Source organism: Argopecten irradians, chromosome 6 (genome assembly GCF_041381155.1).
Source record: "Argopecten irradians isolate NY chromosome 6, Ai_NY, whole genome shotgun sequence".
NCBI lineage: Eukaryota > Metazoa > Mollusca > Bivalvia > Pectinida > Pectinidae > Argopecten > Argopecten irradians.
In genome coordinates this window covers 5318683-5441956 of record NC_091139.1, presented here as the reverse complement: position 1 = coordinate 5441956, position 123274 = coordinate 5318683, and the positions used below count along the sequence as shown (strand labels likewise).

At 34.9% G+C, this 123274-nt stretch overlaps 3 protein-coding genes across 6 annotated transcripts; 2 read left to right on the top strand and 1 right to left on the bottom strand.

Moving 5' to 3' along the window:
- The first annotated feature begins 8345 nt into the window (after window positions 1-8345).
- On the top strand, window positions 8346-57739 carry LOC138324779 (serine/threonine-protein kinase PLK1-like). Of its 4 annotated transcripts, none has more exons than XM_069269921.1 (14): window positions 8346-8367; window positions 17452-18056; window positions 36561-36668; window positions 42763-42879; window positions 46531-46748; window positions 46978-47073; window positions 47479-47754; window positions 51531-51642; window positions 51821-51935; window positions 52112-52186; window positions 52512-52674; window positions 54612-54741; window positions 55012-55134; window positions 55402-57739. In XM_069269921.1, the coding sequence occupies exons 2-14, from the start codon at window positions 17826-17828 to the stop codon at window positions 55609-55611; spliced, it is 1974 nt and encodes a 657-aa protein (XP_069126022.1). In that variant the 5' UTR covers window positions 8346-8367; window positions 17452-17825; the 3' UTR covers window positions 55612-57739. The 4 variants fall into 4 exon arrangements, with proteins under 4 accessions (XP_069126022.1, XP_069126023.1, XP_069126019.1 ...); XM_069269922.1 differs by lacking the exon at window positions 8346-8367 and adding an exon at window positions 10939-10957; XM_069269918.1 differs by lacking the exon at window positions 8346-8367 and adding an exon at window positions 14969-15179.
- Window positions 57740-70437: 12698 nt separating this feature from the next.
- Window positions 70438-122290, top strand: LOC138326162 (ATPase family AAA domain-containing protein 2-like). Its single transcript, XM_069272290.1, has 45 exons — window positions 70438-70603; window positions 71099-71211; window positions 71671-71714; window positions 72119-72354; window positions 76308-76470; window positions 77560-77703; window positions 77992-78106; window positions 78337-78577; window positions 81513-81654; window positions 82238-82386; window positions 82852-83100; window positions 83597-83687; window positions 84211-84525; window positions 85158-85314; window positions 85700-85886; window positions 86559-86744; window positions 87041-87176; window positions 88982-89178; window positions 89837-89996; window positions 90427-90549; window positions 90724-91742; window positions 92268-92361; window positions 92793-93040; window positions 100595-100645; window positions 108412-108526; window positions 110530-110571; window positions 110823-110893; window positions 111762-111895; window positions 112251-112389; window positions 112683-112802; window positions 113047-113149; window positions 113379-113501; window positions 113767-113873; window positions 114323-114379; window positions 114558-114667; window positions 115141-115311; window positions 115835-115970; window positions 116222-116308; window positions 116695-116782; window positions 117163-117284; window positions 117996-118191; window positions 118565-118676; window positions 118895-118985; window positions 121075-121129; window positions 121439-122290. The coding sequence occupies exons 1-45, from the start codon at window positions 70499-70501 to the stop codon at window positions 121579-121581; spliced, it is 6987 nt and encodes a 2328-aa protein (XP_069128391.1). The 5' UTR covers window positions 70438-70498; the 3' UTR covers window positions 121582-122290.
- LOC138324778 (trifunctional enzyme subunit beta, mitochondrial-like) lies at window positions 98892-108299 on the bottom strand. The gene is made up of 14 exons (XM_069269917.1): window positions 108173-108299; window positions 106661-106714; window positions 106145-106274; window positions 105591-105622; window positions 103815-103882; window positions 103308-103395; window positions 102746-102927; window positions 102297-102389; window positions 101678-101890; window positions 101175-101302; window positions 100603-100690; window positions 100141-100215; window positions 99677-99841; window positions 98892-99306 (listed from the first exon to the last, which is right to left on the bottom strand). Exons 1-14 carry the CDS (start codon window positions 108225-108227, stop codon window positions 99268-99270), a joined length of 1410 nt encoding a protein of 469 aa, XP_069126018.1. The 5' UTR covers window positions 108228-108299; the 3' UTR covers window positions 98892-99267.
- Window positions 122291-123274: the final 984 nt, after the last annotated feature.

Sequence of the window (123274 nt, the reverse complement as noted above, 5' to 3'; positions counted from 1 at the left end):
TCTTTAGTGTCCAGCCCTGGACACACAGATGGACAGATAATGTTCGGGTGACAGCAGACAAGCGTTGACCTTTATCATTACGGTGCCAGTGAGGTGAAAAAAGCTTTTTGAGGCTGACAAATATACCAACTCCGCCCTCCCTATGGCTTTGTCCACTTAATTCCCTCATGATGGACGACGGTCAGTCCTTATCCATTGTGGGAACTGACGGACCAGAAGAATCCCAGGTACGTCTCAATAGCCAGCCCAAGGACTGGAATATCAACCATTCTTCTCATGTGCAGTTCAGCATTAAATGAGTATATTCGACTTGTACTGTTGTATGAATGAGCACGATCGCCAAATGAAATGAGGAGAGGATAAATACGAACGTGTGAAATACATCCCCTATAATGATGCCTTGTTAACTTAACACGATATATCAGATAAAATCTTGAAGGTGTTTCACTGCGTAAATGGAAATAATTTCATATATAAATATTGTCAATGAATTTATAAAGGTCTTCTTCATTATAAAGCATCTTGATAGCAAATTAGACATAGTTGATGAACAGTTAATGGAGAAAAAATGGCGAACATCAAAGTTTAAAGCTATCATTACACCCTGAAGATGAGGATAGAGAAGTGAAGACGCTTTTTCATTATTTATTTCGTTTTCATTTGTAATCATAACGGGACTGTTGGACATGGTGATGGGAAAATCTAGAGAAGAATGCAACTTGTCAACAGGTCAAATGGAAAAAAAGTAAATAGAGGTATTGACGTGTATGCTGCTCTACATCTCAAACATTTACATACAGAGACATATACTTTACGGTCTGACAGGGTGATATCACAAAATAAAAATATCAATTTGGACTAAGAATACGTTATAAGATCATGAAAATATACTTAAATGTTGATTTACGAAAATAAATACGTATTGTAAACATAACAGGTATATAAGGCACAGACGAAGGCGATAGACGAGCCAAGCAATAAACTCAGCATAAAAAATGGTTTTATGGGGAAAACAAACATTTAAATCTTTACTGCAGACTAGGTTTATTTGGTTTTGATGTCAATTTCGTTTTCATTGTTATCACAATCACAAACATACAATACCTTGTGCAAAATCGAAATGAACAATTTATTTGGCTAATGAGGTGCACCATATCATCATAACAATACAAGATTTCAGAATAGCATCGTTCAAAAGTTTACATGTGAGTTAAACTATTTTGAAAATCAAGCAAGTTTACACGTAAGTTAGACCATTTTGAAAATCAAGAACAGATCAATTAAGTTTTAATTTGGATTTCATGATATGAATGTGTATCTTTAAAATATCTTTATTAAAATAACTCGTAAAAAATCTTCTAGAATTTCAGCTAGAACACAATTTACGTTTCTCAAAGAAGAAAGATTAAACCATCTTATTTTTTCATACTACATGTCGCGATTTCCATATCAAAAAAAAATGCGGAGATCACATTTAATGGAGATTCCTTTAAATGCAATTGTGTAAGAATTGACTAAGATATTAATTCGTGGTAATGTGAAGGGCTTGTCTAATAACTCCTGTCTTCAATTCCGTCTTTGGTAAGTTGTAGGACGAAAAAACCAATGACTACTGAATGTCAAAATTAATTTACAATATATTCATGACAAGTATAATAACCAACCAACAAATGAATGTATATGTAAACATTTTTTGTCTTGGAACATTAATCGATAAAACAAATCTTCCTTATGGCGTAACATCAGGATAATAAATCATTTTGAGTTACAAAACAATTCTGACTTATTTAACACCTAAGCATCACTGGCACCATCAACATAAACGCCCTGTCGGTCTAACGTACGGTCATTGATCACGAGAGCACGAGAGCACGAGAGCAGGCCCCTTTCCAGATCATGGCCATGGCAATAGATTATGAAATGTGTAACAGAATGATTTGGCAATCCCACGGTTTACCGAAGTCTGCTGTTAAGTTTTACCAAGCATTGTTATCTTAAAAAATGATAATCTCATAATTATTTAATAACGATTGTCATCGAATTTTATTGATTCTTAAAAAAATAAGATAAAATTTAAAACATTGTGTTCTGCCCCTAATGGATCGGAAAGCAAAGAGTTGTGGTGATACATTTTAACAAAATGTTTGAGAAAATTGAAATGATTTTTTTTCCGTCAAGTTGGCAAGTATGCAAATACGGACCTGGTCAATACACACACAGTTTCCAGACGCAGTGCAAGACATTAAACATTCATGCTGTCTCCGACTTCATATAGCGATAGATAGGCTTGATCCGGAATATTTTTGCCGCAAACTATTCCGCGATTAGAAACCTCTCTCCGTGGATTTTGGTCTAAGCCTCGCTAGTGTTGAAATGTTTATGTGGCGACTAGTGTTGAAATGTTTATGTAGCGACGTGGGGAAGAAGATGTGAGAGAAACGACAAGGATTACTCAAGTATTTGAGTTTAAAATCAATTAAAATTTAAAGTTTCATCCACAAAGTGATAGTGATGAGATGATCAATTATTGATTCATTGTCAAGGCCAAATAGTCTCTAGATATATCATCAAAGCAGTCTAAGTTTTATGGTGATGGAGTTTGTTTGAATTTTCGTTTCATTCCCGTACAAAAGGACTAAATTAATTGATCCGCATTGTCTTCCAATATCAAGCCAATGTCTTAAATCAAAAGGATTATCTGTATCAAAGCAAATCTGTATTACCATTTATGAAATTACTACCATCATAAAACATGCAGCGTATCAACACACTCTCCAATACAAAAAACGAAACATCTATTAGTATCTCCATGGTTCAAATAGAGAATGTGTAAGTATCCCCCTAATGACACCAAGCCTTATATATATATATGGGTGTTGAAAATAATGATTTTATCTCATAGAAAGTAAACTTGTTTATGAATGTTTGTGGAGTATCATAGTATGCATATAATTTGTAAACACTTCTTATTTTAGTGTTTATCTTAAGAGCGCTGATTTGACAACGATCTGTACTCAAATCATTAAAATACAATAACATGAATCTGGTATTGTAAAACTGAAATTGCAGTATCGTGTAAAATCATCATGCGTAGTATCGGAATTTATAATAAAGCAAACGTTCTTACTAAGTGAGTGGAATTCCATTGTTGAATTTCATTGTTACGTCATTTGATATTATTGTGGAATTAACAATTAATTTGCATGCAACAGACAATATTAATTGTTTGAAGATACAATGCAATTTATTTGAAATTAGTTGATATTCAATGAACTCAATTCCATTACCAAGATGTGAAGTTGTTAGATAGCAGGACATTAACTGTTTACAAACTAGATGCACCGTAAGGTGAAAAAATGGTATTTTTTCTTAAATGGGGATTCATTATCGTCTATCTTTCTGCGAGATTTGAGGTGACAGAATAATTTGTAAAACCGCAAAAAATGATAAAAGAGCAAAAGAAGTTGTGTTGTCAATTTTATTGTCCACATGCTATCTTTCAACTTCTATCTTATCTATCCAACTTCTTTCCGGGGATAATATAATCCCACTCCTCCTATTAAATTGGACTTACGTTGAAAGTTCGACATATTGCGATACAGGTTCTTCATACCATAAATCAAATCAGAAGCTTGACTTGGAGATCATTGAACCTTCCATCTTATCAAGATTGATGTCTTGTAAAAGCATCGCCTTTCAGTAAAAACTGAAATCCATTTCCAATAGATTCGATACACCCGATAAAGATACTCCATCACTAATACAAATGTCTTTTTATAAATAGATATGACATATATTTTGTAAGAGAAAAAGTACATGTATACTAAGAATGATAGGGCTTACGTTGATGATGTATGCTTTGGAGGACATATTTGATTCATTTTCTGGCGGAATATATCAACAAGTTTTCCTTACTATCTCGTATCCAAGCCGTGCTCCAGTTAAAACGTGCCGTTCTGTGTCACGTAGACTTATCATTACATTCTCAAAATGATATATAAATACGATACATTCACTTATGAAAACTGGTGATGTTTTTGTCATTGTAAGTATCCAGAACTTAAAGTGAATAGTCGGGCAAAGAAAACCAGTCTAAATGCGTTCATTGGCCTTCCATTCTCACATATTAATACGATCAAGTTCTGCTTAGTTTCCCAGTTCTGACCATTTAAGTAAAGAAAATGTGAAAGCATTGAAAGCGAGGCTGCGTGGAAATGTAACCACGGACAAAGTGAGCCGGTTTTAGAATTTCCATACTTTAAATTAATTTCTTCGTACGCAGACAGATTTTGTATTTTTCCATTTCATAAGAAATATATGGATACATTCACAGAATTTTTACCGACTTTAGCTATCCTTGCCCGACTGTTCACTTTAAGCCGATCAATCAGTGACAGTTTTAAGATAGCTCCATCGTAAACTTTTTACTCGAATTTAAGCATGGAATTGTACTTTCGATTTGGCCTTTTAGAATAGGTTGTATCACAGGCGTTTGGCTCTTTAGATATTTTTCTCTCTATATATGTAATACTATAACATGAAGTTGTACTTTCAGATATAGCACTGTATATAAAGAAAAATGTGTATAGAACCAAATGCCTGTAGTTGTATGGAATTTGTCAAAGTAAAATATGAAGTGACTAATTAAGATATCGTCATTTTCTCCTTATCATATCGCATCTCTCGTAGTATAGTGTCTATAGTGTAAACTCATAGATCTTATTTCAGAGAACCAATATTTTCAAACATTTGCTTAGAAGTTCTACGTGGCTTTAGATTAGTTTACAACAAATAATGAACATGAAATAAAAATCATACAAATAAAAGGTCATCATCGAACAAATTCCGTTTTAATACGGTTAGGTAAAACCAACCAGATATGTGAGTGACCAAAACAAAAGAGATATTTATGAAACTCGTCTCGAAGTTTGAATTTAAATGAAAACGTCTTAGACTCGTTTCATAAATTATCGTATGAAATGAACACTCGTTTAAAGTTTTATAAGTATGTATAACAGTATTTATTTTTCAAATATATATCTGTCTTCTAGCACGTATTCTTGATTTGTAAGGCGAATGTTATCTATTAAGTGAAAGACGCTGATCCTTCAGGAACATCGGTCACTTTTCCTTATATTTTCTTTAGAATTCATGTTGTAGTTTTGCTTTTCCCAAGTATTTTTGCATTTATTTTTATTTACTTATTTTCCTTTGTTACATTTACTCATTTATTTTATTTGCATTTTATCTTTTTTTTCTTTCTTTTTTTTCTTTTTTTTTTTTTTTTTTTGCATTTTGATTTCGATATCAGGACCTGTCGTTCTTGGTTGATTCATGTATATAAGTATATAAATATTTAGCATTTCTAATGCAGTATTGTATGTGGTGATTTAATAAAACGAACAATTCATTTCTGTTAAGTGCCTTTTAAATAAATGTCAATTCAATCCATATGATATACTACATAGTACATTTCGTACACTTAACATGAAAAACTTTCATTAATTACTATAATTGTTAATTAGCGGGCTAATTACAACGATATAAAAAACGTGACTAATATCACACATCTGTTTTACATATCTATATCAATTTAATATCATTCCCTTGGAGTAAATGTGGTATGTTACAAATCACCTGTATACAGTATTCTGATTAGCACTAGCTGTCACATTAAGAGGTTGAAAGCTAACACAGGTCATAAAATAAACACTATGTAACGTTACTAATGTCACATTTCTGGTATTTCTGAGCTTTGAGCATTTCCTTGAATGGAGACTAGTTTCCTGTTTTGTCATGAAGCGTATCTAGTACTGGTCCTTATCATTCAAGTAGGCAGCTTACACGGGCAATAAGTAAATGTCACTGATGTTGCGTCACTGAAATACTACCAGGCTCCGGTTTCTCCAAACAGCATTGCAACGCGAAGACTAAGCCAATTCAATATGTAATTTAAGTGAAAATAGTCTCAAGAAAAGACTTTTTGTTTGCACAATTTAACTAACTAAATTTCCTAATGCATACTTTTATAGTACCTCTATTAGTGGTTGTATTATCTTTTGAATGACTTAGCGGATTTCGATACTAGTGTGATAAGTAAACATTGTGAGCTTTAGAAGCAAATGTGTTACTCTTTTAACACAAAAAAATGGCATACTACATTAGACTTATCATTTAAAAAGAAATAGCTATAAATTTGTGTGTGTTCAAACTTTTATTAAGACTGATTTAATCATTTTACATTTTGAATGACTTAGCAGAATAAGTCACAGTACGGTCTCCATCTTGATCAATGTATTGAATACACAACACTCACTTCCGTAATGCACTAGATTCTGAATAACATTTCAATATTTTCTGTTTAATTAAGCACAAAACATTAATTAAACAGACTTAAAGTATCGGTGATAAGCCTTAATTAAACATTAAAGCTATCTGTTATAAGATTTATTTATTTATATTTTTATTGTCAAATGTACGAGGACCAACGTATTTCAATCAGATTAACAGTGAATTCATGGTGGGTGTTAAATCAAAGACCATGACGTTAATTATTTTTAAAATCAATTAGCATTATCACAAGTCAAACGATCTGGTATCACCTGGTATGAAACCATTTAAAACGAATGTACACCAGGATATTTTTATATTTAAATTCATTCAATGCACAAGTCAAATATTTAATTTTCAGAAAAGGAGATGCATACCAACAGGAATGAAAATGATGTTGGATGTTACAGAAAACTTAAAGGTTGTCTATTGATGTCCCATATAACAATACTATAATTGTATTCTTCTGCTGTGGGGCATGTTTTTATTTCATAATTTTATTTTTGTATACACAAGTCAAATATTTAGTTTATAGATAAAAGAGACGCATACCATTAGGACTGAAATTATTTATCATCTCCAATTTAATTCATTTATTTATTTATTAAGACACAATGTATACCTACTCCTGAAACAGGGATATAAGTATGACGGCCGTACATCAATCATCATCACGACCTTTATATCACTAAAGCTTTAACCCTGTCCCTTTTGATTAAGGCTTTTACTTTGATGAAATAGTAGATTCGTACTAGAAAACTGATGAATGGTAATAAATGTCTGGTTATCATAAATGGGATACAGCTGTGCTTAGTTAATTTCCCTTGTCTGCTAATTACTCTACTTTTAATCCCAATATAAAGATTACACTAATATGTAGAGCAACGATATTTTAGTACTAAATAACATACATAAAACAAAATAACTTATAAAAGCGGCGACGACGCTGATATGAAACAATTACAAATAAAAAGTGTTACAGTTATTTCAGATTTCATCTTTGTTGTATAATCAGGTTTACTACTTCTTGTATAGCCAACATTTTATATATGTGTATATTTGCACGTGCATGCTTCGATAAAGGTCAATGAATCAACAAATCCTTGGGATCAGGCTTGTTACCTTGATTCTTACTTCCGATATGACAGTTTGCAATGCTTTTAAAATTTTAATTTTCTATTCCTGGATAGCAACATCCCTACATCCACGATCTATTTTGTTAACATTTCCAGGTTGACTCCACATGTGAAAAAAGATCGGGTTAAATAAAAATTTTATTTTACAATTATGTATGAGCTAAAGCAGTCACACCAAGCGAAAAATGGTTATTGGGGAATGTTTCTGCTAGCTACTGTTAGTTAACATGTTATTGTGAAATCAAATAGACCAAAATTTATTATTCTGACCATGTGATTGATTCCGATATTTCAGGTTATTTTGTATTGTGATGCTGACCATTGACGTCGAAGTTAACACGTGGGTTCGAATGGTTCAGACCGACGAAGACTGTATGGTAGTTTTATGGTCGATATATCCTGATTACGCTTAGAAATATATTCTTTATCAATTTGTGATATAAGGTCAGTGATTCTAAATATTTTTTTAAGTTGGACATTGTATCAGTATGTAATTCGGTGTTGATGGAAGCCATCGTTATCCAGATTTTGTGTGATGAAACTATTTCTGAGAAATAATTACTTTATCAACAATATTAATGTGAATTTCTCTTATTCACTGTATCACAGAAATGATTTTGTATTTGCCATATTGTAATTTATGTCCATTGCTTTGAAAATGATGTCTATGAGATCTAAGAGAAAAGTTTATTGTATGAATTATTTCTTATTTGTTTAGTACATTAATGTTAATGTTTTAAATTTAATATAGAATAATTTCTCCCTATATCATCTGTCTATCAAGTCCCTTTGACGTAATCCTTCCTTCCTGAATTATCGTTCAGTCGTTTGATACTTTACATGTCCTCAGAGTCTATAGGAGTGTCTGTGGTGTGACTTTCAAGTATACTAGGAAAATAAGGTACTGTATACACGCCGAGATATTACTTTAAACGTCTGTGTGTGATTTCTTATTGTGAACAAACTTATAATTTCGGTACATCATACTATCACATATTATACTTGAAAGTTCTGTCTCTGCCGAAGTCTGTATATTACTTTTTCTATAATTTACGTTTTTCTGTGGGTTTTTTTCTCCTGATATTCACTATTTTAACGGAAGGTATATGGAGAAAATGTTTTTTAACGATTTTATGCATTAACAAACATTATATTAAAGATGCTCCACCGCCGACAGAGCATAAATGATATTCATTATTTGAACAATAATTGGTATTTAATCGTGTATATATATGTCTAATTAACACAAAAATTAATATAAAATCAGTCGTTTTGCCTTTGGTGCATGCGCAATCAGTATTTCATTCCATATATGATATAGTGCCACGGAATTTTTTCGGGATGCAATTAATTATTTTTCATATTTTTAACTTGAAGTAAAATTGGAAGCTCAAACTTTCCAGTGGTGGTAATGGTGTAAAATAAGTAACTTTTGTGACTAAAGAAAAATACTTAATCATCTACTCCTATTTTTGATAGTGAAAAAAATACCATTTGTCGGCGGTGGAGCATCTTTAAGCAAATACAACGGATAACTGTATATGTTTTTTTTTCTTATATTCGTTATTCTAATGGAAGACGTATGGAGAAAATGTTTTTTATAAAGCAAATTTAAGCAACATTCTACCACAATAGTCAGTGTTATTCAACTCTCAGGGTATCAAATAAACGATGCAGCTGTTGATTAACAATTTGTTTATACCACACGTGGTATAAACTCTGTACGCATTCTGATTGGCTGATAATTTGTAGCAACATTACATTAAGCAAATACAACGGATAACTCTATATGTTAAGCATTTGTATACAGTCGGTAATGAAAATGGTGATGGATAATACAGAAAACTTAAACGTTGACTATTGATGTCTCATTTATCAATACCGTAATCTGATTCTGTTGCTGTAAGGTACAATCTGTTTCTTGTCTCACAATTTTGTTTTTGTATATAATTAATATTTCAATATACAAAATGTATTTCTTGAGAAATAATAAGTGGATTATTTCATTGTTTGTTTCCACGAGAGTTTATTTCGTAGAAATGTGTTGTTTTTATCCATATATATTTTATAGAAAGCATGAAATTGTGAAAAATAACAGTTTTCTCTGTATAATATATATCTTAAGTGGATACTTAAAAGACACGTTTTGTACACAGGTCTATCCATGAGGAAACGTTCACTTAAATTATGCCCTTGGTATTTATCATTAGTTGGTGTGTATATATGACTAACGACCATAACGTCTACATAAATAATATGTTTGTGGTATGTTTTCTTTGTGACGTTTTGACATTACAACTGGATTAATAATAGACAATATACGTGTTCTACTCATTGTCACTTAACTGGCTCTAGTCCCCATTGTAAGCCTTGTGTTCTGATAGTTATAAGTATTTTATTGAAAGGACAAGTACTGTAGGCCTAGCCTGTTGTCTAATCCAATATTGTTAGTATATAATCTACATTCTTTTATTAACGAATATAATATTTAAGGATTAACTTGAATTTATTTTTTATGTTATGGAGATATAACACAAAAATCTTAGTGTACTCTAAATAAACCGCGAAGCGGTTTATGATGAGAGTACACTCAGATTTTTGTGTTATATCTCAATAACATAAAAAAAATATATTCAAATTAATCCTTATAATTCAATTTACTAAAAATATAATCTCTTCAATATTCAAAATTCATTTTGGGACTCTTTTGTCTATGAAATCATTACGCCGTCATCTTAGCCAATCAGAAGCAACGTTATAAACGGCGACGCCATTTTTTCCTTTATGGGCTGATAAAGTAAATTTTTAAGCCAATGAAAATGCTCGTAACAAGCAAAATTGAATTATTTATGTTTATTAACAATAAAATAAATTGATATGTATGATACTAAATCCACAGCACTGCTTTTCTGTGTATGTTTCTGTGTAATAAGCAACTGCACACGTGGAACATATATGTATTTTGTGTTTTATGTGAAAATGTTTGATTGCTGACGGGCTGAAAGCTCACAGCTTATCATTAAAACTATAAACTAGGTACGTTGTAACACAATAATATCAATTATTCATATTTTTCATTAATCTTTTCCCGAAATAAAAGTTTTTATACTCAAATTTTATTTTCAAAAGAACAAGTGAGAGTAACCTTGGAGAAACAATACTTCATTATTGTGTTTGTCACAACAGTTATAGAGATGTACTTAGCTTAATCACGATGCTAATTATATGACTCTACTCTAATAGACAGTGGTGTGTATCTATGCAGTAAATACGAACGTGTATTGGGGGACGGTCAGTGACGTAGAACGGAAGGATTTGAATACATTACACGGTTCAGTGGTTTGATATTGCAAAAGGGCTTATTTTTAGTGACAGCTGATCTCATCCACAGAATATGTTTCATTATTTTTTGTGTCAGAGTTATCTTCCTTGAGTAATAAAATAGTTTTAGGAGCAATACGTGTCTGTCATTTTGGAGATAATCTATCAGGGTAAGTGTCGATTGAATTAGTTTTTATTATTTCTAATAATTATGTGATTCGAAGGAAATCGTCATCTTTATTTCATAAGCGAAAAACTTAAATGTTCTCAATTATTTGAAAGACAAAGGACTCGGAATTAAGTGATATTGTGACTGAAAGTTTTGATTTTCATCCGAGAGATGTCAATTTATAAGTATAACCTGTATAACCTATTAATGACATTTTTCATGTTTATTTATTTAGTGTCACAGATCCTAAATGTTCTAATTATTTTTTGATACAATTCTTTCACAAATATGTGATGTTAATTAAATAGGTTGTTGTATTTATTTATCACAGTAACTCGTTCAAGTATGAAAAAAAATGAAGAAATATATGTCATTATGACACAAATGGTCAATCCCATTTTACGTATTCAAACTAAATACAAACATCTCTTTTATGTGAAGATAGGTATGTCCGTCTGTGGAATTCTTCCTTTCTTTCGTCAGATAATCTCCAATACTAACGAACTACTAATTATGTATAACATGTACACTTTAGATAATTAACGCACATTTCTGTTGTAAATCATTTGTGTATAGTTGTGAAATATAACCAACATCCCCGGGTCCCAGTAATTATACCGTGTTACAATCAAAGCAAATTACCAACTAACAGATAACACATGTTTTATGTATACAACAAATTAAAGCACTTGTACAAATCTTTCAACCAATCTGACACCGAATCTGTATAGAGAAGATTTCAATCATTGAAATTTCAGGTGTAGTTAATTATTCGTGTCAAACAGGTCGGGTGGCATCTCCTGAGTCTAATGCCTCGTAGCCTGACCATTGTCGCCTATACCCGGTAAAGTTTTCATACTGAGGTAATACCAATGTTGGGTGGGTCCGATTTGGCACCTTGGACAATAGAGACACCAAGTATTACTAAGTATTGCCTATATCTGACAGACAGGTGAGAAAATGCCTACTGGCATTTGTGACTTTCCCCAAACATGTGTACGTAATCCGTCAATATTCCCCAAGGCTTTGTTATCATAGATAATTAAACATCTAATTAACTGAATATCGACGAGTAAATTTTCTCTTACAGTCGAGTAAGAACATGTATATCAATTAGTTTTCCAACACAGGTGTGAAATTGATAATTTCAAACGATAATCATTCATCTTTTTGTTGAAAATGGGATATAATTAGATATATTTTGAGGAAATTCAATGAATTATAAAATCTTTTTATATATAGTTTAGATGTTAAACCCATTCATCATAGTTTAAACAACTTACATTTTTTAAATTACGATACGTGAAATTTATTCCGTTGAAAATGATCATTCTTTTGTAAGATAAATGCATAACATTTACTTTATATATCGTCGTTCTCCAACCATGTGCTTTTTTTAAATGCTTAAATTTTCAAAATAAAACACAAATTTGAATAAATACCTTGTACAGGTATACATGTGTAAAAAAAAATAATCATTATTTATTTTTATTATTATTTACAAATCTTTAGACCGATAATGAAAACACGGACGCAGTTTTACGTCAATGAACGAAAAACATATTAAAATTTTATCTTTTTAGCATTTTAGACCATTGATTATAGTAAAGTTTGTTCTCCTTTTTTTTTCTTTCTCGGGATTTTGTAGACGCGGTCGCATAAATGTGCAGGTGTTATTTTTTCTTATTCTTTTTTTTTCTTTCTCTCATTTCCGCGCCTGGTTTATTTCTAATTAAACCTGTATTTTATCTGTTACATTCACTTATCACCTGCATTGTAAGTAAAACACCTGCGAGCTTCGATTTACCTGTTCTAACACCTGGTTATTTACGCGCGATTTACCAGAGAGAATTCAATTATATCGTATTGTGTTTTTCCGAAACTCGATAAAAAAACATTACAATCTTTTAGCTACATGTTTTGGCCGAAAATAAGAAGTATTTCGCTCAGCATGTTTGACCCACGATAACCCCGGGAATAGAACGTGCCAGGCTGACCTCAAGGTCAAAGTTTCTCTCGCTGTGTCCTACTTATCATGTTATCTTTGCCAACAAGAACTGATAAGGGAAGATTCTAAAAATATCTTCTTTTTTCACATTGGTATTTCCTGGTGAGATAGAAGGAAACTGCAGAAAAATGCATTTTTTTATATTATCTGATAAAATATAATCCATTTGATAGTGTCAAGCCGATATTGCCGTTTTTTCAGTATTTTTATAAGTAATTACAAATGTTGCGATATATTTTCACTTCCTCGATTACAAATTGTCAGATAAAGCGGATTTTTTTTATGTACCCTATCACCGTGAGTTGTTCTTATCCTAAAAGGTCTCAGTAAATTACTTTCCCTCCGAAATTAATATTAAAAGAGTATAAACATCATTTAACGCTTCGATAGATGGGAGTTCTTATAACAAGGATGTACATTATAGATGACTATCACTTATAAATCCTTGCTTATTATAAACAAAATCCGTTCAACCTACCACCCGCGTCAAGGACACGGAATCCTCGATACTCCAGTGGTTACTATCACTGACGTTATTATCAGTGTCGAAAATGATGCCTCCAGTTTTACTATGAGATAATTTAGGGTGGATATAACGTGAGCGAAAGTAACCCCTGGAGTATCGAGGATGAGGGCTCGGTAGTAGAGGAGTTTCGACTTTATGTTGGCCTATTATTGAACACGAATCAAGAAACGTAATGAGACCGTAACAATTGAAAGAATATTATGAGTTGAATTCTAGATTCAAACATATTTTATTCTCGCACATATGGATCAGGCACAATATATCTCAACTTAATGCCCTCTCTAAAGTAGGATTTTATGATATACATTTTGCAAAATACAACACGGATGATAAATCAGGGATCATTTTATCACAATTGATTTCTGTCATTTTTTCATGAAAATTAATATCAGGTATATGTAGCCTAGGGATACGGTACGTGCGAGATAAAGTGTCTATATATGCAGCTCATGGCAAAATTATGTCAAACATATACTTTTTTAGTACGGGTCAATATTGGCAGGGCGATAAACTTTTATCGGCGTAAAAATCTCCCCCTAAACGAATTGATATAGACTTATATATATCATGTTTTAATGTATAATTAATCGTTTACGACCTTTCAAACCTAATCTTGCCAACCCAGATGCACGAGGCACGTTAATAAGTGTTTTAAAGATAAATACCTAACTTTCAAATAATAAGTAAACATACAGAAACGCGATAAAAAACGACTTTCAAATCGTTTTCTTCCTTTAAGCAAAACTCCCGTTGAAATAAGAAAAAAAACACCGTCAATGAATTTGGCTTAATGATGATTTTGGAAAATGTCAAGTAATAATTACAAACTGTTTATAATATGACAGAGTTTCTGTTAATGATATTCCTTTACCGTGATGTGTTTGTAAAATATATTTTACTTCCTAGCGCACCATGCATAAAACAGAATTCCCAATTTATGACGAAAATAGAATATTACGAGTTACAACAATGTGGGTATTTACATTTTTAAAATACATATTTTCACTTTTTTTTGTGCGTGTATAGAAACAAACAATCATTAGATAACATTGACACTCATTTACAAGTACGTGTATGAATTACAAAAGAAGAGAGAAAAAAGTGTAACGCTCCGATTATACATATTCAAAAACTAATAATGGCACGGCTTTCCGATTATTTCCTTATATGGAATAAGTTTTTGCAATGTGATTAAAATTCGTCGAACTCCGTATCGTCTGCACAATATGTACTTTTCGTGCAGAATATGTTATAGTGGGAAGTTTTAACGTAAACAATTATGTGTTTTCTGTTGGTACAACCATTTTCCATTAAAAATACAAGTAGATTATACATATTTACCTGGCTACGATATCTCTTTTTATTGATAAAGCTAATTTTTGTTGCGGGAGTGGGCGGAGCTTTCAACACCTAGATCCCGATCTATTTTTAACTAAGCTCCGCCCCTCAAGTAGCATGACATCACACACACTTGGGCTGGCTAAGCGATCAGCTGACACGGTTTGACAAAAGTTCTTTAACAAATCGCTCGGTCTGGAACTGCCATACAAAGAAATGAAAACCCTGCACTTGGAGTGTTAGCACGGTGTCAGAGAGGGCTAGGCCGAGCCGTGGGAAGGACGTGTGTGTTGTGAAGGAATATATCTAGTAGCGATATGACATATATCTAAGGTGTTCAACACTATCCAGGTGAGTTTTACCTGCAGATATTATTGGTTGTCATTGGTTGAGTTTGACAGGTAAACCCAGGTGTGTCTGTCTCGTATCAGTATAGGTAAGGCAGTGCAGTATAGCGGACGGTTTGTTTTGGGACTTTTTATAATGTTTTTGTCCCACTGTGTTATGTGTTGGGACCATTACTGACGACTATAAACAGGATATAAGTGTGCCTTCGATATAAAGGTTAGTGAAGTTATTATATCTTTATTACAAAGGCCTGTTGTTTCATTTACCTATATATACCCAATCAATACACACCTGTATACGTACCTGTACGGTACGTGACGAGCATTCACATGTTACATTACAGGTATATCATTGAACCAGGTATATATTATTATAACATTAGCATAAGTCTTATTTCATACATGTACCTATCGGTTTGAACTTGTATACAAATTTACCTAAAATAAATCAATAGCTTGTCACAATAGAGTACTTTCCAGGCAATACAACCCTTCATGTTTATCTCAAATTCCAAAGTTTGTTTATTTAGTTTCCATTTTCGAATCCCCCATTTTCAGACGACTCAAGCATTTTTATATTTTCAGTTTTTACCACAGTATTTACATTTCATGAAAAAACTACCGTTTTCGGTTTTTTCTTAAGGTTTCTTATCTTTTGAATTAGAGAATTAGAATTACACTCTCTAGGTTTTTATTGGAGTGTTACAAATTTGGTTTGGTACTGTATCTACATAAAAATACTCTTGACCTAACTCTCCATAAGGTCGTATCTAGACTATGGACAATACCTAATATCGATGGACAATGGCATGCTAAAGACAATATTAATGAATGGTCAATACTAGGATCATATACCTGGGGCTAAATATCGCTGCTAGAACCATAATAATCCACCAGCGCATATCAAATAGTCCTGTGTGTGTTATTCATATTCCTGTTTTATTGTTTATCACGTGTACATACCATATTGAATGGAAGTATATTAATATAATGTAAATGAAATGTCAATTAGATAAGACTTATAAGTTACAAGGCCCCACTTAGTTTGACCATTGTGACGTAACATTTAGATAGTCTATAATTTTACCAGTCTCCGATTCTAGATGCATGGGAACCGTCCGAGGGTTTGGATTCTTCTGCCATTTAGGCTTATACAGTTATATATTACTTTCCCATACCACAGGCGTTTGGCTCGGATCTATAGACATTTTTCTCTCTATATGTATGTAATACTGTGTCAAACGCCTATGCCAATACCGCTTCATATGCCCACCTGTCTAACAATTCATTGACTTTGTGAAATTCACAGGCATACCATTTGAAATTTCTTTAATAGTGTTTAAATGAATCAAATAGGATATGTACAATAAATGATTTATGTGTACCCGTGTGTGTGAATATATATACGGTGTAATAGAGAGATATTGAATGGGTTATAGAGTTCTCTAGGTCCGAACCAAATGAGATAAATGGCTGATATAGATACTGGGACAGGTGATACAATCCATGACCAGAAGGCCGTAATGGCGAGTGTTGATAGACGTTTGGTTTGATCTGACTTATCGGTCGTAGCCCACATATTCTCGATGCATCAGCCCCTCCGCCGCGCCCTTTCGACCACTGATCCCCTCCACAGGGGGCTATCACAGCCATCGCCCGGGGGATCGTGTACCCCTTTATTCATGAGACCCCCTCCCGTGACGATGGATGTGTATTTCTTGTGCTATGACGGAATGATAGGTGTAGATAGAGTTTATTCTCCTCACTCTCTGGGTTTGTTCACATGAAATATTGACGTACATTAATCTTATCAGCCAGTTTGAATTTATAAAGGTACTTCATGGTTACTCCTTAGTCCTCTCCAAAACTGCTCGCTAGATCGATGTTCAGTTGATAGTCGTGACTTATATACGTTTACTTTTAAAGTTTTCTTAGAGATAGCAGATATAGCTCCTTCAGAACTAAGGTAGAGTAGTGCTATGCATATCGACACTCCATTATTCCGAAGACTTGAAGTCCTGATAGCCCGAATTTTGGACATCACAATTTCAAGTTAATCACATTCTAACATTACCAGAATTCCCCCATCATCTTACTTGCACATAATCTTTCTATCAATTCTCGCCCATCTTTCTTCACCGTCCCACCATCTACCCATATACATTTCTAATTTTCTATCCATTCAATCATCCTTGCTCATCTTTCTCTCTTCACTCATTCACTAGTCATTGCGGCATGGACTAAACCTATAAATGATACATTTCTTGATGTTGCAGGTTGCGTACAGATGCTGGAAAGGTCTTGTGTGCATAATTGATAGAGACGAGCTCGGGACCTGGTGCTACTAATCGCCCCCTGGAGTAGAGTACATATCATACTCGGGATCGGGCGAGTGTATTGGCCACCATCGAATATAAGCTAATAACAGATGTATAGTCGAGAGAGATAAAATTCTCAACTACGTCCCCACATTCATCCACAGGCTTGTCGATCGTTCGGATATCAAACCCTCTTTAGTGCATGATAAAAAAAGAGATTTTTGTCAGATTTTATTTTTAATGTGTGCGTGTGTATTTATGATAGAGTTGAACATCCCTTGAACTGGTTCTTTTGAAAAAGTGAAGTGTTCTAATGTTCATGGTAGAACACGATGTCGGTGGATGTTTTACAACCTAAATTTTCATCAGGACCCAACTTCAACTATGCTCATTTTCCACGTCCGCATATGAAGGAGACTAGGGCAACGCAAGTCGAGATGAGAGCCCAGAGAAATACAGACGATGCTAATGGCAAATCAAACGCCAACCACTTTGACCCTAACTGTATTATTTACGATTCTACATCGGATACTACCTACCTACGGGGACGACTACTAGGAAAGGTGAGATTTCAATTTTTATTTCGCATTTTCAACTTCTTCAAACTTCACCGTGAGGCATTTTCGACTCCTGCTTAACAATTCTCCGGATTTTTATGAGTCAAACCTCTCAGAGGATTGACCCATTAAACGGAACAGTCTTTAATCCTGTACTAACAGTCTCGAGCCCCGTATTAACAAGACAACAGTTTAAATCCTAGTCATCTTCAACACAAAATTACAACTATCGACATTTTCTGTATTTCCACTGAATATACCCTATAAAACACCTTCAAGTATTACCCAAAACATAATTGATTGAATTTTGTAAATATAAAATATTATTATCAAGTTTTTAATTCGAGAAACAATGAAAAATCATCTTCATATCTAAAATAAAAATATTGTTAAGCTAACAATACTTCGCAGATTTGTAACACTTCATTTAAAACCGAATTCCTCTCCCAGTTTGGTTGTATTTGTTAACTGTCAAATCGCCTCTCTGCATTGTTGGTGCACCACAGTTTCACAATTGCTCGGTGCGGAGACAATACGCGGACATGAATAACTCGCCGAAACTTGGTTACTTAACGGTTTAGGTTGCTGTCGTCCATAACTCGCCGAAACTTGGTTACTTAACGGTTTAGGTTGCTGTCGTCATGTGGGCCACCCGTGCTTGTTGTCTTCAGGTGGTCTATAACAATGCTAAGCCATTTCACTATATATGACATTGGATCATACAAAATTTCCGTTCTTATGTAGCTACCAGTTATCATTACAAATATATACTGTATTTGATATTTCTAGTTGCAAAAGAAGATGTTATGTGTTCAATTTCCGCTAGATAGGGCATACCTATATTAAATACTAATGATAATTCAAAACGATTAAATATTTAATGCTAATACCAATGTAGGAAGAAAAGTAATACTTGCTCGCGTAAAACTCAACTATTGGTAATAAGTAAACATTTCTTTGAAATCATATCGTATATTGCAAAACACATGAGAGATCTATTTCCAGTCTTGTGATCAGTTGACGCCTTTATTTACACAAAGAGAACATTAAATAATCCCTTTTCTGTCATAATGATGTTTGCTGTTCACACAAAGTTGTATCTTGGTTCGCGATTCTCTTTTAAAGTTTCTTTAAATTAATGAGTCAGCGTGAGGACTTTATTTCAACGCATGGTTTCATTTACTTAATGAGTTAGTCAGGAAATCTCCTAGCACTCCTACTAATTTACTTAGGGATAGAATAGATAAGTTGGTAAATACACTCTCTAATGCTATATAGACAAGGCCCCGAATCTCCTAAGTAGGGATAGGATTCAAGCATCCGGAATCCAACATGTGCAGTCACCAAAGCGTGAAATTGTTGCCATGACCCCCAAAGATTCGCGAGTCAGGACTTATAACCCCACGAAGACAGATGAAGTTTGTGGTTATTTTTGGCATTAGAATGAAGTCATTTGTGGTTATTTATGGTATTAAAGAGTTTCGAAGCATGAAATGGCATACATAGTAATTTATATCAAAATATACAGACTACCTTTTTTTCTACTCTTTTTATCTTGTCGAACGGTAGCGTCATGGGATATGGGTTTGTAAAATCGCCAACCGGAAGTGGGCGTCGAAATAGCGTCTCCGATGGGAGTTCGTATTACTCTATGGGGTTTCATCACAGAGTGTAGACAAGTGTTATTCCTGTACTACTGTTGGTTATTAGATATAGATTAAGAAATGTCGTTTTGTCCCTTGCTTTGCTTCTTCAAGTTGGATTCCAGTATTGCCCAATATTTGGTAACATTAACGGCATTGTCAGAAGCAATAAGATTAAAATACGTTGACGTTTGATACAAATATTGAGCACTTGGAAGCAAATCATTTAATCTAATCATTTGTTTCTATCCATGTATTATCTTGACGAATGACAAAGTAAGTACGATAAAAGCCGTATACATCTCCAAAGCATCGCAATATGTACTCGGAACAATAATCGCAAAGCAAACATTCGGCACAAGGTATCGTTCTGGCACAGTTTTCGGCGTAGAGAAAGCTCAACTCAACCACACCACGCCTATTTATTTTCTCATTGCGTTATACGAGTGAAATATTTTTTTTTGATAAAATTAATGCTATATCCCATGACATACATATATATATGGCACCGTAAGTTCCATTAGCTTATAAATCTCTCGACTGCATTATTAAGGATTACTCGTACATTTCTGACTCAGCGCCGTAAACGGTAGGGGGTGATGACTTTGGCAACCACCGCATGGTTGTATTTGAATGAATACTTCTTTCTTTATTAATAAATATGGGGCGTCTCTGCTTCCCAACCATGAAGTAAGTTTACCAACAAACCGTAATGGATGTAGGTCAAACACGGAGACGCGATGTGGGCGAGTTGTGGGATAATATCTCTTCTATCTCGGGGTATGTCATAATCACATTTCCTAAAACTCTGTAGACTTCTAAATGATAGTTCTGGTGCCGAATCTAAAATCCCCTATTTTACACTTACACAGAAAGACTTAGAACAGGAATACATTTATTCAGCAATATCTCGTTTTTGACAAGAGGTTTTTTAAGCATCTCTCGATAAATTCAGACATTTCAAGATTCCAGTTTTGAGATTGCTGGTATATGTGGCTCAAGTTTCGCTCAGTGTTTACTCTTAGTGGAGCAAATACGTGGATAGTTCTGAATGAGGGCAAGTAGACCTAACTTGTTTAACACTGGTAGATAGGGAGTTGTATGTGGGACAAGAATGGTCGATATCACATTTCTTACAATTCAAAAATGGTTTAATCGGAAGCCTGGCTGGCACTACCACACGGTGTCTTTATCTGTGTGGAAGGTCGACTTCCAGAGTCAACGTTATCGGGGCTAGAGGAAGTGAGCCGCTGTGCCCGGCTAAAGTACTTAGATGCGGTGATAGCCATACAGATAAACACTCAGAGGGGAAGATAGCTTAACAGATAAAAACAGGGGAAAAACGGATCACGAGACTTCTAAAAAAATCCACATTACAACGATATAAGTCAACGATGGAAACACTAGTTTATGTATTTTATATCATGACATTGCCAGCGATGTTTTATAACCCGACAGTGGTTATTTTTTCGTATTTCGTGTGGTTTTCCAAGAGATCTATTTTAAAAGGTTAAAATGGTGTTCGTCTCTGGTGCAAATAAAAACAGGGAGACTATTGTTGTTGTTTACCATTGTCTTGGTGTTGTGCTCGGGTCGTATGTCACCCCTATCCGAATTGATTGTCATTATTTGAGCGCGCTATATTTAGAGCTTAGTAATATCTCGACAGATTTCTTTGTGGTGTATAAATAGAGCTGAGAAACATCGGCGGGGATTTGGTGACAAGTTTTGTCCTGACTTTCCTGGTTGGTTCCCAGTCCCCGCGGAAAACACGGGTCTATATTTACTTCTGAGTAAGACTACCTGTACGTGATATGCCTCCGGCTCCATGACGAAATGGCCGGTGTCATTTTCAGAGGCGAGAAATTTATGGACGAGGCCCATCACACTCGATCATCGCTAGCTGCTTCCTATGTCTTACTTCAGTCGCTGTTAATGGCCGCAGACATCGTCCATTACTGTCATGTTTACCACCGGAAGTGACGTCAGTGTTGAGAATTGGGACCCTCAGCACAATGTTTACGTTCACCTTGGCTCATTTCATCAAATATACTTTTATTTACATTGGGCTGTGTGATATTGTTTTTAATAGTTGAGAGAGTGCAATGACTCTCTGAATTTGTTTTGATGACATGTCTCATGGTATTTAAAAACATGATAAAATATGGATACTGCAATTAATGAAACTATTACTTAAGTGAATTTTGTTCTCGATTGAACATTAACATTTCTTGATTTTGCATACTCTAAAGTATCAATTCGAACTAAATGAAATCATGTTTTAAAAATACTTCAAACGGTACAACCACATTATTCAGAAAACCTTAATTCCATTCTGATCGATGTGTGCCATATCATGCCATCAATTGCATAGCTGTGTCAATTTTTCTCCTTGTAAATCGGTAACAAGCAAACCAAGGACCAAATAACGAGACTTCATTTTTTGTGAATAAATCAGTAATGTATTCGATGTTCCAATTGCATACATAATTTCTGACTTCACAAACGTTGCAGCTGATTTTAAGCAGCACTATATGAATCCTGATCATGGTTGCAGATCAGCAAAGGCATGAGCAAACAGCCAAACAAAGAACATGCTTGTTTATGCCCTTGTTCAGAGTTAAAATATAATCACCCCTTAGATCTAGACATCAAAAACATTGAATTAGATTTCATGAATCTTTCAACACGAGTTTAATTTGTTTTGTATATATTAGGGAAAACTTCGTTCGCGTTGATAACCATCTCGTTGCCAAACTCTGGTCTAAAATTAAGAATGATGTTTAAATAATACCCATGGTCGAGTTAATAACTACAAGCTTAATGTAGGACTTGCTTTATTTGTCGGTGTGGTTTAGAAGCACAGTAATCAATCTACACAAAAGCTAAAACTAAAATGGACCTTTCGATGACGTTTTAACACGCATACATCGTATGAAAGCATATATTCAACTAAACATTTTTGTGGTAGAATTTTAATGAGCATGATATTTAAATTTACTAAACGAGCTTTTCTAAACGGGCGTATCTGAGGACTTTTTTCCATTTTCACTTTTCGTTGAAGGTCTTGTGTATATATACATTGTTATACAGATAATAGCGATTCTTCGGTCTACTTTACTTTCCACAAAATCGATTCCAATTTGTATAACACCTCAGAACTCGGTCAAAAGCATTAAGCATACAAATAAAACGCCAATGAGTCCGCCGTTTTCTTTCGTCTGGAGCGTTCAATGACGTAATACCGGTCAGTGATCGGATAGCTGGCACCTACTTGAGTGGTCAGTGGCCGGATGGTTGATTACTGGACAGTGTCCAGCTGCCTAGTGGCTGTAATACCTGACTTAGTCCATTGTGTCGGCATGTTTTTATTTTAACACTTAATTGACTTGTCTGCTTTCCGGGGATAATATCGGCCTCTAATGGATCCGTCCATGTAACGGTCATTTTGGCCGGATTCGTGTGAAGTTTGACCGCAGGGCTGACCTTTTGTTTGTGTACATGCTTATAGGGCTCTCGCCGACCTGCTCGGTAGACATGGATAATCAATTTATATTATAGTATTCGAGATTAATTTGATGTTCTGGTGATTTTTCGGATATTTATAATCGTGGTCCAACCGTCTGGCCGTCCGTCCAGACAGTAAATGCAAGAACAATGGGAAAGTTACGCTGTCATAATATTACGTAAATAATTGCTTATTTTTCTTTATTGGAAGTTCTATTGAATTTCCAAACGTAAACGGATAAGCCATCATAACCAGTTGTATTATGTAATGTGTATGCTTTTATCTAAAACATAATCTCGTGTACACATTATCAACGTGTGAAATTTAAGGTGCCAAGTTTTGGTTGAGACAATATTTCGGAATAGCCAGACACATGACAAAGCTGTTTTTGAGCTATAAAGTTGTTTAAATGTTCTCAATATTGTGGCACTGTCAAATCACAGTTTGACTATACATCATTTTTAAGGAATACGACATTTGAAATAAGTTGGAAAAATTATTTCCAAGCATGTGAATGAATCTAGAAATGTTTGGTACAAGGCATCTGAGACAGCACTTTCAGGTCTGTTGGTTAGGTTGTCAAGCTGTTACAGTAATTTAACTCAAAACATCTTTTTATCTCGATGTAACAGCCGACGAATTTTGACATAAAGTAAAAATCCCACAGCTCAATGTACTGTCATGCGTTTTCTTTTATGTAATATTGATTTCCATGATCTGTTTATAATATCTCCGTCTGATAAGTATTTATGTCTATCAAATATAGGAGATCGGTGTTCAGCACGCACACCAGATGTGGTGGGCCTTTCACGCCGTCACCAGAACTAAGTCCAAAAAGACTATAATTATTTCTTCATAATGTGTCCAACATGCCATATCAACCAGATGGAATAAATGTCTTACAACGTAAAAATATGACGAACGAAATAACCTTTCAGCTTAATTTCTAATATTCATAAAGGATTCAAGTACACATCTATATCCAGCCGTTTATAACTTAAAGGAGATTAAAATAAGTTAATGTAGACCGAAATATCTACTGATTTTCTCTGATAACGTTGATGCACTTATTGATGGGTACATCTCTACCTTATATACAGACGCTATACACTTCAAAAGGACCGAGTCTGATAACCTTATCACCACAACACATTGTAGACTCACTCTGAAAACTCCACAATCTTAATTCTATACAATTAGCCTTCGCGCTCTATAGGCTCCTGGTGATCAGAAAGTTAGTGTTTACTGGATTTTCCGCCTCTGTGTCCAAATCAAATCAAATTAATCCCATTTGCCGGTTTTGTCCTGTATTGTTGGCGCTTTTGATAACTAGTTGACCACTTAAACGCTTATCGGTAGCCGATTCGTTTTCCTATATGAAGTCCATTAAAGTCAGTGTTCCTGTCAAATTTCCTGAGTGAAGTTATCAAAGACATTTTGACAACACTCTATTAATTGGTGAAAGTTCGTCACACGGAAGCCCCGCTTACCATATGTTTACTTTCTCTGAAGCCCACCGCTTAAAGTAATGCATAGGAAACCCTCTAGGAAAGCCAAGACCGGATGCTATTTATTTCGTTAATTTCGAATAAATGTCATTTTGTTTTCCCACCCAACATGCTATAAATTGTTTCTAGTTGCCAAGTGCTGATTATCTTGCATTTGATAACATATATAACTGATATTATATAATATTTCGGAAAGACTTTGGCTTGTCTACTTTAGTATACGGCGCGAATTTGATAAATGTCATTGAAAAAAATGACCGATATTATATAACATGACCTGTGGGTCTACGGAAAGACTTATCTACTTTTAATGTACGGCGCAAATTTGATATATTTCATCGAAAAAATGCAATACATCAGTCTGTTCTTTTGAAGTGACGTTTTGTAGGTTGTTGGTTCAGAACGTTAACACGTTCTTTGTCCGTCTCCAAGGTCAGAGGAAGTTTGTTTACCCTTAATATGTCATTGAACAATGTATTGATCGGTTAAGGTGTCTGAAACTTAATGTATTGAATCCTATGGGTGTCTAAAACCAGTCAGATTATAATATTCTGGATAGGAAATGGAACAACAAAGTCATATTTGAAACGATGATTTTCATTATAATACTTAAGAAATACAACAAAGGAAATGTCTTTTAAAAAGAGTTTTTTTCGGGAGACAATATAATGCTCAAATCTAATGTGGGAATACAAATAGAAAATCGATCGAGTGTTAAAGGGAAGTGACTCATTAAAGGTGTAAGACTGCTCGCCAAACTTTAACACCCAGTTTATAATCAGTAAGTGTACATGATACTGGTATTGTGTGACTACCTTCTGTAGGTCATGGTGAATATGGGGCCGTGACGCCGTCATGATGACACATACTTTGTCGTCAAAGTTTCTCACTCGATCGAGCAGGGTGGCTGCCCTAAATCAACCCCAATGTAAAGGTAAACAATGAAATGTTAAGGACCTCTGTTTATTTATGCTTCACAGTGGTTTGTATTTATAAACAAATCAAACGATACTTGTTCAGTGTTTCCGAATTTGACGTACTTGAATCTAACCATCATCACGCATAGTATTTCCGGTGTCACATAAGCTACTTCCGGCTAATGTCCAATTGTGGCGGTATTACACAATGGAACCATTTTTGAACAGTTGAACCCCATGTCTGTTGTATTGTATCTACATGTAAATATATCCATGTGTTATAATCGGATTTCAGTATGTATGGAAACAGTATCCGATTGTTTACAGGCTATTGACTGACATGACTAAACGCCTAGCTGTGGTCAAATTGACTTGTATAGTTCTACGTCACTGCAGATGGCCATTTGGCTAACCCAAGGACAATACTGTGTCAATATTTGATATTTGAATTACAAATTGTTCAGAAAGAATTATTTAATAGGATATAAATATATATATACCTGAGAAGATGTGTCAATAAGGTAAATTATAAATACAGATACATGTGTATTATCTAAACGCCCAAATCCCTGACCAATTTCATGGTCAACCGTCCGATAGCAATATGGCGTCAGTTGGTGCTATATGGTGTGTTGAACTATATAACAAAATCCCGGAGATGACTTTGGTTGTCTGGTCCAGATATAGCATAATTTGTTCGATAAACAATGATGACTTGACAGACACAGATATCAGATAGAACTGAGAGAAGGACATGTGATTGTCCTGCTTAATGATCCGTTCGGGACACCATTGGGTGATATGAACCTTTCGGAGCGCATCTGTACACGCCCTGGAGAGGAGCTTTGTGTCTTAACTGAAACTATTTGAACCATGAGTAATTGTTTGGATATCCCAATACACATTGCGTGACGTTATTTGTGGATTTGTCTCGTCATTTTACGGCTTCGTTGGTGTTCTGTTCCCAAATATACCAATGATTTAGACCAAGGAATAATACATGATATATGTTCAAATAAAACGCTTTTTTCGGACCAAAAATTTATAATCAGTATAAGACCTCAGTGATATTTTCATCCGTTTCTATAACTGATTGTACATATAACTTACCTTGCAATCCAGAAATTCTGCATTTTTTTTAAATATCAAAATTCACAATTAATGGGGACTACGGATACTTTAACTAAATCGTATTAGAAGTCATACTTGATACACATTTACTTTCTAAATCAGATAAAAAGTCAAATTGATTTGAAAATAATATTCCCGAACCTGTCGACACTCAATTTTACATTTTATCTTTTTTTCCTGTGATATCAGGAAGATCTAAATTCGTTTTAAAGTGTATAAGAAATCCTGCGACATATCATTATAACGATACCACTAAAAGACCCCATCCCATCATTGAACGACATCAGCCATAAACTTAATTGCCAAATGTCTATATACGTTTTGACTGGTGCTTTACACATTACGCCCGCTGTTTGGTTTTATGTATGACTGTTTAGTAGTTATCTTTGCTGACCTGGATATGTAAATATCTTTCCATATCGCATGAATGGGAGACTTATTTACATACGAGGAGAGGTCGTGGGAACATTCTAAGTATGTATGACGTTTAGGAAAGGAGATGTGCCCAACCATCTCCTTCTGATCTGCTTGAGTGACCGTGTTGGGGAGTGTTACAACTTTTCTATTTGCTTGTCAAATAACCTGTAAGTAGATATACAAACAGGCCTGTTATTTGACACATTCGGAAAGCAGTACGACAACGCTCGCACTCAGTACGACGGTCATTTATCTTTTAATTTACACTTTCATATGGGGGATGAATTTCAAATGTAATATATATGAAGGATGAATTTCACATGCAATCCATATTGTGGATGATTTTCACAAATATTTACTTATATAAGAACTCCCCGACCTTGAAATTGATTTGCAGCCGTCGCAAGAAGGTTTGCTTTTAATTCTTATCTGTTGGAGAAAGCACATTCCTCATTAAAAAAAAAAAAAAAAAACCAAACAAACAAAAACATTTCGCTGTAATTCAACTCGTGCAGGATTTGTATTACTTGATAGTTTTAGTTTTTGTCGTATAGATTAACGTGAATGGCATTCTATTGTTCAATGAACTCGTTCATGAAAACATCCTACTGTTAAAGCAATTGAGTAAAGTATGTCTGTAGATAATACACATGCAAAAAGGGAACCGAGTGAGTTCAACAAGCTAGATACAATCAGTGACACTGAGTGACTTCAACAACCACTGTTTAAACAGCGACAACAACCTTAACATAAATAAAGCCTTGCGCAACCTCCGGCGTTTTATCACTGAGCACAATGCATGTTATCGAACAACATTTCACGTAAATCTACCTGATCTTGACCGGAGATACCTGAAATGTCAATGTTTTTGTCAATTTCACACCTATTTCAGACTTGACTATGTTTTTGACAAGGGGGAAATAACATATTCTTTGTGGATATATTTCAAATATTCTGTTTCAAAATCACGGTTATTGTTAAATGTCAATGCCATTGTTGTTTACAATAGTGGTAAAGAATGTGATAGTGTATTCGTAATATGCATAAATGACAGCAAAGGTAGAAAAAAAAACGAGAGAAGAGTACAATCTTATTGTAAACATTGATTGAAAGATAAAATAAGAAAGGAAAACAATGGTATTTTTCACTTTGATCAATTTCAACATCAGAACTTGTTAAGTATCGTAGGCTTACAAATATATTTTAAAAGAGCTCTGAGATCTCTTTTCGTTGTTCTTAGTCCACATACAAACTATATTGTATGTGAAGCGTCTGTAATTACCGGAAATGCAAGTTTAAAATCAGATGGCACCTTTTTTAAATTCACGAAAAAGACAGCGTAATCAGGGGTAATTGTCGTGTGATCACCTCTGATTAGTTTCGTATTTCACTTTTAATTAGTTTCGTATTTTATTCTCACGCGAAATCCTAATGGGTAATCTCAGGACTACTAACACGAAAGCATCTTGTCGACATGTAAAGTAGTTCGGGATCATCACAAATAAAGATTTCTCAATCAAAGTCCCTTCAGATGTTTGATATGTCCATTTCCACACATTACAGGAGATAAGTCAATAATCTGTCGAACAGATAAGATGGCCCAACTGTAACAGATCCGGCTAGGAAATGGTCGGAACTTTTATGAGTTTGATTTAACAAAGTCTGAAAGAGTGCTTTGTAGCGGTTAGTTTACAGTCACTATTGAAGTGAATGGATAAAGACTTCGAACTGGAAAAACTGCCAAAATTAGTCAATGTATGATTTGTGTATTGTTAAAAAAAATCCGCAAATACCGAATCGATGACTCTGAATCGTAGCTAAACCGATTAGGTCGGCGTACTAAGTACTGTTATTTAGTTTCGTACTATTCTCTACCTAATGGAATGCTACTTTAGATTCAATTTTCACACAGTACATTTTCTAAAGCAATTTCTCTTATGTGTCAGAAGAGTACTAGTTAATCTACTCTCGCTAAGCGGATGAATTTAGAACGGGGTTCGCCTTGTATATAAACATCAAGGAACAGAACATGTGCTCGCCCTGATAATCCGATTGGGCAGGACCTGTTTGTCCTCCACAGAGAGAGATAGGGATTAAATTATTATTAAAGAGACTGTTATGTTCAATTCAGTTGAACAAATATGTGAACTGTTATGTCAACATTTAGGTGTCATTTCCACCCATTTCTAAAATTCGTACTATGCGATATTGTGTTTGGCGTAACCGGAAGTACTACTCCAGTATGACTTGAGGGGACACTTGTCTTGGAAAAAGGTTCTCATGCAGCGACCTTAGCTAGTTCTTACGGTTAATTGAAAGAGAATAATTCGTAATAACTACAGCATTCATACGTTTTAAAAACCTTTTATCCTCTTGAATATGATTCTTTTCCCAAAAGTAATATAAACAAATCTTTCAATAACTTGTAAAAAGAAAAGTCTGTGTGTATTTTCGTGTATTTCCGAATGACATGATTAAAAAAAAAAACAATGAATTCCAGTACGTCTGTTATGTTTTGTGGGAACAGAATCACCTACATTCAAGTTTAAAGTTAATTTTATACTCTCTCTCCTCAGGTGTTCAATTGTGTTATGTATGACGTAACAGCCTTTCCACTGAGGCATCGTCAGTTGATTAATCATCCCAACCTTTATTCAGAAAACCTTTATTTTTCCAGGTGATTACCCATGCAAGCAAATTCATTATATGTCAATACAGAAGTATAGTCATGGTTTTGTTAGTTTCACCAAGCAAATTCCACAGTAGTGAGGCAATGTTACGTTCGATGACACGGTATTTTTTTATGGGGTTAAGTGCAAAATGTGTGTTTACTGATCAGTTCCCTGCTGAACATGATCTAAATGTCAGTCGAATCTTATTAAATGGCAGAGAGATGAAACAGAAGCCAGATACTTCCGACTTAATATGTCTCGTCACTTTCGGTAACACGTCATAATCTTGACTATATACCTGGCCCAAACATGCTTCCCTCCAAACACCGGGATGATCTTGATCCTTTGCCGTCACATAAGCGGCCCTAATCAAAGTGGAACCTGTAAGCGGCCTTATCTAAGACTTGGTAATCAAGCTGGTTAGTATTGTGACGTGATAGCATACCTCTGATATCTAGACCACTAATCATGTTAATTCTCCACGTACCACCTCATGCACGGCCAGCTTAAGAATGGAAGACCGAAGGAGCGTACACCTGCGATATCATGATATATCATTGATTCTCATGTCTTGAATTCTCAATCAAGAATTAAATATCGTAGATCTGAAAATCATTGGCTTGAACCGAAACCATTGTGACGAGGGGTTCCTCGAAGTTCATTCACTTCGATTGACTGGAATCTTCTTCGGTGGTCGGAGATATATGTCCAGACAAGTTTTTGATGATTAAATATCAAGAAATGTGCAAACATTGCAAAATTGATTGTCTTATACTTATCTAGTCATGTTCTATCAGTTGCTTGGTATGACGTTTCAATTAAAAATAAGGTTTTGGTGAAGCGTTAGGTTGAAACAATTAAATTCTTCAAATGAATTTCATAAATTCTTGAATGATGGATCTTTTGTACCTGTTCATTGTTTGTTTTTTGGTCTTTTCTAATTTTGTCTAGCTCGCTTCAAAATTTTTCGCTCTTTTTAGCACTGGTGATCCTCTCTTTTGTAGTCGCTCTTGTGCAATAATTCAGAATCTTTTTTTAATAGTTTGTGATAGTGAAGTGTAGCAAATTCCAGGCGTATTGATATATAGGTTAACACTTGGAGTACTTATATATACTGAACTTTGTACTAGTTTACTAGTCTACTTTTCAGCTCGTTTAAGCTGAATATATAAGGGCGTTTCACGAGACATAAATTGGAAATGAAAAAAAAAATCTTCCATTTTCCCTTTTATCACGCAATCAAGACACAATATGTACTGTGAAACTCGTTGTGAAATCAGCTTCCGTGTCACGACATCAATTGATTCTTTTGATCAAATGGTGCTAGTTCATAGTGTTTGTCACGTATACACGTGCGTTCGAAAACGAAAAACGTGGCGCCATAAATCGAACGATGTGCGAGAGGAAATGTGTCTAATAACATTATTAATGAAGAACATAAACTGCTAGTGTGATGGTACTTGTAAGTTGGTTTTACCCAAGGGTTGTATCACCTGCCAACATAACGGCGGCCGTGTTGTCATTATTCAATTTGCCTATCGAGTTGTACCGGGCAACATCGTGCAAAGTCGCATTGTCATCGGACTCCATTTGCATTGAATTACTTCACCGCTGTACAATGCAATCTTAACTGTTCAACTCTTTTAAGACTTCAAATCGTCTGCTTTTGTGCAGAGATTTAATGTTGTGTCGTGTCTTTAATGTGCGACTGTTTGCCACGGGCAAACATTTGTCGTATTTTACAAGGGAAATATATGGTAACTGCTGGGATATGGACTAAAATTTGGTGTTCTAGCACCGAGGGCAGCTGCTACTGAACCCTCAAAAATCTCATGATTATGTCTAGACAGCCGTCTAATTGGGCCGACTCTCTATACAATCACGTCATGGTCGCGAGCCTGACAGGCACGAGATGGATTGTCCGCCATCTTGTTACAGCTCCGGGCAGAATTTCGTCAGAACTATTTTTAAAAACATATAATTTAGATTCCACAAATGTTAGCCTACTACTTGACAATATGAATATTTGAAATATCTCTTTTACCTGTACGGTATTTTTATGACACCTTTGATGTCCTATGGCACACCATACAAGGCCGCATAAACACTGATATATATACAAGCGTTACATGTAAGTAAATTTGCATGGCCAAGTGTCCGCCCGAAGCATGTGTCGTCTGCTAGTTATCACGACACATGACTACAGTATTAATGTCTCTATCGTTAGAACAGGAAGACCCGGTGGTCAAAAGGTGGTCACTTAGAATATGCTTGACCAAAATAGCTATGACTTCTTAGCTACCAAGCATACAGAGTCAAACCAGTGAGGAATGTGTATTGGATTGTGGGGACAAACGGAGAAAAACACATAGATTCCTGTCACTGATACATGCATTGATAGTTTACCTGCATATAATTACTTCTCACCTGAGTCGCGAAGAAATGACTTACCTGGAGATGAATTTGTATCAACAGGTGTTCACATTGACAAGACTACACTAGCAATGAATTCGATTAATTTCGCTGTAAACATATTTACATTTTCTCCAATTCATGTGCTATTTCTACTTTTTCGATTTGGTCGTTGATCATTTGTTTCGTATTTGGCAAGCGAAACATGTGTAATAAAACATCTTAAAGGAAATAGAATTGCACACATTCATTTAAAAGGACGTCTACTTTTCACTGGGTTTTCCTGTGATGTTTCATTGCTTAAGGAAATCAGGACATCACCTTTGGGGCCTTCCATCTATCAAATGTCCCAAAAGTCCATGGCAACTTTGAGTTTAAGATGAATAGATGTGCATGTCTGACACTAGGGAATAGAAACAGGACCTTTGCATGCACGAGGCTGATCACGTGATTCAGCAGACAAGAAAAAATGAGTTTAATGCAAGTCTTGTTCTTTATCTTTATCAATGTCATCTTGAAAAAGAGCAGTACCGTGCAACATTATTCTTCTCAATGATATCCATCTGAGATATACGACTGTATGATGTTAAAACAGACTAGATTCTTCATACTTAACATAAACATTGGCCATTCCAGTGGCACAACAGCTTTATAAAAAACAATCTTATGTGGAAACAAATCTGGAATTACAGTTGTGATGTCCTTTTGTAAATTTACATCTTTTTGAAAATAAATTTAGATCAAAGGGAAGGACGAAATATTATGTACCAGTAGTCTTTATGATGTTTGGTATCACAGACATTGCAGTCGGATGATATAAAAAATCTAAGTTTAAAGAATGATGATAGAATCACTGAAGTGCTACACATAAGTTTTATACAAACTATATTTCGTGCGAAAAAACGTCTGTAGAACCCATCTGTTTTCGCAGCAGGTTGTCTTGGAGCTAGGGTATTTTCATAGCAGCGATCCTTCGACCTCAGATTACAACATAGTCTTTGGAACGGTTTACTGTATCAAATATACACATAATACAAGTACTTTGAAAAACTTATTCACCCACGAATGATATATACACGTACAGTATTATTTATGACCGAAGTTGATTAACGAACCAAAACGCAAAATTGAAGTTAAGATATTTGCCATTTCAACTGCTCCATATGTTTCATGTTTTGGTGGGCTGAACCCGTTCGCTAGAATGTTTCGATGAAAGTGGTAGCAATATCTAATTTCATCAGAGCACACTTTATTTGAAGACATGACGAAATGTGTTTGTCATTGCTGTTAATGTGACACTTTTTATCAGTTTACATCAAGTAGAGCTACCAAAGTCCCGCTGGGGTGGTGTTCGGAGGCTAAATTGTTTCCATATGGGCGTGTGAACAGTTTTAGAGCGATTCATTTTTTGTGTAAGTTCTGAATGCATGTTGTAAAAGTATGGTTTTGTAATATTATACGTTCAGTTATTTCGCTGTCTTTTACTACGGGCCTATTCAGCCACAAAACCCTCCCAAAGTTATGCCTTCCGAAATCACTTCGACAAACCCTTGTGTATGACCTTGATTCGAGAGCGTGAGAAACTTGTGCTAGTATGAATTATCATAAAGACACACTCGTCATTTTGAAAAACGCATTTAATATTTCATTTACTGTGTAAACATAACTGAGTAGGGGTTATGTATCATACAAAGCCCATAGACCAATTTGAGTAAATTATGTTATGGTTTTGACGGAATAATATATATATATGGACAGTAATAATAGATCACAATAAATATACTTTTAAAAGATCGACAAAGAAGAGACCATTATCAAAGCGGGTGAATTCATCTTAATATTAACTGAACTTTCGTTCACCGCATTAGTTCTACAAAAGACCTGTTTAGGGCGAAATGCAGGTGGAATTGTCGTAATTACTCGCACCTGTTACGTCCCCTTAATTTGTAAAAGATTTATTTATTTATTTGCTGTAAAATGTTTGCTCAAATTTGCCAAATAATGACACCGATATCAAGCAGACAGTCAAGCTATACTAGACAGCAACTCCCTGTCAAACGTAATAGCCAATTGAGCGTACTGTAATAAAAACAAAAAATCAATGAACTGCATTTTTTCAGGACGACAACATGTGTTGTGTTTGCATGCTTAAAGTGCTATCTCCTTTCAGTATGGCCGTATCAATAGATGGCCATTGTTCGCTGACATCTTGTCATTTGAACATAAAAAATGACACTTATTGTAGATTTGCACAGGAATTTTTGCAAATTGTGGTTTGTGTAAATGATAAAGTTCAGTACTAAAATTCCATCTGCACGTCAGCGCTTGCCTTTTATTAGCAAAACAGCTGCTTAGTAAAGGGTTTGGGGCTCCATTGCACCTTTTATTGTTATCAAGATTTTCTTGATGAAAACAATGGCATCATGATACCATGGCAGCGAATTTATTTGTATGATCGAATCCAACATTACTGTATCACATATTATGCCGAATATGGTGTATATACTGTTCATTCTGGAAACTTAACATGATTGGCTTTGCTGATTTCAGCATTTAAGTTTATTCCGGTCTAGACCAGTCTGTTTGTTTCTATTTGTGTGGCCTTCGACCGAACTGACCCCAAAGTAAACCTATAATGGAATCCTTGCACGCGACACAAAGATGGCTGACCGTTTATCTAGTGCTACTGGTCATGAGTATTATTATACGGAGTCTATTAATCCTCCAGATTGGCATGCACAACATTCCTGTAGTCATCGAAGCTCGTTCAGGTGTTCCTCTGACTGGTATATATACTTACGTATGCATATTTATATCCCTTGTCTGAAACCAGTCAGGGCTGCAATTAATTTGAAATCGGTTCATTGATTGATGAACGATAGATCGGTTAAAGTTTCATGGCTCTTTGAACGGTACCTTACACGATACTGTTGACGCGAGTACAACGGAATGTGGATTCGTTTAGGCTCGATACCCAAACATCAAATTTCTCACAGTTTCTCAGATTCTGAAATTTAAAAGTCAAGACAAATCGAATTAAATCCCCAAAAGACTTGTGAAGTAATTTCCATGTTGTTATCGCTAGAGAAATCTATGAAGGACGATAACGCCTTTGTTTTCAATAGTGATTGCTCTTTGAAATCGTTTTACATGGAGGGGCGTAATCTCTGTTTAGATGTAGCTTGTGCTATCGGGTTTGCGTCCGGCTTGGAGGGACTATTCAATTAGTACAAGGTTACTACACACTCTCACGCAGAATACTCCTCAATCGATCGATTACTCACCCTTAGATATACGTTTTTGTATATGACTATAAATCTCTTACAATAATATATCTTCGTATGTAGAAACCTCCCTAGAAAATCTATGAAATATCAATATATATATATAAGTACTTAAGTTGACAATATTATCATTTTGATCAAATAAAATGACTTTCTATATATGTGCAGCAAAACACTGATAATTCAAAGTAAACCAGATTACCATAATATTCGACTAGTCTGGTATTTCGACTATCTCTTGAGCTAAATGAAGAAGAGATGTTCAAGATTTGGGATGTATTCTCAATGTTTTATTATTTAATCCGACTTCATGTATCATCAGTGGCTAGGCAACATCGTATAACAAGCGTTTTAGACAAACTTCAAGAGTAAAAATCTAAAATTAGCCTCGTTTAGCTTCACATTCACAGCAAAACCTTTTGGGGTCTTTATGTTCTGTCCTATAGTCGTTACAGGTACAGCAGGATTGCATCATGATTTAATCCTTATCGATTGACAGTGTCAGCGTTAACCGTTCAATCGTCTGATACAAATCGCGTGGAAATAAACGAGAAGATGCGATAACTTAGCACGTTACACATCCGCATGCGCATTGCAATATTTACATAGAATCAGGGGCTCAAATTCTGGTTTTTATCTTATCTGTTTGTATTTGTTTAAACATGAAATGTATTTATATGTTTGTTTATCCTCTATGATAACTTAAAATAGAAACAAAATGAATCTAATTTTGATCGTTTAATACGCTAGTTTATAGCCAGTCCCGACAATATCTTTTTGTACATGTATCTACTATGTGGGCTCATGCCAAAAAGAAATAAAATGTATGCTTTAAAGATAAATTACCAGAGGCTGGTTAAACGAACCAAATGATTTTCTAATTTCACTACAACTTCAACCATTAAAATAAATCTTGTTTCAATTGCAAATCATTAAGGAATTGCTTATATGTTCCGGCATGTTTTTTTAATAATATAGATGTTTTACTGATTTTGCATGTTTTTTTTATGTTTTCTAGGGTGGATTCGCACGGTGCTATGAACTACTGAATTTGAACACAAATAAAGTTTATGCAGGCAAAATTGTTTCCAAAACAAGAATAGCAAAGCCACATCAAAAACAGAAGGTAATTATATCTATTCTTTTAATTATTTATCTATTTATTTGCATATGAAGTTCACAAAGAAAGAGCTGGTTTGTGCTGTACTTATCCAGTTGTAAGCCTAAACAGTCGGTGTCAGAGGAATACATTATAATGAACCAGCGCGTTCTAGTGTTTATATTTTCTCATAAGTTAACTCTATACTGATTAGGAAAATGTGATCTTGTGTCAATAAGACCGAAACATCTGCAGAATTAAGGTCGTGTTAATGTTTGGTTTGATATGCTGTGGACCTACATTGACAAGTGCACTTTGTTGTTGACCTAGTCTCAGAGCGACTTAATTCTGCCGACATGTTTCCCCTGATAAGCTAAACATATGTAATGTTACCGTAAGTTAGTCGTATCTGGGGGCCCCAATGCTGAGACGTAGGGTAACGCTGTGTAAGTTATTGGTTACATATCGAGACCGGTAGTTATGTCACAGTTTATCGAATAGGTGGAACACAGAAATCTTGTCAATGTCGGAGGGTGTTGTTTTGTTTCAGGTTGACGAACACAAATTCTATTTCCGGTCATATGTATATTGTATATCATCATTATTTTTTACGGGAGAAGACGGATTATAAGTGTACAACTTGTGTCTAATCCCATTTGTATATAACGTGCAAATAAAATATGTTTAAATCAACGCGGAAATCAACTTTGAAAACTCGATATTTCATTTTTGTTTGGGTTTTGTAGATGATATTGTGGTAATTTAAAACATTGCATGAATTAAAGACTTTGTGGTCATCGTATAGTAAAAATATCGTGTATAATTGATGACACTGTGTATCCATTTTAACACATTGCGTCAAATAAGCATCTTTCTGTCATTGAATCGTAAAATGTCGTGTTAAGTATCTTTTCAAAGATAATTACATCACAATTTTATAGTTATTATCAATTGTGTTTAAATTAAATGCGAAAATAAGAAAACATTGACAAGCACGTGCAATGCTGTTTGCAATATCATCTAATCTGCAAATCTGAAATATTACTGCAAATCGACACAGATATCAGAAGAGTGTTCATTAAGATACTCCGTGAAGCTAACCACACACTCGATACCCTTTAAGCTTATTTCCGGTCTTTTTAGTCTGACAGATAATAAGGCTACCCTTACAAATATTGAAATACTTTAAAAAGAGGAAATGTTTGCTATGTAGGCCGTGTAAATCGGGGTAGACTCTATAAAGAGCATGACTCATGGTCGGAAATGTCGAGTTAGTTGTAGTGGGTGACCCCGTACAATACCCATCACAGATTAAAATCACTGGCATGTAAAATAGTTTCTGTATCGAAAGAAAAAATGCACCAGTTTCACCGTTATCTTAAAAGAAGGTTACTTTTTATATAATATCTGTACGACATACATTTCTGGATAAAATGGCCGATAGGATCTAGACTTAACAATGTGTCAGAGTGTTGGGGAGGAGAACAAAAGAGGCACGTAGCTAAAGATCTCAAAACTGCTGATAAACCGATTCATCCGAATGCCCCCCTCTGAACCCGTATAAATATTGGCAGGTATACAATTCGAAATCCGAATTGTACCTATACATTTCCGTACACTCCCTTCCTCCAAGACTATTATACAACACAGGTTAGTTGATACTTAGGATGGTGCTTTTGTTAAACATTGTCGTTTGGAAGCCTCATCTGTATACTTTTACACAGATCAAATAAAATACCGCTGGTCTGGTGCCCATAAGTCAATTTCACGTATAACACCATATGTAATTTCGTCCGATTTGTGTTGAATCAACCATGACCGTCCAGACAGCCAAACAAATCATAGGGGTATCTTAGAATCACTCGTCCGTGCTAGACCGGAAATGATAAAATCTTCTCCGGTGATCGCCAATATGCTCTATGAAAAGAAAAGTATCGGGCATTCATAAAATAGCCATTACAATTCACACGTATCATCCGTTGAACCGAGGAAATGAATTCGTGGCATTTTACTCAAATATCACAAGGAAGGGATATCTAAGGATTCACGTTATACAATAGCTTCTGATCACGTGGCCTGGCCACGGGCTGTGGTCATTAACGGTCCAGACTTAGTAATGAATTTTGTGAAATATCACCTTGAGGATGTTTTAGTCTGTCAACTGAGTCATCAAATCTGCTCTTGCCTCCACGGGAGGTTTCCATCTCTACACCGGGATGTTTCCAATGTCTTCGGCCCTCTAATTCGATTGTTTTCTTGTCATGCGAGCGTCTCGGCAAATTGAACACGTGAATAACGGTGGGAAAACGGGATCATTTTCTCAAAAAACGAATACATAAACGATTAAAATGATTATCTTGGGAGATTCAAAGATAGCTTTGTGAGTTTTAAAGTTTCAGTTATAAGGTTTTTTTTGTGTCTGTTGTCAAGAAATCGGGTTAGTATTGATGACGAATCTACTAGTTAACGACCGCTCACACTTGGATAGATCTTTAATCACAGGTGAAAATTTTGCATTAGTGTAAGTTTTACCTGACATTACGATAGAGATCAGAGAGTGATCATGTTCGGTTGTATCGTCAGAATCTTTCACACCCACCCTTCAGTTGTTATGTAGAGGCACTCTCTCAATACCCCCATGCAACAAAAACGGAACATTTTTGTGTCTGATAACTTTCTATTGGAACAAGCAACTGATACATTTATTTCAACACAAAACGCACTGAACCGTCTGTCACTAGTCATCTAGAAGAATGATAGGACAGTTTGAAGCATTGTTCAAAGGTGTAGATCGCAATGCCAGCGTCCATTGTCGTACGAGTTTTATGAGGTTTGGACGATCAATGCAATTCATCGCTTTCTTCTGTTATATTTCAATTTGTCCCTCCGAGCAAGGGATCTATTGTTGTAGAAACGTCCAGTACTGGGTGTCCGAGGTCTTTATGGCCAAGCCCCCGTACCAAGGACGAGCTCCCTAATAAAACACTTCCAGCTACAAAGGTATAATAATTGGCTGGAACGTTTAAAACCGCCGAGACAGCGATTTATAGCTAGCCAAAGGGAGTTAAATGTAATGTTATTCATTTATTTGACTCCAGACTTACAAAAGAAGATAAATTAGTATTTATCAAATGTAATTTATGGTAAGTGGACCCTGCCAATTGTAGACAGACATAAATAGAAGAGATGGTGTTTTTTCACTAATGAAATATTCTATATCGAAATACATGTAAATTGAAGGTGAAACGGTGTGCTATAACGATGTCATAACCGATTGTATTACGTATAAATGAAGGCAGTTAAACTGATTAGGTTCCTGTGTTAAATACGTCAACCACCTCCTGAACGCTCCCAATGGCATAATGAGACATGGGAAAAGGTACAAAACGGAGTCAATCATTGTGTGCTGTTTTAGACTGCGTAATGGCTTAATGTTTATAGATCAGAATGTTCTCAAATGTGATTAGCAGATTATCGTATTTCCGACTAAATCCGATTATATTTTATAGGCTAAAGTTGGCAAGTACCTGCTGTATTCAAACAGGTTGGGCAGTATTTTGGATCGTAGTTTTCCAAATTAAAGTGGTATTTCAAAGATACGTGTCATAGAACTACCGAGTTCACTTACATCATTAACTTTAAAGGGAAAATAAAGTATATTTCATACGTTATAAACATACAGAAATTCGTATACACATATTCCGATTTTAAATGCAAAAAAAAGTTTAAAAGATTTACGTGTTCATCGCACGTCGGATAAGATTTTTTAAGTTACAAAAATAGACAAATGTATATCGCATAACTGATACCATATATTTAATGTACAGTCTATCTGATGCATCAACGTTGGTAAACTATAAGGTTTTTGTAGATTTAATGTTATACAATATTCCAAGTCCTTGACCAAAGAAAATACGACGTAATTAAGGCTGTTTCACGTTGTCTTTGACAAATCGGTCAAAGTAAATATTCAGGGTGGTTAACTGTAATTACAGAAAAAAACGTATTTTTGTATTATCACCAAGTTGTCTAAGCGTTTTATCCCGTATGGGAGAAAAGTGCCAATTTGAACGTAACTGTTTCAAGTCGAGTAAAACTAACAAGCCTCGCAGAAGATTAAAGCTTGCGATATGTAATCATTTTTAACAGGATCAGAGATGAAAAACATACGAACGAAAAATCTTTTTGAAATGTCTTTGTGCACACACTAGCCTACTCAGTTCGCGAAATTGTCACTTACACGAGACGGATACTGCCTAGTTAGAGCCACTTTGCCCTCCCAAAAGACTAAGTGTTTTGTCTTCTTTGCATTTGTCAAATTAACTCTGACGGTATTAAGGGATCCCTTTAAAGGAGAATTTGTATAGAAATATAGAAACGCGAAGTTATTACACGTTCGTTGTCATTTCAAAGGCTACATGTTTTATGTTATATTGGTCAAAGGCTTCCTTTGTTGGTAAAATACACACAGACGTTTCTTACAGCTTCAGTCTTTACCAGAAACAACATCCTTGTTTTAATGTTTGCTACATCTAGAGACAATGAACACTGAGCATTATATGTAATGTGAACCTACACCCGGAGTCTCCAGTAGAACATTTAAATGGAGACATGTAATATAAGAAAATTAGATGTGGTATTAAAATGATGTCATCGTACTTCAATGTTGTAAATAAAGCGATTCAAATAAAGGTCCTTATATTCTTCAATACGCTACGTGAAAAACTCACGAAATAAATGGTTTTATAAAGCGCAGCAATCCGCGAGTTGTTGATAAATTATAGATAAAATGGTAGCCATATCGGCCGGTTTCCGTTTCTGTAACCATTAGACATTCTGACAAAAAATATCATTGATGACTGTACCAGAGGAAATAGCTTTATCGACCCTTTTTCTACCTCGAATGAAATAACCCTGTGGAATGTAAAACGTGGTCTATTGTAATAATTTGTGTATCATCACTTAGTGGTTATGTTTATACGGCTTCGTGATCAAAGACCGGCAGCCATGTTATATTTTATTTTCACGTGACCGAAAGGTGGAGTGATATCGAAGTGTATTGTGCCTAGATCAATATCGACAGCATAGGGCGTATGCGTCTTGTCCCATTCCTGTATTTATATTGTCCTGTCTTGTGCAATATTATGACCAGCCAGCTCCATATGCAATATAAATAGCCTACCTGTGTCGCGGCGTATTGTCATTGGCCATTGACGGCACAATCTGTAACTTACTCCAGTGGCAATTTAGATAATTGCAGGTATGGTGCTCATCCAGTTTATGGATTTATAAATTTCGACTTTAAAATAAAGAGTTCTTTGCGAGCGTATAACATGTCGCCTAAGGAGACACCGATCGAGGGGTCCTGTGTGGCTGTATATAAAGGTCTATAGGTGCAGAAGGCTGCATGTTTTATGAGACAGTAAAAGGTTGTACGTTTAAAAAAGCTCCGATTACTTGTCAGTCTAGCGAAAGTACAAAGAGAGAGTGATATATTGATGTTATGTATAGATAATTATACACGACAACCGGGCCATGTTCTTTCATACCTGCTTGTCCGATCAGATTACTAGAGATTGAGATTGAAAAACGTTTTGTTTGTTTTTGGTTCGCAAAAATATTTCTGTATAAGGTTAAATGTAATGTCATTATTTAATGACTCAAAGTTATAATACATTAAAAAACTGAATGCAGGTTTCCATTATGGAATATCGAGAAGCAAACAAAGTCTGGAGAAAGGACTCGTAAAATGATGAGATCTTTTCACAACGAGTTTGTAGTTTGTAAAGCTATGCATTGTTACCCTTTGTACCTTGCATCTATGCAAAAGGTTGTACATTGTATTAAATAAAAACATCCCGAATTATATTCCCCAATAAAACCATAATGTATATGCCCATAAATCGAACGAAACGGCCATTCGGTCGACGTAAACGATCTTCGTCTAGGTCAGGCCATCGATCACGGGAGGAAATTGCTGGTATGACAGTTCGTACACAAAGGCACCTGGGCTTACTCTATCTATTGATAATGGCGACAATGAAGATTTATGGTTGGATCCAACACACGTCCCTTATCGCTTATGAAGTACTTACTTATGTTTATTTTTGTTTTATTTCAGATTATTCGAGAGGTGGATCTACAAAGAAACCTTAAACACCGAAATGTTGTAGAATTCCATAGTTTCTTTGAAGACGATGAGTTTGTGTACTTGGTGCTTGAGAACTGCAGTAGGAAGGTCAGCATTATTTAATAAAACCTCCTGATCACGTCATTCAACAACACATTCTGACACTTTTTGGTGTTGTATATCACCATATATTAAAAATAAAAAATGGACACTTTAATGCGGTCACATTTTTTCAAAATCTCTTAACGCCTTTTACTCGGTGAAAATTACTAGTTGTAAATTAGATTTGGAAAAGCTTATATTTAATGTTTTACGTAGTTTTTCATTTACGGTTTGACTTTCAAAGAATACTTCATCAGATAGTGTTAAAATGTGAAATCTTATATATTAGGAATTAAAAACATTTCGAAATAATTTCAAACATCCGATGTGTACACAATAATTCTGACCTTTGCGACAAAATGTCCATATTTGAAATTGTATGATCGTTTGTGTATGCAAATGTAAATGCATTTGACAGCTGGTGATTTAATAATCCGATTTAAAATCAGAAATGTTCATGCTTTTTATGGAAATGTAGGATTATGTCACATTTTGAAAACGTGGCATCGCAATCTGATTCAATCATAATTGCTCAAGATAGCATAAAACAGGCAACTGTGTCAGCAGTTCTTGGTAGTTGGAGAAGTAGAGAAACATATCTTAAATAGTTAAAATAGTGAGAGTAATTGAAGCAGATATACGTTTATATGCAAAGGTAACATTTAGGTCACAGAAGAGGATTGGGATGCATAGTTCAAGTCGACATTTGATACCGGAAGTTTTTATCCAAACATTCCAAAGAATCGGTAACGTGATGCATGATAAATATTACAGGGTAAAAAAAGGGATTCAAAACTATATTTTACGAACAACGATTTATGTAATATGATACAAAAGGGGGAGGATAGATGGTAAATACTTCTTGGATTGAGAAAACTATTTAGGTAAAATGATACTGAAATCGGGAAGTGATAGAATATACTTAGATGAGGGAACTACACTTGAATTTAAATCCAACCTTCTTGCACATGATCGCATACACCAGCTGGCAAAATACACGTACCACACCTTGTGTAACTATAAAAACTTCAGTCAAACATCACGTAAGATCAAATCATTAAGTACCAACTGATGCGAGAATCAGAACTGCTTTTGTAGCTCCATCTTAAGTAACATCTGTAACCATTGTAAAAGTGTTTGTGGATTGTAATTATGATATCTTCCTAAATGTCTTTCACACGTCAGAAAGTTTCCCACGGGGGTGGTGTCCCGATCGCGTGTCTGTCAGCAATATCCTTCTCTACTATTGACTGTGAATGTTTTGTCTATTGCTATTTTGTGAAAGAAACCGATCTTACCACACATTAGGACATGACCTTGCTTGTACTTTTTGGCCGGACTCGTTAACACACCATTTTAGTGTAGTTAGCAGTAATGGCAGGTTGTGAGGTGGCTTATCAAGATGTAAAAATTGAACTGTAGTCCGGGGCACCTTCTTGTAAGGAATATTAAATGTCAGGTGTTCACTTTAATGAATGTATAGGCCAAAGCAGGTATATTTGCACCTGTTCGGGTCGCTCTTTGTCTACGTGTTCATTTTTAATATTATCGATTTTCCTGTACTTAAGCAAAGCAATTTGTGTTCTTTGTGACCTTTTCATTATTTATGTCTTCTGTTACAGCCCTCTCATCTGAAACAAAATATATTAAAAATTAATTGTATTTGTCCGCTTTAGAAAATTGATAAATCAGTAAAATGAGAATAAGTTTATATACATTAAAAATAGTGATAAAGCTATACCTTATTTGAATCTGTAAATGTATCAATATTAAAAAAATATCAGGTTAGAAATTAAGCTTGTGTACCGCAGTTATTGAAATCGTGTAGCGGTATTTCATTTTAAAATTGCATATTTTCTTGATATTTAGGTATTTTGATAAATCCTGGTATGATATACAATTATATGTTCCAGAATTATCATTCATAGATTGAAGTTTTATTGACCGTGAATACTTGATATGCTATAATCTCCGTGATAAAATGAAATTTTAATCTTAATTTCCTATTAGTGACGTATCCCAGTTTCCGTTATAGAATTTGACATAAACGATTGGCTGCTGTTCAATATCACCCAGCCGATTACCATAATTAAAGTGTTTCCCATGCTGAAAGCCAAGTTATATATTAACTCAGCTTAGAGTGTTGAAGTGAAGCGATTTTTCTTGAGAATGCGTCACACCTTATTTTGTTCTTATTGAAATCATGCAAAGATTAAGGAAATATAATAGAGTTTAAATGACTCAATGAATTTGTTTGATAGAAAATACAAAGAATATGCTATATAAATAAGAGAAAATATAAAAGTATTTCGAGGATTTGTGTATAGAAAATAATGTTACAACAAAATTTTACAATAAGTCTTTGTTAATTATGTTATTGAGATCCGTCATATTACTACATTACTTTAGAACAATAATTATTCAGAGATATTAAAATCCTATATACCTAGTAATCTATCACGCGCATCCTTTCAGACAAACAACAGGCAAATGTATGCACGGATGTCACATTCTATCGCTCATTTTTTGCAAGGTTTAAGAAGGTCGATAGCGACTCGATACGTGGCGATACTTGTTTTGATAAACATGAATACTCATGCCAAGGAATGCATATTTCATATAAAATCCATGTATCGTTCTTATAAAACTAGGATCGACTCTGATTAACTTTTGGATGGAGGAAATTAAAATTGAAGACGATGGGGTTATGAACTTAAACGTGTATGTGTAGGCCTTTTTATATGATAACTGCTATCTATTAGAGGTCGGTCTTCCCGAGCTCGTCCGGTCGGCGTTTAGTACGCCGAGATATGGACTCTCATGACTATACATCACGTACAGACTATATAGATCTACCTGAAGAGTCAGCAAATATCTCCTGGCTTCTAAAGAGGGCTTGTAAATGTATCTTATCATAATTTTCTTACAAGGACATGGCAGTGTTTGTCCATTGGACAAAGACAATAAAGAAAATATACTCTTGACATGCTCTTAAACATGATAACATGTGATATATTATATTTAGTCCCCGAGGAGATCATAGTCCGCCATTAAAAGTTCAAAATGTAGCGTTTCTATCAAGGCATATTTTGAAACTTTAGAGTGAAAGACCTATCTATTTGTTCAAAGCTATCTTCCATTATGGCATCAAATTAGGAACCCAATACACGTCAATTTGAGGATAGTATTTTGCAGTACACTCCACATTTTATATAATGTGTTACATTTAATGAAGTTTTATGTGGCGTCTGAAGACCCAAGTCGTTGGTTGCTCGGCCTTCGATAAGAGTAGAACCCAATCGCTGGGTTTGCCACTTAGCAGTAATATGATGCCGTCCTTATCTGAAGACAGATTCGCTACCGTTGCCGATCTTCATTTAGGTTGCTTATGACAGTCTTATGGGAAAAAATTCAATACAACTTCCAGTAACGTCAGATTGTCCTGAAATAAACTCGAGCTGAAAATTTATTAACTGTATGATATCAACCATGTTACCAACAAACCGTGCGTAATTCCGCCTAACAACACTTCATATTTATCGAATCTTTTACGGTAGTTTCAAATATATATGTCATTTCGTTCCTATTTCGAAAACAATTGTAAACTTTTGTTATGCAATACAAGCATTTTATATGGGATTTACTTTTGTCTTGCAGTCGCTTGTGCACATGCTCAAACACAGAAAGATGCTCACAGAAATTGAAGTCCGGTACTACATGCGTCAGTTAGTGGAGGGTGTAAAATATATCCATAGTCATAATATCATACATAGAGACCTCAAACTGGGGAACATGCTTCTGAACGAAAACATGGAACTCAAGATAGCAGATTTTGGACTAGCCACCAAAATCGGATACGAAGGAGAAAAGAAAATGTAGGTTTATTATAATAATTATCATAAATAAAAAATGTGAATTGCTTAACGTTCTGCATGGGGTATTGCACTTATAGCTGTACCTACTGTACATTGTGTCAAATTTTAACTGCACTAATGAACAAGTGACTTTCATATTTTTTTTCATAAAAGCTGCATTGATATAATTTTTGCATATATCATATAATTTTGATTAATACGATATTAAATTGCAACATCAATGTTGTAGGACGGTATGCGGAACACCAAATTACATTGCACCTGAAGTACTTCAGAAACGTGGCCACAGCTACGAAGCGGACGTTTGGGCTCTCGGATGTGTAATGTAAGTTTTACAAGAGAGTTTCACAAAATATTGATCAGGACACTACCATAGACCAACTCAGACCAAACTTGTACCTGATGTTGCCATCTCAATGGACACTTCTTTTGGCATTATTTGAATGATAACAAGCCAGTCTAGCATGATACCATGGCGATCCTTTACCAGAATGAAGTTTTTTTTGTTTTTATTTGTCTTTCTAAACCATTGGGCGAAATTAAGCAATGTTTTATCTGTTTTACTTATCAATGCTTACTGTTCCGAAGCTTATTTCCCATTAAATTATCAGATATGTCATAGAATTGCTGTTTTCTCCCATCATGCCCTAGCTTTGGTAATCAGAGGATTTGTTTTTGTCATATGGTATTCTCGGTTATTTTGTTCACATTGATTTTCTATCTCCACCAGGTACGCCTTATTGGTAGGACGTCCTCCATTCGAGACCTCAACGTTAAAGGAAACCTATGTGAGAATCACCGGAAATTCTTACACATTGCCCAGCACAATATCCGGACCTGCCAAAAACCTTATCCAAAAGTGTCTCACTCCCGAACCGGAACTTCGTCCCAGTCTAGACCAGTTTCTGGCAGACGATTTCTTTACTTCCGGTTACATGCCACAGACGTTGCCATCATCATGTTGCAATGCCGTCCCAAAATTCCCAGTGTACACAAAATTTAACAGGTAATTATTCTCTAATATTTTCAATGCATTTCAGATTTTAAGAGAATTTTTGCTTTGATGTCATATTTACAAGGAAGAAGTCATTTAGGAATATTTGAAAAACAAACCCGAATAAACCTTTAAATATTTATTTGATCCAAACATATTTGTTGACACTAGTTCATGAGAAAGATTAAAGGTTGTGTCTTGTGCACATTCTTTGAATGTTTCGGGAAGTTAGTCCAGCATTTATGTGATAGCATCCATTAATTTACCTCGATATCACGTGCATTTTTCTTTTTCTTCACAAACACATTTTCTTTCATTAAAGTGTCATGAACAGGAAACAATTTTTTCCATTATTACTTTATTAGAAATGCAAAGATTTATATGGTTTACAGTGCAATGTTATTGAGATATGTGTTCAGAAAGATTAATGCAGATTAAAAATTACCTTTATAAAGCATGTTCTCTGGCGGTCGTGACTGATTGATGTACTCAAGTTTAAACATTCACTAAATATAGTAGTTTGCATACATTTAAACATTACAACGTGATGTTTCAATATACCATTAAATTGCATAGGAAAAAACAAGCATAATCAGATGGCCCGCGCATTAATCAAATGTCAGCATATTTCAAATATTTGGGCACAGCGGTAAACATACAACCGGATAATCGTTTGTAAACTGGTAAGCAAAGAAATTAATCGGATCATATTTTGCCACTTTAACCATCTAAGGAATTACCTGCTTGAATATACGAATTTACTTTGCTGAAATAAAATTCGAGGTCGTTTTTTGCCTTAGGCAACGCTGATAATATTTGTCAGCAAAATAATAAAAGTCTAGTTTTGAATACGGATTATATCTATATGCATATGTCAATTTTAACTTTAAATAGCGTTGGAATGTGCCTATAATCGGTCTTGCTAAATATGCCCCGAGACCTTATGTCCTTATGTCAAGGTGCTTTAAAAATACTGGGTCAAATTTCATAAGTTCAAAAGAAAATAAAGCTTTATATACAAGTTTATAGACGTGTGAAAATCTTGTAGAGGGTGGTCTTACATTCATTAAGTAATTACTTAATTTAATTCATATAAACTATTTGACATACAGGTATATATATCAACCGGTAAATTAAGATATCAAATATTACCTATATCTAACTGTACCTTAATTATCAACAGGTATGTGAGATAGATTCCCATTATCACAAATTCAATTGTTTGATCGCAATAGCATACACGTATACTCATATAAAAATAGCATATTTTGTGATTATTCTAGCACAATAGATATACTTAGATAAATAAGGGTGACCAAAACTATGTGTGGTATTCATAGTGGGATTTCCACCTTATATCGTTAGTATACCTCGGTAACTGTACAGGTATATGTTTAACGCGTGGGCTAATACTAAATACACACTTATCATTTGCTGTAGAACCTAGTGTATTCGTCATCCAGGTAAATCTTTATTCTATAAACTAGATATAGTCCTGAGTACTTTGGTCCATTACTCAATTTGTTTAATAAACAGGGGAAAAACGTAACTACATATTATTACTCAGTCATCACCATAGGTTTAGACGTTGAGATTGTGTAATGGAGTTAGGTTATTAATACACTTTTTAACCTGTTAGCTAATGGGCTTAAGGTATTTGATCATAAAATATCCTTTTATGAAAATTTGAAACTTATGCTACCTTTGAAAAAAGGTCTTAATTAAGTCTAGTCTTGTCAGCAAGTCTTATCGTTTGGATCCGTCAGTGATCTGAATATATTAAAAATGTTTTATGTTTGTTTGAAATATAGTTTTATAAAACGGGTTGTGAACCGTATAGTGATACATTCCATGCACAACTGTATAAGGAACATTACAGTGATGTGTGCGTTAATAATTTGATGTTATGTTTCTTATGAAAATTAAACATTTTCAAAACATGATGATAATATATAAAAACAAAACGATGTGATATATAGATAAAAAAAACTAGTAGAGAAGGGGTGCTGAAGCTAATTTAAAGATGCTCCACCGCCGACAATCGGTATTTTTTCACTATCAAAATCAGGAGAAAACGATATAGTCTTTTTCTTCAGTTACAAAAGTTACTTACTTTACACCATTACCACCATTGAAAAGTAATTAATTGCATCCCGAAAAAATCCATGGCACTTTATCCTATATGGAATGAAGTACTGATTGCGCATGCATCAAAGGCAAAATAAATTATCTTATATTATTTTTTGTGTTAATTAGACAAATATATACAAGATTAAACACCAATTATTGTTCTAATGATCAATGTCATTTATGCTCTGTCGGCGGTGGAGCATCTTTAAAGTCTAGTTCACCTGATTTTTGGGAGGGATCACCTCGTGTCAGTGCGATAGTTATGTTTCACATTAAGGGATTTACCCTTGTATTTTCAAAACGCCACCGGTATCGACTTGTTTCAATTCTGGATGATATTGGCAATCCAAGATGGACACGATATGGTTAAAAGTTTATACATAGGTTTTTAAAATCTCTTAACATCACATGTGATTTCAAAAAATTGGCAAGGGAGATAAAAATGAATTTGGAAATGAATTTAGAATTTTTTTATCATTTAAGTAATGTAGATTTAATGAGGCTATGTTCCCTAAAATAAAACACACACCTGTAATTTGTAATTCCATCTTTAAATTGATAAAATGAGAGGGAAATTGACAAGTAAGCATAAGTAAACTTAAACAAAAACACAAGAAGGTTAGATATATCGATTTAATGCTTCCTGTAGTTACCGTTAACATCTTTTTATTAGTTGATTTATCTGGCTCCCGTGATTAACACCTGTGAGAGAACAAAAGGCACGTGGCCGTTTTATTGACCTTTAGCTCCAACATCTGCATGTTTCTTAATGTCTCGTGACCAGCTATATAGTTTCGCGAGTCATTACGGTAATTTTATATCAATTTGTGTATACATGCGACCAGAGCCATTATCTAAATATCAACCAGAATGAAGTTTAGCTTACTTCACCGAGAAAGAATTTATTCATCAATATCAAACCACTTGAGTTAATGAAATATTCAGAACTCGCCTACCACCGACTTGTCATTATCGACAGGTGACCAGACTGGGGATATATGCTATGTTTCCATCGTAAACACACAACATTCCACTGTCTATAGGTTCCATTGTTATCTTTGTTCCAAACAATGTACCTACCTTGACGATTTTTACCTGCTCGGTATACACCCACGTGACCCGATTGATAGAGATTCCAATTGACGGTGAACAATATATTATATGTCGGGGTATACATTAAGAACAATAAAGTCTGAAACGTGAACGATATATATATTACACATTTCGACCTTCTTCCTATTGAATTTTAAAAAAATCAATTCTCGTCTAAATGAATACTGCATATATACAGACACCCATCCCTAGACACTAGACACACAAAGGAAGGTGGGGGGGGGTAACACAAGTGACGGGAATATCAATTGGCATACCATCAATGAAACAGATAACAAAAGTTAAAAAAAAAGTATATATTTATGCAAATAGTAAGCTGTACAAATTATTCTTGTCATGCTTTTTAATTTTCCAATATGTTTGATGTCGTTGAATATTAAAATTGCTATAAACCACCTTTTTGAATATGTATATATAGCTATCATTAGCTTGAAATTTTATTTATAGCACGGGTCCTTAATCATTTTAATGAAGTTGCTTAGCTGTATAGATACATACATTTGAAGAATTATTAACTGAAAGACATTTTCTTAATATTTTTTCAGACCAAAATCCTATGCAGTTCCAGATAAACACGACCCAATAGAAAGAGTCACATCCCCGTTTAGGAAAGTGGAAATCACATCAAGATCCGACAAAAGTGATAAAACATCGGAGGTAATTAGCATATAGCGTCACAGTTCCTTTGTTCAAAGTCTCAACTTCAAATTTAAGACGCTCTGTATTTTTCCTTTAAAATGCAAATTATGCTAAAACTCTCTACAATGGATATTTAAGTTTTGCATATTTACGCTTTAAGAATTATTAATATCAGATTTGCGTGTTTTGTTTACAGGGTAGTAGTGATAGAGGCTCCCCAGCTGCCTTCCCGCCCATCAAATCACCAATCAGGGAACTTGTCTCAGAGAGGTCTAACAGATCTGATAGATCCGATTCTCCTCCACAACGAGGTAAGTTATTGGACAATATTTCAAATTTAAATCTGAAAGAAATTAAAGAGTAATTTGAATAAAATAAAAGCGTAACATTTGCGATAAAACATATTTTTTTTATTTTATATATTGTTGCATTTGGCAACGTATTCCAACTGTTTATTTCATCTTTGTTTTCGTGTTTGTATTTTCAGATCTTTCTCCAAAACCTCGTACGGCCGCTAACTTACTGGACGTTCTCCACACATGCCTAGAACACATGCCAAAAGGTAGGTTTTATTGATTGCATGTCTTTCTGAATCCTGAAATCTCTAGGTTCTAAAACTTTTTTAACAAAAATGTGTTTGATGTCAAAACTACAGTCAAACGTATCATAAATACCATTCAAGTGACATTGAAAAATATCTTTACATTCAATCGACATTCCATTAGACAGGTTAAATGTGTTAAAGCTGATCTTTTAGAAGCCAAAGAAACTGGTCTTCTTAAGCAGGTTGTCTTTGATTATTGCTTATATTAACTCTGCACATTGCTAAGATGCCCCAATAAAATTATACAAACGATCAGGAACCGCAATTTTTTTTCTATCCTCAGATGTGACGAGTAACCCCGTTGCCGTTGGAGATTTCACTGCCACCTGGGTGACTAAATGGGTGGACTATTCCAATAAGTACGGCTTTGGCTTCCAACTGTCCAACGATGCCATTGGTGTGCTCTTCAACGATACCTCACGTATTGTGATGTCACCGGACGGAAGGTAATGCACAAAATAAAAAAACCCTTAATGCCTGAAATATTTCTGCTGTTCATTACCAACGTTGATTTATATTTTAAACTATTTTCTTTCATTATTTTATCCTTAATACCTATTGCAATGCAAAATCTGAAAAATTCTTTCGAAACGATGCGAAAATCTCCAAAATGTCTGCCAGAAAGTCCTGTCACCATGTTTATGTTCGGGTCGGATGCCTCGGCAAGAAATTCGCACCTTATTTTAATTGCGGGTTTTAAGGCCACGTAAACGCTTATCTCAGCGTTCTCACAACACTATCAGTATCAAACAATAGGTTTGCACCCTTGTTGAGTTGAACCATAATACCTGGAATTAAAGACCACTTCATAGTAGAGCTTTTAAGAAAGTGCTCTTTACTCGTCTCCTCTGCTACACGTGTGCTGTGCCGTTTTATGAGATTTTAATACGTGTTCAGCTACAACGATCCTAATTTTGTCTGGGACTTGCATTTCGTTCGACATTGCAACCGAATTCCATGTTTGACCATTGTTCTCCAACTGATAAAACGGATGATTACACTGATCAGATGTTGTCTGAGAGTAGGAGATATAAAATAGGAAAGACGACTTCGCATAAAATCTTCTCAAAAATGCTTCGTAGGTGTTCAAACTGATTTCGTCTCATGGAATTGAAGTGCACGGAAGAGATTTTATTATCTTTACGTGCATATACGCTGCATAAAGCATTCTTTGAATCGTTCCTATTATGCAATGCATGAAACTCGGTCTAATCTCGTGAACCGATTTGACCTCACGTCAATCCTTCAGTGTGGCGTCCACGGTATTGCATGCAATGTAATAACTCGTCACTGAAGACACGAGAAGACTGTGTACTCTTAGTTATCTCTACCCCAAACAATGGCGGACCAATAACAATGTCGACATTCCCAGACCTACCCGTCGTAGTATATACACACCGGAGATATTATACTCTCACAGGACAAGACAAGGCTTGAAACTTAGCACCCTGACTCACACACAGATACCCTATCAATAGGTCTCAATCCGGTACTTCCTCCTGGATCAGATCTTACGGGATGTTATATAACTGTAGCCTGGTCCTCTACTTTGCTCATTCTCTCAATCGATAACGTAGTAAGTCGTACAGGTATATAAAGATAGCTTGTCACCAAAACTAAATAAGTGTGTTCCGCCCACAGTCCCCATTGCATATCTTGGTCCATCGTCTTGACAGTTCAAGTGCGGGTTATCAAGTCAAGATGGCCGGTGTAATTACATATAAGACCCTTGTCGCAAAATACCAAACAACTTAAGCCTCTGGGACAACAGTCAGTCCAAGCAAACATGACTGGACAATCACTATTCTGACCGGTCACTCTGGTAAATGCAGTAGTCAGATTATCAGAGACAACGGTTAAAGAGAACATCAAAGTTCGTGTTCGCCTACCCAACATATATTTGTAGGTCCTGGATCGAGCGATGATCCAGCACAAATATTTATTAAACATTCACCGCAAATATGTGTAATATCTATCCAATAATGGACAAAAGATACCACCCTGTATAGTTCTAATCAATAAGATACTACACGTGTAGGATAAAGAATATACAACATGTTTGGTAATATCAGAACGACACTTTCGATCAAATAATGCGTTTATCATCAATTGAAAAGAAGTGGTCATTAATTAAAAAGCAATAATTCAAAATTCTTTGTTCTTAGCATGATTTGTACAAATTACATTTCGATTTTGTTAAGGGTCTGTTCATTTTTTTTTGGAAAATTATACATCGAAAATATGGGTTGTTATACTGCAGGTTGTTCTATATAGACATCTACTTCGACAGTTTTTGTCTCGTATGTTCAAAGGTGCTTATTTATTAATTATGTTATATTATTTAGATACCTTACTGACTTGCAGTATTATCTGTGTGTTACAGAGCTATCCAGTACTTTGACATGACAGGGAAATTATCCACCTTCACTGTCGACTGTGTGCCAGAGGAACTGGAGAAGAAGACCACTCTCCTCTTGTACTTCGCTAGGTACATGGACGAGCACCTTATACAGGTAGGCTGACAAATATGATCAAGATGAGAAAAAGTGATTGAATAGTCAACTAGTTCTATCTTAACACTATATTTCCTTGGCTTCATTTATAAATTTGATAATACAATAACCATTCCATTAGAACAAGGATCACATCGATAATTACCATATGTACACAATGCCGTTTTTGTTATCTTTTTCAAAGTAATTGATAGAAAGGTGTAATATTTCAATGCCCTTCTTCTGTAAGACAAATGAAGACTTTATTTTTACTTCTTCTTTGACTAACAGGGCGGTAACGTAGAGACGTCCAGAGACTCTGATGACTATGTGTGGGGTGGCACTGCCTACCTGAAGAAATGGTTCCGGACAGGGAAAGCTATCGTGTTGTACCTCAGTGACGGCACCCTACAGGTAGGTTTCTATCATAGCTGATACGATTACGGGATAAAAGTATTCCATTGTAACTATTGATAATTGTTTGTTATAATATTTCCATCATGACGTAACGTTTATGTTTGTCTCTTGTCTATCTTGAATTAAGTCTGAAACAAAATCTCATTTTTGTGTGTTTCTTATTTTACAACGTTATCGCAATTCCGATCTCATCGTTAAGTTTTACCAAATTTATTTTCTATATCAAATTTGATATGTTTTAATATTTATTTTGTTCCCTTGCAGGTGAATTTCTTCGACGACCACACCAAGATCATCATGAGTTACATGAAGAACGACTACTTCGTGACGTACATTGACGAAGACAGAACTGCCAATACCTATCCCATGGTCCACATAATCCAAGATGGCTGCCGTAGAGACATTGTGGAGCGTATGGCGTTCGCCAAGTCCATGTTGAAAAATCTGGTCGACATAGAAGGCGCCGACATCTAAATGTGATACAACACTCAGTATTTATTCAGTGCAAGCGTCCGACATCACCCACGTGTCTTTCTGTTTTGAACCGTGACGTCATATCCGGCCAGGAAATGTCTACAAGGCCACTAGACGTCCATGTGACATTAAATTGTGATATAAAACATATTTCCATATTATTAAGCATTGATTGACTTTGCTTGTGCTTACGGAAAATTACCTCTCTTTCGAATTCCTCATGAATGCTGGGATTTTTGTGGAGATATGTCAGCCGATGGAGCAATTGGTGGCTTTCCAAGTCTTTCAATATCTGTGTGGACACTTTAACTGGGACAGCTGATTAATCTGCAGTTTTGTTTAGAAAACTGTCGCGGATCTCTTCGAGTTTCAAATCTGATTGAAATAATTACGACTGTCGACAGAAAGTGAACGTAAAATAATGTGTACCTAAGTTTGTGTTCCTTATTGGAATATTAGTATCACACATTCATTTTCCCGCACGTTGCCATTTTGTATAAAACTTTAAGAGATTATGAAAATGATTTATTTTTGGTGAAGAGATATGTTATTGTCTACTACTTTTTCCTGCCAGAACTCCTGTGTTTTTTTGTTGAAATAATTTTGATGTATGCTCATGAAGGCATAACAGTGCTCTTATTCCCATGCAATTTCGTTTAAAGGGAAGTTTAGTGGTAATATTTAACTGTTTAATTTGTTCTGATCTCATTTGCCAAATCAAAAATAAATGAGTTTTAGCAATGAAAACAATAAATAACACGTTGCAATATTTTAATGAACTAAAATAATGTTTGACCATACTGTCCTCTCGTTTTAAACGTATGTCAAACATGTCAAGAGGAAGAAGGTGAATGGTCGTGTGATATCACTTCCGGTTCCGGCCAAGGTGTCACTCAGTCTCAGACCCTGGTTGGAGTAAAGGAATCGGGACAATGACATGTTATATTAGTGAATGGTGTATACGAGATAGGTTTGTTTTCGTACAAGGACCAAACTGTCCAGTGGTATTCTGACAGATTATGTTGAAATCTTTTCCATTTGTGATAATTTTGTTGGGAAAATTTGCTAGTCAAAATTTTACTTTGAAGAATAATCATTCCAACAGTTAATCGTGGTTAAGGGACTTTTATGTCTGTTCAGCTTTATTCTGGCATTCAGTTGGCTTTCTGCTTTCGAGCTTGTATACAATGTAAGTTTCATAAGTGCTTGTTATGTGTACATGATTTTTCCACGCGGATTGTATTAACCTGTGTTAGGTTAAACGTCACGTGATATCCACTGCTCCTGTGCGCGTGACGATGTTTTGTCTCCCTAAAAAAGGACCATAATTATAAATGATCTCATTGATATGAAAAATTATATATTTGTGTACATAAATGCGTTAGAAAGGTAACCATTCACTAGAAGTAGAGTGTTGGATGTGTACGTATGAAGGTATCATAATGATAATACGTTAATAAATCCCCATAACCTCCAAACAGGTGGGTTATAACGATGAAAATGAAGAATTTGTTGAGGATATTGTTGATAACTCTGTTGGTTGAATTATATTTGTTGACGAGTGTTTGATATTAATTGAGAATTGTGAATGATGGATCTACATGGTCGCATCTCGGTAAGGTCAAGGCATACTTCCCTTACGTTTCGAGTTCCTGACCTTCCTTTATCGTTTGTACCATAGCGTGGAAGGTTATACAAGACTGTACGAGGAACTGAATGACGCAGAAATGAATACCATAATATAAATATCCCTCCATGTGTATTAGTTATCTGGTAATCTACTGAGCCATGAATTCGCGTTTGATTTTGATATGTATCTGCAGATGTGATATGTTGGTATGCTATCCTGTAAGATCGTTGGGTGAGTGGATGTAAAGTAGCGAATGTGTTTATGTGTGGAAAAATTGTTTAGTACGGATATCGGGGGTGTGTGCGTGGAAAACTGAATGAATGTGTTTTTCTTTCATAAGTGTGGTTAGTTCGGTTTGTTACCAGAACAGACAGAGAAATTCCAATATTTTGTAAACTATGATTGATGAAAATGAAGTCATTGTTTGTACAGAGTGACTCAACTACTGTTTGCCTCTTTTTGCAATAAATTCAAAACGTCTAAGAAAAATGAAAAAGTCGCAATTGTTTTCTTTGTGGAATATTATAACACCTTCTTATAGTGAAGGGTTTGAGCAAAGACGTCAGTTCGTCCAGTAGACCCTTGAGAGTAAGTCTTTGACTCTCAAAAATCATACATTTGACTCTTGGGTTTGAAACATATGTCTATTTGTCATACTTTTTGACTCTTTAGGTTTCTGAGAAATGGTTATTTGACTTCTGAAACTGCTAAATTCAGAGGTCAACTGGATGCCCTGGGCGTATTGATCATCTGTTTCCATAAACTATGGAATTGTGCCGCCATTATCAACTTAAGTGATTTATACGCTACATACAATAACATATACATATATGCTCGTTTCTTCTTCGTCAGTTACGATACAGTTAAGTATATGTCTACTGCATTGCTGCTGATGACCTTTAGACCTTTGATTATCTTGGTATAATGCGCATACCATGCATTATAAATGAACATGCATGTCAGAATCGAAGTTTTGCTTTATATAGTATATCGGATTGGTGCTGCATCGATTTGTAGAGACCACTGGTGTTTGTCCCGATCTCACTACAGGAAATTCCCTCGTTCTGATGGGAAGAAAATTTATATGTGTTGCAATGCTACACAAATGTCATCTTGTGCAGCGAGAGGCAACATTTTTTTAATGCAATACAACATTGTGAATATGTATCATTTAGAGTGCTGTGTTAAAACAGTAATGATAATGACATGCAAATTACTACACACAATGGAGGCCGTCCTTAAATGACCCTGGCTGTTGATAAGGACGTTAAACCCGATACAATGTAAATCAAATCAACCCAAACCAAAGTTATCAAACACCAGCCAAAGAAAAGTAAATTACAGTATCTATATCTTTTGATATTTTCTAATGAACTTTGTATGAATGTGGTATTGTAACACAAGGACTTGGTCAAGGACATCCAAATACAAATTCATGAAACGCATCATTGAAGGATACAAGGAAGACATGTTACACCACGACCCAATGTCACGACATTCCTCAACTTACAGAAATTAAAACTTTATTTTTAAGTTCACCAAGATGTTAAGGAAAATTTCTTATCTTCTGTGATGCTTACATTAAAAGAACAAAAGCAATTAACACACAAAAATAGGGAATTATTTATCACACTGATTGCAATTCTACTGGGGCATAATCAATTAAATACATTACGAAGCTTTATCACATGCTTTACTAATGATTGCTATAATTCAATTGGTACAGACAATATTTGAATCAAACCATAAACTAAATATGTTCTGTTGAATATTCATGGCTATACAATTCTTAAAGATACCGCGCCGCTGATGGTCTACTACTTACTTATTACTTAAGTCGTTCTCGGTATTTATAGCTTGCAATGTTGACCAACATTTTGCAGTTAGTTGGCAGCACGGTAACTTTAAAAGATTACAAAAAGAGGTTCTTAATTCAGGTATAAAGTGTCCTTATGGTTATGTAAATTCAAACATTAAAACCAAATCTGGCACTATTACCGATATATACCCTCGGTTGAGGTGACCGTAAATCTAGACAGTCTCGGGACACGATCAATATAAATGGACGTCATTTTATAATTTGTGGTATTGATCAATGCGCCATATTGGACTTCATTAGAAAACAGATGTGCTGTAGCTTTGTTTTGAAGGGTTTGTTCGTGGTAAAGTATGCTAAATATTTTCTGTTATTCAATATTCCATTGATTAGCAATTTACCATTATACCCCTGAGTGAAATACCTTGATCAGGTAACAATAGTTCGGTTGTCAGGAATGTACAAATCAATGTCAATTATATACAGCACATCAGCCATTGTTTTGATATATATACCTGTGTTGTACATCAGAGACTAAAACTACTTCACAGTTTGCTCTATAAATCAAGCTATACAACACAGAGTGAACTATTGAATATTCTAATGTAAATAGATGTACTCGTATAGCTTGGGTAACATCTGTTATATATGAATATATCGTTTGTGATCTTATCTCGGCCTAAGTACTGGTAGTATGTCAGTATAAGGGATATGTTTCAACACAATGATAATTTCATGTTGTTCCACATTGGAACTCTCACTCCAACCCAACTGTACCCGAACTAAAGTATGTAAATCACTTATTTTCAAAGAAGTGTTATATTGAAGTTTCGCCTGAAAATTTTCAAAGAAGTCATGGTCCAAAAATACACCTTACTCTCATTATCGACGGTTTCGTTTATTTGTATATTAACTCCGAAAATTTGTTTGTGTGTATCACAATGGAGAGAAATTGGTGCATTAGAGTTCGATAGACTCCTATTGTACCGAGGAATGTTGATGATCTGCTGCCATTGTTCGTGTATTCACCTCCCGGATATCAATTTGTTTTCGGAGCAGACGACACACAAATTGAATCCAAATTGAATGTGAACCAAAGTCGATGACTTTGCATATATTATATAAGGAAGGGAGCACCCGCCGGTTTTTTCATACTTAATGAATTTTTTTCAATGAATTTGTCGTGAAATTAATGAAAATATTTTACAGAAGGTCAAAGAAGGTCATCGATAGAAAAATAGAAACCATGGTTCATGGTCGAACAATATGAAATTATAAAGAGATTGTTGATTGACTACCATTGCCCAATTTAAATTGTTTTATAGCAAATATGCCATGCATTACTCAGCAATTCGAAGAAGAAAAAAAAACAAATTCATTAATATAAATGGTTTGAAAACAACCCTAAGGCTTACATTAATTCATCTCCGCTTCCAATATGGATTGATTAATGTCGTTACATAAACATATGGACTTACAGCCAGAAAGTTCAACTCGTGGCCAACTTATAATTCAAACGTACTTTCCATACAAATTTATACTGAGATTGTTGTCCTTACATAAGAAGAGGTTTCCTCTCGGACAATATAAACTCTTCAGTTCATAAGCGCACAAAGACTGCATGTAACGTTAAATGGGTAGCGTAACTGGGTGTAGGATTCAATAGAATAGAAAATGGATGACCGGCAGACAAATCAATATACAGTTAATGTTCTGTCAATCATAACTTATGAAACTGACCAAACCATGAAGTGACCGCCATGGTAAGGCAATATGTCCCCACCACAAAAACTTACTTACAATGTACTGTTAACATGGGTTTTTTCGTGAGTGAAAGTTTTAGTCGTTATAGTCAAACTATTCACGGTATGTTAGTTTCCACGCTTTGCATCACAATAAAATGTCTATCAAAATGAAAATATTAGCATATAAATAATTCGCGCAGCAATATGTTCGCGGAGATTTAAAACGAAATGAGCGAAAATTGTCACAACGCGAATAATTCTACTTTTGTAGTAACTCTTAGTGGGGGTATTTAATATTATAGACAAATCATTATATGATAATAAATGCACACGAAAAAAATAGGAAAAAAACACAATAAATTAATGTCGTTACGTTAGTCCGACATTGAAAACAGAAGAGGAACTTAAAACAACATGAATATACCGCAGTCTCCCAAAACACGCACCTCGCACACATACACGCAACACACCGCATACATGGGAGGCCGTCCTTACATGACCATAGCTGTTAATAGGATGTTAATTAATCAAACAAACAAGAACGAATAATTATACCTTGCCTTCCCTTCGTTTCCTCTGTCTGAAATCTTCCGTCCGTCGTTCAGAGTAACGTCATAACAGTTAAAGCTAACTCAGTAAAGGAGAGAATAAATATGACACAATATTGAGTCTTAGTAAAACGTATTTAAATGAATGTCAAAAGTTAGAGATGTGTTTATTTTTTCATTGTGTTGAATTGTTCATTCATCATCATCCATTTCAGTATCTTTCCACTGACTTACCTAGATTTATAAGACAGTTCCGTCAATGAATGGCTCTCACTCTTTTTGATCACCTGATTCTGTCTTATGTACATATATGTATTTCGAGGACCTCCATTAAAATTTATATATTGTTTATAGTGGCATTGTTTGTAAGGTTTTAAGTTTAGATAATTGGTTTTGGTATCATGTTTGAATTCGTGTTTTATGAAGAATCGTAGGAATATTAGCTTCTTAACAATGTTTGGTCTGAAATTGTCAATAATTCTGATGAAAATAACGTGCTGAACATCTTTGTTGGCAGTGTAAATGTCTGAAAACTACTTACAATGGTGTCCTCATATTTTACTTCTAATTACCCCAACAAGCTAATGAAGTAAGAACAATACAAGTGTTAGCTGTGGTGGGGGATAATGGTGGGCGCCATATGAGGGGAGTACTTCTACACAAGTAATGGTACTTGGGTACAGAATACAAGATCAGGTCAGTTTACTGTTGAAAGCACTTGTATAACTAGACATAAATCAGGCTGTAGCACTTTCATTGTGTGTCCGTATGATCAGCTGAGACAGGTCATGACCTTGTGTATGCACAGGCTATTATAGACTATTAGTGTAATGTACTGAAAACGGTTTATAGACTATGACGATCATTCCAACAACGTGTGTGCGAATCAAGAAACTGCAATATATATACACATGCATCCACATGAGAAGAGAACCTAATCAGGGAGAAACATCGATGGTTACTTAAACAATGGTTGTGTCTCTGGACGAGAGGAAACCAGTGGACGCAGGCGTGGCTAGATGTTTATCAATGATCTGGGCAATTGGTTACGACGTTACCATGGGAACCTGCATGTCCATTTTGGAAATATCACAGGCACTGTAAACTTCTCTGTGAAAATGTTATAGAGTTTATAATGTATTAAACAAAAATGGTGTAAGCTACAAACGTCTACTCCTAAAGTAACTCCAATAATCATTCAAAGTTAAGATTTGTGTGGAGACTATACAGTGACGGGAGAACAGGACCAAGTGCTTGTAAAGAGTAAGCGCTTTCTGGTTCACGATTATACTTTTCATTTCCGTAGTCTCCCAAATACACATGCATCCAATTGCATACATGGGAGGCGGCTTACGCAAGCAGAAGCAGAATATATGCCTATTAAATCATGCGGGCAACCATAGCGCGTTTTGGTAGTGTTCGTATGAGTTATAAAATGATGAGGGGATAAATTCTTCGACAACTACATTATTCCCTCATAATCAAAAACAAAATAAGAAAAGTTATTCTTATGAAGAGTTCTTAGCGAAGGACACAAGAGGGTGATCTGGAGATTGGAGTAATGAAAATAAAAACAAGAGGAAGAAGAAGAGAAAACACCCATAGTATTTCAATTATGTATCTTTTGTATACGATAGACACAAACAAGAAACTCTAAAAGCTTCTTTTGTACATGTGCAACCGTTCGCGAAAACCGCAATGGGATGTCATGTAGAGCGTGCGTAAAAGACCATATTTTATAAATCACGCGCTTTATTTGATACCTAATAGGGACTCCTTCCGCTGGAATAGGATACCCCATGGGGATGGTTTTACATTATATTAATGAGACTAACTCACGTGTCCACTGTCAGAGAGCTGACTTGACGGACCATCTGAGAAGCGGGGTTACCTCGGCCGACCTCTACCAAACCAACCGCTTCGCTAAGAGCAGATAACAAGCCCAATGTGCTTATACAGTTACTGATAACATTAAGATTCTTGTTTTAGCGATAAAAATGGTTTACTGCTTGTAAGAAATGTCATAATTTGTTGTAATTGATTTTAGTATTAGTTTCAGTGATTGAACTGGTATTCTAATACTCACTGTGGCCGATTACATGTCACTGCTCGTTTCAGGGGTTACCTTAAATAGATTTATGTTGTTGAGACATAGCACAAAAAATGAGTGTACTCCAGTCAGGAAATGCAGACAGATAGCTTGGAAGGCATGGTGACGTTTGCGTTATATGTCAACAATACAACGATTAATTCAAGCTATTTCTTTATAATTCAAGATGATTCATCTGTGTAGTTGCAATAATGAATTGAAAGTCTATTTTCACTTTCGACACGCCGTTACATTGGCCAATCAGATGCGACGTAACAAACGGCGACTTCGTGTTTACGTTAAGAGATAAAGAGCATAACTTTCAATAAAAAAACTTGTTACAAGCAAAATTAAATCATAAATACATATAAACAACAATCTAGACAAGCAGTGCAGAGCATCTGGAGATCAAGGTTGACAATGAAAAACGTAGGAAGACGCTTGTAAAAACTTTCACAGATATAGATCATCGAAGGTCGTCGAGGGCGGCTTTTAGAATTACTGAAAAGACGTCGAGATGCAAATTGTTTTTATTTCGATCAAAATGTTAATTTCATCTTATAAATCTAACGTCACTCAGGAACAGAATATTTAGATGATTAAGTGTATCATTGTTTTGATGATCATCATCATATTGGTCGAAATATAATTGATACTTCTTTAAGCTTCGTTTTGTGTTTCATATTGATCGAAACATAAATGAGACCTCTTTAATCTGCTTTTTGTGCTGTCAATTCGCTCAGACTCCATCAACAAATTAAGAAAAGTCAAACCAAGATTAATAACAATTGTCTTTGAGTGCATATTTACTACACGAGTCAGGATAATTGAACAATTGGGACCTAATTTATTTCTGTTCACAACTCTTTATCTTCAAAACGTGTCACTGCTATAAAATATCACATGTTATCGTGTCATAAAATCCCTCAAAGTGCATTCGTATAGGACTCTCTGTTGACAATACTGAATCACTTATGTTTAGTGTAGTCTTCCAAGCTTAAACAATCTGACTAACTGGCTATAAGGAATAGCCGTTCGGAAGAATGGCACACGTCAAATGATTAAAGCCATCGCAATAATCCCGACCGCCATAGATCAAAGTCTGCGATAGACCGGCACTAATACTCTAAATTCAATGATAAAATCCTTTCACAACGAGACGTATTAAAGAACAACATATCAGCGAGGCTGAGGATGTGGGACATTGGCGGTTTGTGTGTTCCGGGGAAAGTCTTTATTGCATTTCGACAGAAAGAGGGAATATTTTGTACGAATGTCTATGAATACACAATACAATCACATCCGCTTAACAGACGGTCACAACGCCCCAAATCCAATTTGAATGCTAATAACAGCTTTATCATTTTATTAATGACCGCGTCCATCTGATAGGCTATCTACGTCTCTCCAAGGAACACGTGCGTCTCGTTCGATAACGACAATTCCCCCATCTCGTCAGTTGTCTCCCCTTGAAATCGATAACCTTGCGTAAATGTCATCAGACCGCGTACAATGTAGATTTTTTTTTTTCGCGGAGAAGATTCATCCGAGCCCTTAATCTTGACATTTTTATTCATGAGTCACATTTAACGAGTTTAAGTCGTTTTACAATTCATCATTTTGATATTATGCAGCAAATTAAAGCCCCGATGTGAAATAAACCCTGTCCAATTGCCACACGATATTGCTTGTCGAAGACACACTTATGTAGAGGATAAAGAGACTTCTGGCAACAAATTTTCTACAATTAACATTTTTCAGTATTGATATGTAATATTTCCGTAGTTAATGCATTATTAATGACATGTAGTATAAACTAAAGTGAAACATGAAGATCTGTTTCCGGCTCCGAAAATATTATAAACTTAAAAGACTGGAAAAAGGAATATTTTGTTTCCTTTTTGCAATGATTTTGAATGGTTGGTCTACATAGTAATGCCGTACAATGAGTCTGCTACTTTTTTAACAAAGAAATAGTGAAAATTAACATGTAAATTGACTTCACATAGTGATCTTTTAGAAACCTTAATTATCATATCCTTATGACATTGCAATGACTGAACTAAAGCATTAAAACTACAAATTAGATGTTTTAAATCTGATTTGTTTCCTCGTTCTGGGAGACAGCAGTATATCGTTGTTGTGAAACTGAAACATTCCTGCCGCCGAAGACACCAAGCAACACACCCCACCAAAATGAAATAAGAAAAAAAATGCTAAAAGTTGGCTAATAGTAATAAATGATATTACCTTCATTTTTTTAAGTCACTGATTTGTTTTACTTTAGGCGATACAAATTCGATATATATGGAGCATCAATATCGAGAGTTCCTCCTAAGGGAATACTGCGTAAAAGAGTAGTGCACTGTGCACTTTTTAAAAGAGTAGTGCACTGTGCACTTTTCTTCAAAGTTTCTTTCGAGCGATCTATTTTCAGGTCTGTTCAAGATTATTCTCCTTTATCAAATATCTGGAAAATCGTCACAAGCTGTATCAACGTGACGCTCTAAGTTCTTAATATTTGTCAAAATCCTTCTAACTTTATTAGTTAAGGAGATCCCCTAACGTTTTCGTAGAAAGACTTCCATTTGAAGTGGTGAAGGGGATAGTATCAAAATATTTCAATGCGCTAAATAGGCTACAATAAAATTTCCTTTGCGAATTCGACTGTTGGGAATCCTTCTTGGCTCTTTTTGTCGTCATGACTAGATTTTGTTTTGGATTTTTTTTTTTTTTTTTGTAACTGTTAATCTGACAATAACACGCTGGAGACAACTTGGGGCAGTCTTATTATTTTTGCTTCTAAGCCATGGTTCAGGAAGTCACGTCTGGATTTTGAAGACCTGTATCCCTATACCGTAAAGTGAAAGTGTTGATGATATCATTTTTGTATGATGTTCTGAACTTGAATTATTGTATCTTTTACACCATTTGTCTACTTCGCACATGCCTTTTTCGCACTAGAATTTTAATTTTATGTATTTATATAAAGCAGCAAATTCCTTCATGCTATGCATTGCAAATTATGAAGATATGCCTTGCAGATGGGGCTCTAGAATTGTGTCACTTCTGTCCTTATAACACGGCCGTAAAAGGCGAGTAAATTTAGGATTTTATCTTTTCTCTTCTTCTTGACTTTCTTCCATCTAGTGCCACTCTATACATCACATCACTTTTGGCTTTGAGATGGCGTTAGTCCATGCCACGTGTTGAGGGGTTGAAGGCTTTGGATTCTGGTCCCTGGTCGAGACACATCAGAGTCTATGTAAGCGGTTAATTTCTGCTCCTGCTTAATATTCAGCATTAAGGAATGGGACGACTGGTTCGCCTGTTGTCAGTATAGTGTGACCTGGTGGTGTGTGCGTGTTATGTGTCTAGCAGCGCGCTTCAGTGAGATAGCAGTATGAAAAGGGCAAGAATTCCACTGTTACAAAGTCATAACGCCAACATACTGCATTCTCCCAAAACACGCACGCACGCACGTACTTCATACAGTAACACAAACCATATTGCAATGCAAAGGTGTCTGTCCCTGAATTACGCTAACGGTTAATCGGACGTAAATTTAATAATATGTGATACATTAAGAATTTGCTTCTATAGTATGGTGATTTACTCAGTGGTATACAAAGGGACACCATATAGGTAACGTTGTTTGATATTCGCCTGGAGTTAGCCAAATTATATAAGAATATGACAAGTACAGTGCATCCAAATAAACGGAGATAAGATTGTGGATAGTTGACTGATTGGACTGACGTCATATGAACAGCCAACGTCATTTTTAAAAAGGACGTCGCCGGTGTATGCAGTGTGTACAGTGTGAGTTGTGTTTTGGGAGACTACGGTAAGTTCGTATTGTGACTCTGTAATAGTGTGAATCTTGCCATTTTTATAGTGCTACCTCACAAATGCATATGACACTCGGTCACATTATACAGACAGTCGCCCCATTCCGCTAAGCGGGAATAGAAACTATCACACGAACAATACTCAAACAACTTTGCAATCTCCAATACCAGCTATCTAAATGTTGAATAAAATTTGTGTAAATTTTGAATACCATTTGTTTAATTTGACTTTCGTCTTCGTTAACATTCATCAGAAGCCTTAGTAAAAATAAGAGTTCGATAACTTTGTCTAAAAGTTTGTCATGGTGGACAGCTTTCTGTTATGTCTTCATAAGAAAAATGAATAATCAAGCAGGACCTCCTTCACAGAGTAAGACAGTAGAAAATATAAATTAATATTAAGACCCTAATCTACAGTGCTACGGACTGATGTTCTCCAATGAAAAAAAATATATATTCAGATGTAATATAATCTGCAAATCCAATCATCTCAATGTACAGCAAACTGAGGGAGGTTGTAGCATGGTCCATATCATCACTTTAAATAAAAATGTGACTTAATCACTGTGTTCATGCACAAGTCAATGCATTTAATGTTATACAAGGGAAAAAGGGACACTTTAATTAAATCTATCGATTGTTGTTGGCATGAGTCATTTTGGGTTTTTTTTCAGAAAACGCGTTGCAAGGGACAAGCCAAGCGAGATAACTCTTGCATTATCAAGTTCTAAATCTGCTTCTCCCATGAATACCTAGTAGACAGAGAATAAATTTAATGTTGAAAATCGTATAACTTCCTGTAGCCTGAAACACTCTGGCCCTAACACCAGACTTCGACATTATGACAGATAGATGTCTGGTTTATGTCTAAGTCTGGGCCGTTTTCGATTATGCGGTTTGACTGGTTGGACCTAGTTGTTCGTTTATGAATAAAAGACGGACCTGGTGATTTTATATTGTTTTCAAACGAGCCTTGACAAACCCCTTACAGGCCTGTATCATAAACTGCAGATCCGTCAGGATTTATACTTGAAATAAAGACTGGTTGTTCCGAATAAACGAAAACGGCCTTGGTGTTAGGGCCTGCGTATCTCGGGCTATACTTTACGACTGTGCAAAATTATCAATCTTTTTTTGCCATTCTCGTTTTAAAAAATCGTACCAGAGAGGTGGTGAGCCTTTAAGTACAGTGCACAGAGTTCCGATAAAGTCAAAAATAAATTGCGACCAACACCTGTACGTCTAAGGGTCATTTCAACAAATACAAATTTCAACATTTCTAATTTACTATGCAATATATTTGATAAAATTAATGAAACATATTTTACATGTAAACCATCAATAATTTATCGTCATTTTGGCACCCAGAAATTGAAATAAAAACAAACATATATCAAAGAAAGACAGATAAAATTGAAAAATAATAACTAGATTTGTACGGAAGCCCGTTGATATTCCAGCTCATACAACATCTGAATGGTAAAAAAAATATCATGTTTGTCTCCTCAGTCAAACATGAATATGCACGCAGCTGCCTTTAATGAGAGTTGTGTCGTAGTCGCCCTGCCACATTAATTTGACCACCCTCAGTATTAACTTCGCTAGCCAGTACGATAATCGCCCTATAATCCCTTGGTGAAGTATGTGTACTTCCTTTTTTCCACCCAGCGCATTCAGCCATTACTGCAAAGCCCGACCTTTTCTGCCGGGTAACCTCTCCACTCTCTTTGTTACCAATAAAGTAAAAGATTAATAAAGGATCTTCCTAGCTCATTAATAATTCAAAATGTTTTATTACTGACTTTTTTCTAACAGTTTTTTTTAGAAATCGGAGTTAATGTCACAGTTGATAATATAAATATATATATATATATATATATATATATATATATATATATATATATATATTGATTTTGAACTATTGTAAATTAAAATAGCTATTTGACATACACTGTGTATATATATACACAATGTGTGGTTTTACATACATAGCTAAATCTGTATCTTCCAAATGTAAGTGACAAGAGTGACTGTTTGCAGAATATTTAAACTTTTTTCAGTGAGTATTTATTCTAAACTTCATAAGTAATTTAGGTAATTTGGTTCTTTGATGTACGTCAAAGAGCCGTATAACGGTACACTGTGGTTGACTGTACATGTGTGGCTTTGAAGTTGGGAGTCGCTCTCTCTGTATAGTCTCCAAAGAAACGTTTTGCATGCCTGTGATTTGTTCAGATTTGTTCCCATGAACTGCCTTCAGTGCTATGCATCCAGCGGGTGTAATCCGGATCGTAAGTGATCAGAGCCCCTGGAGTATCGAGGATGCTATCCCTTCTGAAGAGATTGTAAGTCTACAGAGGGGATATTTTATGAGTTTTTTTTCAGAAATTCAAAACTGTTAAGAATCTTTAATAATGATAAACAGATATGCGATATAAATCAAAATTTACCTACTCATTCGAACATCCTTGTACCTTTTCATTACGTATGTGAAAAATCACGAGGTTTTCCGATTGGGAAGACATTCTACTTTTGGTTTGCATGCGCAGGACATATTTCCGTTCGATATTTTTTGGGGGAAATGTGAAAACTGAAAACTTTTCAATAAGTGTTGTATAAATTCTGCACAAATGAACATTACTTTATGTTTCTTGAAGTTGTTATTGACATTTCATACCTTAATCAACCATAATACTTCGGTTTTGGTGGTTACTGATTGAACATGTCTACGTAGTCACCAAGAGCAGCAGACAAAGAGAAAGCTTTATTAATCAAATTTCTAACAAATAAACAACCAGAAGAATCGTTAAATATATTAAAACTGTCTTTTGGGAATAAACTTCCGTGATATGTTTTGTATGTTTTAGTTTCAAAGCACTTGTTCGAAATTTTTTTTGGGTCGGTGGCATTTTCGAAAGACATTCCCGCCATCAGTGTGGCTCCAAAATGAAATGTTTGATATTCATACGCACTTCCGCATCAACTTTCGTTAGGTATTTAACATCAGTCTTATCAAAAATATAATGTTTTTATACTTTCAAATATATAATGTTAAATTCTATATCCATATTTTTGTTAATTTATGTAATGTTCTATAATTAGATGGATTTGTGGGAAGAACTATATTTTCTGTCGCTCATGATTCGTTCTGTGTTGTTGGGCAACAATGGTGGGTTCAGAGTAGACAGCCAGGAAAAGAAGAAAGAAAATGGTGCATACGCGGCATAGTACAGAGGCAAGTGGGGCGTCGCCGTCTGAATTATTGTCGTTTCAACGACGAATTGTTCGGAAACCGCAACGGCTTATTGCTGCTGTGAGTCGATCTCTAACTTACACTGTTTTTATGGCGCACTTCCCCTTGTTTACAAACGCTTTAGGCCAGATTTTCTCATTCTAGTAAAGGGAAAAGCTCGCCATTTGCACACAATTACATAGAATTTGGATTGATCACCAATTTACTGACTGCACTTGAGTTTTGTTACAATATTTAAATAGTCCTATATTTGCAGATTCACTACAATATTTAAATAGTCCTATATTTGCAGATTCACTGATGGGCATTTGAATCAATACATGTATAATGTTTACTAAACTTATACACTTTTCTTATGTTATCTAGATAATCAGCTTGAATTTGTTCAATGAATGGCTGAAAGTTTTGTTTTCTCTCCAATTCTCAACGATTGTCAGTACACACCTGTCATAAACAATTTATATAAAAGCAAACATATATAGTGGATTAGTTGTCAGAACGATGTTCGAACCCATGACTCTACTTGTTATGTTTTTTTTTTTATAAATATTATAGGATGATGATAACAGTGATGACAGTGGTGTAGTTCACATCTCAAAACGATCAAGGGCTCATTTTGAAGAACCTAAACCATCACCATCCAGGTCGAGAGGACGTCCGCGTCGAAGGTATAATTGACTTGATTGGTTTGATGTTTGCCTCCTAAAGTTATTCACAATATTTCTTGTGGTAAGTTTTAATAAGTGCTCAAAGGAATGGTGCATCTGAAATATATAAGGCATATAAAAAAAAATCAAATGTCCATGATACAAAGCTTCAGATAAATTGTAAATGCATGCAATGAAATGAATACTAAAATAAAGATTTTGATGCATGATTTTTCCCAATGATGAAACAAATCTTTAATATTTCTGCATAAAAAATACAAATTGTGTCTGTTTAAATTACTGATATCGACTTGTATAGTCACCCTTTTTATAGTCAGTTTTGTATATAATGAAATATTAGAAGAGCTTCAAGATTTGAACCTTCAAATTATGTTCATTTGTACACACTGATAGTTTTATGTTTGGAAAGCTTGGAATAGAAATGGAATATTTGACATCCTCATTCTCTTGCTATTTCAGACCAGTAATTTCCAGTGCTGATGATGATAGTGAAGATGAACAAGGTACTGTCTGAGAGTGTGACTGAGTGCGTGTAAAACCATGAAAGAAAAACTGTTAAGTTAGGGTCATGTTGATGATTCAGAGTGATTTACATTAGCACAAAACAGCTGTAGTCTTTGAAGGATATTGTTTTCAATTCTTGAAAGTGATTTCAGTGTCTAACTATCAAGTGTACTTCAAATATAAATTTTAATTTTTGAAAAGGAAAAGACTAATACTACTCTAAATCCGTTACACCATGTCTTTTAAATTTTTTGTAAGATTCAATTTTCCAAATTATCAATTGAAATATAAGTAGGCTGAAAAATTCACCAGGAAGCATGAGATAAATTATTTGTAATAATATATACAAAATGCGGTTATAAATCTGTACAAACATTCTGTATGTAAATTATATATCCTTTAGTTTCAACAAAGAGAAGGCAGACAAAAATTGGAAAACGTCATAGCAAGTTAAATGGTGATATTGATGGCGGGGATGCCGCTGTTCGCCGTAGTAGTAGACAAAAGAAGTCGGTATATGGTACATGTGATCAGAAGATGCTGGATAAAGTCTTGTATCTAGATGGTGTCCCTGTATTTACAGACGAAGATCGGCCGAGAAAAAGAAAATCAATGGAAGTTGAACCTGTTGAAGAAACAGTGAGTTAATAATAAATAAATTGAGTAATAGTTGCAGTAACATATTTCAGTGATTTACAGAACTTGCCTAGATGAGTCCTGGGTCCAGTTTCACTAACATTCATTAACTTTCATAATTCCTTAACTTCATAGGAAAGCAATACAGATTTTAAGGAAGGCTCCTTAAAGATGCTCCACCACTGACAGAGCAAAAATGGCATTCATCATTAGAACAATAATTGGTGTTTAATCTTGTATATATATATGTCTAACTAACACAAAAAATAATATAAGATAATTTATTTTGCCTTTGGTGCATGCGCAATTAGTACTTCTTTCCATATAGGATATAGTGCCACATATTTTTTTCTGGATGCAATTAATTATTTTTTATATTTTCAACTTGAAGTAAAATTAGAAGCTCAAACTTTTCAATGGGGGTAATGGTGTAAAGTAAGTAACTTTTGTAACTAAAGAAAAATATGAAATCGTCTGCTTCTGTTCTTTATAGTGAAAAATACCAATTGTCAGCGGTGGAGCATCTTTAAGATTTTCCCAATAACATCTGTAGTGCTTTCCTATGGAGAAATTTAATTTGAGGAATGTTTGTAAAACTGGGCCCTGGACTCATGATTTTCTGAAAGTTTGAAGACTTCTATATTTTTAGCCCACCATCATCAGATGGTGGGCTATTCATATCGCTTTTCATCTGTGGTCCGTCTTTCTTTCTGTCTGTTAACAATTCTTGTTATCTTTATTTCTCAGAAAGTACTGAAGCGATCTGTCTCAAATTTCATATGTAGGTTCCCCTAGGGCTCTAGTTGTGCATATTCAGCAGGGGTGTACAATTCCACTAGCCCGACGTCCGGGGCTAGTGATTTTCAGGTCAGGGCTAGTGGCTTCACGATCATTACTAGCCCGTGGGCTAGTGAAAATTTCTGTTAAAATCTATATTCACATTGAAATTTTAGTTGTAAATCAGCAGTTTAGCCTTTTATTGCCGTTCAGAATTCGACTAGCAGTAAATGTGTCGTCAAAACTGAAGCAAACAATATCGTTGCATACCACAGGTAGTTCCCAAACATAAATAACATTCTTCATCTAGATGCATCAAACGTTTTGTTATGTAATTGATGAAAGTTAAGCGCTTGAGTGACCCAGATGGCCATGTGTTTGCCGAGGTTGCTGACAGACAGGGAACGGGAAAATCCAGATTTCTTGACTCTAGACTAGAATCAATTATGAAGTGACATTTTTAGCCCACCATCATCAGATGGTGGGCTATTCAAATCGCCTTTCGTCCGTGGTCCGTCCGTCCTTCCGTCCGTCCGTTAACAATTCTTGTTACCGCTATTTCTCAGAAAGTGCTAAAGGGATCTTTTGCAAATTTCATATGTAGGTTCCCCTAAGACCCTTGTTGTGCATATTGTATTTTGGGACCGATCGGTCAACAAGATGGCCGACAGGCGGCCATCTTGGATTTTGATGGTTAAAGTTTGTTACCGCTATTTCTCAAAAAGTACTGAAGGGATCTTTCTCAAATTTCATATACAGGTTCCCCTAGGGCCCTAGTTGTGCATATTGCATTTAGGGATCGATCGGTAAACAAGATGGCCGACAGGTGGCCATCTTGGATTTTGATAGTTAAAGTTTGTTACCGCTATTTCTCAAAAAGTACCGAAGGGATCTTTCTCAAATTTCATATACAGGTTCCCCTAGGGCCCTAGTTGTGCATATTGCATTTTGGGACCGATCGGTGAACAAGATGGCCGACAGGCGGCCATCTTGGATTTTGATAGTTAAAGTTTGTTACCGCTTTTTCTCAAAAAGTGCTGAAGGGATCTTTCTCAATTTTCATATACAGGTTCCCCTAGGGTCCTAGTTGTGCATATTGGATTTTGGGACCGATCGGTAAACAAGATGGCCGACTGACGGCCATCTTGGATTTTGATAGTTAAAGTTTGTTATCGCTATTTCTCAGAAAGTACTGAAGGGATCTTTCTCAAATTCCATGCATAGGTTCCCCTTGTACCCTAGTTGTGCATAGGACTGATGCGTAATGCCTTTCGGGACTGATCGGTAAACAAGATAGGCAACCGGCCGCCATCTTAGATTTCATTGTTGAAGTTTGTTACCACTATTTCTTAGAAAGTACTATAGCGATCTGTCTCAAGTTTTATATGTAGTGTGTTTGAAAAAGTTTGAAAAGCAGGGAAAAGATCCCTCTTTCCATTGTCAGACATTGATCATTCTTTGGTGGGCGCCAAGATCCCTCTGGGATCTCTTGTTATTATCTAGCATCATTATCATTTTAGTGTTATAAATTTGAGTATATGGGGGTTGGATTCAGAAAGAACTACTGCTGTGCGATGGATAGCGGATCATTTTGAAGTAATTAAAATACACAGCAAAATGTTGTCATGTACACTTGCAGATACATAGGTATGCTTAGTTAACACAGCTGACACAAATAAGCCCACTGAATGTTTTTCAAAATAACTTTAATAGAGGTTTCATAATTATAGGTACAATATTTTTGCATATTTTTCATCTTATCTTTCGCATATTTTTATGATATATTGAAAACTTGTAAATGAAAATCAGCAGTGCTAATTAATAATCATTTACAAAATATTTTATAGTAAATTGTAAAATTGATTTTGTGTAGTTCTTAAAATAAATCTATATGAAATTCAATAACAAATTGACATCATTTTATTCAAATACGAATGTATCATGCAAATGTTACTAGATAAAAAAAACTTTTCCAATGCTCATAAAATTAGGGAAAATAAGTAAGTGTTCAGTAAAACAGTAATTTCAGATTTTTTACAGAATTTTCATGAGCAGTACTATTTACTAAATTCATCATACCTTTAAAATGAAAACAGCAGATAATAAATACTGATTGTTCACTTTACATTTTCCTGCTAAGCTTTTAATATTAAAGTTAAACTTTAATAGATAGACTGATTATGTTATCTTTCTTTATCTATAATAGATAATGAGTTTTAAAAGGAAATATCTAATAGATAGAACCATAATTTCAAATCTAAAGTATTTTGCACGCGTATTTGTTGCATTATCAATATTGACTCAAGAATGTTTTTACTAAATGAATACCTGGTACCTGTGAACAATCAGTGCAATATCTTTATTAGTGGAATGGTATTTAACACACTGTTAGACATGTACTTGTTCTGTACAGGTTTGTAAAAAATCCAGATCGAGTAAAATGAACATATAAAAACAAACGAAAAATAGGGCTAGTAGACTTCTGATCAGGGCTAGTGAAAAATTGATGCTACTAGCCCTTGGGCTAGTGCAAAATTTTCAGAATTGTACACCCCTGATATTGTATTTTGTAACTGATCAGTCAACAAGATGGCCAACCGGCTGCCATCTTGGATTTTGATAGTTACCCCTATTTCTCAGAAATTACCGAAGGGATTTCTCTCAAATTCCATATGTAGGTCCCCCGTGGGCCCTAGTTGTGCATAATGCCTTTTGGAACTGATCTTTCAAGAAGATGGCCAACCGGCCACCGTCTTGGATTCAATTATTAAAGTTTGTTACTGCTATTTCTTAGAAAGCACTGAAGAGATCTGTCTCAAATTTTATATGTAGTCGTGTTTGAAAAAGTTTAAAAAGCAGGGAAAAGATCCCTCTTTCCATTGTCAGACATAAATCATTCTTTGGTGGGTGCCAAGATCCCTCTGGGATCTCTTGTATTTGTTAAAGGACTTAAAATTAGTGTTCTGGACTTTTTATTTAGTCAAGTTGTTTGAAAAAAAATGATTTTAAGCATTCATGTCAGTATTTTCAAAATTTATACGGGTATAGAAACAATTTAGTTTGTTAACTGAATTCATGTATAATAGGCATAAAGAATGATTTTGATGTCAAAGGGTTGTTCCAAAGTACCTTGAATTCAATTACACAATTAACATCAGAATTTTTTTAAACAATTGTAGAAAGAGCCAGATATGTACAGCCGAGTGAAGCGAGTTAGAAGAAGCGTTAAGCGCGATATGTATGGAATTCCCATCCCAGAATCAGAATCTGAAAACACAGAAGATTCTGACTCTGATGATGAAAATGAAGAAGAAGAGGAGGATGAAAATGGAGAAGCAAAAGGTGGTGTATTATTTTCAATTATAACCCTTTACCACATGTAAGCGCCTTTGGACGCCTTTACCCCTTGCCCTATGTAAGCGACTGCTTCACTCATGTTACCGGGGACGCCATCATGGCTTCTGTTGTTGATATTACGACAGATATTTGTAATTATAAGTACAATGTCATGATATTTAAATATCACAGACCTAAAAACATATAATCTGACAATGATTTAGACGATGTTTTATTCAATTTGACCGATCGAAAATCTGACGGTCATGAAGAACGGCGAGGTCCCGTACTATCGACATTACCTGACGCCGTGTTGGAATGGACTGGCGAGTTTACAGTCGTGAGTGTTGTTAATTTTGTTAGAAACTTGTTGTCAAAACTTCAATAAACCTTTAATATACTTCATTTTAAGTTGATAGATTATTTTCGTGCATTTTTCAATGGCAAATAATGTACAAACATCCCACAACAAACACACTACTCAGAACGATAGAAAGTGAAAGTAGCGGCGAACGGGTCGTGAACCGGCATGGACAAAGCAGAAATAACAGTGCTTTTTAAAGCAAATATATTGACTGAGCCATGATTCAGATATATATTAGTTTGTTTACGATATTTCAAGTAATTTGTGCAATTTTTTTCTAAAAGTTACAAAAGATCTGCAATATTTTGAGTATTTCCGACAGAGAAAATCAACCATTTTCTGACCTGTAAATGTTTTTAATTATATTTGAAGTCCTCATATCGAATAATATTTGGAAATGATAGCATCACTGTGTAGTTTGATTCATTTTGAGGCAACTTTATTACCATGGAAGCCTGGTGATGCAGTCTACTAGTTTGCATGTGGTAAAGGGTTAAGACTTCTCTTTCAATTTCAGATATCAACTTACATGTGATCAGTGGTTTTATATAAGGGAAAATAGATCTAGATTTGTAGAAAAAATTATGACTTCCATATCATGAAAAGAAAAATTGCATCAACTGAATTTATACTTATTGGTACAAAATACTTCTTTATTGCATTATGCATTTGGACATCAAATATATTTTCTCTTTAATGGAAAAATGAATATTTTTTGTTTAAAACAAAAGATGATGATGGTGAAGGAGATGATGACAATGAAGACGAAAATGAAGAGGAAGAGGAGGAAGAAGAAGACGATACTCCCCCTCCAAGACGATCATACAATCTCAGGGAATACAAACCACGCACACAGCTGTTTGAAGTACCTATTGGTATGTCCATCACAGGGTTATCTTTATATTCAACACCTTCTAGGTATTGAATTCACTATTTAGACCAATAAAGATATAATTCTTATTTGAATATTAATATATTCTGTTAGTGGCAGACGTTTTCAATATACAGAGGATTCCGCTTACTGAGTGTAAATATTTCTAGAAAATCTGATTCATATTATTTAAAATAAGTCTTGCAAAGCAAGTGTTGAGTTCAAAATAGTATTAAATAGTAACAAATTATTTTTAAATTATTTTCATTGATTGTAAAAAAAATCTTTACAGAAAAGAGAAAAACACGGGTCAGTATATTTAGAGAAGCTTCCCCGCCGTCCCCGAAAAGAAAACCAAGGAAAAGCGAAGTGTATCGGTCCCCAGCTCATCGCCCAAGGCCTGTCGGGTACATATTTAGTTATTTACTTCTCAAATCATATTTAATGAAATATATTTTGTATAAAGGTCAAATAGATTTAACTTGCAGCATGTAATATTCTTCTACAAGACAAAACAAAGAAGACCTGGAAAAGTTCAATTCTGATGTTTAATACTGTTAGTTGATGTATGTATCAGATACTGACAAATACAAGGGTATTGATATGGTAATAAGGAGGAAATATTTTTCTGCTTCAGTCGAAGAAAAGCAGCCTACCATGGTAACTCCAGCACCTCTTCATCATCGTCCTCATCTGATGATTCCAGTGATGAAGAACGCTTCAAGCGTAGAAAGTCAAAGAGCATGGCAAAAGCCAGAAATCAATGTTTGCCCATGAATATGTCTTCAGAGGATGTGAATACATCAGGGGTCCTCCGAGATCGTGTCAAGATTGGGTCAAGTCTGGCTGATGTGGACCCTATGAGCATAGATAGAACAGTATGTTTGTGATTGGCTTGTTAGGTCACCTGAGACGAAGTCTCAAGTGACCTGTTCTAATTGCCTTTTGTCCGTCGTCGTCCGTCGTATGTCCGTAACCAATTTACATTTAGGGCTGAAACGATTAGTCGAATAATCGGAGGCGATTAGATTAATGAAGCTAATTGCTGATAATCGATTAAAGATTTTATTAATCGTTAATCGTAACATGCATAGCCAGTGCATTGTAAGCTGACTAAGTTAAACACGTTGACAGATCATGGATTTCTGAGTAAGTCATTCCGACTGGAGTTTCATCTCTTTATGTACATGTTTTGAACTCAACAAAGCATATATGATGTGAGAAATACTTGTTAAATTACGTCTCTGTGGAAGTTAAAGTCATTAATCAATGAAAGTGGATGTCATGAGAAAGCTTGCAACACGCTGTTCGCCAATTTTCACTAGCGATCGACTCCATGTTGTTACGTCACGGAGGCCTAATCGCCGCCGGGACGCTCGGGAGCGGAAGGAGCAGTAATCTTGAACATTTAAATTTTACTATTGCATGTGTTTATCATATAAAAAAGATTGTTTTTGTTCATATTCTAATTGAATATAAGAGTTGTTGATTTATTTTATTTTTTTGATCACGGAAATAAAAAAGTTCATTGACGAAAATTTGGTCATGTCGCTTCGTGGCGATCCAAATTTGGTTGATTAGTCGTACGTGTGAAGGTCACGTCAAAACAGTGGGTAAGCAGACTTGATTTAAACGATGTTACGGAAGACGATATAGGAACGGAATTCAGAGCTTATTTGGGATAAAATACGTTTGTTTTGTCAATAAATCTATTCTTATTTGTTGGTAAGCTTATATTATGTAAGGCATGTCCTCTGTCATATTATACGGTAGGTGTTATTATTAGTTGATAACAAAACATGGCGGACGTTTTCAGTAGTCAGTAGGTGAAAAAATATAGTTGCCTTCAATTCAAACGATTAATCGATTAGTAATCGATTACATGTGACCGAATAATCGAATACAAAAATTACTAATCGTCCGTCGTATGTCCGTAACCAATTTACATTTTCGACTTCTTCTCAAAAACCGCTGAAGCAAATTCAATGAAATTTTGCACAAACCTTTTATTAAAAGGCATAAGGCCAATCAAAATTGTGAATTATATGGTCTCCACCCCCTAGGGGCTCTGGGAGGGGCCAAAGGAGTAAAAATGACTATAATTTCAAAAATCTTCTTCTCCACTCACAGATGTGATGGAATCAAATACTCAGATAGAAAGGTCTAAAGGTCCTTTACAAAAATTGTGAATTATATGACCCTGGGGTCAAGTTTACAATAGTTTACATAGGGAAAACACATTTTTGAGCATTATTTGGTCATTTGTAAAAGGAAATGAGTCAAATTTTGTCAGAATTATCCCTATAAAATGGCCATTGAATCCTATTAACAAATTTCCCATGACTGACTCCCAGGGGCTTTATGGATGGGCCAAAAGGGGTCAAATAAGCTAAAACTTCAAAAAACTTAAATTCTGGAACTGGTAGAATCAAATACTCTTCATAGATGGAAAGGTCTTATTAAAGGTTCTTTGCAAAAATTGTGAATTATATGACCCTGGGGTCTCATGTTTCTCCCTGGGGAGGGGGTCAAGTTTACTATAGTTTATATAGGAAAAACACATTTATGAATGTTATCTGCTTATTCTTCGTAGGAAATTAGTCAAACTTGGTTAGAATTATTAGCCTGAGATAGTGTTTTATCATCATATCCATATTGGTCCTGGCCGACCCCAGGGCCTTAGGGGCGGGGCCAAAAAGGGTCAAATAGGCTAAAACCTCAAAAATCTTCTTCTGAATTCACTGATTTGATGGAACCAAATACTCTTCATAAATTAGAAGGTCTGAAGGCCCTTTACAAAAATTGTGAATTTCATGGCCCTGGGATCTCAGATTTTCCCCTGGGGAGGGGGTCAAATTAACTGTAGTCTATATAGGAAAAACAGATTTATGAACATTATTTTCTTAGTTTTAATAGGAAATGAGTCAAACTTGGTTAGAATTATTAGCCTGAAATAGCATTTTAACACCATTTCCATATTGGTCCTAGCTGACCCCCAGGGACCATAGGGGCGGGGCCAAAATGGGTCAAAATGGCTAAAATTTCAAAAATCTTCTTCTGAATTCACAGATTTGATGGAACCAAATACTCTCCATAGATTAAAAAGTGAAATTTATTAAATCACTGACACTGACTGACTTCTAGTTTGGTTTTGTTGTTCAATGTTAGCAAAGCAAATTGGAATTTTAAGCATAAGGTTTGGTAACATAATACACTAACTATCAAAATGAAAAACAAAAAATAAAAATTCTAATACAAAAGGTCAACTTTAAAGTTTATTTTAATTCGTAAATAATTTTTATAGATTTGAACCAACTTTGCAATGCTCTTTCTGTAGCAGCACTCAGGTGACCGTCAAGGCCTCTTGGGCCTCTTGTTTATAATTTGATTTTGTCTAATGTTTGAAAAAAAGTTCAAATTATTTTGGCCTGATGGAAAAATCATATTAAGAATTAGGTAAACCTGTTTAGTTGTCTTAACCAAGCCATTGCATCTGAACCATCTTGGATGTGATGATACAATTTGTATGCATTGGGTATAATAAGGGTAGATGTCCTTTTATGTTGACGAAAACAAATACTATGTAGAATCCATATTTATTCAATCCATAATTTAGAATTACTGATGATCTACTTTTGAAATGTGAAAATGAAAGCAAGAAAAAGCTATTAAAGAACAGTGTGATTAATTGTGGTGAAATTTGAATTTATTATCATGTGTATGGATGTAATTTGTATTATGATTATTGGTTCGTTTAAAAAAATTATTACAGTGTTATGAAAAGTTTACTTTCTATTTTCTTTTCCACATCAGACAACATTTGATAGTGTTGGTGGTTTGGGAAAACATGTGAGAGCTTTGAAGGAAATGGTTGTTTTTCCACTGCTGTATCCAGAGGTGTTTGAAAAGTTCAAAATCAGCCCACCAAGGGGCTGTCTCTTTTATGGACCCCCAGGTAAGATCTCCCAAAAATTAGATACATAATACCATATAGCAGTAATTTGGATATGAAATAAAGTACTGCAGTATCATCTATATAACTGCTTGTTTGGATTAATACATGACAGGGGTTTCATTATCTTTTAGGAAAGGAGGTACGGCGCCAATTTCAGGGGGTACTTTTCTTCCTGTATGCTATCTAATGTTATTTAACCCAAATGAGGCGGTACCACAACCACGTTCAATCAGCAAAAAATACCTGGTACCACATGAATTTGAAACCCCTGACATATCAAGTGTTTGAATTCAAGTTGAGATTGTTATAGTTTATTCGAATTAAGATAGTATATGTGTTAATCAAGGCAAATGTTCAATTTAATTACCATTCAATAATATACAATGTATTTACTATGTAAAATGTTTTAAAATAAAAATAATTACAAAAAATATATACAATGTAATCTGGTTGACAATTTCACAGTAAAACTCACACTATAGATACACAAAATCCTAATTCTTTTTATGCTATATTTGCTAGACGTTCTATATTACTGCATTCCAGTCAGAATATTACATTATGGCATGAATAATGATTTCAGGAACTGGTAAAACTTTGGTAGCCAGAGCCCTTGCTAATGAATGTAGCTCAGGTGAAAAAAGAGTGGCTTTCTTCATGAGGAAAGGAGCCGATTGTCTGTCCAAATGGGTTGGTGAATCAGAGAGACAGCTTAGACTTCTCTTTGACCAGGTAAATATCTTTGACGCTATTCTTATAAAGTATGTACCCCTCACCAGGACTTGGTTTTCATGTAACTAAGGGATTTCATTAATGGGTAGTTTTCATGTAACTAAGGGATTTCATTAATAGGTATTGCCTACAGAATTTACTTTTGATTATCAGTTACATTTAGATTATCAGAAGGTAAATATATCACTGCTGCAAGTGATGTTTCATGTTTTTGGTTTGGTGTCCTGATCATGTACATAACATTTCAGTCCTGAAAAATTTCGTGAAATCAAATGGACCATGGTAAAGACATTAAATTAAAATATTTGTTGGGAATTAGTTTCTTCATCATTTGAAATTTTAGTATGCTCTATGGAAATAAATTGAATAATTTATGTCATCTTTTGTTTTGAAGTATCCTGTTTCAATTTTAAATACCAGAACTTAAAATATATATCTTTATGTTGTTTCTTCTCTGAATCAAAGGCTTACCAGATGAGGCCTTCAATCATCTTCTTTGATGAAATTGATGGCTTGGCTCCTGTACGGTCCAGTAGACAAGACCAGATTCACAGCTCCATCGTGTCGACCTTGTTAGCCTTGATGGACGGATTGGATAGTCGTGGTGAGATAGTAGTAATCGGGGCCACAAATCGTATCGACTCTATTGATCCTGCATTGAGGAGGCCTGGCAGATTTGACAGGGAATTTCTCTTCCCCCTGCCTTCTCAGGAGGTTGGTTTGCTATAAATATTAACTTACAATTACCTATAATGGTGTCTTCTGTCATAGTTTATATCATAATGCAAGTTGCTTTTGTCTTTCCCAGTCCTGCATGTTGTTTAATGGTTCTTGTTTTAATTGATTGAAAAAAACAATGTAACTGCTTCCTCAATTTCCATTCACTGTTATTCACTGTTATATAAATTGTGTTTGACTAAATACAATGTGAAATTGCACTTTTCAAATGTGTATCTGACTATTAAATGTTAAAAGTGATATTTCATAGTTAAATACCAATTTTTTAGCCCACCATCATCAGATGGTGGGCTATTCAAATTGCCCTGCGTCCGTGGTCCGTCGTCCGCTGTCCGTCGTCCGTCCGTAAACAATGCTTGTTATCACTATTTCTTAAAAACTGCTGCAGGGATTTTGTTCAAACTTCACATGGAGGGTCCCCTCGTTGCAATTGTGATGATAATAAGTCAATGATTTTATTTCACTCACACAGGCAAGAAGGCAAATACTGCATATCCACACAAAAGCATGGAATCCCAAATTACTGAATGTGTTTGTGAAAGAAGTTGCAGAAAGAACAGTTGGTAAATATGAATTTTCTGTAACTTGCATTTAATGAACACAGAAGAAGATTGCACTATATGCTGTTATAAGATTGATATCTAGAATTGTTATCTAGGCAATTTGTTTTGTGATATAATGATTGATATGAACCCTTAACCTTCTGTAGTTTAAAAAAATATAACAATAAAAGTGGGTCTTTCTCTGATGAAAAACTGGGGTCCCGTTGTCAATGTATTTGGAATCAAGTTTTGTTGAAAAAATGTGTAATTGTCTTTACTTGACATGACAAATTGCTAACATTGCTTGCAAATTGTAGGCTTTTCTGAAATTCTGATTGAGTCATTAGAAGAAAAAAGTATGCTTGAAATCTAAAGGTTGGAAAGTGCTAAAGTGCTGGTTTTGCTTAAAAAGAATATGAAGACAAGTTTTACAATTTATTTCTCCGCTGCGACATTTTAGTATACAGTTTAATCAATATTCTAGACATTAAGTGTATACTTTCAAGATAATAATATCATATTTAATACTTGTATCCTGTTGTAGGTTACTGTGGAGCCGACTTGAAGGCACTCTGTACTGAATCTGCTTTGATCGCCCTGCGGCGTCGATATCCTCAGATCTACACAACGTCAGAAAAGCTCCAGCTTGATGTCTCTTCAATCCGCGTCAGTGCCAAAGACTTTTTCTATGCAATGAAAACCATTATACCTGCATCTCAAAGATCTGTAAACTCGCCAGCTAGAGCTCTTGCCAACTACCTTCAGCCTTTGCTCAAGATATTATTTTCAGATACACTCAAAGTCCTGCAGAATGTTTTTCCAATCGTTCTAGCTCAGCTCTCTAGTCTAGATGCTCCAGGTAAAAATTGTTTTTTTGCAAGAAATTTTTACTCTTTTCGTTCTCTTTATTTCTCAAAGATGTATACTTAATCATATAAAAGGGTACTTTCTGCTTTTGGTAAAATTGTTCATAACGCTGTCCAGGAGAAATATCCTGATGATCACTTTTCAGAATGCCATTGTAAACTAGACAATGAACACATCTTTTAACTTTTAATTGTCACTTTCATATATGGTAAATATATATATCTCCACCTAGCTTTCCTTTTTCTTGCTATTCGGATAACTTTTATCACACATGATCAAGATGCTATTAAAGTGGCAATTTGTATCGAGCACATTTTGCAGGGCAAGAAACTTATTTTGAAAACCACTCTCCCAAATTTAAGATTTCAGTCTAATTTAACCCAAAACAGGGTAATTAATTAACATTAAAACCGGGGAAGTTTACACCAATTTTCACTTGCCCGGGAGCATATTTTACTGGTGTCGGGCTGTCGGACCTGGGATATTTCTTGCCCTGTTTTGTAATATCTTTAAGAATATTCTCTTCTTTCTGTGTTGTAGCCACCATTTCTCAGGGAGATGGCAGCATTGCTGTAGAGGATAGCAATTTGTAATATCTTCTATTCTCTTCTTTCTCTGTTGTAGCCACCAGTTCTCAGGGAGATGGTAGCACTGCTGTAGAGGATAGCGATTTACTCAGTGATGACGAAGACAACATGCCCAGTATATTTGAACCTTCCGGTCAAGGACGACGTAAGAGTAATTTAGAAGGACCAAAACAGCAGTTCATCAGTTTTACAAGGTACATTTGTAAATACTGACTCAAAAAGCTGAAAACAAGATCTGATGGGAAAATATTTAACTTGTTCACAATAATCTCTGAATATCATATATATTTGATATTAAATGAAAATTGTTATATAAAAAATGATATCTGTGTTTTTGTGCACCTTGTATTCGGTATGTGACTTCTGATAAGCTATGACATTTTGGGAAAGACCCATACCAACAACTTGGTTGTTTTGTTACTATTACATGCAAGCGTGCAAGCATTCCTAGATAATCATAAAAGTGCCAAAAGCAAAGCATGTTGAACTTATAGTCAGGAATTATTACAAAACTTATAGTCAGGAATTATTGAAAAAGTTATTAATTTGATGGCCCTGTGTTTATTTTGATGTGAACAGCTACGCCTACAAGGAACCGTCCACACATAGACCTCGTCTGTTACTGGCTGGCAGTCGCGGCCAGGGTCAGTCCTCCCACCTAGCCCCCGCCTTACTCCACCACATGGAACAGCTGCCTGTACATGTTATCGACCTTCCCTCCCTGTTTGCTGTCAGTGCTAAAACACCAGAGGAATCCTGTGCACAGGTGCGATAACTTCTCGTTTGATTCTCATAGTAGAAGAAGCCATTTTATACTGACTAAATGCATCATCGTTTGGGGGAAGAATTTAATTACATTACAAATGCTAATTAAAAAAGAAAAATCAAAAGACATAATGTTCAATATGTTTCATTGATAAATGATAATATATTAGAAATGTAAAAGGAAACTCATCCTCAATACTCAAGAGGTTACTATCACTTTCATGGTATCCAACACTGGACTATGGCATATTGATAAAAGGCATTTAAGGAGAGAAAACCTGAACAATCAGACTACAGAGAACGATACCCAACTTTGAAGTCATACAGCATACTGTTATTTGATTCCTTTTATATACATCAAAGAACCAATCTACCTGTCTCGTGTCTGTTGTTGCACACAGCGCCTTCAGTTTTACTTTGACATAATCCAGGGGTGGATATAACAACAGTGATAGTAACCCCTGGAATATCGAGGATATGGGGAACTAAATTTGCATTTATATTGCTCAAAAGTTTTGTCTTAACAGGTGTCTGTGAAAAATCAACTATGAAAATGTTATCAAGATTTGCGAATATAAAGTTCATATATTATTAAGTTCAAACCTTTGAAAAGGTATACACATATGATTAGATTGTTTATGACATAAAAATCTAAATGACTATTTATTTTCAGATATTTCGAGAAGCGATGCGGAGTGCTCCAAGCATTGTGTACATGCCCCATATAAACCATTGGTGGGGTGTGTTAGGAGACACCCTTAAAGCCACCCTCCAGATGCTCCTACAGGACCTCGTACCCACCACCCCTGTACTCATCCTGGCTACTAGTGAACAGCCCTACACAGACCTCGACTTCCAGGTTCGTACTTCATACAGGAGGTTAAGAATGTATCTCCCAAGATGATAGTATTCTTCACTGAAACAGGCATGGATTGTTCAATTTGAAAGAAAAGGAAAAATGAAAGAAAAAATTACAGACAATTTGACTATTTAATTCCTAATATTGGAAATGGGCCACTTATCTATAAGACTATTTTTCTTTATGTTAAAAAATGGACCACAAATCAGAAAGAAGAAAAAATACAAAAACAAATCCTGTTATTCATCTGAAACAGTTAGTCATTTGTTGTAACATTTTGCTGTTTTATCCAACAGCTTCAGCTCATGTTCAGTGTGTATGCTGGAGAAGTGGTGACAATGAAAAACCCTAGTGAAGCTCAGCGGCGTGACTTCTTCTCAAATCTCATTCTTCATCAGACAAAGCAGCCACCCAGCAAGAAAACTCAAGCTGGTAAGGGTCATAACGATATCTTACAAAGATATTATACAATTATCGACCTATTTTCAGGTGGATACGGTGAGTTATCAACCCTAGTAAGTGATATATCCCGAGGCCGGAGGCCGAGGGTTATATCATTTTCGAGAGTTGATAACTCACCGTATCTACCTGAAAATAGGTCGATAACTGTTTTATTATATGACACTTACATGATATTAACCCGGCTCTTCAAAAAGATTTAATACAAAAAACAGGATGATATTTTCAAACTTTCTGATTACAAAAGCAATTACATGTAGTAGATATTAACATCCAAATGCTTCTTGCTAACGATGCAGACTGGTAGAACCGGAATATTGTATCAACTGCAGCCCGTCTGGCATTCTTGAACGTTTTCCATAAATTGAAGTTTGCAGTTGATCACTGTTGATCGCAGTAAGCTTGCTGCCTTCTGCCATATATGTTGCCGACTATAAGAATGACATCACAATAGATTATTCCAACGTCTTTGAATAAGGAAACTCCCGTAACGCTATTTTTGGGTACGACTCGACGTCAAAAGTGATTATGACGTCACATCTAAAGGGAGTTTTTCCTCGATCTATTTTTGACACAGGTTAATAGATTCGCAAGAGGTATCTGGACTGAGTCCAGTAACCTCGCGTGCTTTTTGCCGATGATTTCGGGGTTGATATCACAGTTGATGAATACTTCTGAGAAACGTATCGGCCAATCAAAATACAGCAAAAACACCATTCATATAATAATAGATTTTAAATCAGTTATAAGTGGACACAACAGTCGTTCAGACATCAGTCATTCAGAATACCTTTAACCAATTAAATTTTGCTTTATGCAATTTTTTTTTGTGTCATTAGCATTTTCGTGATTTCCCACATCTTGGCAATCAAGGGTCTATTCTGACAATCAGGCTTATACGTCTTTTATGTTTATTTGCGAAGGATTTGAATTTGCATTAAAACTCTCTGAAAATCATGTGAAAATCTGTGTCTCCCAAAAATAAGTGATTTGCAGTAACTGTTTGATGGAATAAAAATTAAGGTTGAACATGAGTGAAAATTCACATGTTTAACCTTTTTTCCTAAATATACGGACATGCAAATATAATTGAGAAAATTAAGTTGAATGATTTTCTCATTTGATATGGCCAATAAACATGTTATTACATTACAGAGGATAAAACTAAGAAAGGAAAGAATTCACGGAAAAGTAGTAATAAAACCCAAGGAGGTAGTTGTACTAAAGAGAATGTTGAAAGAATCCAGCTGTTTTTATTCTGTCGTTGGTTGTTTGGAGAGTTCTAATGTTTTGTTATTTGGTTTCTTTGACAAAGTCTGCATATTTTTGTTTTAATTTGTTTCTTAATCATTATTGAAAAACATCAAATGCTTGTAAATCAAATGAAATAAACATTCAGTGATTTTGTTGTTTGATCAACATATGTAATTTTATTAAAAACCTTTCCGTTAATTATTTATAGAAGATAGTTTTCAGCATCAAATGTAAGTTATGTTTATAGCTGTTTAGAAAATGAATAAAATCAAATAAATTAAAGGTTTTGCTGGTTTGTCCAAATTGTATTTTGAAATCTCGGTTCAAAATAGTATTGAAAATCTATTTTGTTATTAAAATGAAAAAGGCAAATAAGAATCAGTCACTGAAAATGTTCTAATATGGAACACCTTTGATGTATGATTTATTGTTTTAGATTTACTTTTGAAATGTTCTTTATTCTATACCAGTGTTATAATACAATGGACTGGTGGGTTTCATTTTCATTAATGGTACTTTTTCAGCTAGGAGACTATTGGAAGTTCTTCCCAAAGCTCCAGCTCCAGAACCTAGGAAGCTGACAGACAAAGAACTCGCTGCTCTGTACAATCAAGAGGAGGCTACTCTAAGAGAACTACGCCTCTTTCTCAGAGATGTCATCAACAAACTGGGACGGGACAGGAAGTTCCATATATTTGCCAAACCTGTTGATTTAGAAGATGTGAGTTTTTGTATCTCTTACCCAAAATTATGTATATGTATTCTGACATATACTGGCTGGCCATGAAAAAAAGTTTAGAAGAATAACTTTATATTAAACCATAGCTTGTTCTAAATTGTTGCTTTTATTCCACGGGATAATGAATATTTGTGTTCAAGTTAATTCCAGTGAAATTAGATACCCACGAAAAAAATGAAAAGAATACGATTAGGAGATAGCAAATAATCTCCTCATAAAATTAAACAAAGGTACATTACTTGGCAAAAGTTGAAAGTGTTACCATATAGCCTGTTATTTTCGCAGGTCAATTATTTTTTTGCGCGATTTGAACCAAATACTTGGTAAACTAAATTTTAGTGAATCAAAAAATTTGTGATCTGGCTTCTTGTGGGATATTTCATTTAACCAATTCTTAATATTACGGGATCAAAATTTTGATGAACGCAAATCGCTAAAATATCATCCCTTGAAAATAACTGCACAGTATCTCATTAATATGATTTACCAATATGCGTCCTGCCCTGTATGCGGGGGCATAACCGGTATACACCTGTTTATCTTAATACTGACTTCTGTATGGTGATATATTAAGCTGATGGTGGGTGGTTACACTCTTGCACTGGAATACATGTTACTTGGATTGATACTTTCATTTCAGGTGCCTGACTATACCGAGATCATTACCAAACCAATGGATCTCTCCACTATGATGTCAAAAATAGACAGACACAGCTATCAGACTGCCAAGGAGTTCATGAGTGACATTAATCTCATCTGTAGTAATGCCTTAGAGTACAATCCGGCTACAGACCCCGCGGGTAAGTTTATTTATTTAGTTCACTGTTGCATATTTTAAAGTTTATAATATTTTAATGTTGCTGTATAACATGAAGTATTCATGTGTGTTTTCTTGTGGTTTGGAGCCGAGATATAATTTCATGGATAGATATATTAATAGTTTGCTGATGGAGCAATATTGACAATTATACAAAAACAAAATTTGATGTTTTATTATATTTGTGGAATAACGAAAACAACAAAGTTTCTATGTATTAAATTTTATTATAAACTTTTCATGTTACACCACAGGCATTTGACTCTATATGTATTTGTTCTCTCTGTAATATACAGTATTACATAGGATATATAGAGAAAAATATCTACAGAGCCAAAGGCCTGTAGTTATACAGTATGTGTTGTGTCGTTACACATTTTTCAAATTTTATTTATTTTACTCTGTGATTTTAGGTCGTGCCATCAGACACAGAGCTTGTGCCCTAAAAGACACCTCCAGTGCTATCCTCAATGCTGAGCTCGACCCAGAGTTTGAGAAAAGCTGTCAAGAGATTGTAGCATCAAGAAAACGAAGAGGTATAATCTTCAGATTACTTAATTTGATTTTGTGAATGTTGAAGTTTTCCTTGTTTTAATATTAAATTTCATAAGGAGTAAACATTTCTTACATGATATAATCAAAATGTCACATCTGCTGTATTTGTCCCTTTAACCTTAATTTAATACTGTTATCAAATTGAAATTTTACAGGTATAAATCCAACAGATTCTGCCCCTCAGTTCTGCCATACATTGCCAAAGAATTCCCAAACACCTACCTCCTCTAGTCAAGTCACACCTATGTCAAGTGGCCATCGAGTTAGTCGCCGGGCTCGTGGTCTAGACGTGGAGTCATCCGTTGATCTGGAAATGGTTGAGGCACAGTGGCGAGTTGAAAAGAGAAAATCTCCAGTAAAAAATGACCAAGAAAGCCCAAAAGTCTTACCAGCTAAGTCACTTTCAACTGTAAAGAAACCCATTCGATTTACATCTCCACCTTCACACAAAAGTAGTTATAGTAAAAGAATAGATCGCAGTTACACAAAACGCCGCAAGCGGAAAAGGAGAATTACCTACGAGAATGTGATGAATACAGAAGGAGAGGAAGAAGAGGAAGTTGTTGTGTGTGAGGAAAATGACAGTATTCATATAGATGTGACAGAGGAATTACACATAACACCTGTATCACAAAGAGACCTCTCACCTAAACATCAGACCAGTATGTCTCCACGGTGTGATATGTCGCCAAGGGAGAGAGGACAGTTGTCTCCCATTACCAGAAGGAGAACCCACTCTCCAAGGGCTAGAGATAGTGATTCCCTCAAACACTCACCCGGTATACCTAAAGCTAGTCCTCGGATAGTCTCCGATGATGATATATCAGAGTCAAAAATGGATATTTCACATGGAGATGTTAAAAACTCACCAGTGTTCAAGAAAAGGGTGGGAACACGGAGTAGTGAAGGACATGATGAAGTAGAACAATCAAACAGTTTACAAAATTCATCTAAAGACTGTGAAACAGAATCTCAGGGACAAACCTCCAAGGACAAAACAAATACCTCTTCAACAGCTTCCACTGGAGAACATGTGACACCGAGCAAGGACACAATTACCAAAGACAATCTAGTGTGTGTGAATGGAGAAGTGGACAGTGGTGTGGGCAGTTCAGTGGACAGTAACGGAGATTCGTTGGATAGTGTTGATCAGGCTAAACAACTCAGGGGAAAGGTTAGTACATGTCTCTGACATACCAGGGCCAAGTTTTAATTCTTTTCTTTAAATTCTCCATCGGAAAGTATTACTGAGGTAAAGGAAATCTCCTTAACTTCAGATTTGTCCTATTAATTTTTCTGATGGCTTTCAATGGGGAATTTAAAGCTGAAGAATTTTGGTAATGTTGATCATGCTGGGACCAGGTGCCGTCACAGTTTTATATATTTTCATTTAGTAATTGATTTAATTTACTCTAAAGTCTTCATTAAGCAATAAATTAAATAGCCAAAATCTTTCATAGGCAGTTTGTTAACTGTAAATTTGTTTTGAGAAAAGGAATAGTGTTAATGAAATTAATATGTATTTCAGAATGGATTCGTATTGATATCATTGAGTCATTGATCAAAATAATATTGAATACTGGTAATTAGTAACAAATCATTGCTCTAAGAATTTTGTTACAACAGGAGTTTGTCAGTTAAAGAAGTAATGTTTAAAGCCTTTGCTTTATCATCTTTTCATGATAAATTTTATGTATAGGTAACAACTGAAGCAATTGTTCATGTGCCTGTCAAGGAGAAAGACAATGAAGATCACATGGAATCTCCAAAAGCTGCGGAACAGGAAAATAAAGGTAGTGATGTGATGTCTACTTTGATGTTCAGTCACATATGGTTATAACAAACCGCTGGGGACAGCCATAATTACTTAAACATATTACTAATATATCATAGAAACTTTGAAGGGGAATGAAAATTACAACATTATAACCTTGAATTTGTTGTAAACATCAATGTCTCTATTGTGACGTCACGATAACGCGCCATTCTCGGATTTTTTTTCATAGTGGTATGCAAAAAAAAATTGGCCAATCAGAAAGCCAGATTTGGTATGAAAACAAAGAAAAATTAATTAGTGTTACATGAAAAAGAACATACAAATATTTATAAATTGTAATCTCTAGTGTTTTCAATAGATCATTTTTCATTGTTTAATATGGCTACATTCATTGTGAAAATTTTATATTTTTGACTCTATATAATGAAATTTTATTTTCAATCTCAGAACCATCACCAGCTATAAGGATGACACGTTCTCGACTTCAGACAAAGGAACAGGAGAGAGCGCTAGCTATTCTGGAGGCTCCCAGCCAGCCGGTGATCATTGACGAGGATAGACTGGCATTTCTGCTGGAAACCCTCGTCCAGATCACAACTGACTATGATATAGAGAAGCTAGAAAAATTGTACAGTATGCTGAGCCAGTGTATATATCACTACCGAGAAGATTTTGACAAGACTGTGATGACCGAGGTTTGTATACACTCGTCATTGACCCTGTCAAAAGTGTCAATTTTCTGTTTTAAGACGTTTAATGTTATTGAATTGAAGAGAACAATCATTGTCAGATGATAATGTTTGTTATTAAGTATTTGATCTAAACACCGATCTAATATCATATCCAAAGCAAAGGGTTTTATCCATGGTCATTATAAAATACCATTATTTAAAGATGCTCCACCGCTGACAAATGTTATTTTTTTCAACATCAAAAACAGGAGAAGACGATTTAGTATTTTTCTTAAGTTACAAAAATTACTTACTTTACACCATTACCACCATTGAAAAGTTTGAGCTTCTAATTTTACTTCTAGTTAGAAATATGAAAAATAATTAATTGCATCCCGAAAAAATTCTGTTGCACTATATCCCATATTGAATGAAGTAATGGTTCCCCATGCACCAAAGGTGAAATGAATTATTTTATGTTATTTTTTGTGTTAATTTGGCATATATATACACGATTAAACACCATTCATTGTTCAAATGATGAATATCATTTGTGCTCTGTCGGCGGTGGAGCATCTTTAAAGTGTTATCATTTGATAGCATACAGATGAGGATTACCTTAGAATTTACTGTTTGTTATACTTCATTAACTTTGAGCCCCAGAATGGTGCTACTGCGGATTTGCAGAAAAAACTTGAATACAGGGAAAAGAATATGTATATTATACCATATTCGACCCAATAAGCGCCCCTCCCCATTTTTGAGGCCTTGGCATAAAGAAAGACTAAAAACTGTATAGTTTTGCAATAATTTCGTCTTATTAGCACTTTTTCAATTTCTTTTTTTTTAATCGCCCTGGGCGCTTATTGGGTCGAAAACAATATTAAAAACACTTCATGATTAAATGATATTTACATTTTTCAGAAACTAGAAGACTGTGTAAAACGTTTTGGCCAATTCATGGCGAGCAATTCCACTGGAACTGTGTGACATCTTCCAGCAGTGACAACCTATTCTGCAGGGAATTATTCAGCAAACAGTCTTTCATTTTGATGATCATAATACTTTGATCAACTTTACCATTGTTCATATGTTTTGTTTTATTGGAACAGTGATGTGTGAGGCATAAATATACTTCCCTTAGTCAAAACATCTGGGCCTAGTTTAAAAAGGGTTAGGATTTTTAATTTTCTTTCATTAATTATAATTGTCTAATTAATGCAACAAAATTGAATGAAATTTGTCAAATTGAGTGCATATTCACCAGTTTTGTATTAAAAAGGAAAAAGATTTAAAATTAAATAATTATGTTCATCATTTTTGATAAGAATAATTTGATCAATGTATCAAAAGGATTAAAAAGGTTTGTCAATTATTGTACAAGCAGGATATTTATTGCTGCAAATACATGTATATAATCACAAAGAACTAACCATATTTCAAATGATAATAGAAATGTCTGATAGTTCAAACAATATCACAAAAGGTTTTCATATACGAATGTAGCTAAATCACTGCCAATATCGGAGAAACTATTGTGAGTGTTGTTATTTTGAAGGATGCGAACATGTTCATTTTAAGAAAGATTATATTTTCAATAACTCATGTTTGAAAGAGATTTCAAGGTATGTGTGAATGATAATGTATCTGATAATTCATTGCACGGTATAAGTGTATGTTGAAATTTATTTAGTTTCATTCTAAGGAGATTGATTCATTCACAATACAATTTATCAAAGACAATCAAGATAAAATCCAGATACTTAGAAATTATGCTCAGGGCAAAAAAAATACATCACTGATATAAAATTAAAAATGCTGAGGATGAAATATTTTGTATCCATTTGTAACTTCAATGTTATCCATGTAATTTATTGGAGATAGGACGGCAAACAATGAAAATCTGTATATATATTTAAATCACTTTAAACTAAAATACAGCAAAATTGTGGGGAAATAATATTCCTTCGATTCAGGATTTTCTACGTTTTGTTGAGTACCATGTATTAAATTATTTAATTTAATTCTTGTGGTTTTAATAAGATAGCTCCAAAATGATCAATTTGGTGCAAAAAAAAATAAAAAAGAAATACAGCAATGATAAATTTTTGCTGTCTAGTTACCATGTTTTGTATTGTTATTACTGATACTTTGTCTTTTTAGTCCATTTTGATTACAACTTTCCACAAGTATTCGCTGCACAATTGCTCAGTTACTTGCTACATAAGCTAAAAATGAATTCTTTGTTTAATGTTGTTGGATTTGGTATTATTTGTGGGAAATTGTGTGTAATAATATGGAACAATTATCATTGTGCAAGTGGAACTTTCATTGGTAATTTCAAAGCGTGTATAATTGGGAACACAAGTCTATATTCATTGGTAATTTCATTGCATTGTATGAATGGGGAAATAATGTACATGTATATATAGATGTTGAAATTCATTGCTTATGTAAGTGAGGAAAATAATGTATATTTATTAATTTCATTGCATTGTGTGAATGGGAAAATAATGTATATTGATTGGTATCAAAAAATTTCATTGTCTGTTAGAGTGAGAGAATGAATGGGGAAATTATGTATAGATTGGTATAAAAAAAATTCATTGCATGTTTGTGAGGGAGAATAATGCATGTCAATCTGGTACTTTCATTACCTTGTTTGTGTGTATATATTTATGGAAGAAAACTAGAGAAATTACGGTAAAGAGAATTAATCACTGAATACTATCTATTTAAAACAAATGCCTTACTTGTGCTATTAATGTATTGCGCCCCTTTTTCTGTTGTTTTATACATTGGTTACAAATTTTTAATAGCATGTTTCGTGTCTACACGGTCATTCATGTTTGATGTTTATTGTTTGGGACCAGGGTCCAGTTTCATGAACTTTCCTTAGCTTTAAGGAATTCCTTAACTTAAAATACCCCATAGGAGAGCATTATAGGAGTTAGAAAGAAAAATTTTAAGGAGTCTTCCTTCTGTAATGCATTCCATGGAGAATTAAGAAATGTTTATAAAACTGGGACCAGCAGTCATGTTTATTTTGAAACTTATGTCTGTGAACCCTTTATACTCTGTACATATGAATCACTGTTAATGTATATAATTGTAACTTATTTCTGATTAAACACCCATATCAGCATTTTATAATTGAATAATTTACGGTAGATATAAATCAAATTTTGAAGGTCGTTTGGTGAAAATGGGACAATTTACTTGTAATCTCCGATCTCTCAGATTATAGTTTAAAACTACATTTGTATTAAGATAAATCATTGATGATAAAAAGTTACATAAGAAATTGATAAAGTGAATAAAATCTCTTGAAATGTACAATAACTTCTCTGACATTCATTTCAAATCCAATAAAGAGAATTTTGATTTATTTCTAGACCGGAAATAATGTTAACTGTTATATTTTTTAATGTCACCCTAGATCATATTAATGTTATTTATGATTAATATTTGTGGTATTTATTATATTTCTCTTTTTTCAAACTTTACATTAAAGACAAACTAATCATCTGGTCGGTTTTACCAGTCCTATTCTCTCTTTGATAAGATGCTGATATCTTATTGATACAAATCGTAGTAAAAACACAAGTTTAACATTGAAATGTTCAAAATGAAATTGTTAGATATATTTTGTCCGATAATATTTAATACCTGATTCTTGTTAATTATTTACAGCAATTTGCATTATTTCCTGTTGTATCATAATAATTTACATTGTTTTCATTTTACCAGTGGAAGTCTGTATTGGTGTAACAGCTATTCCATTACAGGTAAAACATCCAACCCTCCAAAGACACTAGATGTTTAGATATGCCATCTATGGAATTATTTTTAAAACTTACTGAAAATTATTCGAGGAAACGAAAAAATGGAAAGCAGTGGTTTATTTCCTACAATCATGTGAATATTTTAATGGAATATCCTTAACTACTTCTGCAGAACTTTGTTTAATGGAACTTATCCGTTACAAGTACTAAAGAACTTTGAAAGAGAAAATAAACTCAACCCAACTGAAGACATTGTTTGCCCTGCTCAGTATAGTATATTTACTAGTGTTGTCATAAAATGTAGTCCGATTATTATTTATTTGTAAACTTCTCATAGAGTCAAATCTGGTAACAATCCCCCAGTTAAAATTAAATGTGATCTCAGGAATTATTATTTCAAAGAAATTGATGTCAATTGTTATATTAAGAAACTATTCTACGATCTCATAAATTGTGCCAGTTGAGTTACATCCTGTGATGACATTATCCATACCAGTTTATCCAGATGTATGGACATAACTTCATTTGAACATTTTGTGTATCTACAATGTACCTCATAATCTCAAACTTATATACCTAACTCAAGGCGCTGTTTAATTTGAAGGAATATTTGCAGGTCCCAACCAAGCATTTCACTTTATCCGTACTTTGGTACCCGCATCACTAGTCTTGAATTATTTTGTTGTTCTATGGTCTCAAGTCAATGAAAGTCAGAACTCTGTCCCTTTATAAACTGCAAGAAATTATTATGGCCTGACGCAGTATCAAACTGCATATGAAAGGGATGGCCTTTTTTAATCTACATGATAGTACAATGTACTATTGTTGTATTTTATAGCTGAACATAGAAAAATAATAACAAGAATACATAATAACCCTTTCTGATTTAACCGTGAATAAACAATACTTATTTATTATTACCATTGTATGAATTATTAAGACTTTTTCATGGATGTGTATGCATTATATGTATAAAATCAAAGTCTTGATGCTATAACAGTTTAAATTTTGATCTGTTCATCAATTGTGGATATCCTGATTGTGACGTTCATCAACTCCAAAGCTTATGTAAAAAGACGATAGAATGGCAGAATAATTTAGACACAGGATAATCCTAGATATAGGACGACTGAACTAATCAATAATGTTGTGTAGTCCAGCTGACATGTGAAAATGTACCAAGATGAATACCGATATGGTTTCAATACTAACTGATGAGCAGAAAGGCTTAGGGTACTGTAAAAAGGAGTACTTAAGTTTAGAAACATTTATGTGGTAGATCAACATTTTTTTTTTTCTAAACCGTAAATCCAAAATGTTTTGCTTTTTTTATTTTCAGTCATTCGATATTCATGAATCAGTATTCACTCATATTTATCATTCATTCATACAATCGGTGTGAAAGTGAGTCAACAGATCACATACAGATGTATATTTAAGAAGACGTAATAAATCCAAGTATGTATATTGATACCTTTGTTTGTATTTATTTGATTCTGAATATCTGTTAATCAATAACCATTCAGTTGTCCTGGAAAACAGTTTTTGCCATTGGTCTCTGAATCAAAATTGTGCAAACCAATCTCTCAGAAAAATGAAAGATGCTGTTACATGGAATCTTTTCTGTTTCCATTCTCCCCTTATTTCCCCTTGTAGAATCTGTTATACAACATATATTTGTATGAAAGACGAACTGGGGCTATACAGTACTGTATAACAGTCAAAACCAAGATCACTGTTTTGGCGTTATTTCATGACATTTTCCTTCATAATGCGAAAACCTCCGCCAAATATGTTGGTCGTTGTGACATCCGGTTTACAAAAGTTGCACAAGCAATAATAATTTCGACCAACAAAATCCAATTTGATGACCTATTATTGGTGAGATTTCAATACTTTACCAGAAATTATGAAACTTGGGCAAGTAAAATAGAGATATAACAGGAGAATACATTGCTGAAATTTTGTATGCTGCTATATATCCATTAGACAGGTATAGGGTAATTACAAGCCCAGGGCCTATAGCATGCTGGTAAACAATTTTGGTATCAAAGGAAGGTGAAAAGTAATACTGATAAACATACAACTCATTCTTCTGTTCACATTCTCACAATTTTAATATAAATAATTATTTACAAATGTGATGTATCACAGTTGAAATGAAAAATGAGATTGATTCCACGTTTGTAATTATATTACTTAGTGGAACACACTTTATGAATAACATTGTCCCCGCTGATCAGAGTGTTTGTTCGCAGCCTCAATATCACTGATTTGTCTCCAATCACAACAATTTTATTGGCCCTTGTAATGACCCACAATAATCTGATATCTGTAGAGTAATGAGCACTTCACACAGGGCCACAATCACCCTTTACGACACTTCATTCTGCATGTTTTATGTCCACGAAAGGAAAATCACTCCTGATGATTTTGGTTACAGATCTGACTTAATTCTTATTTCCATCACGTTGAAGGGTATCTCTCCACAAGCATAGCATGGCCCTTTAAAATACAAAACAAGATGTTATGGTATTAGTATCAAACTGAAATCACCTATGATGTGCCATAGTTTTAGTCTACCAACTATGGAAAATAATTTCATAATCAATACAGAATAATAACTGGTTTGATTAGCAGCGAGAATAACTTAATAGGATGTGCCATGTTTAGATGGTGGAGAAAGCTGGAGTAAAACTATAAACCAGCCGTCAGAACCTGGGAACTGCCCCACATGTGATTCAAACTTGCAACCCAGAGGTGGAGGGCTTGCGGTAATATGTTGATATATCTTAACCTCTCGGCCGCAATGTATTGAATAATTTTTATTATAAAGAGCAGAGTTTCTGATTTTAGGTAGTGATGATTTACTTACAATGCCCCCAGCAGCGCAAGCTGCCACAAGTCCAAACTGTCCATCTTCCTTGGCAAGACGGTGAGCTGCAGTAGTTACCAGTCGCACCCCAGTGGCACCAAATGGATGTCCAAGTGACAGCGATCCGCCCCAGAGGTTAAACTTGTCCATGGGTATGGCTCCAAACTAAGGCAACGAAAGGAAAGAATCGCTGAATTGTCAATATGGTCTTTAGATATTAATTAAATACATCCTAAAGGAATACACTACAAGCTAGGTTTCAAATGAAAAAAAATCTTTTTCTTTTTTTATACATGTAGTTTAAAAAACATTTCAAACTACCAATAACAGAAAATAAATGAAGATGTTTCTTATAGCCAACATGGTTTTATAGACCTTTTTTTGTAGTTTAAATATTTCAAAAGAAACGAAAGTTGTGTAATGATTTATTCACTCAACAAACAGACATTGTATGAAAAAGTTACCTTCTCACTTCTTCCCATGTGGTTCTTTGCAAACCAATCAGAGTCCAAGGCCTTTAAGTTTGCCAGGATCTGGCCCTGCAAAATGGCGACATTTCATATCAAATACAGCTCACCCTTGTTATCTCAAAGTTGGGTTGGAAATTAAAAAGGGTTAGTACGTATCAGTGTAATTTACCATATAGGCGGTTATTTTTGTGGGTCAAATTGTTAGTGATTATATAAGTGTATCAACCATTTCTCTAAAATTTTCTTGACCATTGCAACATCCCAAGACACCACGAGAATATCAACTCGGTCTCCGCAAAATTAATTGGCTGAACACTATCTTATCAACACTTACAATATATAAACCTCAGTTATCCTCAACAGCATTTTATCTTATTAACATTCTTGGGTTCAAAAACATTGTGCTGAGACTTTCAAAATTAATTATCTTATCTTTGTTTCTAAAAAGGTACTCACAGCAAAAGCTTCATGGTACTCAAAGACGCTGATGTCCGCCATGGTGAGTCCAGCTTTCTCAAGGATTTTAGGGGTTGCGTATGCTGGTCTGAGAAAATACAAAAAGAATTTCAATGCACTTGCAATTAAATTAAAATGATGCAAATACTCATTATATTTCACAATAATTGTTTTGATGAGTCATATTACAATATTAATGGGAAAAGGTGTTGAAACAACATAACTTCAAAAATTTGAACATTTGTATTGGATTCTTAAAGTAAAGCTATCTACTTTGATAAAGAACATTTATAACTTATAGGTGAACTAGAGATACCATATACATGTATCTTCAAAATCAAAAGAAATTCTAACAAAAATGTAACAATTAAACATATATGTGCTGAGGAGTTAGTCTCACTTTTAACCATGTAGAATGAAAACAATAAAGATGTTTCATAGAGACCTCAAATGTTAACATATATGTGCAAGATTTTACCTGTAAACTAAATATCTAAATGTACAGGTTTTGACAGGTTTATTTTATTTTCACTTTAACATTTACGACTGATATGATCATTACCAGTACTCACCCTAACAGTAACTGGTCCTTAGGATCCTGAGAAACGTACAGATAGTCCCTCAGATAGGCTTTGGGTTTGAACCCAAGGGCCAGGGCTTTTTCTTCTTCCATAATCAGACATGCTGATGCTCCATCAGTCTGAAAAAATCCAAAAGTTACTTTGATAAGGATGAGGAAAAACTTCTCTTTGAAGTCTCAGGAGTTAAAGTTCTATTATATGTTCTTGAATTATTATTCCATATTTGATAAGGATGAAGAAAATGATTATAGCAAAAAATTAGTATTCCTGCCATCTCCTATTGTATTGTGAATTATAACTTCTCTTTGAAATCTCAGGAGTGAAAGTTCTATTATATATTCTTGAATTATTATTGAAACATTTGAAAAAAAAATATGAATGAAAGACATCAATCATGAATGGCAACATCAGGGACATGATGAAACTTGATATAATTTGATGGTTATATAAAAATCATAATTTATACAGAGAAATATTATTTTGTATCCCCTCACCAGAAATGATGCATTGGCTGCAGTGATTGTGCCATGTGGCTTTATGAAGGCTGGCTTTAGTTTTCCAAGTTTCTCCATAGAGGAAGGTCTGATACCATTGTCTTTGGTGACTGGTTCAGCGACGCCCGGTACTTTGTAACTAATAACATCCGAGAGAAGGCCCTTGTCTGTCGCCTCTTGTGCAAATGTATGGGATCTCAGAGCAAACTCGTCCTAAAAAAGATGATTGTAATATAGATGGAATGTGTACACAAACTCAAGTTTATATTACAGAAGAAAAATTTCTGTTACATTAGTCATTCTCGAAAAATTTTATTGTAAAAAGCTTGTATGAACAATACATGCATGTCTAATCATGTTTTCGAAAAAAAATGATAAAAGTATTAAATTATAATTGTATAATTACAAATATCATGTACTGTTTCAGCGATAAATCTATGTGCAGATCCAGAGTCCCATACTTACAGATTTTTGAAACACTTAAGATTTTTGAAACGACACATAGATTTTAGAAAGGACTCAGATTTTTGAAAGGAAACATATGCTATGGTTTCTAGGATTGAGTCACTTTGAGACCTATTGTTTTTGACAATAGCTGTAGAATATCATTGCTGTTTACCTGTTCTAGTCGACTGATCTGAAAGGCTGCACACAAGCGATCTGCAGAGTGACCCATTGTCTCGTTGGTAGAGAACTCAGCCACAGCTGGTAACTGGAGACAAACAACACTGACATCTAATCTTATATCAATCAAGTATCTTCTGGCAAGTACAAACCCCTATCTTAGTCATAAGATGACAATATAACGGTATACAGAATTCTGTTTGTATCTAAGCTGATATTGAATAAACAGCATCATGTAAACAGAAATTCACCAACTTGTGTAGCAAATCTGAACAAAAAATATAATGCCTAATCTAATAATCATATTTACATTTAAAGTTTAAATGTTATAAACTTTGTACTAGATTTTGGTTTTATTAATTAACAGCATTATCTATTATTAAGAAGCATTCACAAATTTGAGTAGAATATCAGATAATCTGATCAACATAATTTTGAACTTACCTCTGGTGTGAGAGCTGATGGTGACAACATTTTCATGATAATGCCAGCCTTATTCTTGGATTTGTTCAGTTGCAACATCAATTTCCTCATTTTACGACTGTGCCTGATTGGTACATCGGACATAAACTCCACTCCACCAGCTACCACAGCATCACAAGATCCAGACGCAATCAGTCCCATACCTGTAGGTAAGACATCCAGTAAATCAATACAAGCCCAGTATCAATGACAGACAAATGATTACATACAGATGTCCATTTTACATGATACCTTATACATCACTGCAGAAAACATCCAACAAACATCATATTTCTGAATTTTTTTTTAAAGTTTTACTAATACGAAAGAAAAATTGATATTGCCTAACAAAAGAGAAGATCCTTAACATATTTTTGCTTTTTAAAGTATGTCAAATATTGTGAGTGAAGAGTGTAATTGTGTTCTATAAGAATGTGGTATGTCCTAAATCAAATACATACTTAGAACTACCTTTACTTTAGAGAATCCTTGCCCATTAATTAAGACTTCCCTGCGATATTCTTGTGTTTGCAAGTGAACTTACCAGTGGTGATGGCTTGATTGGAAGAGATGCAGGCTTGCGTGACTGTGTGGGCTGGGATGGTATCGGGGAATCCAGCACCGAGGGCAGCCTACAGAAAATATTTCATTTTACTGTTCTGTACATATGTACTACTATTACTAGTATTAGACAGAAAGACATTCAAAATTTTACACAAATCTTAATACAGCCTTATATAAGCAGTTAAGGCCAGAAGCAGAAAATAATTTACTATGCTCAAACCCATTACTGTAATAACAAAGTATTTTGACATTTTACAAGAGGTTAATTTCTTTGTAGTATTCATTGCACTTTGATTAAAGTATTCAACGCAATAATCACTTGATAATGGTTTTGGAGTTATAGTTTGGAAAGGGTAATTTGGTTGTTTTGGGTAATTTGGTTGTTTTAACTGATTTACTACGGTAACTGGAGTAAAGGAATGGTTATTGATTAGTTTTCACTATCAAATAAAGAAATATTTTTTCCATATGTATTTCTGAGACTAACCTCTCTAGCAACATTGCTGGTCTTCACTTCCTGGATGACAGTTCCATACAAGATGTAATCTACAATGCCTACAGAAAGAAATTTAAATATTTCAACATTTAAAAAAGAAAAGAAAAAGAAAAAGAGAGAAAAAAATTCATGTTTTGCAAGAATGAGCATCAAGTATTACAGGTATGTTTGGCTAGGTGATTGGATGTCATGGATCATGAGTTTGAGTCCCGAAAAGGGCACAAGTCTCCTTCGTATTTACAAGATATTTCCTGAGCAACATGCATATCAACAAGAGATCCCAGAGGGATCTTGGCGCCCACCAAAGAAAGATCTATGTCTGACAATGGAAAGAGGGGTCTTTTCCCTGCTTTTCAAACTTTTTCAAACACATGACATATAAAATTTGAGAAAGATCCCTTCAGTACTTTCTGAGAAATAGCCGTAACAAACTTTAACAATCAAAATCCAATATGGCCGATCGGTCCCAATTAACAATATGCACAACTAGGGTCCTTGGGGAACCTTCATATGAAATTTGTAAACGATACCTTCAGTACTTTTTGAGAAATAGCGGTAACAAACTTTAACTATCAAAATCCAAGCCATCTTGTTGACCGATCTGTTCCAAAATGCAATATGCACAACTAGGGCCCTAGGGAAACCTATATATGAAATTTGAGAAAGATCCCTTCAGTACTTTTTGAGTAATAGCGGTAACAAACTTTAACTGTCAAAATCCAAGATGGCCACCTGTCGGCCATCTTGTTCACCGATCGGTCCCAAAATGTAATATGCACAACTAGGGTCCTAGGGGAACCTGTATATGAAATTTGAGAAAGATCCCTTCAGCACTTTTTGAGAAATAGCGGTAACAAACTTTAACTATCAAAATCCAAGATGGCCACCTGTCGGCCATCTTGTTGACCGATTGGTCCCAAAATGCAATATGCACAACAAGGGTCCTAGGGGAACCTACATATGAAATTTGAGAAAGATCCCTTCAGTACTTTCTGAGAAATAGCGGTAACAAACTTTAACTATCAAAATCCAAGATGGCCGCCTGTCGGCCATCTTGTTGACCGATCGGTCCCAAAATGCAATATGCACAACTAGGGCCCTAGGGGAACCTATATATGAAATTTGAGAAAGATCCCTTCAGTACTTTTTGAGAAATAGCGGTAACAAACTTTAACTATCAAAATCCAAGATGGCTGCCTGTCGGCCATCTTGTTGACCGATCAGTCCCAAAATGCAATATGCACAACTAGAGTCCTAGGGAAACCTGTACATAAAATTTGAGAAAGATCCCTTCAGCACTTTTTGAGAAATAGCGGTAACAAACTTTAACTATCAAAATCCAAGATGGCCGCCTGTCGGCCATCTTGTTGACCGATCGGTCCCAAAATGCAATATGCACAACTAGAGTCCTAGGGGAACCTACATATGAAATTTGAGAAAGATCCCTTCAGCACTTTCTGAGAATTAGCGGTAACAAGAATTGTTAACGACGGACGGACGGAAGGACGGACGGACGGACGACGGACCACGGACGAAAGGCGATTTGAATAGCCCACCATCTGATGATGGTGGGCTAAAAATAAAGGAAAATGAATGGAAGTCAATGTATTGCCTACTTCAATATAATGCCTGAAGGTTATAACTTAATACAAAAGTAACAACCAATATTATGTCTTAGTGTGTTTTTTAGCTGTTTGTCTTTGAAGAGATGTAAGTTTATATAGCTCTATATAAAACCCAATCCATTAAATACAAAATAAGACTTACTTTTGTCCATATTGGTTTTCCTGATAAGACCACTGAAAATATATCAACAAGTGGGTGTTAACTTTTTGATCACCATAAGATTTATTATTAGATTTATAAGTCATGATATAAAGAATAGGAGCAACATTTTGCATATTTTTTCAAAAAACTACACAGTACTTAAGTACACTATCAAATAGTTACAAACTTCTTTGCCATAGTTTTTACTAGGATATGGAACCTGAAGATGTATAGAATCAGGGATTAAGGTCCACAAGAGGGTATCTCATTTTGATCTATCAGAGCTCATTTCACAATATCGGAACTGACAGTGAAACATTACAAAGGGAAGTAACTCTGAAAGATTAAAATGAAGACATTTATAGTTTCTTCAGGAGGATCAACAATACATACATGTATGTGCTTTGGATCAGAATGATTTTAAGAATGAAGATATGTAAATTTACAGAAAATCTTTACTTCAAATGAAATGAAGAATCATTCTCTATCTTTAATTTTCTCCAAGTGATTTGAAACATTTGTATGTGGCAGATATTTGTAAAATGTTGACTTACGACAAAGCTGCTCTTGCCAAGTCATGAGGCATCAAGTTCTGATACGATGTCATCGACATCAGAAATGGAGTCCTTACACCTTCTACAAGGACTATGTTCCGGCCTTGTTTTCCACCCAATGTTTTCTTTTCTAGAAGCAAATAATGGAATATTTAGTGAAGGAAAACATGTAAAGGATGAAATCAGTTGATTAGAGTAAAATAGCTTAAAGAATGTTTGGTGTAACCAGTAAACACAGGCAAGAAATATCTCAGCTCCGATGGGCCAAGACTAGTAAAATATGCTCCAAGACAAGTGAAAATTACCATGTATGGGTAAAATTAGAGTGAAAATTACCCTGTATGGGTAAAATTAGAGTGAAATCTTAAATTCAGGCAAGAAGTTTTCAAAATAAGTTTCTTGCCCTGAAACATTAACTGATCAATGACAATCTAGTTCTTTTAAACTGTATTTACCATGAACATGGGCAAAGAAAATACATAAAATCAGCCAAAACAAGAACGTTTGTAAACTTACTTGGGTTGGCTGGAGCATACTGAGCCACTGATGTACCAATACATCGCAAACCATCTGAAAATTAAAAAAAACCACCCATGTTATTACGTTATTTTTCAATACACATTTTTATGTAGTTTACATACAGTAAATTTAATACCGTCGATAAAATAAGATTATAATTTATCAATAAAATTTCAAACTCCTCCTATATCAACCAATGATTCTGCAGGTTCTGCTCCTGATGGCCAAATTAAAGGCTACATTACAGGAAATGGGGAATCTGCAAAGCCTGGACAACTTTGGGGAATCTGCAAAGCCTGGACAACTTTGGGGAATCTGCAAAGCCTGGAAAACTTATTTTAAGTACAGTAACATGTAATCTACTAGGCCTACCTACAACTTGAGTAAATAAACCTACATATACTTATTGTATCTTGAAAACATTGGGTACAAGTCCTCATGAGCAACAGTGTTAGATTTGAGTAACAGTTACAGTGTATCACTTCAAGTAATCAATAAGTCACCCAAATGCAGGATTCTGTGAAATGAAAACTTGATGACTTCTTTATCATATTTTTTTAGCAAAAGTCACAACTGAATCCCCTCAATTGCTTACTATGGGGTTAAAAATAAAACTCTGGTAAAATCTCACTCAACCATATTTGCACTGATGTCCATACACCACATACATAGTCAACGGAGAGCAATGAATGCAGTGAGAAAACTCAGTCGATTAGAGCATTCAGAGATCTGGGGTTTGAATCCTGGTCTTGCCGCCACATTTTGAATTTTCTCCTCTCCTGTTACAATTTACAAAACTGGCACCCAACTATAATACCCAGTATAAGGGTCTCCGGTCTTCGGGGATGAAGACTTTGAAAAAGAAGGGAGGAGTGCAACTAGTGCAACTGGAAACGACTGAGTCAATCATCAGTGACCAGATAGTTCAACTAGTTAAACCATTCGGCCAGTTTTCTGAGGTCCCAGGTTCGAATCCCGGTCTGGCCGCTACATTTTCTCTTCTCCTATTACACACAGGGAACGATTTGCCAAACCTGTTGAAGATCGTGGTCATGTCATCTTGTTTTGACAATTTAAAAAGAAAACACCATATGGTGTAAACGCTGACCTGAAATATCCGACATGTATCTATATTCTGCATTTATCAATGTGAATTTCAGAACAAATGAGATAACAATATTTTTAGTCAACAGATCAATGCAGGGTTTACATGTCTACAGTAGAGGATATATTTATTGAAACATATGGCGATGTTAGAAAGCTCAAATGACAGTCGCAGTAAGTATTATCTTGATAGCAAGTAAAACAATGTAACTAGGCCATTGAGTGATGCAACTACGAAGTAGGCTAACTATCTGTCAAAATGACAAAATGCTGCAGCTTTGAAAGGGTGACACTTCAATGTGAACGACGCAAAAACGAAAATACACAAATTTACATAAAAAAGAACAAAATGCTTCATCTGTACATTTGACAAATATTAGCGGTTGAATATGTCATAATACACACTCAAATTGGCTTGCGAATTCCAGACACCGGCTCCAATCTTCCACATAGCCGCCATGATGGATACTGTAACCTTTGGACATCACGTGACTAATCGTTAAGCACGAGCGGTTTGTGTAGAGCACGATATATACGGTCATGTGATTAATCTTGAAATAGCTAAAATATAAAAAGAATACAGGGCTTCCAATAATTCTTTTCAATATCACTTTGAATTTCTTAAAATAGCAAACGTGATTTAGCTATTTAGCGAAGTTCCGCGAGAATTCACGAGAGTACAAAGTGCAACCGGCACCGGCAACATGTCTGCTATGCGAATCCTTGGAGCGTTCAGGAATATTGCAAATCACACGTCACGTAAATTGACTGATTTTGTTTCTTGTTTTAGTTAAGAATACGCAGTGTTTTTTTTATTCCCAATAATGTATATGTATACACAGTTTTTCAGTCAGGTTCTTTGCAGCAGAACGTTTTAGACTTGACTTCTGTAAAAAGGGTTTGGCTTTGCGTTTCTTATGCAAAAGCTGCAGGTAGCAATACAAGGTCATATATCTTTTGTAACAAAACTAAATGCAAAAGTATAAAAGTATTTCAACTTATAACAAACGAGGAAAAATATTTTATCATTCTCGTATCGACTTGAAAATAACTTGAAAATAACTTGAAAAGCTTGTCTCCTCTTCGCTCTAATACAAAGTTACTAGACTATTATCACACTTTTAAAACTGTCAAAAATATTTTTGAGACTGGTGTTGATTATATTTTGCTACAGTAAAATAACAGCTTTGGTGATTTTTAGGTTGAATCCCCCAATTTGCATCTCTTCAACAGTTATTTTTTTAGGTCTTGTGATGAACTGTTACAGTTCTGCTTCTGTACTACTCCCATAACATGAGAGTCGACTGGTCAGCCTTTTTTTTTTACCCGGATATTAGAATAACCATAACAAATATGGCTGCCTGCTGCAGGCATGGCTTTTCTGCCGACTTTTTGAGGAATAGATTCCAGTTCTTTAACATCGTTTTGTAACTATTAAAATTTACTGATCTGACAGCTGAGATGACTTATTTGATGGTTTGTATATTGTTTGTCTAGAACTTGAGTTGCAAATTACGTAACTTTCACATGAAATGCTATGCATCACTATACACTGTGGTGATCGGGAGGTCTACAGTCGTCAATAAATTAGACAACATGATTCCAGATTAAGATTTAAAGTTAGATACGAATATTACATAGAATTGCAATGTTTTAAAGAGTTATTATGACTTAATATTGATGTTTTTCGTTTTGAAATATCTTTGAAAAAAGTCACTAGCCCCGGGCTAGTATGGCTAAAATTTCCACTAGCCCAAGTTGAAAATTTGGTAGCCCCGGGCGTCGGGCTAGTGGATTTTTACACCCCTGTTTAGGTATTAATTATCCCATTGATCTAGGAAAACCATAACTTGAAGCCTCATAAAATAGTATTTTAGCGGATTAGATATGATGAATCCTTTCAGTAACATTTTGACCTAGTTTTAAATATGGCGGCTGGTTACTACAAAAAACGGAACGTGAATTCAAGCGGGCAGAATGCAAGTAAAAGTAAAGGCAGATCAAGCGTTTTGGGGACTTTGCAATTTGTTTTATCTATTAACCGGCCAGATCGCTTTCATCATGAAGTTTTGTCTGGGTCATGAAAGTTTACGTTAGGATATGTAAATATTTGTTATAGATGGATTTTACGGCTGATTTTGTCAAAATACTTGTTGATTTATGAAAAAGAGGTTGGTAAATGGCCTATCGGAAGTTAGAGGTTAGGCACGACGTAATGTTCCAAAAGTGTCTCGTCGTGCTATACCTCTAACATTGTTGGAGTACTTCTTTACTAACCTACTCCAGTAATGTTAGAAGTAGGGTAGCACAACGAGACATTTTTGAAACATTTGGTCCTACAGTCAGCAAGAGAACGTCATATAAGAAAACAGCTGATCAGCAGGCTATCATGTTCTGGGAGTAGAGCTGCTGTACCTCAGCTGAAATAGGCCTACTAACAGTTGACCAATTCTTGCCAAGTACACACTCTCAGCCATTACATGTCTATTTGTATGGTAATACACACAAATTATCATAAATGAAGTGATTTTTTGATAGAAGATGGTACCATGCAGGGTTTTTTTTTTTTTTTATTACAAAATATTGATTGAAACTATTTGAAAGTTTATGTGTAATCTGTGACATACAAATGCACATGTGATAGTGAGAATGGCTACTTGAGGAGAATATAATTATAAAGAAAGGGGGATTTAATTAGCTTATATAAACCTTTGTTCAAATTAGCGATTGTTCTATATTTCTTCCTTTTTTTTTCTGTTCAGGTGAACAAAGTCGTTGGCTGTCAACTTCCAGTGCATTAGGTGGTAAGTTGATGTTGTATGAGGAAACTTATTTATTATTGTATAAACTGAAGTGCCAAAATACATTTGCCGTATTTACCAGGTATAAAATCTGTGTCAGATGTTTAGGAAGGCAAAGACTATTCATAAATTCAATGATACACAATTAGCAAATTAAACAAATATGATGACTAAAATGGTAAAAGAAATGTAACATTATTGAGTTTTCACCATTATTTACTGGTAATGAGATACTGCTAATTATTGTCTTTCAGCAAGAACTCATCTGAGATATGAAGTGAAAGATGATGTAGCTGTTGTGAAATTTGACTCCCCAAATTCAAAGGTATGTATAATACAGTATCTGATTGTTGAATTTATTCTTACTTCCCTAATCAACAGAAAACTCTACAGTAACGTCTGTTTGTTTTTACTAAGCAAAATTATGGCAGAAAGCTTAAGCATGGTATATTTTCTGTTAGCCAAAAAGTGATAAAAATGCCATACAAATCTGTTGGCAACCACTTGTCTGTCTTCAACCCAAATTATAACCAATGGAACTATTCATGCTATACTCAATCCAAATGGTACACAACCCAGGAGTGACATTAATAGTATGACTGAATTTGGCTAGCAGCAGAAGGTAGCATCCCCAGTCCTGGTTGAGTATGAGATTTGTTGTAGAGATATAAATTACCTCTTCAAGTCTGTGATGCATGCTCTTAAACTAGCAAAAGAACACTTGATTTTAAATGCAGGAACAGAGTGGGTATATTCATTCATCTCATATGTGCTATTATTTGACAATTTCCTTCACTATTCTGTGTCCCTTTTCCCCAAATCCTCTTTTACTGACTGGCCTATTTGTGTAGTACCGTATGTGGTGCAGCGCTAGTTTAAGATTCCAGTGAAATAATTCAGGTTGGGGAATACAAATAAAAAGAGACTGCTTAAATGAATGACCTTTGACCTACATTCATTTGCATGATCATAAATAAAATTCAAAATAGAAATTTTGAAATATGCATTCAGAAGAACATAAGTATAGAGTGGCTGTTGTTGAGGGGTCCCTATTTGACAGTATTTGTACATAGTTCTTAATGATTGTAAACAGACACACCTTGTTTTCGGAGAGTTCGAGATTCTAATGGGGATATTTTCCATATTTTATAAAGAGAAAAAATATTGATTGATAGTATATTAATGAACTTCAGGTAAACACACTGTCCAGAGATGTACAGCAGGAGTTTGCCGATGTATTTAAGGAGGTCAGCGACAATCCACAGGTGAAAAGCATTGTCTTGATGTCAGGCAAACCTGGCTGCTTCATTGCTGGTGCCGACATTGGGTATGTATCAATTCCATTTGGATATTATCATTTTTGTATTTTTTTTTCACAACTTGGACTTATAATTGATAATGAAAGGATGATACAATGAATATGTGTTGAAAAAAATTCTTCAAAATTTGCGAAACTCCTTCAATCAAATATTACTTCCAGGTATCTTAAACTATAAGAAGTAGCTGAGTGTGCTGTTTTAGTATTGTTTAAGGCTTTATTTTGAGGAGAGGGAGAACAAATCTTGGAAAATTGTGATGAAGTAGAAGAGCAAATGCTAGCTGAAAGTACAATGGTAAAACCAATTTTCAACTTTGAATTGCGTGAAAGATTCAAGATAATTTAACAAAACATTTATTTAAAGGATGATAGAAGCATGCAAGACCAAAGAGGAAATTGTGGAGCTTTCATCACGTGGAAAAGAATTATTTAATGAGATGGAGAACAGCTCCAAGCCTGTTGTAGCAGCCATAAAAGGGTCTTGTCTCGGCGGAGGACTGGAGGTAAACTAGCTATCATTGAGTGATGGATTTGGTCATAAACCTGAGTTGTTTTGTATGTAATGTCTATGTATAATGACCAGAATTACAGAGAAACAGTGTTATGTGAAATATAAAAACGAGGAGAAAGATTGCTGTAACTTTGTTTCAACAGATATACACAAGAGATTTTTGCTACTGTTGGCGTGTTCTTGGGTCCATAAGATAAGTTGGTCAATGTATTGTATTCAGATTCTTATGTGTGGTTTTAAGTTCCCTTCAGGAAGGAGGTACAACTGTGTATTTTTTTTTATCAGGTTGCCCTTGCTTGCCATTATCGTATCGCTGTGAAGGATAGTAAAACCAATCTTGGTGTACCTGAGGTCAAATTGGGTCTCCTCCCTGGTGCTGGTGGTACTGAAAGATTACCAAAAACAGTAAGTAATTTTTTTGGGGGTGTCAGGTTGAGTTTCATTTTGATAGATGATCTGTGTGAGCAAACTGCTTACTTTAAAAACGGCAGATGGGATAATAAAGAAATTTATCCTATTTCAATTTTAGAGAAAAGCTAGGAACTATAGGAAACATGTCAAAAATATTAACTGTTCTGTAAACTTGTGATAGAATGCTTTTAGGTTGGTGTCCTTAGATTGATATGTAATTTGTGATGTTATGTTACAGGTTGGTGTTCAAGCGGCATTAGATATGATGCTGACGGGAAAAAACATCAAAGCAGATAAAGGCAAAAGGATGGGACTGGTGGATCAAGTTGTAGACTCTCTGGGTAAGTTTTACATAGATCAAATTCTTCATTTCTCTCTGTAGAAAATTTCATTAATTTATCTTCACAGCGAAACATTTAACATTTATTAAGAGATCTGACAAAACAAAAGCTGTGTTAACAATGTTAATGATTTGTTTAGCTCATGATAATAATAGATATGAATCCATATAAGTTTAGAATTATTTATTTTACCTATCTGAAATAACTGTCAATTATCTGTATGTGTTAGGACCTGGATTAATGGATCCAGAAGCAGCGACCCTAAACTACTTAGAAGATGTAGCAGTACAGGCCGCCAAAGATTTGGCCAACAAAAAGTTGGAGAAGAAGCCGTACTCTAATTTCATGAACAGTAAGTACATGGATAATGTAAATTCACTGTCTATGGGATGCAATTTTGGAAAAATATTGTCCCGAATTGATATGGTATGCAGATCCATTACATTAGCCAACCAGACATTATCTCAACTAAATTTCACATTCTTGAAACATTGACTCTTCTGCTTAAATTTGAAGCTTATTGAATGAAATCCCCAATGTTAGGTTATAAAATAAAACCCTTTTACATATCATGTAGACATATTGTTTACAAATTTGATTTAATTTTCAATTTGCAGGTATTCTGTCCACATCTTACGGAATGTCATTTGTAAAATCCCAAGCTACAAAGCAGGTTATGAAAATGACTGCTGGAAACTACCCAGCACCACTGGAAATACTCAATGTGAGTATGGAATAAGAAGTATACCCAGTTACTGGTGAAAAGCAGTAAATAAACTGAATATCATTAAAAAGTCTTTAATACTGCCCAAAATTAGCCCTTAGTAATACCAACAAACTATTTTTGAGTAATTGGAAATATATAAAGTAATTAAAAAAAATTTCTGATCAATTATTTCCTTGCAGCTTTCACTTAATTTTAAATCAGCATTATCATCTTGAAATAAAAAGATATTTAGATCATGAATTAGCTTGAATCGTTACAAAATGTATTTATATTTCAATGTTTAGTCATTTGTTCTTGATGTTTAGCAAAATTTTCATTGATGTAAAATCTTGTATGCACTAATTTAATAAATACTACTACTATGCCATTCATATATTTAAGAAATATTTGATATACACTATATGAGATACTGCTGAACTTTGTGTAACCATATTACACTTTGACAGGTTGTAGAGAAGCAGGTTGTGGAAGGAAAGGAGAAAGGGGACGCAGCAGAATCTGAGGTAGATTATACGTAGCACAAAATTATTTCTAATAGATTGATTTCCAAATTCAAATATTGTGAAAAGTATAGTGATACTAATGAAGCAAATTGTAGATAAAACATGGTTAAACAGTTAATTTATATGGAATATTGGCCTAGACGAAAGTTAAAACCCAATTTTGATATTTTTGTTGCAGGGTTTCGGAAAACTTGGCATGACAACTGAGTCTAAAGCTCTGATTGGTTTATACCATGGAGACACTGCATGTAGAAAAAACAAGTTTGGAAGTCCACAGAAAAAAGCCCAGTAAGATTTTACTAATAGAATGTGTACTGTGCCAGTTTCTATTGTTGAGATATATTATTCAGTCAATCAGAGGGCAGAATGATTTTGTTTGTGTTATCGTTAATGTGGTCTATGTTGTCTCAGAAACAGAGTTCTATGACAGTATGAAATATATACAATATATATTTAATGATAAATTAAGAATGATTCTTACAGATGAAAAGTAGTATTAATATAAAAACAAAAATAAAAATCAACACATCCTTTAGCGCCTTTGCCATGTCTAGATAGCTCTTGAGACGATTCTGTATAGTATGATACAGGTTGTATATATGTTTTGACATTTGTAATGCATAATCATGGCTGCCCACATTTAGTCAACATTGCATCGTTCAAGTTGATGAACTTATGGATATTACATATATGTGTTCATTATTAGTTATCTGCCCATTTTTGTCAAGAATGGAGTTTATCCCTGCACATGTCTTTTGTAGGAATATTGGAGTGCTTGGTGCAGGTTTGATGGGAGCTGGAATTGTACAGGTTTCAATGGGAAAGACTGAATATGTACAGATGAAGGACGTTGGCACCGCAGGATTGGCCAGAGGAGAAGATCAGATTGTCAAGGGATTGCAGACACAAGTGAAAAAGAAGAAAATCTCAAGGTACTAAGCTACTGCTTAATGTTGAATTTGTCTGTCAGTTGAGGTCTGTGTGTCCTTATTCTCATCAAAACATCATGGCTTGACATAATAGATAAGGAAGACAGATTACTTACTGTAAACTATCTATATTTCGTGCCTAATAAATTTTGTGATTTTCATTTCAAATAAAATTGTGAAGCTTAACATTCGCGGATTTCAAAATTTAATTGAAATTCCTCTCATTATAGATAACATAGATGCTAATTCGCAGAGATAGACTTTCACAAATTGACTTGAATAGCGAAATTCAAGAAAGTAAATCGCACATGAAAAAAAAGTTTGTTTTACATTAGTCATTATTACCTATGGAAGAAGGAGCAATTATGTTTTACAGGCATTACCTATGGAAGAAGGAGCAATTATGTTTTACAGGCATTTTCAGGTTACATCAACCACAATTACCATAACTATGTATAGATGAAAAGAACGCAAAAACTGGATTGTATCTCGGATTGTGTAAGATCTGATCTGTTCTGAATTCTAGTGCCGAGAAGGACAAGCTGCTGTCTACAATGGAACCAACATTATCCTACAAGGGTTTCAAAAACTGTGATATGGTGATCGAAGCTGTGTTTGAGGACATCAACATAAAACATGCTGTCATCAGGGAAGTGGAACAGGTAAGAAAGATTTGAAAATCAATAAATGTGCTCAACAAACATTTAGCAATTTGATTATTTAAGCTGAGGAACTAAAAAACACTTCAGAACCTTTCAGTATTCTAATACTATTGTGAGCCTTCGTTATCAAGTAATGAATAGTAAAATTAACCTGAATATAATTTTTTATAAAGAAAATGCTTTATATCAGATGTTTTATGTAAAGTACTTGATTTGTCTGTTTTTAACATATTTCTTAACATATTTTTCAGCATATACCTGAACACTGTATATTTGCCACCAATACATCAGCATTACCCATTGCCCGTATAGCAGAAGCCAGTAAGAGACCAGAGAAGGTATACATATAAAATTGCTGGAAATAATGTTTTATTATTGGCACATAGAAAATAGGAAGTGATAAATCTATGTGCACATTCTAAGTCCTCAACACATAGAATAATGAAAGGATCCATAGACTTTCTGGAAATTAAAAAAAAAATTAGCAGTAGATTGATCACAAAAACACCAACAGCTCCTATGTAAGAACACAACATATGAAATGGTAATTTTCTCAATCATAATATTTTGTGAATGTACTGATTACTCGTGGTATTTTAACTTCATGATGAATCATAGATTTAAAAACACAATGTATAAAGTGATTATGTGCTCCGTTAATGCTGGGTTTTTTTGTTTGATGAATTGTGTGGCTGATCACGTTGTTGAAATCTTTTGTCAACAGGTCATTGGGATGCACTACTTTTCACCTGTAGATAAAATGCCACTGCTAGAAATCATTACTACAGATAAAACATCAAAAGACACAACAGGTAAATTACTAAACCAATGAGTAGATGACATATTGTAAAACTACTGTGTAGTTGTTTGTCCCATCGTAAATAAAAGCAATTATATAGTACATTGTACTTTTTACTTTTAATGACTTTATGGTCATTGTTGTTGGATTGGTTGGTTGTTCTACATTAAAATGCCCTCTTTTATAGTGGTTCAGACATCTAATTGTAATTTGTTACTTTTTTTTGTTGTCATTTTCACTCTGGAAAGTATGCCAACAATTTTCATTAAAAACAACTTTTATTAAAACTTATACTAAAGGAATCTACCAACAATTTATTACCGTTGATTTATGGTACTTGTGTCATTTTTGGCTGAAACCTTCTATTGCCATGTTATAAATTGTACTTAACAGCATCAGCTGTAGATGTTGGACTTAGACAAGGAAAGGTTGTGATCGTTGTCGGAGACGGACCAGGTTTCTACACCACTAGGATTCTCGCCTCTATGTTGGCAGAAGCCATCAGACTGCTGCAGGTTGGTAGTTTATTTATTTTTTCTTTTCTTTGCAACTTTACCTTTAAATCTACGAAACCTTGTCTGGTTTTCAATATCTTCCTGCCGATTATATGTCCTAAAATCGCAGTAAAGCATTATTGGAATCAGTGGTAATCTTGGGTTCATCAGGTCAAGTATGTTTTTATACCTCCAACAACGAACTTATGAGGCGTATACTGGAATAAGGTTGTCTGTCTGTAAACACAACTTTGTTCTGCGAATTCCTCCTAAACTACTCTACTGGTTTTGATAAAATTTGGTACACAGAACCCATAAAGAGGACTTGTAAACTATAGAGGGTTCTGTAATGTCCCCTATTATAAGAGTTATTACCAAAATTGTAATTTGGTATGAGTCGTTCACTCTGGCTACAGTTCCAGTTGAATATAGTATAAGGATGTTTTAGATACACATACAGCAACCATTGCTGACTAGGTTATTCCTTGTACTATTGCATCAAAATGTACTTCATATACCATGTTGGTATTAATTGTTATCCTTTAATCTGTTTTAAAGAAAACAAAAACTGTAGAGTATCCGTCCAATAATGATAGTCGTAGAGTCAATGTGCTTAGATTAATAACCAACTTTTATAGATGTAAGGTGTCCTAAACTAACATATTGTTTGTAAATAATATAAAGGGAGTAGCTAAGTAATTTTTTTACTATGTGATAATATTTGGTTATCAGGAGGGTGTGACCCCAACACAGTTAGACAAATTAACCAAGAAGTTTGGCTGGCCCGTGGGAGCAGCTACCCTGGCTGATGAAGTAGGTGTGGATGTAGCTGCCCATGTGGCTGAAGACCTCACTAAAGCTTTCGGCTCCAGATTCGCTGGTGGAGACCCTAATGTTCTGGGAGACATGGTGAAAGCTGGATATTTAGGTAGAGTAATAATTCTCTCTCATATTAAATACATTTACTGTTTTCATGTATCAAGTTTTAGCAGTGTAAATCGGTGTCATATTTAAACCTTCTACTAATTTTGAATTTATGTAACATATGGTAAAGCTACTAAGCCTCATCAATTGGAATTTGTCACTTTAAAATCCTCTGTAGAACCAAGTATTCTGTACGTCCAAAATAAACTTATGTAGGTATCTTAAATTTGTAAAGAAATCAATCCTGTAAGGCCTGAATATTTAGATATCTTTTGTGTATCATTAAAGAATTTCAATGTATTTTATTGTATGTAATAAATCAAATAATGTTTATCTGATTGCATTGATATGATGTTTTGAATGTATTCTTTCTACAGGACGTAAATCAGGGAAGGGATGTTTCATTTACGAAAAGAAATCAAAGAATCGTCCAGAGAATGCTGGAGCAAAGGAGATTTTAGAAAAATACAAACTTAGCCCACCTGTGCCGTAAGTTTTTTATAATCATTTTTCTGTAGTTTGATAATTAACATGTGAAATCACTTTTTCAAGCTGGTCATTGAAAATTTTCTTTCAACTTCTATAGAGAAAACAGTCTACTTTTCTCATATTACAATTGTTATATAGGAATATGCTGCTACAAATAACCGGTATAAGTTCTATGTTAGGATTGTAGTAACCTTCATGCATTACATTTTACATTTCAGAATAACAGATGAAGATATCCAGTACCGTCTTTTCTCTAGATTTGTGAATGAATCTGTGATGTGTTTACAAGAGGGCATTCTGAAAACACCTGTAAGTTATGTTGTCACACATTGTTTTCACAAAGAAATATAAGATTATTATTATTAGCTCACCTGGTCTAAAGGACCGAGGTGAGCTTATGGGATACCGCAGCGTCCGGCGTCCGTCAACAATCGACTTCTTCTCCATAACCGCTGGTCGGATTTCAACAAAATTTGACTGGTAGTATCCTTATGGGCTACTAACTGAAAATTGTACAAATGATGGGGCTGATCCCCCGGGGGCCTGAGGGGCGGGGCCAAAAGGGGTCAATTTGGCTATTTCCATATAAACGACTTCTTCTCTGAAACCAAGCATGGGATAGCACCCATAATGCAATGGTAGCATCCTTATAGGGTGGGGATTCAAAATTGTACAAATGATGGGGCTGACCCCCCGGGGGCCTGAGGGGCAGGGTCAAATGGGGTCAATTTGGCTATTTCCATATAAACGACTTCTTCTCTGAAACTAAGCATGGGATAGCACCCATAATGCAATGGTAGCATCCTTATAGGGTGGGGATTCAAAATTGTACAAATGATGGGGCTGACCCCCCCGGGGGCCTGAGGGGCGGGGTCAAAAGGGGTCAATTTGGCTTTTTCCATATAAATGACTTCTTCTCTGCAACTAAGCCTGGTATAGCACCCATAATGCAATGATAGCATCCTTATAGGGTGGGGATTCCAAATTGTGCAATGATGGGGCTGACCCCCCGGGGGCCTGAGGGGCGGGGTCAAATGGGGTCAATTTGGCTATTTCCATATAAATGACTTCTTCTCTGCACCTAAGCATGGTATAGCACCCATAATGCAATGGTAGCATCCTTATAGGGTGGGGATTCCAAATTGTACAAATGATGGGGCTGACTCCCCGGAGGCCTGAGGGGCGGGGTCAAATGGGGTCAATTTGGCTATTTCCATAAAAACGACTTCTTCTCTGAAACTAAGCAAGAGATAGCACTCATAATGCAATGGTAGTATCGTTATAGGGTGGGGATTCAAAATTGTACAAATGATGGGGCTGACCCCTGGGGGGCCTGAGGGGCGGGGACAAAAGGGGTCAATTTGGCTATTTCCATATTAACGACTTCTTCTCTGAAACTAAGCAAGAGATAGCACCCATAATGCAATGGTAGCATCCTTATAGGGTGGGGATTCAAAATTGTACAAATGATGGGGCTGACCTAACGGGGGCCTGAGGGGCGGGGTCAAAAGGGGCCAATTTGGCTATTTCCATATAAACGACTTCTTCTCTGAAACTAAGCATGGTATAGCACCCATAATGCAATGGTAGCATCCTTATAGGGTGGGGATTCAAAATTGTGCAAATGATAGGGCTGACCCCCGGGGGCCTGAGGGGCGGGGTCAAAAGTGGTCAATTTCCATATAAATGACTTTTTCTCTGCAACTTAACATGGGATTACGCTCATAATGCAATGGTTACATCCTTATAGGGTTTGGATTCAAAATTTTGCAAATGATGGGGCTGACCCCCCAGGGGGCTGAAGGGTGGGGTCAAAAGGGGTTAATTTAGCTATTTCCATATAAACGACTTCTTCTCTGCAACTAAGAATGGAAGAGCACTTATAATGCAATGGTAGCATCTTTATAGGGTTGGGATTTGAAATTGTACAAATGATAGGGCTGACCCCCGGGGCCTTAGAGGGCAATAGATGCGAGGTCAAAAAGGTCAATTAGGCTACTACTTTCATATAAATTACTTTATCTCTGAACCTATGTATTGGATAGCATATTTGTATGGTATCAATAGCATCATTGTATGGTTGTGATTCAAAATTAAACTTTGGGAGTCAATTTTGCTTATTATTCTAATTGTCAGAGTCTTGTGATAATTACTAACAAAAAACCAGGTGAGCGATACAGGCCCTCTGGGCCTCTTGTTGAGAAAATTGACATGCTTTCTCAGAGGAAAATTAAATGTATATATACAATCAATCTATATGAACATACAATAATGTTGTTTTTATGGATTGTCATTGATTTACATTAAAGTCTCCAGCTATTTGATAGTTGACCTTAGTTTTTCATCATCATGACATCTTGTAAGAAAAAGTTCAACAGAAAATGTTTTCTTGTTCCAGTTGGAAGGAGACATTGGAGCTGTGTTTGGTCTTGGTTTCCCACCATTTCTTGGAGGTAAGAATCTTATGGGATAGTGTTAATCTACATGCGCTTATTTTTGTGTTTTCATGTCTGGATGCCTTTTAGCAGAATTTGATTTAGGAATTTTGTGATCAGCTTTCTAAAGTATACGATGTAACATACAACCAGCAATTAATATCATGTACTACACTTTGCACAGAATTTGGAAGTTTTCAGGATTAAGTATTGTGAAACTCATTGTTATGGCAATGTATAAAGAAAACTCCCAGAGTGATTTCTGTCCTTACATCAGTCATTTCAGCTCATTTAAAAACAAATTTTGATTAATTTTGTATGTTCCAGGACCCTTCCGTTACCTCGACTTACATGGAGCTAAACAGTTGGTCGACAAAATGGAACGATACCAGCAAAGCTACGGAGAACCATTTCAACCTTGCCAACTGCTGCTAGACCATGCTAAGGACTCATCAAAGCGTTTCCATTAGAATATCGTGACATTGTAATTTTCTTAAATCTTCGAACAAATGTGATGTGGGATGAACGTTGGGGGTGATAGCCATGTAGTGCTCAACTTGATCAGGTTTCAGTTACATGTGATGTAACCCTTGTGTGATATATCTGACATTAAACCTATAAATTGTCTTCTCACTACATAGACCATGAACAGGTGCCATGGAAAAATGCAAAAAAAAAAATGAACATTTTCTGTGATTTATTGATTTTTTTTCTTTTTGTGTTTTCGGAATTGGTGCTTGTGAAATTTCATGAGAAGGCCTACTGGTGCAGCATAACTTCGGTATGCACTCATTCACTAGCCCAAGGCTAGTCCATCAAATCCTCTGGTTTGTGATTACGAGATTATTTCTATGATTTCTAACATTTAATTTGACATGATGGAGTTGTTGAATATTTGTTTTCTCACATTTTTTTTTTTTTTCATCTGACAACTCTTCAAATGAAATGCATTCTCATAAAAGTGCTTTTCATTTAACGCAACTCATTTATCATGACTTAGTCCTGCATGGGCAATCTCAAGAGATATTTCTTTTATATTATGTTACATTTGTAGGATTATATTTAACATTTTCAGTTTAAAAACCAATAATTTATTACTATCAAAATTTATAAGGGTATCATTGATATTCTTCTCATTTACGAAATGATATTTGTAATAAATGCTGATGTGATTTATCATGAATTTGTTAGTTTATTTTTTCATTACTCAATCAACAATTAGATAAAGAGAACCCTTCTGAATAAATTAAAGCCTTTTGTGTAAAGTAATTATCGTGGAAGGAGAACAGAGTACTATGAGGAATTGTAAAATTCAGTTAGGCCTACTTCATTCCACATTTATTGCATGGATTTTAGTTCTACAAAAAAAAACTAAGAACATTATGGTTTTATCAGTTGCAAGTTAAAAATAAATGAAAATGATTGACCATGACTAAATCCATTAGGGACATTATAATCCCTGTATGTGAATGGTCCCTCTCATTTAGATTACTGGTAATGCTGAAGAAACTATCACTTTTACGTATTGGAATGTTTTGTCGGCTACAGAACCTAGAGCTGGGTTAATACTGAAAAATTTGGATAAGCCTTAATAGTAAGTCATCAATCAATTTACAAAAGAAATTATATATAAATTAACCATCACTAAAAAGTTTTCCTATTTTCAGTATGTATTTAATTTGAGGTCTGAAAATAAGATGGATTGGGCTTAAAAGGATCGAAACTTTTTGGGTCGCATACGGTAGTTTGCTTTTGTTTCCTACAATAACGGTCACATATTTAAACAGATTGTCTTCAAATTTTATACCTAAATAAGAATCAAGCGGAGGTTTGGCCAATTCTTGAAAAACGTAGTGTTGCTTCTGTCGAATAACTACACATGTTCATACATGATGTATATCATCTGATTGACTCTAACTCTGATCACTTGTACTGAGCTGAAGCGTAAGGTCATTTGAAAACATTTATTATGACAATGGAAACCGTATACAAAAATACTTATTACAGTTCCAAAATTATGATATATACATTGTATCTTGTATGTAGCATAAATAAAACATTTTTTCTTTGGAATGCAATCCGTCCCGTTTTCAGGTGGATCGTCCTTCCTCGATTGTTTCGGCGCTGTCCACTGAAATCTCCAATGGTGCTTTGACTGGGATA

Coding starts and splice junctions, on each gene's coding strand:
- LOC138324779 (XM_069269921.1), top strand. CDS start 17,826: ATGTCGGTGGATGTTTTACAACCTAAATTTTCATCAGGACCCAACTTC. Junction 36,669..42,762: donor AGCCACATCAAAAACAGAAG/GTAATTATATCT, acceptor GTTTTATTTCAG/ATTATTCGAGAGGTGGATCT. Junction 54,742..55,011: donor TGGACGAGCACCTTATACAG/GTAGGCTGACAA, acceptor TTTGACTAACAG/GGCGGTAACGTAGAGACGTC.
- LOC138326162 (XM_069272290.1), top strand. CDS start 70,499: ATGGTGCATACGCGGCATAGTACAGAGGCAAGTGGGGCGTCGCCGTCT. Junction 85,887..86,558: donor CAGAGGAATCCTGTGCACAG/GTGCGATAACTT, acceptor ATTTATTTTCAG/ATATTTCGAGAAGCGATGCG. Junction 89,179..89,836: donor AACCTGTTGATTTAGAAGAT/GTGAGTTTTTGT, acceptor CTTTCATTTCAG/GTGCCTGACTATACCGAGAT.
- LOC138324778 (XM_069269917.1), bottom strand. CDS start 108,227: ATGGCGGCTATGTGGAAGATTGGAGCCGGTGTCTGGAATTCGCAAGCC. Junction 106,275..106,660: donor GTATGCTCCAGCCAACCCAA/GTAAGTTTACAA, acceptor ATTTGCTTCTAG/AAAAGAAAACATTGGGTGGA. Junction 101,303..101,677: donor CAGCCAATGCATCATTTCTG/GTGAGGGGATAC, acceptor GGATTTTTTCAG/ACTGATGGAGCATCAGCATG.